Source organism: Sinohyriopsis cumingii, chromosome 6 (assembly GCF_028554795.1).
Source record: "Sinohyriopsis cumingii isolate HCF-2022 chromosome 6, ASM2855479v2, whole genome shotgun sequence".
Lineage (NCBI taxonomy): Eukaryota > Metazoa > Mollusca > Bivalvia > Unionida > Unionidae > Sinohyriopsis > Sinohyriopsis cumingii.
In genome coordinates, this window is record NC_142966.1 from 99,185,459 (window position 1) to 99,298,556 (window position 113,098).

A 113,098-nucleotide genomic window follows, 5' to 3' on the forward strand; every position below is an offset into this window, starting at 1 on the left:
GGTCTATGTTTGTGGACCCCGTTGTGCGCGAGGGATATATATATATATATATATATATATATATATATATATATATATATATATATATTGTAACACTGGTGGGTTGGTAGTACAAGTTGAGCACTACTATATATGTATCATGAGTACAACTATTCACATATCAAGCATTTGTGGCCTGTGTGGCCGGTAGTTGTGTACTACTGGAGACCAAACTACATAATATAATTGTATTTTCAATTTAGGCCTTGAGAAAATGGACCTGTAAGAAAGTGACCTTGTGAGAGACAGTTGAAACTGTTTTATTGAAAAATGATATTTACACACTTCACATATTGCACCATTAGAAATTCAGAGGTTTGATGATCAAAAATTAAATGTAGAATATATCCATATGAAGACATCTCTGATCTATTCTGCAGTTGCTCCTTAATGAGAAAAACTTGAATGGACATTATATATTGATAGACAGAATTTCAAATTACAATTCTTTAATAAGCTAGCACTTATAACATTATGGACTTTTAGGTGATAACTTTTGTTCACTCAGAGATAATCAGTACATAAAACACATCATTAGGATGACAACTAAATCACACACACACACACACACACACACACACATGTATACTTTTTGGCATGTTACATAATAAGAAAAAACCCATACCCAAGCGAAGCCAAAATTTCCATTTTACAAAACACAAAAAAACTCACAACCAAGCATCCTATGCAAACTTGAAACTTCTGAATCCACCATGATTCTTCAAACATCACAAGTAATAAATAATGGCACACCTGAGTACCAAGAACCTCTATAAATAAGATAAAATGAATTAGGTTTCTTTTCTTTCTTTCTACATCGTCAAATACAAATTTGATGTTTCCACTGGTTTCATCAGCTTGGATGTTCAGTACATGCCCTTCTCAACTAACAATCAATTACTGCAATTTAACAAATAAGAGGTAATTCAATTCAAATGATATGTCCATTGTAACCAACAACCTAAATCATGTACACCATGTATGTCAAGAGTTCTGTAACAGTGATATAAAGAAAGAATTCATGAAATAGTCCAACATCAACCCTCTTCTTCACAGCATGATATACATTACAGCATCCCTGGTCTGGTGGCCTAGTGGTTAAAGCATCCGCCTCAGACGTGGGAGATCGTGGGTTCAGTCCTTCAGTAAGTCATACCAAAGACTTACAAAAATGGTACTAACAGCTGCCTCGCTTGGTGCTCAGCATTAAGAGGTTAGTGTTAGGACTGGTCAGCCTGTGTCAGGATAATGTGATTGGGTGGGACATCATGCTACATGTCTGTGGCATGATGCCCCAGTGTTAGACATCACTATAAACTGCCACACTGCAGACATCATAGTGATATGACTGACAAATTGTTAAAGTTACATTAAAGATCTAAATCACACACACACTCACAGCATCTGAAACTCTTCAAGAAATTGGGTACTGTAAATTTATATTCCTTGACATGTCAACAAATATTTGAGATGACTTTTGCTTTTACAAGTTTTGTTATCAATACATTTTTATTTTATTCTATATGACAACAGAATCTATTTGATGACCAACAGATTTCCATTCTAATGACATGAGACTTGCACAAAACAGCAGTAAAACAAAATCTAATATAGCTACGAAAATATCTGCTTGCACAGATGTGATTTCTGACATGTTCTAAAATAAATATCTGGAATACCAGATGATGCCATTAATGTTGATCACAAGATATTTTTAAACAAAAATAATAAAACAAAACATACCACAAATACATGGTAAACATTAAAAAAATTGTGATGTCAAAGAATAGAATTCAACCAAATCTTCTTACAATACATACAATGCAAGGAATAAACTTATCACTTTTTTTATTTTTATTCTTTAAAATTTATCCGCAGATACAACCGGAGCATGCCAATACTGATACTGTAAATGCTGTCATGGGAATAATGAGTTAGATATTAAGAATTCAGCTGAATACTTTCATCATGTTTTGCTACAAAAATGTTTCATATTCCCACATTCCTAAATGAACTGTGTAACGTAGCAAAGCTATCTTTCATCCATGGTTTGGACAGACCTGAAGAGTGTTTTGGAAGACTTTTCTTGGAGTTTTCAAGGACTTATAAAAGCTTTCAAGCCAATTTGTTTTCTTATCAGCACACAAACATATATAAAAAATTAGAAGAAAAGGTGTGTAACAACCAATGTTCTTTGCTTTCTTATCCATTTGATTTTATATGTAAATAAGTATTCTGAGCTCGAGTCCTATATTTGATTCAGTTTCAACCTTTTGTATTCTCTTGGGTCATTCAAGAACATTTTGGCAAAACATCAAGAAGTTTTTCAAATAATTTAGTGACATTACATAGATAAAATCAGCCTTTTCTGAATTCAAGAAGTTTTCAATGCAATCCGTTCCACTGAAGGAGTTTTCAGTGTTGCATGAACCATGTCATCACATGACTGCTGCTGGATGTCACATGACATAAAAAGTGTTTAATCTGATGCACTCTGCTCTCCTTATATGATATAAACATGTATACAGCATCATGGTTGCCCGTTATTGTTCTACTGCTTTAGTTTCAGTCACTTATCTGTGCTTTAATCTATATTTCCAAATTTTTTATCAAATTTTACATTGTAATCTAAACATTACATTCTATTTCTAAAACTTTAAACATTTTCAAGGAACACTATATCATTGTATCCTTTATCTGTACCAATAGGACATTACCATTTGTAACCTGCTCCTTTTTTTGCCAGGAAAACAAGACAAATAAAATGAATCAATGTGCTTAATTCATATTCTTAATTTTGTGTTGGACATGGCAAAGAATTACATATGATGAAAAATTCTGATCCTTAGCTTGAATCTCCCTATCCTGTACAAAAGCATATGAAGGTTTCTATTAGTCCTTAAAATTGGAAATCCTCGCCATCATTCATTATCATAAAAAATAAAACCACAACATCTGGAAATATTTATCTTGATAATATAGGAACAAAAAAGAACTATAAAAATAAAACTGTAACAGGTAAAATAATTGCTGCCCAAGAAACAGAGATAATAGTTGAAGTTTTTTTTAATCTGCATTACCCACAAGAAAGACCTACCGGTATCAGTTGACTTTTCATTTACAATACAGTTAAATGCCAGCTATGCAGAACCCTTGGCCAAGTGTGGATAATAACATTTGGGGGGGGGGGGGCCGGGGGGAGGCGACATAGCTGAAGTGCATATAGAAAGTAATCCAAATAAGACACCACCCTCCTTATTTGACGAGTCCCAATATTAATTACCTTAATTACCTAAATAAAAGTTTTTCATGCAGAGGGTGAGAAAAGTGTCATGATTCTAATTCAAAATATGCTCACAACCATACATGTACTAATATATTACAATATTAACATGCAAAATGTACATTTAAATAGATTGCATATAATATGCCCTGCATTATACAAACAGCCATTAATACAATATACCCTGTATTATGCAAACAGCCATGAAAGCAATATGCCCTGCATTATACAAGCAGCCATTAATACAATATGCCCTGCATTACGCAAACAGCCATGAATACAATATGCCCTGCATTATACAAATGGCCATGAATGCAGTATGTCCTGCATTATACAAACAGCCATGAATACAATATGCCCTGCATTATACAAACAGCCATGAAAGCAATATGCCCTGCATTATACAAACAGCCATGAATACAATATGCCCTGTATTATACAAACGGTCATGAATGCAATATATCCTGCATTATACAAACAGCCATGAAAGCAATATGCTCTGCATTATACAAACAACCATGAATACAATATGCCCTGCATTATACAAACAGCCATGAATACAATATGCCCTGCATTAAACAAACAACCATGAATACAATATGTCCTGCATTATACAAATGACCATGAATATATATTTAAAAAAATGACAACAGATCATGATTTACTTGTGGAGAGATACATCATTACATTATTTATGCAAGTACAAGTCTCAAGTAAATGTCTCAATAAAATGAAACTGAAATACAAAATTGAGCATTTTTCTTATTCACTCGTCAAAATAGTGAAGAAAATGGGGATAAGACAAGACTCAATTATTAACTACATTGAATTGCTCTTCCTTAGAAGAAACATGCTAAATTGATCCATTTACCCATCCATCCATAATTCATCTAGCATACTTGCAGCCATGGTGTCATAACAGTTAGCATACTGGATTCACCATCTTTTAAACTTTTCCCTTTTCCCTTGTATGTGACAGGTATGAAAATGTTCATTAGTGATTGGTGGTTGTTGTTGTAGGGTTTAACACCATTTTTCAGCACACGATAGGCTATACATGGCGGCCAGTATTAATGGTGGAGGAAGATCCAGGGACATTAGTGATTGGTATGTAAAGGTTATAAAACAGCCAGTAAAATGAATCATAATTTAAAAACATTTTCTCAGGAAAAATATTTTTAACATGAATTAAGAATTTAGAATCTTGTTATAAAAAGTTATGAAGAAAGATTGCTGACATTTAAAATCATATTCACACTAAATTTTGTGACTATATAACTATGTACATGTAATGAACTGTGTAAGGGATTTTTGATAAAACATAATAATCGATTAATCGGTTACTAAGAACAAATTTTAATTTTTGTTTGTTATACAGTTATATCTTTGATCAATAGTTCAAGATGTTAGTAAATGTACAGGAGTAATCTCTTTTAATGACATGTATACTTTATCCTGATAATAATATTACATTTTTGTCTATTGTGTTGTGTGTTATTTTTGTTCTACATCTTTGTTAAATGAACACAACTTTTTGTGGCTGATAAGTCATATGCAACTGAAATAATGCTACAATCCCCCAAAATCCTTTCATTCATATGTGATGTGTCTATAATTTTAAGTGTAGAAGGACATGTTATTCTTGTTTGTCATTGTTTACAAATACTACAAATAATGTTGCGTTTAAAACTGAAACAAATCAACAAAATGTGTTTAAATTTATTAACTCAACTATTTTAACAACTTGGTCCTGTAATAATGGCTATATGTTCTTAATTATGAAACTCTGCACCAATGAAATATATGGTTTTATATTTGTAGTTGTGAAGGGAATTAATAAATTTCAGGTCAACTTTAGTGGCTGGGAGTTTTACTAACCTTTGTGCTTTGCATACAACTAAAAGGTAGTCTCCCTTTACACATAATCGATTATGGAGTTTCACAATCGATTATCTTATTGGTCCGCTCAACCAACTGATGATCAATTATAATCGATAATCGGAACAACACTAATATTGTCATATTGAAAAAACATAATAATATCAAACTAAAGTTATTGGTACAAAGACAATTTTTGTAACCAGACAAAAAATTTCAAATCCTTCTAATTTCAAACAGACCATATATTGTGATTTATCTAGTATTCAGATAGTTACAATATGAGTTTTACTTTTATTCCATATTCAGGGTTAAAGTTAATGTAAAACAAATTAATACTTGGAACAGGTTACAGATACATGTCACATTTTTGGGGAAAGATATTTTGTCAGATTTTTGCCCACCAAAAGAAAACCCACTTAGGAAAAGAAAAGTGTTGAGCATTTCCTAGGTGAAAAATCTCTATGATTCTTCCATCACATAATCAATTTTCTCCAGGACACGCTTGCACCCCGTTGTTGAGAATATCCCTGCCCCGTCTGGGTAGAAAATCAATTCTTCTAATATATCTGAGACTTTGAGATCAGGAATCTCAGACTGTTTCTTGTAGTATCCACCAGCTACCAAGCCATCCCTAATGCATTCTTTCACATGTTTCCTTTCCAGGGGAAGAAAGGGAATATATGCTGTGATCATGTGCTTGGTAATCAACTCGCTGTGCCAAAGCCCACCTGAATTGGAGAAAAAAAAGGCAGTCATGTGACAATGCTGTCCAATAAGTTCTGAACAATCATGTTCACTCTTTAGGTAGAGGATCTACAGCAGATGTTGCATGGGACTGGTTACCACACATTATACAAATTTTATTCTTTCTGCAGCAGATGTTGCATGGGACTGGTTGCCACACATTAAGCACATATTATTGTTTCTGTAATGACTTTTGATGGTACCAGAATAAAAAGAAACATGAAATGTAGGGAATATTTTTCTATGATTACATTAAAATAAATACATAAAATCAAGGACAAGGATATATAGTGCAGCAAATGGTGCAGACCCATCAGTATAGATTTCTGTTTATCTCCTGATCTCCAAAAATGAATTATTCAGTCATATATTAATTTAAATTTTAAAACAAATTTAATGAATAAAAACATGTATAGTTATTCAACAGAATAACATGTATACTTGTTATTTGTTGCAATGGTCATTCTATCTTGAATTCCAGCACATGGTAAACATAACCATTTGTTGCAATGGTCAATCTATCTTGAATTCCAGCACATGGTAAAAATTAACAGAAAATATGGATACAAGTATCAAATAAACAATAAATTTTATGATATACAAAATACAACCCAAAACAAGAGTCTTTGAAATGGACAAGTTCTTTACTGGCTGAAAATAATTTATAGGAATTCATTTCTCCCACCCTTCTATCTTTTTTAAATTGGTGAGTATCAGATGACTCTGGTGACCTAAGTGGTTAGACCATCAACCTCAGATGCGTGAGGTCACAGGTTCAAACTATGGCTGAGTCATACCAAAGTCTTACAAAAATGGTACTAGCAGCTGGCTCGCTTGGCACTCAGCATTAACAGGTTAGTGTTAGGACTGGTGTGACATGATGCTACATGTCTGCAGCATAATGCCCCAGTGCTAGACATCACTATAAACTGCCACAGTGAAGACACTGCAGCGATATGACTCAAACTGTTAAAGCTACAAAGGTCCAAATCACATACGCATGTACTTATCTCACATTATGAGATATTTTTGAGAAACTCCTAAGTAATAAAAAAGGTAACAAAAATATTTTCTTATGTCTCTGAATTATACAAGATAAGTGCAGAATAAAAATTTGTCATGACCATCAAAATTGAACCTGATATCACAGATGAAAGGTCACTGAAATCATCTTGTGTATAATCAAGATGTAACCACATGCTAAAGTACAGCTCACACGATGTTTCATTTTTCATTTATCCACACACTACAGTGCTGGGTGGGGTGGGGGTAGAGACAGTGGAGAAGATTAAAGAAAACCCATGAAGTTGCAGCATTTAAAGATGGAGAACTGCCTCCAACACCAAGCATCCTCATGGAGCCATACTGCCAATTCACAGCAGAGTGCATGACCTATTGTTGCAAATCGGTTTGAATGCTTTAAAAGGAACCAATATTGCAAAATAAGTATAAAGATAACCCAAATTCTTTCCTGTATATCACATACTACCATAACTTTGAAGTTTCTATAATGAAAGAGATGTTGTGTTTCAGTCACTTATACATTAATAGATAATTTGTCAAAGAGTGGTGACATAAGATTTTGCTTATGACAGCCAAAGATTTTCTAAAAGCTATATAAAAATTGATATTAAATGAGGAAGTTTGTTATGTAGTTTTCTCCCTCCTGCCAAATATATTATCTATTATCATTGCAAAATGTGGTTCTCTTCATAAGCATGTCTCTCAGAAGCAAAGACATCTACAAATTAAAGTCCCATTGTTAACAAAAATGTTCTTAGTTACAGTAATATATTTACATGGAAATTTGTTTATTAATCGTTTTCTATTAAATAAACCATAGACTCAAGTTTTAGAATGATAAATGGAACAGAAAGAGTGTAGTGAGATATCTGTCACTAAAAACTGCAAGACACTACGGTTCTTCTAAATTGGATGTTCACAGTCTTTAATGTAGTACAACTTTGGAAAAAAAGCAAACGAGATTGCATGCTGTCTAAAGCAACAATAAAATACATTAAGAGCTGGTGAATTTACTATTAATTTACATAAATTAAAAAACAACAAATCATAAAATTCCTTTGACAGTGCAAGCAAGAAACACATGCTGGGTTCCCAAGGTTATAGATGACTGCACATTATCATTACACGATGGCCAGTCTGAGAAACAATATCTTTGCTATCTTGAAAAGATCTTGAAATAATATTTTGAAAAAGTATGTTTTTATACCACAGCAATAAATTACTGAACAATCCTAGATGAGGATTTTTATAAAAAAACTTGTTTGTAGTCAGAAATAATACTAATGTTTAACAGAGATCTGACATGTACAATATCATGCTATATTGACCTTTTGAACCCTGAATCAAATTATAGCCTTCACATGTATACAAGCGAAAAGCATCATTCAAAGCAACTTTTTCTAACATGAAAATTAATGTATTGCCTTATCTAACAGCTAAAACTAAATAGACAGAAAATTCTAAAGCTCGCCATAAAATGAATCTTTAGCAGATCCTATCAGATCCACTTAAGAGCTCCATTTTAATCAGACTGAAGATTTTATTTACAAATTAACATTTTAATATTGACAATAATCAACTGCTGATATTTCATGGAGATTTACTAAGCAAAGATAGAGAAAAATATAGAAAGAGAGATTGATTTTCGATACTGTGGTCTCATAGCCCGGAACATCTTATGATTTTAAACCAAAACAAACATAAAATGCATGCCAGCAAGTTGTAATTGATTATGGGTGGTGTTTCTTGTTCTCTCTTAGAAAATAAGAAAAATTGGAACATCTGAGATTGGATTGCAATAATCAGAGAGAAAGAGTTCCTGGTATTGTTACAATTTGCCAATTTAATATTAATTTGAACAATATACTTAAATTTAATTACAGTTAACATCCAGTCTTAATTGCAGATTTGCAACTGGGACTGTTATTTAAGATGCTCCATGTCTGATGGATTCATGTAGCATAAATTAACATGATTCGTTATAATGCTATTCCACTTATAATGTGATGACAGCATGTTTCCCATTTTTTAATTTAAGGTGACTTCTCTTTCTAACATCCTAAATACATGCTCTCAGAAAAGCTGATCATTCGTATCCCTAGCAGACTGCTAATCCCAGCAATGCATTTAATGTTGCCTTAACTTCACCTTGCACCACTTCCACCATATTGGCATGTACACAATTCAAAACTGAAGTATATTTTATGTCTGATGAAACTGGCAATACAAAAAATGATATATGATCAAGAGGTTAATAAAAACTGATGACACAGAAATTTCAATGCACATTTTTGTATATGGAACTTTTTTTAAAAAATATCTTAATGCAATCCCACTTATATCGTGATGTTATTATTTGGAACCCAAGCATCGCATTATAACGGGTTTTATCTGTAGCTATAATATTTCCATCAAAGCGGTTATTTGTATTTATAATACAGAAAAAAGGAGGAGTAATTGTAAGAAAAATTTCAGGATGACCATTGTGGCCATCACAATGATGGTTATATCCACCCCATTTTCATTCAGATCCAATCACCAAATTGAGGATTATATCCACCCCATTTTCATTCATATCCACCCAAATATCATTTAAAGTTGGGTTTTTTTATAAACCCAAGGTCAATATAATCATCCATTCAAAAGAATTAGTAGTAACAAGATTTTCACTTATTGTGACTTTAATTCTGAATACATATCTATGAAAAATGATGACCAAATGTTGTGTTTGACATGATTAGTTCATAAAATCATAGGCTTGATACAAATTAATGCCTGGAACGTAAGAAGGCTCATTTTCAAATGGACAAAATGGACTCCATTGACTTGGCATGACTGCAGATATGGGTCCATGCTGTTCATATTCAGTACATTTTATATTGAGTAAATTTGTATCCCAATTTATACAAAATCAATGAAATCTGATTGGCTAATAATTGAGGCTGATCACCCCCACTCCAGTTGGTAATATAGATTTTGGCTGCTGATACAGAAAACATGATGATACCCACATTTTAAGACCCAGCATGGTGTGGTTTAGTTGTTCAATCAGTGCAAGATTATTTCATCACTTACAATCCGATCTGGAAACTTTTGACAATTTCCAGAGATGACAGACTGTGGCAAAGAACAGCAATGTAGCTAAAAACCACAGCTGGATGGTTTGAACTCATGATCTGGCATTCAATGGTAGATGGATCGAGTTTGACTGATTTTGAGACAGACTGCTACTAAACAAAAATTATGTGGAAAGATTCAAAAAAGATAAGGGAAAAGATTTCTCACTTGGATCAAAAGACCAATAAAAACGGCAGAATTTTACAACTGCAAACTTCCTGAAATCTCGAATTTCTTGTAGCTGAACAGATTCCTTGATAATTCACACACAACAGGGTTCAGAAATGCAGAACACAATATATATATGTGAGGGCAGGAGTTATCAAGGGACCTTTGAAAAACAATACAGGGAATGGAGACTGACATAGGAATAGGAAAGTAAGAATGGAGCATGTTACATTGTTGAATATTCATTTAATCACCATGTTGAGAATAACTGTGAATAAACAGCTTTTTGAAATGGAGTTGTGTTGAATAGAATAAATTCTACTGTCATAGTTCAATCAAAATTAAAAAAGAATCCTTTTGTCAAAAATGCTGACATTAATTATGAGACACAGTGTTGAAACTTGTAAAGGGTGACTTGTCAGAAAGTCAGAGTTGCACTTTGGAAAAATAAACAAGCCAAACTCGATGGATGGATGGATGGATTGGATGGACAGATCAGACAGGACCAGTGTTAAAAATATTTTTACGGAATGAAACACATAAAAAAAATTGACAACTTTCATTTTTTCCATCACCATGTAATACAATCCAGAAATATCCACAATGCTTGATATTTTGAATCCCATTTCATGAAAAATCCATGAATTCTATTAGAGGTCACAAAATGGTGTTAAAATTACAGTCCAGAAAGATCCAAATCCACAAGATCCATATGTCTTACAAATAAACAATGAATGTAAAGTCAAAACTTATGATTCACAGGATCCTATAAATGTTATTATTGAAATTTCAGCTGGATGAAACTAAATAATTTATTTTTGTCGTAAACATCATCCAATGCTGATTCCTTGTCTTTACTGCCATGTGCTGGAACTTCTGTGTTTGTTTTCTCTAAAAGATATTCTGTGAAATCTATTAAAGAATGCCACAAATGAAAGTGTCAATTGTGTGGTATGATCACACTGATAGCACTAAACAGGTATAACATATGTACAGCTTGAACATGGTGTTGTCAGCTGCAAAACAATGTGGGTGCTGCCTTTACAAGGGGATCAAGGTCAGACTTGAACAGGGAACTGAAGGACTCTACTTGGCACTGAACAAGTATACAACTTGTGGCTTGATCAAAGGATTGTCATTTGGGAGGAAAAGTGTGCTGCCTTTACAAGCTAATGTCTTTACAATGGCAGATAATGTAGGAAATTGTACTTTTCAGACTTAGTGCTGGTCGGAGATAAAGGCAATTTGTAAATCAAAACAAAACTTTTATTTCATCAAACACATTGTTTATATAGCAAAACACACAATCTATTATAAATATGGGTTATTTGAAAATGGAAGCAATATACTTAGTAGTCAACACCCAAAGGTAAACAACAATTAATACAAAACTAGTCTAGTTTAATTGACTATTACAATGCAACAAATTCTACCCCAAGTTATTGATCAAAACACAGCGGGCACTTAAATTGTTTGTCAAAGAAGTGCTCATGGGTATCAATTTCTGAATAAAAGAGAATATACGACGAGTATATTGATTAAATTAAAACAGAAATAAAAGATTAAAACATGAAATTCACCAACATCTTTCACTGGTATTTATTTCTTAGTATTGCCACCTGTTTGCATTTACCAGCATCTTTTTTTCCTGGTCAATATACAATTCTTATATTGTTATCAACAGTGTACTGAGAAAATTTATTTTCAAGAAAATCTAATGAAATATGATTTCTTATTAAAACTTGTGAATTTCATGATGCTGATTCTAAATTTGTCGGCACTAACCACCATTTTCAAAAAATAATGATATATCAGTTTTGATCGCGATTTTCTTCATGTGCAACAAATAGGGACCTATTCTTTTGGCATTTTCTAGAAAACAAAATTGGGATCTACACCTTAATTGTGTTATAAACGAGTTCATGAGTTATCAGGTCATGACATTAAATAAATATTTTTGAAATGTTGCATTGAACAACTTTTTGTTGAAATCACACGCATTACTTCAAAAATACCTGTACAGTAACATAAAACCCTGACACTTAATTGATAAATACCTTAAACAGCACCTGCATTTCATTTGTCAAACTGGACTACAGTACATTTCCAATTACAACCATGATAATTTTATACTGAATTCAATTCAATCCAGACCTCCGTTGTTTAAGCATACATACTGTTTAACACTATTAACATTGTCAAGAATGAGGATAAAATTGCTCTATGGTGTTTTAGTAGGGCTGATGAAACTCACTATTTTTTCTTTGGCTTAGGAAAAAACTGAACCAAACAGGCTGGAAATTTCCATCTACCCTGGTAAAATATTTACCTAATAAGCTATTAATGTTGTTGGGCTTTAATTCTGCATGAATTTTTTCAAAATCATTGATAAAAACAATATCCTGCACTGTCATCATTTCAAAGTTATTTCATAGGAGACATTGAGAAATTAAATGGTTCTTATTGCATGGCTTTGTGCCTTACTTTTCACATTTAGAGCAGGTTTCTGTATAATGTTTTCCATATCTTTCAGTTTGATATCTTCTCTTTTCTTTCCTTCAGTCCAATAATTCATTGTTTCTTCAGCTATGTCAGTTCCACCCGTGTTACTGAAACCAAAAGGATATAATCAATCGCGAGGCCCAAGCTATCATGTCAATCATTTGCTGAAATTCTTTATGTGTATATAATAGTGCCCAGTTATCTTTTGAAAGGAAGTTGTTGTTATTGTTGCAGGGTTTAATGTCATTTTTCAGCACTAGATAGGCTATACATGGCAGCCAGTATAAATGGTGGATGAAGAACCCAGTCAACCCTGGAAAGAACCAACGACCCACGAAAAGCTACTAGCAAGCTTTCTCACATACCCACATTGGCCGAATCCGAGACTCAAACCCACACAGACAGAGGTAAGATGGTAGTGATCCGTAACGGTGAGTGCTTTAGACCACTTGGCTACTTGGGGCCCCTTAAAGAGAAGTAACCCCACCATCTAACAAATAAGATGGCATACTAAATGCCAAAGTAAGTCATGTGACTAAAACGAAATGTAGTAATTTTTGTAAGGCCAAACACTGTTAACAAACAAGCTCAACAATTTGAACATTTCCTACTTATTCCACCATCAATAATCTTACCAACTTTTACTGAACTCTAACAGTGATCAAATTGCTCCCTCTCAATCAAGTAATTACATAGTAATATCACTACTGCAACAACAATCAATCTAATTAATTCAAGTGACAATAGAAGACATGTGGGCTCTCTTTGGATGGCCTGATAAATGACTTTATCCCAAATAACAAGTACATGTTCTTGGATGTTTTTTTGTCTGCTCACCTTAACAAGAAAGGTTAATTTGGGAAAAACAAACATGTCACATCGCATTATGTTCTGCCATCTTTGTTCTTTTTCACAGCTGCTTCAGAGGTGGTGAAACCTATGAATAACATTCATAGTACAGTATTCATTACATTGTGTCAAACAACAGTTCATCCAAAGATATTCCTAGTCACTCATCCTTATCAATGACTCTCATTTATATGTAAAAGAAATCTTATGTATTTATCTGTCTTTATTTTTCTTCTCTAGTTTAGATACCTTGAAGACACTTCCTTGATATGATATCACAAATTCTTTTCAACTGTTTGAAGATGTTATGACAGTAATATGGGATGATGTAAATACAGAAACAATGAGAAACAGCAATTATCCCAATAAAAAAGGCCTTTCCTTTCCTCTTTTAAGAATAAAGTAGAAATATACTGGATACTAAAACTGGTGTCAAAATCAAAGTATTATAGTTAAAATGTGGGTTATTTCCTTTTTATTAGAGTACTACAACCTACAAGGGGGTTATGGGTGGAATCCATACTACCCGTGATAGGTTATGGTTGTCATGGTTACCATCTGAACTGGTAAAATTTAAATGAGCTAGCTCAGAATCAGTGTCATTTGTGAATGTATCTAAATACAGCCTGTTTATAATTCTTTTAAAAGTTATTTCAATCAGTAGCTTTACTCTGAAGCCTTTAATGTCTAGCCAGTTATGATCACTATCAAGACATATCCAACATTACAATTTATCCATATTTACAGGACCTGTTAACCTGTTTTGAGAGACCAACTGTCTTGAGAGACTATAAGGTTTTGGCAAGCCCAAACATTTTTACTTTTTAACTCTTTTTAGAAATGAATGATTTAACCATAATGAATTTTAAAATCTTATAAACAATGCTGTCCAAAAGTAAATAGATGATTTGAAAACAGGACTGTAAGCATAGACCCTAATTATTCGCATCTAATTTTAAAACAGTTTCTCCCTTCTTCATAAATCAGCTAGTCATGAGCTTTGTTTTACAAATAATTGCAAACAGTGATTTCTTTGAAAGTCATGAGAAAATAAATTATAATGAAACTAATGAAAATAAATAATTTCATGTGAATAATCTGGTTTTTTTCTAGCTTGATTAAATATTACTTAGAAATGTTCAAGTAATTAATTTAAATCATGATTTCACTTTTTCTATTTCTTCTTTGAGTATCATCTATGCTTCACTGTCATTCTTTCCATTTAATCTAACTAGGGAAGCTGCATGGAATTATGGGATTGCTGTCCCAGTTTGCTGAAATATACAGATTTAGATCTTGACTGCCACATCATGGTTACCTACACAGTGATGGAAGTACCTTGGCCTGTTACAAAGCATACACGCATGAAAAATCATTCCATCGACCATGCTTTCTTTCCCATAAACCTCAGTTTATTAATGATACTATGAAGAAAAAAGAAAAAAAATTTAAATGCAAGACTATTTTAGTACCTAAGGAATATAAAGATTGCCTTCCTGTAATCAACACCACCAAGGTTCTCATAATAATCCAGGTATGGTTTGATGGTATCTATCAGTCCAGGTGGCATCTTGTCCATCTCATCAAATATGAACATGGTCTTCTCACACTGCTTCACACTGTTCTCAATCAGCTCTCTCAATCTGTCCTTCAAAGAAAAATAAACATATCAATAATCTGTAATAAATTTTAGAAGTGCTGAGTTTTTAAAAAAACAAAGTCATAGAAATGGGCAGGTAATGAATCTGCTATTTTTAATCTCGCTCGAGAAACTGCTAGATCAATCTATAGGCCTTTAAAAACTGATTTTGTTCTGTTGTGCATGCGAGTTTATCATTTGAACTTTATTTACTGTATTATCATTTGTACAAAGGGCTTAAACGCTTACAGAAGGCAATACTCTGTAAAACTATGCTATGAACTTAGAGTGCAAACTTATTTACTGCCATTTGTTCAAACTTAACAAAACATACTGTACTAACAGTCTAAAGCTGTGATGCTGGAAATTCCAATGTGAACCATAGTGCAAGCCATTTGTACAAAATATTCTAAAGAGTTTAACAGTATAATCCTGACAGCTCATATTCTGAAATTTGGAGATCTTTGAGGCAGAAGAGACCAGAGAACATGGATGCATCCACTGATTGGGATGGGTAATCTTGCATATGCTGGAACTGGGTTTTGAACACAAGACCAAGAGATGCATCACAAGTATTCTGAGACAAGAGTAAACAGCAGTTTCAAGGTAGTAAAATACTAATCAACAGATAGAGCATGCATGAAGTGAAATAGATTACAAATCCTACAGATTTAAAACTGTACCTTAGACATTACACTGCCAATGTTGCCACATGTCCAAAACATAGTGATTTATATATGAAAAAACATGTGACAATACATGCCTTACACACTTGTATAAACATTCCAACATATCAAGAAATGTTTGATGTTAAACAATACATCATGTAAAATGTATATCTGTGTTTGAGATATTCAAAGAGACAAAAAAAAATTAACAACAAACTGACAAGTTTCATTTTGGAATGGTTATGTACCAGACTATATATAGGTCTCTGAAAATACTGCATGAATTACAAGGTTAAGAATTTAAGAATTATTTCCCCTTAGAGAATTCATGACTTTACTCTTAAATTTGACAATTTATTGCAAATCTGTGAAGTATGACTTACACTTGAATAGTGGTACATGAGAAAGCTTGCCAGTAGCTTTTCGTGGGTCAATGGTTCTTTCTGAGGTTTCCCCAGGTTCTTCTTCCACTATTTTTACTGGCTGCCATGTATAGTCTATCTTGTGCTGAAAAAAGGCGTTAAACCCTACAACATCAATAATACTTCGATTGTGAGCACCTTAAGCAATCTCCATAATATGTACATGTTGCATTTCTTTACATCCTTCCACCACTCAGACAATTATGTCTGCTGTTTACAATTACAAGAAAATATTGTTAATGAATGGTATTTACAACAAAATAAATGCAGCTTCCCTCAGCCAGGCAACAAATATGTGGTTTTTGGGGGTGAGGGTGTAAAACTAAATTTAATAATGTAATACTTACCTGTTGCTACTGTAAAGCTTACCCTGTTCATGACAGAAATAACCATTGTCCACATGACAGCAATTCATTCTAAGTCCAGCAATAGCAACAGGTAAGTACTGCATCATTAAAATCAATTTTGTCCTCCCACCACCACACTTTAATGTAAGTAATACATTACTGATTGCTATTGTGGCTGAATTTGCCATTTGTTGGGAGGCTGATGGCTCCAAAAATTGGATAGGTGAAAAACAAGGAAATACTCACCCTTTTGGTAGATGCATCCAAAACTATAAGATGGTATCCATTTGTGTCATTTTATGTACCATGACAATGAGCCCTATATTTAACAAAAATGCCTTCATTTTGGTGTGCAAAGGAGAAGAGGCAAAGGAGAAGGTAGTGTAAGTCTATGAGATCGCAAAAATGCAGCCTTCATCACATCCTTCACAGACAATTGAGTTTGACAGGCTCATGAGTTAGCCATAGCTCAAACATCATGGGCTTTAATCTTCATGAATGATAGGTCCTTCTTGATAAGGGGCTGATAAACTCTCTAGATTGTCATAACATTCCAATTCAAAATAGTGAAAGCTGAAAAATCAGACCCACACTTTCGATACAGGACAAGACAATCCCTATCCTGTTTTCTGAAACACAGAAATGTAAATACTGAACTGGACATAAAAATCGATCTTGATCATCACCAGCACAGATATGACTGAGACTAGGAATGTATAAAGGAGTGCTGCTACTGAAGGAAGCTAGTTTTATGCTTTAAAAAACCTGGCTGACTCATAATTGCCTCTGAAACACAGACAACCTGGTTCTCTGGATAGGACATGAAGCTTGCTCCTTCATCTCATGAATGAAAAGGTAAGTAGAACAATATCTCTCAAATGGTTCAAACAACAAGACACACAAGAGACTCCATCTATCATCACAGCACTATACACTGGTCTCTGCAGCAATGAGAATACAAACCAATGGTCAGGCCTTTTGAAGATTTAAATGTGTTTTAAAGGGCTGCCCTATAACCCTTTATGGCAGAAACCATTCATTGTCTTTCTTCAAAAAGGAAAAGAAAGAAGATCAGCCACTTTGCTCATAGATGTACAACTAGGATTAACATTTCCTACTGCACCAATCACAAAATATTCTCCACTTGGCATGACAGACCTTGGAAATAGAGGGACTCCTGGCCTAAACAATATACTTGGCAACTGTGCTTGAAAACTTGTCCTGGCCAATAAATTGAGATGAGCCAGGCAAGAAAGTGGAGAATCTGCAGGCTGTTGTGAAGAAGAGAACCCCTGTGCTGCAACAGAAGGTCCATCCTCTGGGGCAATCTCCGGGACTGATCTACCAGTCGGTTGAGAAGATCACTGAACCACAGTAGTTGGGGACATAGAGGGGCTATTAAAACGAACTGATAAATGGATATCTTTACTTCTGAAGAACTTGTGGGATCATCATGAAGGGTGGAAAAGTGTAAGTGAACAGATAGATGATCCCACTTCTGGTTGAAAGTATCTACTGCCCAGGCTCTCTGGTCTGGGACTTGGTAGAACATAAAAGGGGTGCTTGTTACTTGGTCATGTCTTACACTCATCCACCATGACCCTCTCCCAAAGTCTGAACAGGGAATCTGCTATGGATTGGTGCAGACACCATTCTGTGTGGACTATCTTGCCACTCCTAAACAGGCTGTCTGCTAAAATATTATTTTTGCCAGGAATATGACCAACTTGAAAGGCAATCCCTTCCAAGGTTGCCCAGCATGGGAGGTTTCAAACCTCCATAAGGAGAAAAGGGGCATTTGTACCTCCTTGCCATCTTAGATAGGCTACCAACACCTTGCCAGAAGATTCCATCACACAGTGACTTACTTTGTCAAAGTATTCCTGAGGGGTTAAGAACATTGACCTAATTCCATGTTACTGATCTGGTTGTCTAGATTCTTTCCAGGACCAGGCTCTCTAAAGAATTAGCCCTTCCAGCTCCAGGTGAGCACCAACCTGGAGTCTGATGTGTCTGTGAACTGCTAGTTGTGGGATTGGTCAAGGGGGGCATGCATAGGGACTCCCACCCAAACTGGTGATTTGTTCACCAATTCAGATGTTGTGGAAATTGTCTGAGAGGAATCTAAGGTGTCAAAGGATCCCTGTGAAGTTTTCAGTTTGTCAAAAGAAGAAACTAAAAGTGGTCCAAGTATAATCATCCTCCGGGGACCACTCCACCTTGAAACTCAAGGTTCCCAGAAGATATAGATCCAGACAAGCTGGTGAAGTCTGCATTCTCAGTGCCTCCACCACAGCCATGTTTCTGTCTCCTCTGTTCCATGGGACATGGACTGATCCTTTGTTCATGAGGAAATTCATTCCCATGTATATGAAACCTTGGGAAGGAACCAGTTTTGATTTTTTTTCAATTGAGTAAAAGGTCCAGTCTGGTCACTATGGACCAACAGTGAACCAGATGTTGTTTTAGGGACTCTAACAAGCCACTGTACACCATCAGGTCATCAATACTGATGGGGATCCCTGTAATTTTGACTGGACTACTTCCATGACTCTGGTAAAGCTAAAGGAGTGGAAACCTAGCCAAATGGGTGAGTGCAAAATTGGAAAATCTGCCCATCCAAGCTAAACCTGAGGCACTGCCAATGGAAAGAAAAGATAGGGATGTGAAAGTATGCATCCTGCAGATCTATTTAGACCACCAATTTTGTGGGCCTAATGGTATTCCTGACTCAGGTTGTAGTCTTTATGCTGAAGGATTCCTACTGCAGAAACTTAAGATGAAAAGGTCAGTAACTAGATGAAACTTTCAACCCTTCTTGGGAACCAAAAAAATTGGAGCAAAACACCACAGAACACTCTCTCTAGTGTACCCATCTGCAGAAGGGAGTGTACCTCTTCCTTAGTTGCACAAGATTAACTACATGGTGGTCCTAACCTTACTGAAGCTTGTAGCTTATTCTGTTTATGATTTGGAGGACACATCCATTACCCATTGTGCTTGACAAAGCAATCTGAAAAGAGGAAGAATCTAGCACCTACAGGCATCAAAGGATGAGAGAAATGCAGGATAAATAATGAGTTCCATGGGCTGTTCCCCTCCCCTTAGGATAGAGAGAAGGCCACACAAACTTTCTCAACCTCTACCAGGGCATGACTGACTGCCAAAGATGACATCTGAATTTGGAGAACTTTGGACTGGGGCTGCATGGTTTTTAAGAACATTAGTCTCATGATGACCCCACTTCTTGGCCAGTTTCCACTGGCCAGGAACAGATGCAAGTGACTGGTGTTGCTGTACCCCAGGTCCTGGGAAACCATGGAGGGAATGCGACCTCCAATGAGTGCTCTGTCTCCAAGGGTACAACCCACAAAACAATTTTTACTGTAGCTCTGCCAATATTGTCATGGTCATGGCATGTTGAGAAGTCTTGAACACTGCTTCCAGGAAGTGCTGAAAAGTGACTGAAGGAAAACACCAAAGTATGATCTGCATGTGAGATTATGGTGACCAGGGTCCTATCCTATAACTCTAAGACCTAAGGTGTCTTGACTGGAAGGTTGGAACAGGTTCCCAAGGAAATATTAACTTGTGATGTAACTGCATCCAAAGTGTGAGGTTTAGAGGGTCAGGCAGGAGTGTGAACCCTATATTTGGAAGCAGTGACCAGAAGGCAAACCACCCTATGCTATGCAGCACACTCCTGGCCCTTACTGAATGTTTGAGAAAGTTCATTCAAGGCATGATTTTTTTTTACCAGTATCATTGTTTCAGTGAAGACACAGTGCGAAGTGGAACCTTATTCCTTAACTCTTTCTGAGTACCATAGCTGCACAAAAGGAAAGGACTATTCACTTCCTGCACTGGGTGACTGCATATCCCAAATGGATAGAGTAGGATAACAGGAAAGCGAAGGATGCTAATCTGGTCCCCTTCCCTAATTTGGCAATGGAAAGCCTATTCCCAGTTCCTAGCAGGATTCAAAAGTTGTGTGGAGAGAGGGGAGGTCTGGACCCAATCTTAGATTCATTCAGTGACAGGTGATCATAGACTGGTGCCCAGTATCTGGTGACAGGTGACTGGCAGATGGTGACTAGTACCCACATCTCAATGACAGCAAAGTGTGCTCAGTAATGACTCACCCACCACTGATCAGTCACTGACTGGATTGTAACTCTTCCTTTACAGAGTGGCTTTCATCCTGTCACCACTAATATGTTGAAGGGTCTAAGAGGGTGCTATTCCTTCCTCTCAGCCATGTGGGAATGGAGAGGAGGTTGCTCCTTCTTCAAAAAAGGGTGCAATTCACTTTCTGCCCTATAAGAGTCTAACCAGAGACAAAGATGACAAACATCTGTCTTTTTACAACTGATATATGACAAGCAGGTGGCATTCCAAAAGCTTTGTTGTGCACACACTCTGTCGCCAGACATTCCTGTAAATGATAAAACTCTGAAAACAAGAAAAATAATCTTTCATAACAAATACAATGTTCACAATCTGCATAGAACTAGCACTGAATGCAAATTTAAAAGCAAACCTTTACCTGCCCATTGAGCCTTTATTTCACAGGAATAAAAGTATCAACAAAACTGATATTTCAATCAAGCTAACATCGGCAATACTTAATTCGAGTCTAGGACATTACCCACCTGTCACTAACCCCCTGCTATGGGGAGATACCCCATCATTTACCCCCCTCAGTATATAACCCTGCTGTTTATTACCCACCCACTCCCCGGTCTATTAATATATAATATATAATTGTTATACCTCCAGAAAAATATTAAATTAAAATAAATTTCAAAAGAACTTATTGTAAATTTTTATTTTAGTTAATCAATCTCAGCCTTGAAAACATATACTTGTCCTGGAATATTCAATATTAAATTCATCATATCATAATGTTATAGTACCATAAAATGTTACAATGATATGAGTACCGCTGAATGTTATGTGCAATACCCCACAAGTATTCAAAGTGCTCTCTATTAGCAAAGTCATTAACAATGTTCATAATCCGAGCATTGTAGTCACGATATTTCTTTTGAGTTGGTTCCACTGGATGTGAAGCCAACACAATAGTATAGACTGAGTACAGATTAAACTGCTAAAATCATTTATATTGATGTGAAACCAATACTCTTATCAGATTGTGTTTGTGTACACTTAAATTGACGAGATATAATCTTATTGTGGTAAAGCCAACATAATATCAATTAACAATTAAATATGTCGTCGCTCATCGTCATCGCTGTATTTGCTTTAGTTCGATTTTGTATCTGTATTTGTAAATGATGGTAATGGCAGTGGGGCAATAAACCGTAGGGGTAAATGAAGGGGGTGTTAATGGCAGGGGGGTAATGTCCTGCTTCCACTTAATTCTGCACTGCCATCTCACCTCTGTCTGTGTGGTTACAAGTCTCAGGCTTGGCCAATGTGGGTACATGAAAAAGCTTGCCAGCAGCTTCTTGTGGGTTGGTGGTTCTTTCCAGGGTTTTCCCTGGTTCTTCCTCCACCATTTATACTGGACGCCATTTATAACCTATCTTGTGCTGAAAAATGGCTTTAAACCCTATAACAACAACAATTCTGAATACTGGAGATGAAAATAACATAAAACCAGCTGATCAGACTTACAATGAATATTATCCTTTAAAGACGATATAAAAAACAAGAGAGGGGGGTGTACAACTCAACAAAAAATGAACGAATGTTGGTGTATCCCTTCTGCAAGTTAAACTCTGCATAAATGATATCGAAAAAGAAAGTAAATTGTGAGATTCATATGTCAACAAAATTAAGGTGAAAGAGACTAAACACCTACCTACCCAAAGTTAGAAAAAAAGAAACTTTATTAAAGTTACAACAAAAATGTTATACCACCCTAAGGCTGGGGGTGGAGGCTAACCTAAAAGGCATGGGTATAAATAAACAAGAACCTTAAATGTCAAAGAACTCATGAGAGCTAATTCCAACTAATGAAATTACTTGGACTGGGCTTTCACTCAATAAATACAACACACATATTAAAAATGCCCTAGTCATACTATATGTTATGAAGTAAGACTATTTTTTTCCATAGAGTGTATTTTGCATCTACTAAGCATGAAAGGATGAGGAATTCTGGGAATGTGCTAGGTCAAAGGGTTGACTTCAAGAATCTACAGGAAGTCACCCCATGTGAGGATAAATTCTCATCATAAGGATGAGTGTATTTCCATCCTGGAAAGGGTATTACACAATAGCAACATATAATGTATTACTGATAATAAAAAGGTGACAGTTTTAGCCATCTGGTAGAAGTAGCTATTCAAGATGAGAAAATAAAAATGGAAATGGAAAATATTGGAAAACTAGAATGGTCTGGTGAACAATGTGGCATAAAAAACTATATATGGTAGAATGCGTCACTGTTGTACTACTACTAATGTACCTTATATTCTGGCACCTTTTCCTCATGTGGGAACTCTTTTGTAGCAGAAATTAACTTCACATACTTGCTAGACATTCCCTTTTTATACATGTTTTCAGCAATAATTCTGGCAACATAATTTTTCCCAGTCCCGGTCCAACCATGAAAGGAAAGTGCTAAGGCCTTACGAGAGTTGCCTTTGTGGTGACCCTTAAGATGTCTTACCACTGACTTTACTACCAAGTTCTGCCCATATAATTTACTATTTAACTGTTCTGCAAGACCTGAAAAATAAAAATAAAAAGGTGCATTTCTGAGTAATAGTGTTAACTAGTGTAATTGCATTGGTGCACCAATAAATGCAGATCTCCATGCTTGGTGGTACATATTCCAAAACCCTCCACTAAACCCCCACCCATCTGAGGGTAACAGTGACACCGTTATGCAAAATTCATCATATACATCTTCAGAATATATCTTCCCATCATGACTGCATATATAAAGTTTAGTTATGAAGTATCTTAAAATGTCACTGTAACTGCAACTTTTCTATATTAGACGTTCTGATCCTCTGCCATAGCCATATATGCCAACCCCAAGCAAGGTATAAGCATAATTATTGCTAATATAAGTGGCAAAAAAGCATAATCTGAGCATAAAAAGTGCAATCTATTTATTACTATTTCTAATACTACCCATATTTTGCTGAGGCTATGGCATCAAAGTTAATATATTACATGCCATGATTACAGTACACTGTATGAAAAATGAACATTTATTTTTACAAATAACCTGGATTTGCAGGTCAAAATACTCTGCAATAATGAGCTAAATCCATGTCGATTAGAACCAAAATACAAACACAAAACATACTGAAAAATTATTTATATTCAACACTCACTTTAACTAGTCTATATATCTAACTTTTGCCAAAAATCGAAGTCCACAAATTCTTCATGACAAAGCTCAATACAAGTGCTGTATTGCATCACTCTCATATTCTTTTTCTTAATTTTCAAAGCAGTGTTGATTTGTCCTTTTTCTTATTGGATATGATTTGAAATTTAAAAAGACCCATCTGCTCTAAGAATTCTCATCCAAAAATCATGCCATAAAAAGCCAATTTCACTTAATATCTTGTGCCATTTTCTTTAAAAGTATAGACTGGCCTGCTAACTAATTTGATTATCAAATATATTTAATCTAAAGAACAATGTTTCAAAGTAATAAAACCTGTCTGTTATCTTGGAAATGGGTCATATACAGTTGCTATCAACAGAAAATTTGGAAAGTACACACAGATCTATGATGGACAAATTAACTCAACGCTTTGCTTACGCAGCAGTCTATTTTAGAATATTCTAATAAATTTATGATGAGCAGAATTAAAGAGATGATAAATAAATGACAAACTACTTTTTATTTATTTTTATTTTTCAATGTGCTGGAAAAGCAAAATCCATATATAGACCTGCATAAGTTGTAATTTGGTGAAAAAAAGCATATTCATTACGACAAAAGCAAAATAGTTTACATGTACACATATCCCATTTCTGTATGCTATTATTAATGAGCATTAAAGTCATAAACTTTCAGTCAAATCATAATCTTGTATGTATTTGCAGTGTGGGTATAACATAGATTGTGGTATATTAAAACTGTTGCTATGAAATATAACAGCACAAACAACAGCCCTTTTAATGATGATTATTGCAATAATACACAAAAGACATGCCATATTGTGTATTGCGGCATGGAAACTGACCTTTAATTTCAAAACACATAGATTCACATGCTAAGAAAAGTTTGTAAAATAACTTGTATACTTATCATTTGGGGACTACTCCATTATGCCAAATGACAAATTACTGAATGGACAACTTCCCAATGTGACATCTTGCTCTGATATGGTATCTCACGAAATGAAAAATCTATACATTGCTAAATGACAATCTTAACAAGTAAACTCATTGAAAATCTGCACGTTTCATCATTCTATCACTTCCTGGCTATCATAATACAAAAGACATAGTACTAATATGTTTGCACTAAATAAATTTACAACCTATGAATGTTTTGGGACTTGCAATATTTAAGACTGGGACTTCCAACAAGAGTCCATTTGTGAAACTGACACTCTACTGTCCAAAAAGAATTTCCAGGAATTTGTGATAAGACCATTTAATCTTTTTATTGGCTGAGTGTTGAAATCATCTCTGATATTCCCTGCAACATGGCTTTCAATTTATCCATTGTTGCAGCCACTTTGGACAAAAGATTGGTACCATGTTTAGCACAAACTAGACATCATTGAAAGACTTTTGGTGAAAACCCCATGTTGATATGACCTTCCAATATTTTTAGTATGTGCATTGTGGGAGCCATATATGAAGTCAAATCAGCACAAACTTCATTTACAACAACTAGATAGCATAAGTAACCTTCTGGTGAAAGCCCCATCTCATACAACTTTCTATTTAGGAGCAGCAATAGCGGAATTTTTAAGATGGCTGCCATGACGATGATACTGGATTTCAGATTGGCGCCACTATCATTTGGGACCAACTAGATGTGATTCAAAGTCTTCTAATGAAAATCTAAGGCTAACATGATTTTCCATCCAGGAGTCAGAGTTATAAGATTTTAAAGATGACCACTCTGGCAACCATACTGGATATCAGATCAGCACAATTTTTATTTAAGACCGATTAGCCATGATAAAAAATCATCCAATGAAAACTGCATGCTGATACGACTTTCCATTCAAAAGGAGTAACAGTAACAATATTTTAATGATGGCTACTGTGGTGGCCATATTGAATATCAAATCAGAACCATTTCTGTTTAGGACCAACTAGACAATACAAACTATTAACTCCATTTTGACATGACCATGCAATAATCAGATTTTCAAGACCTCTACTGTAGCAGCCATAATGGCTGTCTGAGCTGCACTGTTTGCACTAAGGACCAACTAGACCTTGGGATGAATGTGTTTGTAGTTTCAATGCAACCATCCCAGTAGTTAGGAAGAAATAACTATAACAAACTTGTGCTAATGGACAAACATATGTCAGATGATGGATAACAGGCCATCCCATAATCTCCTCTGGTCTATGACCTGTGGAGCTGAAACTGATGCCCAGAAAGTCCTGGCACATTAGTGGAACCCTGAAAATCCAATGCATTTGGGCCAAAAAATATTAGAAATCGACTCACTGTGATTATAAGTCAATCTTATAAGCTCAGATTTATTTTTCACAAACTAGCATCTTATTAAAAGTCTTATAGTTTGGTTCTGTGATAACTAGAAACATTTTGATTTGACAGTTATTGTTTACTTTTAAATATCAGTGAAAAAAAATAAAACTGTCGCTTGGCATGAAAGATGCCTGCCAATGGCTTGTAGCAACTGTGTGGAAATTTACTTCCTGTAGGACAGGCATTGAAGGAAAGCAAAAAGATCAAAGACAATCACCCGACTTCGCCGCAAGAATATCACACAATTTTGTCAGTATGCATGTGCTTGGTCATTAATAAATACCACAAGCAATATTACTACACATTTAGTTTGTACAGGTACAGGTATTAAATTAAGACCTGCCATGGTCATTGTTATGGCATCAGAGTGTCTCATATATACTTGATTATAGTGCAGACTTATACAACAGATACGATAAATCGCCAATTGTTATTATAAAACTCAATATGGCAGCAATTAAATCTACAATAAAGCCCCATAATATTGGACACCTGCCTGACATAATGAACACCCACACAATTATTTAATCCCTGTTCCTCTGTGTCCACGTTCACAAGAATCGATTGAGTGGTCAGACTGAAATCCATGATCCATTTATACTGTCCTTTTCTTTACCTTATTTGTCACCACTAAGGTGTGAAGTACATTTAAAAAGGCAGCATATGCAACATATGTAAAGTTTATGAAAAGGAAGTCGAGCTAATAGCGTGAAGAAGAAAAAAAAGATTAAGTCAACTGGGCTACTAATTCATGTGCATTGATAGACCAGCAAGTAGATCTCTGCCTTTTTTTTCTTTCTTTCTGACATTACTAGTAATGTCAACAAGAAAAACGCGGAGATCTACTTGCTGGTCTAATGCCATGAAAGAAATGACTTAAAATTGATTCGATTTCAAGTTATTAAACGATCCACTTTACAAAATTATCACCTGTGAAATTTTCATGTATCCATTTATCACCACAACATTCTTCTGACATACAGAAAAGAAAGTCAACGACAGCTGATGTAAACGCGGAAAAAAAATGTCCCTTGACAATGCCAGTTGTACACAATAAGTATACACAGACATTGAATGAAAGATATCTGATAGATGTCATTCTTTTTATGTGGGTTGTAGACAATTGGCTGGTTCAATAATGTCTCATGAAATGCAGTAATGGCATCATGTACTTTTCCTTAAATGATTAGTTGGGAATTGATGCAAAGGAACGTCAAACGCCTGAACATATCGGCAATAGAGTGTCTTAAAAGCAAAATGGAAAATTTTAAGAAATGGAGCGAAATGGAATAACAAAAACATTAATTATTTTTATTGTATAATTTTGAAACCAATAACATAAATATAAATATAGAATAGCTACAATAATAATGGAATAGTGTCATAACTTGCATTCATCAAACAAGAATAAGGGTTGTATTTGGCGGAAAGGATATTCATTATATGAAGGTAAGTGTATACCAACTTTTGGAAAGGCTATTAGCAGGTGCGCGCAAAGAACTATATGCAAGACAAATGTTCAATCCATAACTAGAGACGAGTCTAAATATTCCGAATGATATAAACTCAGCGATCGGAACATCTATTGGCCGTTTCCGACAGGTAAAATAAACAGCTGACGGAAATGGCCGAGCGCTGTTCCAATCGTAAACTCATCTCAGTGTAGCTCGGCCCTTATGTATTTATCAAAGGTACTCGACGCGAGCTTGATGTTGGAAAAAAAGCAATAATCTAGCAGCAGAGGGGGCTAACAGACCGACTTTGGAAGCGTCCAAAAACCGAAATAAGGCTTCTAACTCAAATATTTTTCGAGTTGAACATTTGCTTGAAATAAATGATTGTCTAAACAAATTGAGGATTCTCCGGTTAGTTAGACCATTTATTTTCGTAAATTGTTTCCCTGATCTGTAAACTCATCAATAGCGAGTATATTACAAAAAACGAACCAACCTGAGGTCATGGCCCCCTCTTTTGCTATTAATTTATCCAAATATTTTATCAAGTCCGATTCGATATCTTGTTCTTGGATCGTGCAAATTTATTGTTATAAACCCGTGCGGAGTTGCTTGCGCTCGTGAAAAGAAGTCTCTGAATTTACTTATATCCATGTCACTGCTGCACCAAGTTTGATGAATATTTCGCAAAGTATGTGTATCAACTCCATTAAACACAACTAAAATATTACAGTTATCTCTGATCACTTTTGGTATTTGTGTGTATCGTTGAGTAACATAAATGACATCGGTGTTTTTATGTCTTCCTCGAGAAAAAATCCTAGCTGGATTTGATTGTTTGTCCAGCATCACATCATCATATACAACTAAATTATTAATAAATCCGTCTATGGAATCAACTGATGGTGCTTCATCAATATCGGTTATAAACTCGATAACATCGTTATCTTTATCTATGTGCGCGTTTTCATTAAAATCCTTAAGCACATTATAACATCGTTGATCATCAACTGACGGGGCTACTAAATACAATTTATCCCACTTTAACCATCTCATTATAAGACTGAGTAACAACTGTGTCTTTCCACTTCCAGATGGTCCTATTATTATCATTCTAATTGAATTTGGTAACACAGGATGGTGCTTGACAGGTTCTCGTTTTCTTGTCGCTGAGAAATCAATTATATCCATGCTGTATAAAATATCCATGGATTTATATTGTGTGAAGTGCAGGACACGTACCCCGACGGATACACTAACAACTATTACCACAAAAAATAACAGATCAGCGGTTACGGGTAAGTGTACGCGGTGTGGTACAAAGAAGTTTAAATTTATTCCCGGTGATAATTCAGGGACAAAGTCAGCGTTAAAAAAAAAAAAGCAACACGGGGGTGATATTGCAGCAAAATTAACAAAATTACCCAGGACTCCGTGGGCTAAATACCCAGGAGAAAAAGATCTACCAGGATATAATTATTGCGGTCCTGGTACTCGACTCGATATCAGGCTTGATAATCAGGATCAACCAAAACCAGGCAAGGAACCAATAAACGCTGTTGATAAAGCATGCCATGCTCATGATGTTGCGTATAAAAGCAATGACCTGCAACATAGGCATATTGCAGATGTAAAATTGATTCATGCGCTAGATTCTATAAAAAAATAAAAATATCAAAGAAAAATTAGCTAATTGGTTAGTAAGATCCGCGATGAAAGGTAAATTAGCACTAGGGACTGGTAATATATAAATGGAATCGATTTATTATTCACCAATTGGATACTGGAAGGGTAAAGCAGCAATTAGTAAACTTGCTGATGCAGCAGCGGTTAAACATTCTACTGCTAAAGCGTGGTTATCCAAACAGGCAATATGACAAATTTACCTACCGCCACCGAAACAAATTCGATTTACACATTTCAGTGTCAGTGTTCCTAATGAAGTTCATCAAGCTGATATTCTGTTTTGCCACATGATACTGTACGTAGAAAAATGTACAAATACGCGCTAACTGTTGTTGATGTTGCAAGTAGATATAAAGATGCAGAACCGCTATCAACGAAAACAGCATCTGAGGTAACCGATGCGTTTAAACGAATTTATCAACGAGGTGGTCTGCGATGGCCACATCTGCTACAAGTTGATCCTGGCAAGGAAGTTCTTGGTCCAGTATCATCGTTAATGAAGCAACATAATGTCAAAATACGACGAGGACATACTGCAATTCATCGTGATCAGGCAATTGTTGAACGATTTAATCGAACACTTGCTGAGCGGTTATTTGGATATCAATACGCGAAGGAATTGATTCAAGATAAAAGATCTCGTGAATGGGTGGCAAGATTACCAAGTGTGATAGCAGCGTTAAATAATGACATCACTCGAACAACCAACATGAAACCTATTCATGCAATTACAAAAAAAATATACCTACACAACAACGGGATCTTTCAGCACAGCCAGTATTAGGTAATATCACTGTCAGGTATTTATACGAGCCCGGTGAACTTGAAGGCGGTAAAAAAAAGAGCGACTGATCCTATTTGGAGTGTTACCACACATAAGATATCCACCGTGACAAGATCCTCAGGTAGACCCGCAATCTACAGACTGGATTCAACTGCTCCTCAACGTGGATTTGTACGTGAACAATTACAAATAATTCCCGATGACACACAATTACACTTAACTAGCACTGGTGCCAGCACCCTGACGTCGGTTGCATTCAAGACAGGTCAACATGATATTTTCTCGTGTATGACCAAGAGTGTTATTTTTTCTATCTACGGTAAATTGTCTTGGATCATTTTTCAGATACCACCATAACATTATACAATTACAACTTGCACAATGATTATTCTGTTGTTGTTTCAGCGCATTAATAAAATCAACATCAAGATCAAAATCGCGTTTGGTTTTTTTTGTCACCTTGTTTATAACCAGCTAATTATTTTTTCTTATTATATCGCTTTGACATTCGTCAATATCATCACTATCACTGACGAGTCCATGACGATTCGTCTTAACTGAGATATTTTTCTAACTCGAGACACTGCAAGATAAACTAGGTTCGACCATTCGATACGATCATCAACGATCCAAACAACTGTATCAGTAATAGTTAATCCCTGTGATGAATGAATCGTCATCGCGTATCCAAGCGTCCACGGGGATTTATCAGCACGTAGAGCATCTTCAACAACATCAACATCAACTGCAACAATATCATTCAACACAAGATTCTGTTTCCTTGACTCGGTTTGTCCTGGTATATCAACGTCAATATTTTGCCGTCGCGTATCTGCTGGTCGATAACATAACGGAACTGGCAATGTTGGAAACTTTTCTCGTTGTAACTGAAACAACTCCCGCTGAAGAATATCACGAACTATCTTTCTACTTGCAACTATCAAATCGTTTGGTCTCCACGCGCGTAAAAAGTCTTTCATGGGTGTTTCTGAAATTATCTCGCGCATTACTTCACACTGAATTTTATTCGGTTGTAGTCTGATTAATTTTTTTAAATTCCTTCAACGTTGCATCAAGTGCTCTATGATCATCAGATACTTCTTCGAAGTGGTCAACGAAAATTTTCAGCCCATCATGTGGAGATGGTCCAGCTACGGGTGGTGGTTGATCGTGATCGCCGCACATTATCACAGCAGTATTTCTTGTTAATAACCAATCAAGAAATGTTTTTAATGTTTCTAGCGGTACAGTGCATATTTCATCCCATATTATAATCCTTGGAATGTATTTTCGCCCATCCTTAAAGACGTCCATGTATCATCCTTCCATCGGAAGAAGCTGTGATAAGTACATGACTGTACTCCTCGTTGTTTCATTTCTCGCGCGAGTCTGTGTGTAGGTGTTAGCACAATCATATCTGAATTCTGAAATAGTTCGATAGCTCGAGTGGTTTTACCAGAACCGACAGGTCCGTTTAGATAAACTGTTTTGTGTCTAGTTATTGCATCGTATACCGATGGTGCAGAAGATATCTGATTATTTCTGCCTGATTTTATCAGGTAAATATCTTTAACCGCAACATCAGCGGATTCGGAATAATCGAGTATATATTCCTTTTTTATTCTCCATGAACCCCACGATGCATAAGTGCCTATGCTTAATTTTTCTAACAGTATTGAATATTTTTTACTTATATAAAACGAATCAGTAGCGACTCTGACAGCGAGTGTAGAAACTTTATTTATCATCGATAATAGGTTTATTGAAACGTCCGCGAGCATCGATGATCTTAAATGAGTATACTGAGGTGACTCACCGTCCATGTAGCTCACAATTGTACCTAGTTTAGTTCCATTTGACAAGAAAGCTATTTCTCGACTTACAAACGTATTTCTGTTCGTTGTATCAGCGATTATAAAATCTAACTCAGCATCATCCATAATCAATCTTGTACAATGTCGTCTGTGATCATATGCTCCTCCTAGGGTAAACTTGCCGATTATTTTTCTACCAAGATCTTTTGTAATCTTGTTCTCGTAATCGGTTTCATCCGAATACTCCTTTTGTTGTGGTAACCAAACTTCTGTTTGTTTTCGATATGATATAATTGCTTCACTTACAATCAACCGTGTTAACATCGCACAATCAAGCATATACCGTAATAGTACTATTGGTGTCCACATTTTTTCTGAAAAATGTTTTCCAAACCAAACATAACAAATTGGATGAAGTCCTTTAGATATTTCGAATGACTCGATACTAGCGAATCCAGTCAGGTCAAAATCCGGTAATGGTCCATTTATCGATACTCGAGTCATTTCGTGCGTCGGATGACTGAATCTTTTAAAGTACACAGAACAATCTCCGTATCCAAGAAAACTTCCGGGATAACACGCGACCATATCAACTGAAATAACATCTCTGTGATTGTATTTAGTATTCCATAGTCCGCCGTGTCCATATTCGACACAACTGGATATTATGTCATCAAGAAAATCAAACCTAGTTGGTTTCCACGAATTTTTCTTTCTAGCAAAATGAGCCGCAACTGACGGAACAGTAAAACAGTTGCTCAATATTTCGTCAGTATCATCAGTATATTGCAGTGCAAGATTTTTCATTTTCTCGTGAAGAAGATCTGTTCGATAAATAACACCATTTGGTCTCACAAACTGATCAATTTTTTTTTTCCACGCAAGACTGAAATAACCATACTGACACACGATCGTTTTTACTTATTTCGTTAATAAAATCAAACATACCTCCATCAAAATTATCTATGGGATAACATTTAACAGTTCGATCTCGTGGAAATATTGTTTCTGCGTTAATCCACGCGTGTGCGTTATGATCAATAATTTCGATCGAAGCTCCTTTTGATCTATATTTTGATTTTTTACAAAATCTCTCCTGTTATCGTCGCTACGGTTACTGGAAATTTTAATCTTTTTCCTAACTCAGCGACATCTTTGATAGACGCACCGGTATCTTTAACCATTTCTCCCCACGTGTTTATTATTTTACGTCTTTTTATCCGTTAGACCGTTTCCACGAGTCGAAACGGTAAAATGTTCTGTTACTCGTTCATCCACACAATTTATTTTTGAAAATTTCATCGGCGCCTGTTTATCAACGATGGGTTTTTCATTTATCACATAGATTCCATAAATAACCGCTGTCACAGGATATGCTCGTTCATAATACGGTTTTTCAATACCAGTCAATAGACTTGGTTTGGAATCTTTACTTAGTACGACAGTTTTTTTATTACCGTGGACAGGATCATATTTGTCATGGATAATCCAATCATCTGTTTCTGTCAACACGACAAATTTTATTCTGAAAAGATATTTGCGATTATCAAGATAGTTAATGATAATTGCTGCTCGTTTGTCGTTCATCATAGCGTCGATGATATCTTTGTTGCGTATAATCTTGAACGTTCACCAGACATGAGATGCACCATCTGTGTGAAATTCGTTCTTGGCGTCTTGAATTTTATTAATCAAACCTTTGTTTTTCGGATCAACCAAATCTTGCATCGGTAGGTTAGGAGATATTCTGTCGAGATTAAATGTATCTCCGCTCAAGGGCTTTATTCGGGATAATCTATCGAATTCGTTCATATTATATTTCAAACAAATATTTAAATTAAAATATTATGTATACAATGTCTCAATGCAAATGGCTCATGGTGGGTTCATTGACTCGTTGTAATAAATCCTGTAAAAAGGAATTCTGTGGACAACACATGCAAAACGTTCACCGTGGAAGCTTAGGACCAATACCATATCTGCGATGTGGTGCTGGAGTGCGAGGAAAAACACAGTTGTGTGCGTGTTGTGGTGGTAAACGATACAGAGAGCTTAAAAGATATTATGACAAAAAAAATAACGTCAATAACAACGCTATAAAATCCGTGGAGGATTATCTAAGTTTTCAGACAAATTATGATTTAAACAAATAATATTATTGTATAATGGAGCAAAATAAATTTATTCCACATCCTACAATAACAAACTACGAATCAAATATTGATGGCATGATCAGAAATTGTCGATTGAAAAAACCAGTTGGTTTTGTCATTAATACTGGCTATCTGATGTTTACTGCAGCGAAGAAAACTTATTTCCGTCATCGCTTCATATACGAGTGTCACAAGGGGTTGATCAAAGACGGTCTTGTGATCGATCACATTAACGGCGTGAAAATTGACAATAGTTTATCCAATCTTCTAGATGTTAAACAAAGCGAGAACTGTGCACGGAGAGGTACTGGTAAATATGACAGAACAATTTTAAGGAGGGCGGTAAAATATGCAAACATAGAGACGGGTGAAGAAATTATATTTCAATCAATGTATTCAGCTGCGAAATACTTCCATATTAACTCGTATGTGGTAAAATACGTCGCAGAAAATATGACCAAATCCACTCTTTCCAGTAAATATAAACAGAAAATCACCTTCCAATATTGTTAATGAGATAAACTATCATCATTATCAAGTAATTACCTCGAATTATATTTATTATCTTTTTTTTTAATTATTTATCCTTTTTTGTCAGAAAGCCTCACTTTTATACTACTGATTTTTCGATTATGCGAAAGGGAGATTACTTCTGTTTTATATAGTATTCTTCGTAGGTTTCCGATTTTTATGGTCGTAATTGGTTAATTAATCATCTACTTCGTAATTAATATCAATAATTATACCAAAGAAAGATATTTATGGTTTCTAACTTACAAAATAGAAAGATAAACGTATTTCACATCGTACAATATAGCTAGTTATTTTTAGATCTGTTATGAGAAATCGAGGCAAAACACGCTGTTTTTAATGCAGATATTTACAATCTGTTCAGAAATGCACAAGTATTTAAACCGATCTGTAGGTGGTAAAAAGTTTGATGGTGCCGTGGTAGTATGTAAATAGACAGAACACGCTGTTAGTGCAAGATATTTACAATCTGCTACGAGAAATCTTGGCAGAACACACTGTTTTTAATACAGAAATTTACAATCTATTCAGAAACCGCTCTTTTAATACAGAAATTTACAATCTATTCAGAACCGCTGTTTTGATGCAGAAATATTTAAACCGATCTGTAGCTATATAATAACCTTTGAAACATATATTGCTAGTTGATTCGATAGCTCAGTTGGTAACGTATCTGGCCGTGATGCTCACGGTCACAGGATCGAATCCCATGACTGACAACCGTCAGTGGTTACGCATATTAGCGATTTTTATAATTAATTGGGGCACCGCCAGACCCTCTCCGCTCAACAAAAACCCTCCAACCACACGTCATTGGTGGTTGATACATGTTTTGTATCACCCACGAGCTGATTATTGGGGGGTGTTCTGTTGAGTGTAGAAAATGGCCTCATTTATGTGTGTGCCGTCCTTAATTAAGATTTCATCAATTGTATATATTTCATTTCATTCATTCATTGCATATATTTCATTGCATTCATTCATTGCATACTTACTGAACTTGTTAAAACACTCGAATAGAGGATCATTCATTCATTTACATATGTTTGTGCCGTGCTCCCTCTTGGGCCTCTAGACTGTTGTTTGACGGGTTAGGGGCTCTCATAGGGGGGCAATGTTTCGTGTGCCCGTTGAACTTGGTAGAATGCGGTGGCAAGCTAAGAGTTCTGGATTGTGCCGTCCTTAATTAAGATTTCATTCATTGTATATATTTTCATTTCATTCACTCACTGCATACTTACAATCATTCATTGTATATGCTGTGCTGTGCCCTTTCCTGAACTTGCTAAAAGACTCGAATAGGAGTTCATAGGGGAATTTTTTTTTATTTTAAATATATATATACTAAATAATGAACTACGAAAATATTAATGATGTAATTGTTGCTATTAAAAAATTGGAAAAAGATGGAATTAATATATCCGATGAACTAAATCCTGAAAAAATAGTTTCTGATTTTGAAATTTTACAAGAACGTAAAAACCAAGGAATACACACACTATCATCTGAATACAAGTTCATGAAACGGATTCAGGCGGCGATGTTCCGGTCACTTGTTACTGTAGAAGATAATCAAGTGAAGGAATTCGTTCCTCTCTCTCTGCCGCAGTAGAAAAAATTAGATTAGAGTTATCCCACGAATACGAGGCAAAAAACTAATTAGTACTCGCATAAGACAATTAAGACAAATTATGCTAGCGAGTAACCTCGTTGGTGAATCAGTACAAAATAATTCTGGTGAAAATGAAAATGAAAGTTTCGGTAACTGGGGTCCCTGTCAACGCTGACCACCTGTAGATCTTTGACCTTAATATTTTATTTTATCATAGATTATTCTGAAATATTATATATTTATTCTGAAATATTATATATTTATTCTGAAATATTTTATTTTTTCTGAAATATTTTATTTATTCTGAAATATTTTATATTCATTCTGAAATATTTTATTTATTCTGAAATTGATGGGCTAGTTGGTACTCAGAATCATGCAAAACCAATCAATTTCGTAATTTTGATAGGCTAGTTGGTATTCAGAATCATGCAAACCAATCAATTTCGTAATTTTGATGGGCTAGTTGGTACTTAGAACTATGTAAAATGATCAAATTTTCAGAAAAAATAAAATATTTAAACATTTCTTAATTTAGTCGATTTGTCAAGGAAAATTGATGAATTTTCCAATATCATTCGGGTCAAACCTCAAGCAGTTCTCTAATTGATTTATCGATAAATCGTTAAAAATCAGTAAAATTAGCTCAAAAAATGAGATTTTTCATGCGATTTTTTGTTAATTTTTCTGGTAATTTTTAAAAAATGAGGATTTTTAACGATTTATCGATAAATCAATTAGAGAACCGCTTAAGGTTTGACCTGACGAAAAGTGTTGGAATATTTCTGATAAAATAAAATAAAATAAAAATATTTCTGATAAAATAAAATAAAATAAAAATATTAAGATCAAAGATCTATGATAAAAGAAAAGAAAATAAAATATTTCTGATCAAAGATCTATGATCAAAAATCATTACGATAAAAGTATTTAAGATTTTACATGTAGATTGACAATCAATTCCTCCCCACGCAGGTCAGTTAATCGTCCTATGTGGTCTGTGAGTTAAAAATTTATTCGTGACAGATACTGATTATGTGTAAGTAGATAAACAGGATTGGTTGGTACTTGCACGATCAAATCCCCAGGGGGAACTTGTGGTGTAAACGTGTATAGGATGTATCCTTGTTGAGCCTGATTTGATTTTCCAAGATCTATTTGACAACTGCCTTCGATTACGTCACAAACTAGATTAACCGCTATTGTCGATGTTATATTAACGATTCCCGGAGATACATGTCTGCCGCCACCGTGTGGATCATTATTATATCTAAGAACAGTTGCTGGTGGGGCTATTTTTTTCCACGCATCGATTATTTTAGGAAAGAACTCATCAATGAGATCATTGACAGATTTTCTTAATCTATCTGGATTATAATCAGGGAATTTAAACGTTACAATGTCAGCTTCGGGTATTTTGTATTTGGTTGCGAAAAACCTTCTATAATCGCCAGATGACTCAAAAACCAAGTTTATGATTCTGTTATGAAAATATTCAATGGTATCAGCTATATGATTTAAAATTTCTATTCGTTTAATAATTTCTTCACGCGTAGATGTCAAATCAGACAAATATTCATGAAAAAGAACACGTAAATTAACCAGTTGTTCTTCGTGATCTGAATTTATGATATGAATGACATTATTGATATTTATATCGTAAAATGAATTATATAGGTTATTACCGTTATCAGCGTTGTGTAAAAGCCAATAATATTCACCAGTTTTATCGATACGAAATTGATCCCTTTTATCCCATACTCGTTTTTCTATGTTCCACCAAAAACTCGTATAATTCATTTTAATATTATGATGAAAACTTTTCGTCGACGTAAAATCAGCCCGAGTTGGTTCTGGTATATGTGCAGGTATTGGTGGTGCCATTTCAGGCCAACCTAGCACGGATCTTATCGTGGACTGATAAATATCAACGACATGATCAGAAGAGTTCATTTCGATTGCAGAAGACAGTGTTGGTTCATGAACATTAATCGATATTTTTTATTCTTTTTCTGTTATTGATTTTATTCTACGCGCAAATTCATCATTGATTTGTTCGATCTCATAACTGCCAGTTGGTATTCCAACAACAACCCAGTCAGGTGTTCCATCTGGTTTGTTTTTGTTAGCAAATACAAGTGAATTATTTGCTGGTGTACCATTAAATGATCTCGATCTGATATTTGGCCAAATATGGTATATTCGTAATTGCGCTAGTGAAATTTCATTTGCGTGAATTGCAGTTGGAAAATTGATGTTAACTTCAGGATTAATCGAGCTTACCGAGATCATCGTGGTCTTGTGCGGGGTTGTGTTCGTCACGATCTGCTGAAGTAATTCCGTCATTATTAATACTCGTACCTTTAATACCAGCGCAGTTGTATATTTTAATCATCTCTGAAAACTCAAAATCGGATATAATTCCATCACTGAGACTCGCTGATAACAACGAAGATAAGAGTGTGCGACAGTTGCTATGTGTAATTTTATCATGCAATCGGATAATTTTTCATTCGTGCAAGTACATATTTTTTTGCAATGATATTGGGCACACCTGCAATCGTTGTTGCAGCTGAAATACAAATAGTCACAGCTACTGGTGCCATCATTGTTACCGCGGATAATATTATTCCAGCTCCAGCAACAACAGCGGATACTGAATAAACAACAACGTCAATGATAACTAATCGTCGTTGATACTTTTTTATTTTTACTGTATATTGTTCGACTCGATCTTTTAACGCTGCCTGCCATTCACGCGCTTGATTGTACCTAAATTTTTGAACGTCGATTAAGGTACTCATTATATTTTATGCAGTAACCAATTGAGGTGTTTCAGCTACAAATTCCAAACACTACCAGTAAGATGTTGCGGTTAATTTCTTATCAGCTGCTTCCAGAATAAATATTTCTTCGTTTCCATTATTTAATATAACAGATACAACCCCGGAAAACTTATCAATTGAATTACGCCATGGATACGTTGTAAATATTTCAAATTTTGCAGCACTAAACACAGACAGCCTGTACACGCCAGTGACTGTTGCGGTATATTTTATAGTTTTATTTTGCTGAGACCAGGTTGCAAATCCCGATGATACTGTGTATACGATGTTGGTAATTTGCCCGGGAGTAACCCCGCCGGGAATTTTAATCAAACTGGTTTTATTAACGATCTCAGGAATCCCCGCTAAGATGTTTTGCTGTGTTTGTTTGATCGTGTCGATGTTCGTCTTGATATCAACGAGTTTTACGTCAACGGTCAACGGATTACCAAAAAATTCCTCTGCGGTTTCATTAATTTTTCTAAAGTTTCTGCGAAGATTTGTGAACGCGTTTGCGTGAACGTCATACTCGGCCCGCAACGTGGATAATTTACCATCTACGGTGCCATAGTTGCCGTCAACGTAATTTTTTGTTGCTGCGTCTTCGTCGGATGTTGGATCTCTCAAAACTACTATCTTATTCCCGTTCATGCTGAGTTCACCTGTCATTGTGTCACCGGTATTTTTCACGCGATTAGCAACACTTGCTGTAATTTGATTTCTGATGATTGTAAACGATACACTTGAATCCCTAATTCTTCCGCTGTCAGTAAACACAGGTATATTATCCGTGACCGCACCGAGTACTCGTCGAATTATATCATTCCATTTGATATTGCTCGTTTTTAGTTTTCTGTATCGGTCCTGAAAAATAACAACCTCATCTGGGTCAACTCTAACAAGATTCATAATATCAGCGAGTTCATCTTTAGTCGCGTACTTCGACAGATCAATGTCATCGGTCTTTTTCTTAACGCGTGAAGAAGATCTTCCGTAAATATCAACCATTATAATCTAAGATCTGTTTAAAAAGCTTTGCGTTTAACGAATTGGTTGTTTGTATAATTATGCACAACTTTATGTGGCGGTTTGGATGATTTTGATATAGCGTTAAGTACATTAATTACTTCACGGCCGCATATTGGCGGATCTGTCATTGTTTGTGTGGGTAGCGTTGAATACCAAACTTGCGCGTGAAGTGGTGCAACATACTTGATAAATTCAACAGGTGGAGCTAACCGTATGAATCAAAATAAACGATTCCACGTGGATCAACCGCGTATGATACCCAATGAGTACCAGGTCCTGAATTCGAGTCAAGATTAATAATACCTGTTTCGAGTTTGTTCGGTTGTTTCGGTAATTGATCTCGCATAAAAACACCTCTGAAGTTTTTTTTATATTTTTAATCGCTTAACAGCATCAAGTAAATCAAAATTTGATAATGGAGCATCTAACGAAGTAATCCTGGAAGCGTTCCTTTTTTATGTCCATTTCCAGTTGCTTTCTTTAGAGCCATTCCAGCAGCTGTTCCAACAGCACCTAACGCGGCTGCTTTTGCTACGGCTGGATCGGCAGCAGCTATTAATGCTGGAATAGCCGCGAGAAGTGGAAAAATACCACCTGTTTTAACTATGTCCTTAATCGCACCCGCAGAGAGATTAAGTTTGACGCCTGTTTGTGATTGTTTAGCGCCGTTGAAATGTTTAAGCTGGCGTTCTGATAATGATAGTTTATTTTGACCACCCGTGATCGGATCTCGCTTTAGTGATATTTTCAGTTCGCAGTTATTTGCTGAATTTGATTGAAGGTTTTTAATCTGACCAGCAGTCAGACTGACACTAACGTGATGATATGGCATTTTATGATAAATACTTGCCACGCTCCAAATAATGATTAAAGATTTTCTACTGGTGCATCAACGACTCTCATTCGACCACTACCACCTTCAAGTAACATCGCTTTATCACTAAGTATAACCGCGATTGCTCTGAAGGCGGCACCACCTGGCAGGTCAGTAACACGAGCTCGAAAGTGAATATCAACGACAGATTGTCTAGATAAATCAAGATGTTCCAACGAAAAATAATAAATCGGATGCATATTTATAAAATCTAACTGTGATATTTGCAGCCCAGTATCTACGTTTTGATCACGTCCCATAAATGACATCAAACGATGATATACACGCGCTACGTGATTTTAACCAAAATTTAGCAATATATCCTCAGCTGGTTCTTGATGTCCATTTATCCGCAAGGAAACTTCATTAACTCCAAGTCTGTTAAATATCATATGTGAATGTTCTTGATTATTCGTCAGAGCATTATTTTGCAGCGCAATAAAAATATGTCGTGGCGCAGAAACACCTTGCTGTGATGCTATATTCCATGTAAATAAACCACCAGCATTATTTTGAGCAGCATCTGTGGTTACTGTTAACCATGATAGCAATTATTTACCGGCTTGATCCGTAAAAGAGAGTATTTTTTGTTCTTCAGCAATAGATGGAATCATTACTGGCATCCACAATGAAAGTTTCGTTATATTTACTTTACCATCAGCAACACCATCACCTCGCCAGATTGCATCATTATCATCACCTTTTCTTACTGTGTGTTTAGCTCCAAAGATGACCTTTTTAACATTTCTGCAAAATCCAAAGATGTGAGACAGTGGAATTGCACATGAAAAATTTCTATTATTTCCTGACAACGCTGCTCGGCGTGTTGCAAATCCTAGGTTGTAATTTGCATTAATACCTTTTATAATAGCAAAAGCAGCACCTGGTCTAGCTGAATGTTCAATATCATCTATTTGTGGATCAGATGCAGTACCTTGTGGTGTCCGTAATTTAATATATTGAACATGATCGGCGTGGTTAGTAATATCCTTAGCAAACATCATTGTTGGACCAGCTGATCTTGTGTAATCATCAGAATATCTCGTTAGACCAATTATTGCTGTAGCAACATCGACATCCTTCTGAATTGATTCAATATTTTTTCCATCAATCATGTATGTGGCGCTGTCAAACAGTGCCATAATCCAGTTGTTGACAAAACCAACTCGCAAATTGGCATCATATGGCGTATTAGCGGCAACATTCGTTACAAGCTCACCTTCTACTTCAATAAACGCCTCAGCGGGTAAAAAATATCTACTTGTTCCTGAACCTGTAATTCGATTCTTCCCCGCTGATTTGGTTGTCTTGCGTCATAGGAATAAAATTGATAATCACGTACCGATTCATCTTTGAGGACCGGTGCATCCATGTCAAATGCTGGGTCGGACATACGTTTAAACATTTTTATTATAATTACCATTTTTCCAAATGGTGATCTAAATTATCATCGTCGACGAAGACTACTTCCTGCTATTAAATTTGCTATTATATTTCTTTCTGCTTCTTCAGATAATTCCGCTAGTTTTTGATTTGCAGCCTGATCTATTATTTTACTGACATCTGCTCGACATAACCTCAGTGCTGGCCAGTTTCATTGGTTGCTGCTGTTTTCTTTGCACTAATCGAGCTAGTCTGTCCTTGACAGTCAAGAACGCTTTACTGGCAAGATTACCAATAGCGCCAGGAATTTTATCACGAAGAGCCTCAATAGCCTTCATCCCTAATTGTTTTGCAATCGGTATTGCTTTTGGAGCCATCCTTCTAAATAGACCCTGAACAACATCACCAAGTCCATCTCCGTAAATTGCACTATAGATTGGTAATCGTGAGTTTACCGCTCTGACCGATACGGATTTACGATGATTATTGTGTACGATCATCTTATTTTATTTACCATTTATCTAATCGCGGTGACTAATGATCAACGAGCTCATCAATAAGTTCCCGGTAAATGCCAATATCCATGATACCACCTTGAAATAATCGCCGACAAATACCAGCTGCTTCATTGGTTATTTCTGGTGAATTATTTCCGGCACGTTTCTCCCCTATGAGAACTTCTAACCGTGACACGTCATTGAGAATATTGTCAGGACATAAACCAGAACCTTTTTTAGGTTCATCTTGATGTGTTTTAAATACTGGTGGTTGCATTACCGGATAAAATGATTCAATGGTGACCGGGTGTGTGCCAGGTGAATCACTTCGAAATCCACGTGGTGAATCTGTCGGTGTAAATGTCATTACCGGCGCAGAAATTTTTTTACGTTGTAAAGGTGGAGGAAGCTGATATAAGGGTTCTTGCTGCGGTGGAGAAAGTTGATATGAAGGTTCCTGCTGAGAGAGTTGTTCTTGTTCTAGTCTCTCTCTATAAAGTCTTTTTACTTCTTCATAAATACTTTTGAATTCTGGACCTCTGGCTTGTTTTTTGTTTCTATATATACGATACATCCATCTAATAAGATCATCATTACTCACTTTTTTACGACTGGGTTTTAAAATATTAGATTTATTAAACATACCAAATAACATTATTTCGGTAATTTTTTCTCTTTTAGTATTTCTAATATCTTCAAGAAACACTTCGTTAAATTTTGCAATCAATTCTGGGTTTACTTCTACTGCTTCGGGTTCAAATGCAAGTTCTTTTCTCACGTCGGCGACTTCAGTACGAAGTTCTCCAATATCTTCACCAACGGGTGGAGGTTGAGCTGCAGCTATATCAGTTGGAAGATCTCGTAAAATCTTTTTTGTTTGTTTGGTTCTTCTTGCTATTTTTTCAGTCTGCGCTGCAGTTTGTTCTAATACTGGAAAAATACCCTTTTTCCCCTTCTCATCTTCCTCCTCAATATCTCCCCATATAGTTTTTTCAACAGCCGCTGCAGCTTTCTTAGTAGCTGTAGTGACGGATTTAAATAGTTTTTCAGTGTCTTCTTCGTACTCAACTTGTGCTTCCTGCTGCGCTTGTAGTTTTTTTCTGAATGAATCTCTAACAGGAAGAAATTTTTTGATTGCTTCTAATCGTTCACGAGCTATCCTTGCAGTATGAGATTCCGGATGTACCATTTTATTTTAACATAATGATTTAATTAATAGCAGCAGAGGGGGTCATGACCTCAAGTTGGTTCGTTTCTTGTAATATACTCGCTATTGATGAGTTTACAGATCAGGGAAACAATTTACGAAAATAAATGGTCTAACTAACCGGAGAATCCTCAATTTGTTTAGACAATCATTTATTTCAAGCAAATGTTCAGCTCGAAAAATATTTGAGTAAGAAGCCTTATTTCGGTTTTTGGACGCTTTCAAAGTCGGTCTGTTCGCCCCCTCTGCTGCTAATCTGAAGGGGAAAAAAATCATACCGAGTGACAAAATTACCTTAGATTGCCCCCGTAACCTGTTCTGACATAGGACCATATCTATCATACTATAAAGTCATTTTTTTGTTATGATAGACCAGGTCATATGTCAGAACGGATTATGGGGGTAATCTGAGGTAATTTTGTCACTCGGTGTGATTTTTTTTCTCCTTCAGATTATTGCTGGTGTTTCTTCAACATCAAGCTCGCGTCGAGCACTTGTGGTAGCTACCATCCATATATAATGTGTGTTGTTCGTCCGTCGAGTCGACGAGAACCACTCTAGTCATCCGAGGGTCGGAGGGGTAGGTTCTGTTCTGTGCGTGCGCAGGTGGTTGATGAGGCCAATCTTTGCACGGAATGTTCGTTTGCATAAGGGACAAGGGATTAGTGGGACATCTCCAGGAGGGTTGATGCCACGCGCTTTTCTGGTTTGCCTCTTCAGATCTGCAGCTGCTGACCTGCTAGATTCGCACAACTTGGAGCCTTTGTTCACGGAGGAACACCAAATGATTCAGTCGTTTGCTGTTTGCTCCCAGGAATCATGGTTTATGTTGAACGCTTTCAATGCAGCTTTCAGATTGTCTTTGAAGCGTCTCTTCTTACCTCCGTGGGATTGCTGTCCTTTCTGTAGCTCGCCATAGAAGAGTCTCTTAGGCAGCCGGTGGTCTGGCATGCGTAGCTGAGACTGCATCAGGATTGTGTGGATGCTGGGTAGACCAGCTTGGGCGAGTACCTCAGTGTCTGCAACCTTGTCCTGCCACTTCATGTTGAGGAATTTCCTGAGACGTGTGGTGTGAAAGTGGTTCAGCTTCCTGGTGTGGTGTTGGTACACCGTCCACATTTCGCATGCATAAAGTAGTGTGGGGAGTACAATTGCCCTGTAGACCTTTAGTTTGGTCTGGATGCCGATGCTTCTTCTATTCCAGACGGTGGCATAGTCTGCCGAAAGATGAGCTGACTCTGGCAATGCGGAGGTTCACTTCGTCGTCAATAGTGACGCTCTGTGACAGTGTGCTGCCAAGGTAGGTTAAGCGGCTTACTACGTTGAGTTTTTGGCCGCTGACGGTTTTGTTTGGCTCGACATAGATTTTGCCAGTGGCCGGCTGATGCAGAATTTCAATCTTCTTGGTACTGATTGTGAGATTGAAGCTTGTGCAGGAGCTCAAGAACTTGTCAGCGCTGCGTTGCAGGTCGGCTTCTGAGCCAGCGTTAAGGGCGCAGTCATCATCAAATAAGAATTCCCTGATAGTGTCTGTCATAACCTTGGTTTTCGCTTGAAGCCTCCTGGGGTTGAACAGTTTTCCATATGTACAGTAACTGTCTCTGAAAGCATTAGTCAACATGGCGGAGAACAAAAGAGTGAACAGTGTCTGTGCCAGAACAACCCTGCTTGACGCCATTGGTTAATGAGAATGGATCAGATGTCTTTCCACTGTCCTGGACTCGTGCCTGCATGCCGTCGTGGAAATGCTGCACCATGGATATAAATTTTCTTGGGCATCCGTACTTGGCCATTACCTTCCTCAAACCTACACTGCTAACAGTATCAAAGGCCCTTGTCAAGTCGATGTAGATGGAAAAGAGGTCGGCATTTTGCTCTTGACATTTCTCTTGCAGCTGCCTCACAGCAAGCACAATGTCGATGGTCCCACGTTCTTTTCGGAATCCACACTGGTTTTCTGGCAGGAGTCCCTCGACAAGTTGCCTAGTGAGGCGGTTCAGTAGGATTCTGGCAAGTATCTTTCCTGCGACTTAGAGCAAGGATGTGCCCCGGTGGTTGTAGCAGTCCTGACGGTTCCCTTTGCGCTTATACGGGTGGATTATGGATGCGTCTTTGAATTTCTGGGGGATCGTCTCTTGCTGCCACATCAGTAAAAACAGTTGGTGGAGCATTTCTATCAGGGCTGTGCCCCTTTCCTTGCATACTTCAGCTGGGATGGAGTCTGAACCATGGGTTTTGCCAATGGAGAGCAGACGAATAGTTTTCTGTGTCTCGATCACGGTTGGGGGACATCCAGTGCTTCTTTGATGGGTAATTGGGGCAGGCGACCTTAGGCTTCATTGGTGGTGGATGAAGGGCGATTCAGGACGCTGTCAAAGTGTTCAGCCCATCCCTGAAGAATCTTCTCTTTGTCAGTAATTAGCGTGTTCCCGTCTGCGCTAAGAAAGGGGGATGATCAAGAGGATTGTAGGTCCATACACTTCTTTCAGGGCGTTGTAGAAGTTCTTGATGTCATGCCTGTCTGCGTAGCACTAGATCTCATTAGCTTTGTTGCTCAGCCATGTTTCTTGCATCTGACGAAGTTTCTGTTGAACAGTTATGCATATATTGTTGTACGCATCTTTCCTGGAGGTGGACTTGGTGTTGTTGAGGCAGCTTTGGTGGAGGCGGTGTTTCTCATCCAGCAACTGCTTGATCTCGTCGCAGTTCTCATCAAACCAGTCATGGTGTTTTCTGGTTGAGGGTCCTAGGATTTCCGAAACTGTGCTGTAGACCAGCTTTCTGAATGCCTCCCAGTCGGTCTCCACATTCTGATTGTCCAGAGGGGTGTATTTCAGACGTTCTTCCAGGGCATCAACGAGAGACCGTTTGGTACTGGTACGTGTCATCTTGGTGATGTTAGTCGTTTTAGGATCCTTCGTTCCTTGCGGGCGTCTTTTGTGCTGAATGCAGATGCTGAGCTTGGTGATGATGAGGCGGTGGTCTGTTCGCACAGTCGGCGCCGCACAAGGACTTGGCCGCACGCACATCCTGCCTTTCCCTCCTCCTGACAATGACGTAGTCGATGAGATGCCAGTGCTTAGAGCGAGGGTGAATCAACGACGTCCGGTTTCGGGTAGGTAGACGGAAGACTGTATTGGTAATCAGCAGTTCATGCTCGGTGCAAGTCTGGAGCAAAAGGAGACCGTTGCTGTTACAATGACCCACTCCGTACTCTCCTAGCACTCCATCTCAGGAAACGTAATCACAGCCTACTCTTGCACTGAAGTCGCCAAGAATGACGAGCTTATCTGCCATTGGAACGTCAGAGATGACGGAGTGAAGATCCTCATAGAACTTGACCTTCTCTTCATCCAGGTTGGTCAAGGTTGGAGCGGAGCAACTGATGATGATATGGTGCTTTCTTCCAGACAGGAGTGGGACATTCATGGTCATGAGTCTGTCGTTTACTCTCTTGGGAGGTCCAGCCAATTTGCTAACCAGTGCTGTCTTCACTGCAAAGCCGACACCAGCCTCGCGGAGCTCTTCACTTCCTCGGTTGCTTCAAAAAGAAAATGAATCCGGAGCCCTTTTCACAGAGTTCACCTTCTCCTGCAAGCCGGGTCTTAGTAAAAGTACTAAGTCTGAGCTAAAGGTAACATACACCTATCAATACCATTACCGGTTTGGCGACCGATATGTAGGAACACAAAACACAATTTTGAAAAAAAAGGAAATCGTGCCATGGTATCTATTTCATACGGCGTATGTGTACTAAATTTTACTGACACTATCGGCTTCTGTCTCACAGTTAGGTCACATACAATTTCTCAGTTTGAATCATAATAGTTATGAAAAGGCATGCTAACAAATAAATGATATCCGTGAATTAGTGGCACTCCAAGATATAAAAAAATTGAAAGCTGAAAAATGAGAATATAGGTAAATTCTATCAGTTTAGATATTTTTAAAAAAAATTTAATAGAAGGTCATAGAATAAGCAATGGATTGTCCATTTCCAGCGTAATCGAGAGAAGATAACTTATGACAATCTGGCACGCAAACGATCCACTCCCGCTCTATACTTTTTTGTTTGTTTGTTTGTTTTTTGTTTTTTTTAATTTTGTTTGGGGGTTATTTTTTTGTGTGGATATTTTTAAAAGGGTATGCTACTCCGATTTACTGCAGAAAATCGGATTGTTCTGAGTGAATAACTGAAAAGATTAATTGACTGGGTGACAATACTAGAGTCTTTCACCAACGAGATTCACTCATCATTTATTTGAAAATTTCTATTTCTACCGGATGTTAAGTAGTATATCAATGAAAACGTATTAACAACAATAACTAGCAAAATTGGAATTAAAGGTAATCATTTGCAAAAATGAGTATATTTCGAAGGCCATGTACTCGGAAGATGTACGAATAGCATTACGTAAACTATAGGCAAATTATATTCATGGCAGCCGTGCGAATATTCTTTTCTACTGAAGATCTGCACGGCAACCACATATCTTCCACCAGTATCAATACAGATTTGGGATGTTGATTTATCGGACTACCGCGCGAATAGTCTCGACCTTATATGAACATGACTCATTACGTCAATGTAAATGTTTGTGAACATGAGTATCGATCTGTGAAATTAAATCATAAAAGAAATAATCATTTATTATTTGGAACAAAGTCTTTAAATTTATCTACTGCAAGAAAAAATTAATAACAGACATTCCTATATCGTATGTCGAAATTCTATTTCGCATCCGGAAGGCTGGACTCGTTACATTATTGTAAATTGTGATATGGTAAATACTTTAGCTTATAATGGAAATAAAGGTATTTTTAAAATGTGAGACATAACTAAATTACCTATCAGACATTTTCGGGGGGGGGGGGGTCTTGACGCTAATTATTCGCACCTAAAACTGTTCCCGAGTTCTAAATTTATGCCAGCTTTTTACAAACTATCAAACTAAATCACCATGCTATGAAAATTATCAAGAAAACTAACACCATTGAAGCTTTTGATACAGACGCAGTGGCAGCAAAATGCTTAAATAGCGGTGTAAACAAATAAACACACCATTTCATCAAACATAGTGAATGCATCGAAATGATCAAGAAATGCCCTTATATTGTCCCGCAAGAAAACATTATATATTTGTTAAATTTATGATTTCGTGATACGGATTTTTTTTTATTCTACAAAATTACTAGTTTGATGAACATGTGCTATTTAACTAGGGAACCTAACAATAGACCTTCTGTGTGCCACATTAGGAAAACAATATTTGGTTTTGTACAAGCCAACATTCATTTTCACATACTTGAATCCATCGCGTATGCCGAAATTCCAGTTCACATTACGAATGAACATTTCTAACAATTATGAAAATTTTGAAATAACAATTAATAACTTAAACGTAAACAACGAAAATAATTTTGAAGTTTATGATTTTACTGATTGTCTAACTTAAAAAAAAAAAAACGACAGAAATATCAATCGTCAATGCTTCATTTCTCATGCCAATTTTCCAATTTGCTACACAAATTATTAGTGAACAGGATCGAAACGGATGACTCTTGCTTTTTACCTTAATTAACTAAGCTATTGTTTGCATTCATATTTAGATACAATTTTAGGTACAATTGCATTAAACAGTAGGGTTATTTTTTAATGCATATTTTACGATTCAATTTTATACGAAAATTTTCAATTTTGCGCAAAAATTAAATGAAAAATTATATGAATTTTTTTTAAATATATAAAAATTTATGTTTAAATTAGTATGGCAAAACATTGTTTCATTTAACAGTTTTCTTTCCTATAATTTATTGGTAAGGAACTATAACAACAATTCGCGTTTGAGTCCGTTACATTTCGTACAAGAAATCTGTAAAATCTATGTATAATGCAATGAAAGATCACAATATTATAAATATTTCTTTTCAAAATTGTAATAATAATACAAAATAATAATACAAAATAATCATATCAATAATAATAGCAAATTATGCCCAATCGTATTTATTTACATAATGATCTCAAAGACGTTTTATAGAACGGAAATATCATAATTCCATTTCGCTTAAAACTGACCCCTTTTGCTCCATTTCGTAAAAGAACTCCATTGCGCATTATGACCTACCCCAGTGAAAACACCGAAGAGCACTTAAATTATATGACATATATTATATTAGTTGTGGAAATATAATAATTCATAGGTTTGTTAATTTAATATTAATTATATCATACAGTAACGTGTACTTTCGTAATAGACGTAAGGTAATGCGATATCAAATTTTACAGGGAAGAATATATATATATATATATATATATATATATATATATATATATATATATATATATATATATATATATATATATATATATATATATATATATATATATATATATATATTATACAGGTTAGAGAATTTTTAATTCTTACTCTACGGATATTCGAACTCAGGTCCGCGGGTAAACGACACCCATCGCCTTGCATGCACACACGAGCCCATATTCCCTCACGACTAAGCACACATCACCAATAAAATGATGCTACTCAGTTGGTGTTATATGCACTCGTGTGTAGCAGACACACTCGCAGGACGACCTAGCAATTAATTCTCATCTATCTACACAGTCAATACGGATTCATATGAAAGAAATCAAGGAATATAGAATTAATTATAGACAATTATAAATATACACCAGACAGAAATTAATAATTCTCTAGCCTGTATAATAGTATTATTTGTATTAAATATTAATTTGCCTACTATTATCAAGCATTCTTCTATAAAATCCAGGCAAAGCACTTTCCGTTCTGTCTGGTGTATATTTATAATTGTAAATATAATTATGTATTATTATTGCAGTATGGTGCCTGCGTTTGTATTGTATTTATAATATTTCAAACATCTTCAGTTTTGAACTTTGGCTTAAGTACTTGTTACAGCGAAAGGATCATATTAATTTCCCACACTCATTTTGTTAAAGATTTTTTTAGGACAATTCTCTTTCAAATTATAAAAGTTATGAATAAACAGTCAGTGGTACACAATGGCTATATTTAATATCTTAAGTGTGTTCCGGTGCATTTTTGTATTTCTATGCGCCACATTGGATTAACATTGAGTTGTATTTGCGGCCCTTTTCCATTGTCTGGTTCCCTTAACGCTCTCAATGCCGTTTTTTTTTTTTTTTCGTTATAATGAAAAGTGTAATGGCTAGGGAACCAGACTAAAAATTTCAGCGCTGGAAAAGGTTGAGGATAATCCGATTGGTGGTTGCATTATATTTCAATAAATAAATTTACGGTTCTTTAAAATAATATTTTACCGTTTGAATAAAAAGTTTTATTATATACACATAGAAATTCATTTTTTGTAGAAATATTTTAATTATTACAAGTTGCTTCAAAAATGTAACTTTTAAATATATTTTTTAAATATAGATATCCGATAAATAAAAAGCTGGGAAACTGTATTTAACCCGGAGTTTAGTCAAAAATGGCGACCAGGTTCGGTTTGTTGGGCTTAACATCATCACAAACATCAGAAGAACAAGCTCCAGGCCACAACCATGGTCAAACAGTGGGGCATGAAAGCAAAGCAGACGAGAGTGGATCAAATGGGCACAAAGAGCATCCAATTTTCGAAGCGATCAAAGCCGGGTAAGATTTGGAAAACGGTGATGTCTGTTCGCTATATGTTCTGAAATATCAAGTTATGGCTCGTTCGAGATTATATAAATAAAACAAATCATTATTTTTGGTGTCGTTAAAATTTACTTCTTACATTATTAATGTTTGATTAAAACAAAAGTCATAGTTTCGCTTAAAATTATGTTCTTTTTATGGTTGCTTTTAGACAGATCTTGTATCGTCCAGTTGCTATTTTGATTGTTGCTATCGAAGACAAAGACATGTGTCAGGGGTAAACAATATTCACAGCAGAACTAATTAAATAAGAGGCATGGGACAGTACACATGCTTCAAATATTCCTTTATAGTTAGCTTATTAGACAGAAGAATGAATTAATTTGATTAACTTAATTTGAAAGATTGTTATTTATCATTTTAAAAATAAAATAATGTGCATGTGTATAATTTGCAGAACAGGCGGATTAAACCTTTTCTACATGTTTATCGTGGGCGTGACCAATGCATGGAAAGGATTAGAGTAACATGGATGTGCAATGCAATATTACAGTCTCCGCTAGGCTCTTCGCATTTGGTGACAAATGTGAAATAAATTTTTAAGTGATGCTATTTTTTACTGACCACTGAAAGTTGCTGGCAACAAATTTTTATAAAGTACATTTTTAAATTTTTTTTCATTGATATAAGCGACTCTGGCCAAGCCACTTACCTGTTTTCACCATCTGCATCAGTCAGTGGATCATGTTGGTAGATGATGAATAAGACATTATTTGAACATGATTGCAGCTAACTGCAAGCTGTCAGTCAGTTTTGAGAAGCAATTAAATGTGATTAGTATGAAATAAGGAATGGCTGGTGGATATACTATGTTGTTGAACAGGTCAGCAAAAAGATTAAGTGTCATTTGCATGTGTTGTTACTTTATGTTTATTGAAAACTGAGTGTGAGATGGGACTGCTTAGCATTTTAGGGATTATTTGCTTAGAACATTTTTGTGTTTTGAATTTAACTAAGTATCAAGCACAAAGAATATGGCTAATCTAGTTCTGAAAAGCAAAGATTTATATCCAGCAGCATCTGAGGCAACTACCAGGTTACTTGCTTCCCCTGTTTCTACTGCAGACTGGGGGGGGGGGGGTTCAGTCACCAGAATCTGATCAAAACAAACTTATGAAATTCTATCGGAATATCTACTCTGAAAAATTTAATAACAATTTCTTTTGATGGGCCCAATGCTGAGAATTTTGATTTCATGAAGGCATCTAAGAAATGAACTGGGAGAAAATGAGGCAGATATTGATGAAGTATCAGTGACATTGTTCATAAAGACTAAGCAGTATTTTGTATTATCAGTGGTGAAGAAACATTCTTATTCATTCTTGCTTTTCATATGCTATACATTGAACTTCATGTATATATAATGGTATTGTTATATTTATTAATAATTATTCTTGTGCTTTGAAATGTAGTAAAAACATGTAAAAACTGTTTTATTGTCATCTTTATATAGATTAAAAATAGCACCAATATAATATTACACATATATTTAAGTCCTTGCATCATGGCATAAAATAGTTCCTTTGGCTGAAAAATTGCTCCAGATTTTTTAGTATGGTGAATTTCATGGCACCAAGAAAAATATTTTCAAGGGATGCCCAGAGTTTGCAGGCCACTATGATCCAAGCAGTTTTGGTGAGCATTGGTAGATGCGGTACATCATTCATAGCTCTAACAGATCAGTGTGGGTACTAGCTAGAATATTGTCTTTAGTCATTGCTAATTTTATGTGCAATATTCAGATGTTATATTCTCCTTAAATAATTAACTGTAATCCAGGATTGCTTTTAATAAAGAAAAACAATGATTAGAAAGCCTATGGTTTTCTAATCCATTATGGTACCTACTTTCATGGATGATAGATATTATAGATTTCATGGATGACAAGTTCATATCCAGCTGACTGCCAAAAACAACATGCATCTAAAAGTCTGTTTTTTTTCACACATTGTGCATAATCTTCATCAATAGTTTGTATAAGCACATGTCTTTCTGTTTTGCAAGATTGTTTAAATAATGTGTATATTCACATTAAGTACAACTGATTTCATATGATACCTGATTTTGTTTTGTTTAAACAAATTTGCAAATGTTTATGCTTAACACATATTTGCAGGTTAAAATGTGCCAAAATTAACACAAAATAACAATTTATGTATTTTTTATTCATAAATATTCAAACGATAACTGTGTGGATCTTTTGTACATAGTAATAGCCAGAGATTACAACAGTGTATAATTAAGAACAAAAACCATATATTCAGATAATCATTGAACAAAGCAGTTTTGTGTATATATTGATGGGAGGGGGAACCTTATTTTAAACTTCATTTTGTTACCAATTCAGTGAAATTATGTATCATTGATCACAAAATTGGTTGTCTTTGTACAGTATGTATGAGCATGAGAATACATTAGCTGTAAAGCTGATAGCACTCAAATCACTTGTGGATTATACATAGTATGGTTTGTTACTGAACATACAGAAGCATACATGCCAACCATTACGCTTTTGGCATAATCATTTTGCTTTTTTTTCACTAAATTATGCCTTAGCATAAACATATTCAGATTACACGTTTTTGGTATGTCCACCTTCCAATAATTTGTTTTATTTTTATTTTATTAACATCCCATTAATCTTTCAGACCGTATTCTAGAAAAGATGGCTTCTGCGTAACTACAACATAAGAGTAGGCTTGTCCATCCTTGCATGCACTTTCCTAAAAGTATTATATTTTATTTATAGCATCTGCCCTATTTCCAAAACATATGCTGGTTTTACTTTCAAGCTTTTGACCTCGGTTTCTACTTATGGCAGCTAAATGGCTTAGTTAGGAGAGAACAGACTGGTTTTCTAATTTTTTATCTTTGCTTGCAGATTTTATTTTCTAAATGATATTAAGCACTATAAGTTAAGTCAGATTTATTCTAGTAGATGCATGTGTTAGAGCAAAAATGTTTTTCAAATAATTTCACATATGCATTAGAAAAAGACGAAAAGACGATTCAAAGATGAAATTATGAAAACATGAATTACACAATACAGCATTCCATTATAGGGCAGCTTCACGCCCACTGCAGGCTGTGTGGAAAGGATTTTAATATTGGTCATTATGGTAAATGTACTAAAACAAAGAAACCTTGAATTAGCTTGTTTTACAAACTCCAATACTAAGGTAACTATTTACCAAGTTCTTAATAGAACTAGGACTACCCCTAGCAGTTGAAGACTATGTTGTTCCTTGGTTCAAACAGATGTTTTCTGATTCCAAAATTGCAGAAAATATGCATCTGCAAGAACAAAATCATCTAATATTGTTTGGTGTTTAGCAGAAGAGAATTTGCTTAAAATTGCAGAAACCATGAAAATTGGGCCGTTTAGTATTGCAACACACAGGGGCAATGATTATGATGACAAAATGTTGTACCCAGTCTGTGTATGAGACTTTGACAACAAAAAGGGCAAAGTCAGAGTGCTCTTCTTTCATTACCAGACTTAACAGTAGATTCCACTGGAGAAAACATTTTTTATTTGCTTGATAATGCTTTGAATAAACATAAGTTGGCAGAACTGTATGGGATTTTCAGCTGATAATGCATCAGTGATGACTGGAATTCATAAAGGAGTTGCATTCTATATTTTGAAAAATGTCTCCATCAGTGTACATATCAAGTTGTCCCTGTGATATGATGCACCTTGCTGCAGGAAAGGCTGCTGATAAATTAGAAGAACCCCTGAAGTATCCAGTTAGCATTCTACCTGACAGTGTACTTCATGTGGACAGAGCTGATGTGCAATGGCACCTTATTTCCCAGCTAAAAGATCCAAGAACTGGAACGTATATATTTCCTCTTCTTTGTCAGGTTATGAAAGGAATATTGGTTCATTACCATTCTAATGCTGACTGTGAGAGATTGTTCGGTATTGTTAACAAAAATAAAACTGAATTCAGATCCAGGCTCTGTAACCCAGCACTTAGTACTCTACTGGCATGCAAAACATTCATAATCTCAGCCGATACAAAGTGTTTTGAAATGGAGTATGAGAGACTGTTGCTTTTTAAAGCTCAAAGTGCTGTATATGAAAATTTGAAACAGTAATTGATGTTAAAAGACCAGAAGGGGTAAATAAATCATTCTGTACATGTGCTCATTGAATTTTATTATGTTATATGTGAATTCATTTTTTCTGCTTGCATTACTCTTTTTGTCCACTTGAAGTAGTATGTATGCAGAGGATATAAATTTTGATATAACACTGTGAAGGTGATGAGTGGACAGTCACCATTTTTTAAAAATTATATGATGGGATGGAAAGGAAAAATAAACAGGTAGATTGTTTTAGTGTACACCTACCATTATGCTACAGTTAGTTTATCAAGGTCATTACTGTGACTCCACCAGTTAGAATTGACTTAACCAATTTGAAGTCATCATTATTTCATTTTTAAAACAATACAGGGCATTTCTCCTGTGAATCCTCTATTCAGTGGTCAGCATAAGGGGTGGATTGGGAGGTGGGGGAAGCAGCCCCCTCCTTCCACTTAAAACTCATAAAAATGAGTGCCAGACAATTGGAATATTGCGTGAAGTAGGTGTTCTTTACAGTTAGATGGTTAAAATTACACCCTAGAAGTGGTTAAAATGGAAGAGGCTCCAGTGGCATTACCCCAGGGCCCCCACTTGCTGCTTGGTAACAACCCCCTCCTTAACAATATTTCTGCATTTACCACTGCCTATAATCAGTAAGTGGTGTGTGATTATTGGTTCAGAGAAATTCTTGCTATATTTTATTTGCCTGATTTTATTAGCTTTATTTTAATTTTGTATTAAATTACTATGAAATTAAAGTGATCCATTATGAATATCCATCCATATATTTCTTTTTGTAGTATATAGCATATATTGCCAATACCTTGCACTATAAAAGAAAAAGTTGGTCAAATGATATTGAATTACAAATTGACATTGTAACATTAATCCTTGTTTAGGGATTGGGCATTTAAAGGGGGGGGGGGCTCCTGCAATTTTTTTAATATAAGCATATAAAAAAAAATCCCCCTAAAAGTCAGACTCAGATACTTTGGATAAAATATTATTGATCTGATGTACAGGAAAAAAAATCCTATTATATCAATTATATTGACATTTTTTTCATGAAAAAAGAAATAAAGATGCATAAGCATGAAAGAAAATCCCCCTCCCCCCCCCCCAAAAAAAAAATGGTCAATCCCATAAACATGGGAACATGGAACCAAGCCTTGATTGAATGTAAGTACACCAATTTTATAATGTTCATTTAAATTATAAATTATGAAGCAGACTTTGAGCTTTTGAAAAATGTCGTGCTGAAAAACCCATAGTGACAACAATGATAAGGAATCCAGTCCCAAGAAGAGTTTGTATACATTCACATTTTCATGGACACATACCCACAGATGTACATAGTTATTGCACTTCTGGTCTTTTTTCTTTTTACTAATGGAATGCCTGACTTAACAGTCTTTTACAGATTCATAGTTTAATTTGAAATAATAGATCAACTCTGATTGACAATGTTGCCCAGTACTGATAAGTTTCACTTTTCATGTGCAGATAGCACACATGTATAAATGAAGCTGGAAAGTCATTTACTAAAAATCCACTGACCTGTGGCAGAGTTGAAATAAAAAGGAGAGTATGTTTGCAAATTTCTTCTGTGACTAAGTTCAATCAATTTGAGATAAGCTTGACAACACAATTTCATTTGACTCATCATCACCATACATTTGTGATACAGAATTCAGGGGTCATGATTCCAGGCAAAGTGGGTGACTAAGTCACCTAAAAAAAATGTAAACTTAAAAAAATGTAAACTTCGCCTTCTTCTGTTCAGAAAGCTAAAATGACTTCACCCTAGAGGCACATTGACCGACCAAACTTTTTAAGATCCCCCCTCGCCTTAGGCAGGTTAGTTCTAGTGTTGTGTTGTAGCAAAATGTATTCATCGAGCCATAAGTAGCTAGGCCTAGTTTTGATACGTTGACAGACGAACTCTTCCACATTAACAGGCATGTGTTTTGGTAGCTGTTTGACCATTAACCCTTTCCCCAAGTAAGTTAGCAACTATCACTGCCCAATTTCTGCATGCTATACTTTGATGATAAAAATATACAAACTTGTGTTTTGAAAACTTTAACATTAGTATGTAAATAACAGTTTGTGTTTTAAGATCAGAATCAGTGATCTGGATATTTATCTACCTGATGTATACTCTTTCATCATACAGTTTGCTTGAAACTAAGTGAACTAGCAATTTGTACATTCGCCCTCATGTACATGGTACAGGGGTTGTTTCAAATGCGTTCAGAAATCTTTGAAAGTGCCATTATTGTGAACTTTTAGAAAGCATAAAAGAAATAAAGAAATAAAAGAATTTTAAAAAATTGATTAAGGGTAGTTGATTAAGCATTTTTACTAACTTGCAATTACAATAACATAATTTGGTTACTCAGTTAAAATTTGTTACAATGTAATTTCTTTTATTCTCTTTTAGAATCTTATGGCCAAAATAACTCAGAAAATTTTCTACTTGAAAATATTGAAAATCTTGTTTAGCTACTCTTAAAGGGAATGCCAGTTTGTTGACATCATGATACCGATGTGTAACAAATACTGTACTCAGAAACACCCAAACTTGTTTAAATTCTAAAATGTCTTCCCAGGGTTTTAGGTCACAGCTTGGATTCCCACTGTTTTCTCAATGCTAATGTGTATATATATACTCAAAATTAGAACCACAAAATGTCATGCTGTTATTTGAGGAAATGCCACTTTAAGGAATAAAATTCTCTATTTTCAGCATGTTGATCCCAGTGCAGACTGTGGTGGAAACGATGGGGCCAGAAATATTGTCAATGAGGGACAGCAAAGGTCACATCCCAGCTCATTGGGCCTGCCTTGGAGGACACACTGCAATTCTTCGGCTTATCATTGAAAATAAAGGCCCTATCAATGACTCCAGCAACAATGACCTAGGGGCCAGGCCCATCCACTGGGCTTGTGTAAATGGACATATAGCCATAGTAGATATACTGCTTCAGGCAGGTGTTCCACTAGATTGTACAGACGGGAAAGGGTGCACACCATTAATAGTAGCAGCCCAGTATGGGCAGACTATGTTGGCTGGTTATTTAATGGGAAAAGGTGCTCGTCTGCAAATGGTGGATAAGGATGGAGATAATGCCTTGCACTGGGCTGCATTCAAAGGTATTGTTGAAGTTGAAAAATATACTTACTTGCCCCAGATTGTATATTGGCTTTATGTAAATTTTATTTCCTTTAAAGTGAAAAACCAAAGTAACAATGCTAACTCTGTTTGGTATCTTTGCTAGCCAAGGGTAAGCAATAAATGTTCTTTAGCTTATTTGTACACCTCTTCCCCTATAGCACTCAACTGATTGGGTCCATAAACATCTACCATGGCATAAATGAAGGTGTGAGATAGCATGTGAGACTAAAAATTTTGTTGACATAATGGCGGTATGTTAAATACTTGCATTAGTATATGAACATTATAATCACTCTTATCTTACACAAATATTAATTTAATGAATTTTAATATTTATGGATATTAGATATGAAGAATTGAATTAAAATCATTAGTATAGATTAAGTTGTTATGTAGTGGTCAGATTTGTGTATTAATAAAGATAGGGAAAAAAATTAAATGTCTGCACATGCATCTTCATGGATAGCTTATGGCAATGACTGAGTACAAACAATACAGTTGACTTGTTGTAGTCTCATTGTACTAGAACATATTGTTCATATTGAAAATAAATCAACTGAAAACAGAGAGCAGACAAAAAATGTCAATATCATTGTTAATTTTGAAGAATAATCCACAGATTAACAGTGTGATTATCACAAGAAATTAGGCGCACCTTCATCTGGATGTTACTGTGGTGTTTTTCATGTTTCATGTATTATAATCAATTGGAGAAATAGAATCTATTAATTAGCTTGTGTCGTCATTTCATATTCAGTCCTCAACAGTTGTTTTAATTGCCATCTTAGTACCAAAGACTTGTAAAAATGGTACTAACAGATGCTCAGCATTAAGAGGTTAGTGTTAGGACTGGTCAGCCTGGTGTCAGGATAATGTGACTGGGTTGGACATCATGCTACATTACTTCAGCATGATGCCCCAGTGCTAGACATCACTATAAATGGCCACACTGCAGACATTGTAGCAATATGACTGAATTTTTTTAAAGTTAACATTAAAATTCCAAATCACACACACATGCAATTGTCTTAGCTGCTGAATAAATAGTGCTATTAAATTTAAAAATGCTTTTGAGTTCACAATCGTTCTTGATGTCCTAATTATTAGAGTTGAGACTTGGTAGTCTTTTGTTAGTGTAAATGTTTATATTCTGATAGGTTTATTTATTTGTCTTTTATGTTTCATTGAATCTCAAAAGATAATTAGACATTTTAACATTTAAAATGTTTGATTATTCAATGATCATTACGATTGGCTTGGGCAAACCATTTTTTATTTTAATAAAATGGGATCCATAAAAGATCTATCACAGTGTAAGTGTGTTCACAAAAATAATATTTTTTAACCAGCACCCTCATGCTGCAGTGTATCCCCATGGGGTGAAAGACCGAGAGTCAAAATCCCCTTTGCGTCAGAACAGTGGGTCAGACTGAGTAAAATAACACACTTTGGTATCAAAACTGGGGGTTAAATTTAAATTGGGGGAGTCCCTGAAGTACAAATGAGGGTAAAGGGAAACACTGTGCTGGTGAAAGACTCAGTGTTTGTAGCAGGCAAAAGCAAATGTACTTAAATAAAGTGAAACATATAGAAGTGTGTCCCAGATTGCACAGCAAGAATTGTTGGTCTCATTACATATATCCATTGTTAGGATTCCCAGAAGAAGTGAAAAGAAAATGCTCTCATTTTCATATTTTAAAGTGATGGGTACTTTTTCAGCTCATTGCATATGCATAGGATTAATATGAAATAAAGTGGGTCACTGAATGAAGATATTTCTTCAAAGACCAATACTACAGTGGAATTGTCCCACAGTTTATATTACATCACTATCTTTTATTTGCCCTTGTCATTTATAAACATCAGAGCTCTTTGTAAGTATTTTAGCAGCCAGGACCCTCAGAAGTGAATCTCTGACCCTTTATGTTGACTCAGCTTTCAACAGTGACATCTTCGGGATTTTCAAACAATTATCCCGCCACCATTTGGGAATGGGGTGGTGGTGGTGGGCAGTTTTGAGAGAACAGTATACATAAATAGATCCTTAGAGTATGTTTAGAGTAGATGTTCTTTCTGATAAATACTTTGTAATTAATAAAGACAAAACACACTGTTTATCTTTCTTTATTGGTACATGGCTATGAACATATTCTTTGACAATGGCTTCTCACTGTATAAGAGAAAGAGATGTTGCCATGTGTAGTTCATGAAATGCGTTAAATAACTACATATTAAAATAAAGGATTTCATTGCTCATTTGCACAATGTTACTTAGTAGGTGCTTGATTTTGGTGATTGGTATTGAAAGCAAAAGCTTGCATTATCAAATTGAGCTATTTAATATTAATGAATGCTAGAGCCTAATGAAATATTGTGTTTGAGGTTCACACACTTTTTGGGGAGAATGCATTAAATTTAGCAAGGCTTTTGCACAATCACACATCCTGGAGAAAACACCGTACCATCCTTTCTGATTTAAATGGAATTATTCCTACTTTTGACCTAACATTAACATTATAATCAGCTCTATTAAATTCTGATTTTTCAGGTCAGATATAATTTTATGTAGGCAAACCTTGCTTGCATTCATATCTAAATCATGTAAATGCTTGTGATGTTTTTGTGATGGTGTTCATGACAACTCCATAGATGCTGCCAGAGCATGTGATTGCATGAATAGCGCAAAAAAGTTATGATGAGCAGTGTTGCATGAGAAACTCTTGCAAATTTTAAAGTTGCACATATGAAAATGTACTCCGCGCAGTATGGAAATTTTATTTAATCATTCACCTTTAAAAGTGCTCATTGTGACATCTGGGACAAGCATTATCTCATAGTTTGAACCTTACATCAAGAAAATTTTACAAAAGCATTTTTTTAAATGTGAGCCACCAAGAAAACCTAAACTACCTCTGTCTGAACAAGCAAACTATGGGATTAACAGACTTGAGACCCTAACACAGCATTATGGAACAGCTAAGAAATGTGGCATAGTAGTAAAACACTGATTCAGTAAAGTTGAACTTCAGCAGAGCTAATCATAGTGAATTTTTTTATTTTTAATCAGATGTATCCATTAGATAATATCTGTGAGCATTGGAAAATTGTACATAACAACCATAAAGAACAGTTTTCTAAAGTCAGATAAGCCACCTATGTGTATGCCCCATCAGACAACAGACTGTGAATTGGGGATCTCAATTAAAAAAAAAATATTATGCACAGGAACAATTAGCATATTAATGCTTTTACAACTAGTAGTGACATCTTTTAAATATTTTGATCGCAATAGAGCTCTGACAGAGTGGAGCAAGAAGGAAGAGACACAGGTATTGAGGTGTTAGGTATATGGCTGTTTGCTCCTTTGCCTATTTTTTCATACTTCCTCCTTATTTTTGCGACAAGGGGAGCTTCCCCCCACGTGGATTAAAATCTGGCAGCATCTCTGCAACTTGTTTTGCAAATACAGTTGTATATTGACCAATCAGAAGTCACATTATCTTAGTATCCTTAATCACCTGAGAAAGTTCAAGGAAGAAATCCTTGTACTAATTCTGTACTGTAAATCCAGACTTTTGAATCATGGATACTATCAAGATGTCCACCCTGTAATTACACATAGTTGCTATTCATGAAAAAAATGCACATTAACAGCTGACATTTGTTCTTGGGGCATTACTTACTCTCAGGGACCTATTCAAGATACTCAACTTCAGGATAGGGGTAAACATGGGGATACATATTGCAGAAACACAGGATTCCAGTTTAAGTTGCTATACATCCTACTGAATAAGGGACCATAATATAGCCCTGTATTTCAGCAATTTCATGCAGGAGACTGCTTTTTGTCCTTATGCACGAATAGTTTTATCAGAACAAGTGGTTTAGTGGATTTTGCAAGTCCTTTATTAAAGATGTTCTTATGCTTATGCCTTCCTCTCTATCACTTTTCAGGTTTCTCCGAGTTGATGAGGCTTCTGATCTACTCAGGATTCAATCCACGTCAGAAGGACAACTTTGGCCAAACTCCACTACACCTTGCCTGCATTAATGGCAACCTTACAGCTGTGAAGGAGCTTTGTGAACAAGTAGGGTAGAAATATAGTCACTGTCTTGCTACATGTTGTGCTTCAGCAAGGAAGAAATTGAGTGGTTCTCCTCTCCTCAGCTTCTTAAGCCCCACACAAACCCTTCTCCAGATAATTACTTCATTAAGACAACACTGTTTATAAGTGTGCTAGTACATTTAATTTTATTTAGAATTTTAGAGAAAAATTCCTATGTTTTACATTATCTTAGAGTATGATATGATCTGCAATTTTTCATGCTGCATTTAATAGTTACTTTTTAAGACCAAAAAAACTCCATTCTTCTAAGTGTCTTTGATACCATAAGTTTGCAGTGATAAAGTAAGAATAAATGTTGACTTTGTCAAAAATCAGAGGACAAACAAATGCAAGTTTTCCTAGATTTATGGGGTATAAAAATTACACAATACAATATTTCATCAGTAAAGTTTATTTGTTTCAAAAGTCATTACCTGTTGGTTAAAAAAAAATGTTCCATTTGCAAAAGTTGACTCTCTCACCCTGCAGTCAGCTAGAGTACTTGATAGTTACATATATTTAAGTGAATTTGATTTCACTGCCTGACATAACTGGTCGAGCCACTTAACTCCCACCTGTGATTGGTCTTCCTGACTGGTCCAGCTGTTCATCATCAGTTTCCTTTTCATTGATTTGTTTTGCATGGGTGACATTGCAAGTCATTATGGTAGTGTGATTCACTGATACAGCAGGTCATAAACTTATCCCAGGTGGACAATAATCATTCCCTGAATCAAGTTTACCCTTTTTTAAGATTTAATGAATGAAAATTTGATTTTTTAAAAAAGAGATCTTAACTTAGACACGATATTTCTGGTTAAACAGTATTCCTATATTCTTTTGTCTCAAAACATACACAGCATGGGGGAAGAAAATTTTGTACTCGGAGTGGATATCAGTGCAGCCTGTGTTTTTCTTATTATTGCTTCAAATCAGAGTCACAGAGCATATGAATTTGTGAAGGCATTTCAGACATGTTGATATAAATGTACCTGAAATATACATGGGAATGTATAACTGACAGGTAAAAGTGGCAAATTGAAATAACAGTACAAGACCAAATTATTTTCTCATGTTGGTGTAGGTGGGATATGTGGGCCTTTTGTCAGCAGTTTCAGTTGCCTACAAAAGTGTCAACCATAGACATGTGCTGAAGTAAATTGTTTTATGTTTATTCTTTGTAAACACGTTTAAATGCTGGCCTACATATTTTACAGACAGTGTGATGTCAATAAATGTTGCATTCAGAAATTTCATAAAGTTTATGTAGAGGATATTTAGTGGGATCAGATTTACAGGATTTGCATTGAGGACAGTTGGGAAATAATGTCCAGTGATTTGCCAGTGTCTGATTAATTTCAGTCAGATAAATATTCAGTAGATGCATGCATGAGGGAAATTGCAATAGCACTAACCTGTTCATCCTGTGCATGCAGCCAAGTCTGAAGAACGTAACTATGAAAAGTAGGTCACTGTCTCTTCCCTATTACAGCATTAAGTAGTCTAACTAAGCAATATCCTAACCAGCTCAACAAATGTAAAAAAAACATTCCTGTGTTAAACAGGTTGTGTGACCTACTTCTACTTTCTACTTCCTACCCTCCTTCCTCCTTGTCTGAAATTTAAAAAATGATTTTTTCTTCTTCTTTCTTTTCAAAACCAGATTCTGTATTAAAATATTAAATATACCTGGGTCTTTGAGCTTTTGGAAAGCTAATGCTTCTCATCATTATCATAATTTTCACATTTTAAAAGATCGTGTTGGTTCTAGTGATTGCCTGAATCTCAAATACCATATATACTCACTTAGAAGTCGAGTCAAACTGCAGGCAACTAAGATCCTGATATTCGTTCTACTCATTACTCCTAACAAACTGCACAGACCCACATCTGCCAGTGCATTATGAGCTGGCAGATCTGGTTCAGTGCAGTTTACCTTTGGACTCATAAGCGAGTATATATGGTAGTGATCCAATAATTTAGTTGGATATTTGTTTCAGTGAAAACAACAAATTGAAAATTTGCAATTTTGTCCTGTTGTGTGCCAACTTGCTGTGAAAAGTCAATGTCGAGTATTAGTGTAATGTATTTTTCATGTTAAGTAAATGAGAAAAGTCATACCATTTCGGATGGAAAAACTTAGAAATACCTAATTTACATTAAATTACTAAATTATTATCTTTGAAAAAAGATAATTTTGAGAAAAAGTGACTTGTTTGACAAACACTGGTAGATAATTAGTGAAGACTAAAGTTAACTGAAAGGTCTGAAACAGAAAACACCATAATGTTCTCATTTCTCTTGTAAACTGAATAGTGAAAAAAAGATGGCAGTGTTTTCATGCAGCCAAATATGGTGAGTAGTTGGGAATTCTGGTGCTATCCTGGTTTATACATGAATCTAAAAATGAGTGAAACATATTAGCGTCATTCATAATGATGAGATTATGACAGTCAAATATTAAAGGATACAGTGGAGACAATTTTTTGAATTTGTATATGGACCTAGTGATTAATCATGAAATTTTTTTATTTAAATTTTCTGATTTTTAAAAAAAGCTGTATGATTTGCTGAAATACCTTTAAAATATATATATTTTTATAAAAATTACTTATTTATATTTCAGGATGGAGTAGACATAAATTTAGCTGATAGAAATGGGAAAACACCTTTAATGCTGGCAACAGGCCGTAAACATGTGGATGTTATCGCTTATTTGAAATCAGAGATGAAATATAGAACAAGCTTTCTTCCTAGGATAGATTTCTGGTAAGTGAATTTATGTCTTTTTAAATAGAAAAAAATACTTCACCATATTTTTGTGTGCAATAAAGTGTAAAATGATCCCACTTCAACCTTTTTTCTGCAGTAAATTGAGAGGCATATGCATAATGCAGAATGATGAATAATAATAAAGTTGAACATTTTGAAGCTGCTGCAAAATATCCAGTCAAAATCCCTTTTGTATGATAATCCAAGATCAGATTTTTTGCACAAACAACCTTTTGCACGCACACACACCCCTTTAGAGGCTGTGACATTTGTTGAGGCAGGAATAAAAAATAGCTGCCATTAATGTGATAACTTTATTCGTGGTTGCATATGCACAATATTTATTTGAACAAAGCAAATTTGAGAAATAAATATTTTTTGCAGCATTAACAGACAGTCAGTCCTGTCAGAAATCACTTTCTCCTTCAAAAACTGGTACTAACTGCTGCCTCACTAGGCATTCCAAATAGTGTGACTGGGTGGGACATGATGTGACATAATGTAACTGGGTGGGACATTATGCTTTATGTCTGCAGCATGATGCCTCAGTGCTAGACATCACTGTAAACTGTCACACTGTCGACATTGTAGTGATATGACTGAAAAATTGTTAAAGCTAAGTTAAAAATCCAAATCACATCCACACTCATCTTTTCTAGCTCCTATAGACCCAGGGCAATAACTCTTGCCCATTACCTCCTCTTGCCACCACTTGGCATTGCTAGTGTTTAAGCTTCACTTTTGTACGGCACCATCATTCAAGACACCTCTTGTGAATCCAAAGTAAAATTTATGTTAAATTTGAATCATCCATATCGAAGTTTGGGTTCCTAGAAATTAATATAAATTCCTAAACAGATGGTAAATATATGTTTTTTTTTCAATTTTGTACATATTGTGTAAAAGTTTTGCACTTTCTTGGACTTTGCAATTTTTGGATCATGTGGTACAACATGCGATCATTTATACATGTTTTTATTCACAGTTTCATGTACATTGCCTATTGTTCACTCACCCAGTTAGTAATAGGCATTGTTTTGGTGAATTATTAACACTACATTGTTAATTCATACCGTTTTGTTGTGTTTATTTCATCTTGTCTTTTCAGTGAAACCTTTCAGTGAAGTCTAATAAATGTAACAAGACATGCACAAGTCGTTCCTTGTGTGCACAAAGTATACTTCGCAAAGCAGTGATATGCACCGTATGGTATGAGAGAGGATAGACTACGGTTTTGCAAAAGTAGACCAGGGCATAGAAGGGTGCAATGACAGCACAAAATTTAAATTCCTACAATTAATTATGATACTTTGGGTGCGTGAACCCACATTTTTAGGTAGCCCAGGTGGCTTAAGTCTCCCCATATAGCCAAGCATGGCATTCAAGCCTGTAAGAGTGGGCACATGTTGCTATTAATGGCTCCAAGGGAATCTGTTTTACTACCATAAAGCTGCCTAAAGCCATCCATAATCGTCCAGCCAGTTAGCATTCTTAATCAGGGGATCTTACTGAAAAATATCTTTGTGTCGCAAGGCCTACAGCTTCATCTTTTGACAATTATGGGGATCTTGGTGTTAGATCCATCCATCTCACCAGGTCTTTAGCTTCATCTCAACAGTTACTGAGGTCTTAATGATAGATTTGTCCATCCTAACTTGCCTTTGGCTACAGTTACAGTTACAGGGATCTTAGTGATAGATCAGTCTGTTTCACTAGGTCTATAGCTTCATCTCTACAGTTACTGAGATATTAATGATAGATTTGTCCATCCTAACTTGCCTTTGGCTACAGTTATAGTTACAGGGATCTTAGTGATAGGTCAGTCTGTCTCACTAGGTCTATAGCTTCATCTCAACAGTTACTGAGATCTTAATGATAGATTTGTCCATCCTAACTTGCCTTTGGCTACAGTTGCAGTTACAGGGATCTTAGTGATAGATCAGTCTGTCTCACTAGGTCTATAGCTTCATCTCTACAGTTACTGAGATCTTAATGATAGATGTCCATCCTAACTTGCGTTTGGCTACAGTTGCAGTTACAGGGATCTTAGTGATAGGTCAGTCTGTCTCACTAGGTCTATAGCTTCATCTCTACAGTTACTGAGATCTTAATGATAGATTTGTCCATCCTAACTTGCCTTTGGCTACAGTTGCAGTTACAGGGATCTTAGTGATAGATCAGTCTGTCTCACTAGGTCTATAGCTTCATCTCTACAGTTACTGAGATCTTAATGACAGTTTGTCCATCCTAACTTGCGTTTGGCTACAGTTGCAGTTAAAGGGATCTTAGTGATAGATCAGTCTGTCTCACCAGGTCTATAGCTTCGTCTATACAGTTAATGATAGATTTTTCATCCTAACATACCTACTGCTACATACAGTTACAATTATGGGGATGTTGGTGATAGATCCATTTGTCTTGCCAGGTCTATGGCTTCATGTCTATACAGTTATGATATTTTAATGATAGATTTGTCTGTCCTAACATGCCAACAGCTACATACAATTACCATTTCGGATATTGTACTGATAGATCTGTCCACCATGTCTGTTGTAAAACTACCCATGCACATTATGATAGAACTTTTCATGATAGATCCATCTGTCCAGCCATGCCCATAGTATGGTCATTACCGACACAAACCGGTCCGCCTTCTGCACAGCCACTAACTGTGCTGGCCATATTCCCTGCACACCAGTGGTCCAAATCATTATGGCAAACTTTTTGACATCCAACTTTTTTATTCTTTGTTTATCCTCAGGATATTGGCCATGAATTATATTGCGATGATGGCACAGGGAATGATTTATCCCAAAATGGAAGAAGTCCATTAATGGTCTATGACAAATTCCACCACCTATCATGCTACTGAATTCCCAGTGTTAGATAAAATATTTTGTAGTGGCTAACATGTCTGTCTACAAAATAGATTTTTTATTTTTTATTTTAAATTCTTAACACATCAGAACAGGTTGGAAACATTGTTGCCACATCTTCAGTGTTAGAGTTAGATTCCTTGGCAATATTTGTCTGGGGAGAATTCGGCCAACTAACATGCCTGGGGTCAATGGTCCAAATTGTTCTGATTGTTAATGAGAAGCTTGCCATTCAATGGCAGATTTGTTGATTGCCTCTGCCAGTCTTAACTTCATATGTCCTGATGCGGAGTTGCACTCCATGATGCTTTGAAAAAATCATGCTGTGGTTTTAAGGATGACTCCATTTGCCTCATTATTGCTGATTTGGGGCATATTCGAAGAAATTCATAGGCTTGCCCTCCACCCGCGACCTTATTTTAGAAGATAGCTATCCGCATTGGATGGAAGATAGGCAAGTAAAGCAAAGGGATCTTATATATTCCAAGTGCCATTCAGATCTCAACTTTATCCCAGCAGATGTCAGCTGAACTAGTCTAACAGGCACCTTACATTAGAAGTAAGAAACCATGTTTCGCCAAGACCAAGCCTCCTGTCTTCCGTCGCTGACTTAACACGCCCACCATCCACAAATGACTGGGTAGCACTGCACCAGACTCATGCAGTTCTGATCACATTGTATCAACCTATTGCCAATTCATTTTGGAGGGGATTTGGAATATGTTTATCCTACCCCTCTTTATTCCTGTCTCCTTTTAACAGATGTGCCATCAGGTCAGGAGGATGAAGTTGTTCTGCAGGAGATACATTCACTTGTTGACAAACGATATGTAGAGATTATATAAAAACCACAATCTCCAGTTTCTCTTCATGGCTGTTCCATATAAATAAAAACAATAGATTTAAGTCATCTCAGTGAATTCATTCCACCGAATTTCAAGATAAATACAGTGAGTTATATATATTTCTAAATCCAAAGGAACATGTATACCATCAGTCTCGATTTCACAGGTGCCTACTTTCATATCTTATTCACCTGGGTTCGCAAAAGTTCCTTTGGTTGGCTTACCTTGACAATTTTACTGATTTGAAACCTTCCATTTGGTCCAAATATCAGCTCTAGTTCCTTATTTTGATTTGAATAGGCCAAATTCCCTCATCCTGTTTCAAACTGAAATCTGTCCTCAGTCTTATAATGGCCCAAATCAAAACAAAATACTTGAGCAATTAGTCTCTACCTTGCTGAAGCTGTTATCATAGTTACCTGTTTCCTGATAGTTTTAGCTTTGGCATGCAGGTTGAGCGACTTTCATTTTCAGTTGAACCTACTATCTTCAGTTCAGATCAGATGGTTTGGTGATTCTCTTGACTCAACCAGGCATTATTAGAGGTAGTCAGAGTCATCACATGTTTCCTCTCATCCATACATAAGTCGAGAGCCCTCGAGTACAACTTTAAGTACATAGAGACAAGTCATGAATTCGCAAGTGACTCTTTCGCCCTGTGAAGATGGGAAATCAGGTCATTATCTTCCAAGCCATATCTTCTTAAGTGGGTTATATGCTCAGCATACTCAAGCATCTCAGAAGATCAGAGTCACCTCATGAGAATCTTAACTCAGTGATTGCTGCAAGCCTCACATTCTAATGCAAAATTTCATTCAGAGACACCATATATGATGCTGCCAGGCATGCACGATCAGCCTTCTCAAATTTAGATCTTGGGGATTTAGCTTTGCAGAGACAAAATCTGAATCTCAGGGCTGCTGTTGAGACAATCACCAGACCCAAATAAATCAACACAGCCTCAAATCTTTGCTGGATTTTCCAGTGAATTTTGACAGTATGATTTAAATAATTGTCTTCTTAACATGATAGAGCAGTTACAGTTCAGACTGCTTCAGTGGCCTAGTGGTTAGAGCATCATCCTTAGATGTGGGAAGTCGCAGGTTTGAACCCTGGCCAAGTCATATCAAAGACATAAAAATGGTACTAACAGCTGCCTACCAAGGTGCTCAGCATTAAGAGGTTAGTGTTAGGACTGGTCGGCCTAATGTCAGGATAATGTGATTGGGTAGGATATGATGCTACTTGTTTGCGGCATGATGCCCCAGTGCTAGACATCACTAAATACTGCCACAGTGAGGACATCGTAACAGTATGACTGATTTTTTTTTTAAAGCTACATTAATAATCCAAATCACAGTCATGGTTCATGTGAACATATGCTGTTTTGCTCAAAGTAGGAGAGCAGGTTATCGTTCACAGTGGGAATCCATTCTTTCTTCCTAAGAGGTATAACCTAGGTAGAGGTGGGATGCTCAGCATTCCTTGCTCCAGTTATTCTCATAATGTTATGATCGGGAAATGTGTTTGAAGGAGAAAGCAATTTTTTTAAGTAAATTGTGTTACTCCAAGAATACTCTTCCAATAACGGTGGCTTAAAAACTAATGACACTTGGTGGTGGCAAGGGAAGGTAATGGAGAAGAGTTATTGTCCTTATCTATGACATAGAAAATGCTTTTTATCTCTTTAGTATGGCTCAATTCAGGAATTAGCAGGCTTTTATCCCAGATGGTAATGTCATTGGGTAAGTTTTCTCTTAGAAACATAATTTACTTCACAATTTGATTTCTTCCTTGGACCCATCATTCCAAGGGCACCTATAGAATATCAACAGGATTCTGAATTGGTATCTAAAGTGTTCTGAGATAATCATAAGAGACAGGTGTCATCTTTTCCTACCAATGAAAGAAGATGGATTTAGCTTTACTGCACAGATGATGTCAGGGTTATAACGGATTATCTGTGCAGCATATAAGTAATTAACACAAGACCAGATGGATTTCCAGCAGGGTTTAGCAAATGATGTCAGGATTGTAGCCATGTGCTTAGCATCTCAGCAGAACTGATGCTTACCAATATAATGCAGACCATGGGTTGGATGTTAGAGTTGGTATTTTCTACTTTCTGCCTCGAAAACAGGTCAACTCAGCTGAATTTGACCAGATGGGTTGGATATCAGCACTGTAACAAACAACCCACCCATGTCTTTCTGCAGACTCATAGGAATACAGGTTGTTATGATTCTATGGTCTTAAGCTAAGTAACAAAATTGAGTGAAAATCAAGTTTTGTAAATTGAAAATATAAATAACTTTCCTAAAATACAAAGTGAAAAATTAAAAATAGCTTACAGTATGGCAAATGAAATCCTAAATATCCTAAATGCTCTAACAAGTCAAAAAGTATTGCATAATCCAGATAAGTTCCATTGGTATTCCGAATTATGTTCACTATCATACTGATGTGCCAATAGTACTGATGAATCATGACAATATAATTTTAAAAATTCTTTAAATGAATTCACAATTTCTGAAACAGTATTTTTTTTTTCAAGTAGTCCAAGCACTTTGTAATTCCAATGATAGACTGAATTAAATAAATGAATCCACTCAGATAAACATGACTAAATGTCTCCCAAGACTGATATTAATAGTAGGAATAATTCGTTCTTAAGTAAACATCTCTTATATAGGTAACAAATATGCAATACAATGAAAGATGCATATTCATTCGAGAATGATTCAACCTTGTAAACACGATAAGCTGCTTTAACACTGACCAGTCAGGAATATGGTCAGCCTGACCTTTCAAAACTGGCATCGAGATGTCAGATCATGTGATGTATACGTGGATAAGAGTACAACTCAGCCTTGAATCAATGATTCATCTACACATTACGATTACTAGAATGACATCTTGTTTAAAGTGCAAATCTATGATCATGAAGACTATTGGTATTTAAATTGTCACTAAATGACCCTTACAAACTGTTATCATAAAAAATAATACACATAATATAGATATGCATAACAAGGTTCATTGGATTTGACAGAGCAAACTTTTTCACTATTATGTAACCCATGCTCTCCTATATCTTGCCACATATCCTCTTCACTGATTGGTCATAGGTAAATGGGGTATTCACAAAAAGGCATATGGTCTATTCTTGGTACTAAATGAAGATGTTGCTGATCTGACCTCCAGTATTGCTGCCAGATCTTATCATCACTGATTACAGGACTTTAATAAAATTTAACCCATTTTGTGGATATATCTGAAGAATACCTTGAATGGTATCACTTCATTAACGTCATTTTGTTCTTACAAAAGATTATTTACAGATTTAACCAAGCTTAGCACGTGTTTATTACCCAGCATTGCCTGAGACAAGTTAATTAATCTTCTTTCCTTGAAATATCAGGAGACATGATAGTTCACTGGTAAATCACAATTGTAATCTAACAGTTATGGGTTTGATGCCCAAGATTATCTATGAAAGCATTTAGTTGCTCAGTTATTAAAGGTCACTCAAGAAGGGGTTATGTAATAAATACAAAACCACATTCATGTTTTGTACCAAGTGAGCGGAAAGAACTTGTTTGATATAGCTTATGAATATTTATACACCATATTAAACTCGTTCTTCCCACCAACTCGGAACAAAACACTTATGTAGTTTTGTGTGCATATTTACTACACAAATACAGAGTGCCCACATGATCTTTTTCTCATAGATATATCCTGATTTTACTGTGTGATGACAAGTATGAGGGAAAGAAAGAAAGATCTACTTGTTACAATACCTGTTGGTTTATTTCGAATATAACATATTCTAAACTATTTTACTTTTAGGTCAATAGTTTTTGGTCCACCAGGAAACCATAAAGGACCCATCCTGTTCTTCTTTGTGAATGTTTTATGTTGGGGATATCCCATGTATGCCTTTAAGGTAGGTTTATGGTTATGAAAAGATCAAAAACTGAAATTAATTTTGCATAAAATTTTAATATTTCTTTCAGAATTTCAAACTCATTATGGTATGGATATGTCCAACTTGTATTGTCTGTTATGTGTCATTCATCCTGCCATCAGAAATTGTTTATTACACTACCTGATCCGATGTAAATCAGATCTTGAATACAAGTTTGTATCATCAAAATCTCGGATGAATTTGATAACGAGCAAGATCCATACATACTAATGAGATGATATTGCACCTGATTGGCTGACCTTGTTACCATTCTGATTTAATTTTGATCAGGCTTGGAATATAGGCTTATATCATTAAGATCTTGTGTACCTGCTAATAAGGCGATCTTGAATGTGATTGGCTGAGCTTATTACAACTAGAGGCTCCATTTCTGATCAGATTTCGATCAAATTTGGAACATATACTTTATAATTAAGATTTCTCAAATACATTTGATAATGAGCAGGGCCCATGCATACTAATTGTGTAATCTTGCACCTGATTGGCTAAGCTTGTTACCATTCTGGAGGCCATTTCTGATCCAATTTTCAGACTTGAAATTGTGGCTTATTTTGACTCAACAATTTAAAAAAAATTCGACCGTTAATTTTAAATGACCTAATTCAAATCCCTATTAATTTGTCAACCTTTGTGTCAGCTATCCAAGAAATACCTCTACGCATTGCATTATTAAATGCCCAGTCAGTAGGACCACCGTAAAAGCGCACAGAAATAGTTAATTTTATCAACGACCAAAATGTTGACATATTTTTCCAGTCAGAAACATGGCTAAAAACATCAGGCGATGAACCCAAGTGTGCGGATCTAATACCCACTGGTTACTCCATCAATTAGTTCCCCCATAATTCTTGCGGAGGTGGAATTGCTGTCATCTCAAAGAACTCCATGATAAAACGTCTTAACTACACCACAACATTCAATTTCGACCACACGAACTAGTCCAAACCACAATCACACTGGAGCAAAGGTCAGTCCATTTTTTCTGCTTATACCACCCTCCTCCTAGTAGAAAAAACAAGCTGGCTGACTCTCTCTTTTTGGAGCAGTTTCCGAATCTCCTGGACTATGGAAATAGGTGGCAACCTGATTATTCTTGGAGATTTCAGCTTTCACTTTGACTGTCCTGGAAACTCAAATACATCAAAACTCATAGATTCCATTAATGTTTTCAACCTCAAACAGTCAGTTAATCAATCCACCCATAAACATGGTCACATTTTAGACTGGATTCTTCATAGACCTGATGATAACATTCTACGGTCCTCCCTGGTATCCCATGACCTTGCATCAGATCACCTCTGCATTATATGCCATCTGGACGTATCAGTCCCTAACCCTCCACCTTTGTCTGCTTCGAAGAGAAACCTCTGTATGATAAATAAAACCAAACTAATACATGACATCCAAGCTAACCTAACAACTTGCTTACCTCCTACCACAGAACAACTCGATAACTGTCTGCGTTCATTGCTTGACAAACATGCCCCAGCTACCAAGTGCAGAGTATCAATTCAAAAGTGTTCTCCATGGTATAGCAGTGTTAGGGACCAGCTTTGCACTGCTAAAAGAGACCGCTGTAAAGCTGAGAGGCTCTGGCTTTCCACCAGACTCACTATTCATAAGCAAATCTATGACGTTGCTAAGAAGAATGTGACAAATATAGTCCATGCAGCGAAATTAGCCCACTACACTACTAAGATCATGGAAAGTTCCAGCTGCAAAGAGCTCTTTGAGATTACTATCAAGCTAATGTCAAGGAACAAATCAACACCACTTCCAACTACCTTCTCTCCAGTCCTTCCGGACATGTTTGCAAATTTCTTCTGTGATAAAGTACAAACCATTAGAGATAAGCTTGACACCACAATTTCATTTGACTCGTCGTCACCATACAGTTGGGATACAGAATTTGAGCGGCAACCATTAACAGCATTTGAACCTGTCTCTATGGATTCTGTATGTACAATCCTGATGAAGAGTGCACCAAAGTCATGTGAACTTGATCCAATTCCAACATCACTGCTGACTGAGTGCTTAGATCCAGTATTGCCTTCACTAACTGATGTTATTAATACCTCTCTCTCATCCGAGGAATTCCCATCATTTTTCAAAACTGCCATTGTAAAGTCTCTGCTGAAGAAACCAACACTAGACCATAACGATTTAAAGAACTACCGCCCAGTTTCTAATCTCCCATTCATATCAAAAATCTTACAAAAGGTTGTTCTATCCCAGCTTGTATCTCATCTAAATTCAAACAGTCGTTTTAGCAATGTACAATCTGCATATCGCCCTTGCCACAGTACTGAAACTACTCTTCTGAAAGTAGTTAATGACATTCTCTCTGCGTTGGATAGCGGAAAGATTACAGTCCTCACCCTCCTTGATTTGTCTGCAGCATTTGACACAATAGACCATGATATATTACTTCACCATCCCCAGCATGTATTTGGCATTCATGATACAGCCTTACTGTGGTTCAAGTCCTACTTGGTCAACAGGACACAAATTGTATCTGCAAATGGAATACACTCCAGCCCAGTTGATCTATGTTGTGGTGTTCCACAGGGGTCTGTTCTTGGACCTGTTCTCTTCATTCTGTACACTCAGCCGCCCTCAAGTGTCATAGATCATCGTCCAGTGCCTCACCAATTATACGCTGATCACACCCAAATATACAAATCTAGCCACCCACCTGAAGTTGATGCTACCATCCAAGGTGTAGAGAGGTGCATTTCTGATGTGAAAGCATGGATGACATGGAACAAGCTTTAGATGAATGATGATAAAACTGAGGCCATTCTGATCACAACACAAAGACTTTCTCATTCACATCCTTTACCTCAAACAATAAATATCAGCAACACCAACATTAAATTCACACAATCAGTACGAAACCTAGGTGCTGCTGTGGACAGTACTCTCACATTGCACCAACATGTCATGAACATATGCAAGGCTGCATATCTTGAGCTGAGATGCATCAGCTCAATTCGCAAATATCTTTCAGTTGATGCCACTAAAACACTTGTGTGTTCATTAGTACTTTCAAGACTGGACTATTGTAACTCAATTCTGTCTGGTTCATCTCAGTATCTACTCCAGAAACTTCAAAAAGTTCAAAACACAGCTGTTTGGATCATACTTAGAGTACCATGATCAGAGCACACCTCCCCGCTGCTCTGTACCCTACACTGGCTATCCATTCAATCAAGAATCAAACACAAAATTTGTTCTCTGTGCTATGTTTCACTGTTGAACTCTAGTCCAACATACCTATCCGATCTCACCCATGTGTACACACCAGCAAGATACTTACACTCCTCTTCAGACAATCGTATACTCATTATTCCCACTATGAAAAAAAAGTCATATGGAAGCGTTCCTTTGTATACCAAGGCCCAGCAATGTGGAATGAATTGCCCACTGAACTTAGACACAAAGACACAGTGATCACTTTCAAGAGGGCTCTCAAAACTCACTTATTTCGACTGCAAGAACAAACTTAAAGACCTAATAATGTTTCCTACCTGAAATATTCTCAGCATGTTTTTTATTTTTTAATGTTTTTCTAATTTCATGGTGTTTGTTTTTGTAATAATATTATTATATGTTTTTTATCTTATAGGTGTTGTCTAATGTTGTAAGGCGCTTAGAGCTTCTAAAGATTAGGCGCTATACAAAGTCCTCATTATTATTATTATTATTATTATTATATTATCAAGATTTTGGATGGGTTCAGTAGCGAGTGAGTTCTATGCATATTAATGATGTAATCTTGCACATAACTGGCTGAGTGTGTTGCCACTCAGAAGGCAATATTGTGACTGATTAAATTTGAAATACATTCTTTTCCCCTCAAAATATGTGAAAATCCTCATATTTATGAGGTGATCTTGCATCTAGTTGGTTGAACTTTTTTTGAAGCCCTGTATTTGGTCTGTTGGGTTTATTATCAAGTTATGAACATGAGACCGTACATATTAATTATTCCTTTATCTTTAGAAAGAATTTTTATTAGAATATAATAAACCAGGTAAATTAACTTGATAAAGTCAAACCCACTTATCTCAACCTGTTATCTCGAGAACTCATGTATGTCGATGGTTTTGGTCTGGTCCCAAAAATGTCTTCTTTGTTAAGCTAATTTTTCCCCAGTTATCTTGATCCCTGTTAAATCGATAACTCCGTTATGTTGGGCATAAGTTTCGGTCACTTATATGGTATTAAGTATTTGTTTATCAATATGCATAGCTTTCATTATGACATCACAGTGCACAACATTCAATCCGGATTGTACTGGATCACATCTTTAGGTTAATTTTGTCCAAAAATGTCTGTGTACTTTAACATTGATTTTGCCTTATGTGCCTCTTGGGGCATCTAAATAATGACCTTCCAAAGGAATATGGATGTCTATGAATTCAAATGAAGTGAATTCTTGCCACTTAACGGTATGTTAAATCAGATTCTAAAATACTGAAATATTCAGTGTTGAATGCCTACATGACCAGGCTACCTAGACAGTCCACAAGGGCTCAATCTCTGAGCGGTTCATCTTAGATGATTTAGTTCACCAGATAGACCTACTGCCTGATGATAGTGATGTCAGTTTATTATAAAGCTATGAATTACATAGATTGTTGGAGCTAGAAAAGTGTTATAAGTGAGAAGTTTAGCTGATGTGCCGTGATTGAAATTGAGCTTTGAATTGAGGGCGTAACGCATGTTATCAAAACCGGAACTGGTGTCATTCTGAAAGCTAGAAAATATGTTACACTACATATGTATGTCAACTTTTTGACCAAAATCATAACACCAGATAACAAATTCATAACTTTTCAAATACAAGATATATAATTTTAATAGGTCTGATAACCAGCTTGAGAGATGTAAACTTCTGGACTAATCATTTGGCAATTGTTAGCACCAATCTATGGACTTATAAACATGAATTAACTCCTCCTTATTCATGGTGAGTGTTTTAATGTATTATGTGGATATTTTATTTACTACTGAGTCTACAAGTACAATAACAAATGCAATAGAAACAATGAATAATAACACAAATTTATATTCTTTGATTGATCTGATTTATGTTTTTGGATAAAATCAGTACAAGGTGAATTCTAATGTACAATTGGAGACAGTTTACTGCCAAATTATCCTAGATAGGAAAAACATGGGGATGTATGTTTTTGCTGTCTTCTTAATTTACTTGAAGAAATATAGGGATAGATATCACATATTTATTTAATTTAGGGTACTATAAAAAAGTGTTTCTATTTTTGACATGTTCGCAAATTTCCAAAGTCCAGACAATTATGACTACATGCTATTTTTAGATTTCTATTTTAATCAGCTTTTGGCATACCTTAAACATAAATATATGTGTAATAATGAGGGTAAATAAACAAAATGTTAACAGTTCTTCCCCCTTTACCTCATAAAACAGAGCTACAAAGTGCAGCACGCTATAAATAGAACACTTGTTACCTATTCGACTCCATGCGCATAGGCCTGCCTGTTAACTGTTAAGCAATGCAGTGTATGTTACGTTTAACAGCAATTTTAACCATTTTACATTTTTGCTACACATTTTTTTATGTGCTTTAAAATCTTGAGAGAACTCGTTCACCGTCATGTCAGTGAGGCCACATGACCAAACGTAGCTGCCATTTCTCATACTCGAAATTTACAAGTTTTTCTTCTGTGTCTACATCACTAAGTCATCTGAATTTGATAATTTATAAAAACTAATTGCTGCCTACATCAATATCAGAACCTTTACCTAAGTTATTGAATCTTTCATAGCTGTGAAAACTTCATACGTACTAAATGAAATCCGCGAACACCATTTTGGAGAGTGGAGATTATGACCCAGTTACTTTAAATAGCAGATATTGACCAGTGCATAAACAGTGACCATGTGATCTGACGTAATTGTCATTCGCAGAAATGAATGTAGTATCTAAAAGGGGTTTTTCCCCGAAGGAGGCGCTATGAAAAACCAGCTTAAAATGGCTGATGTTTACAGCAGGCGTCAAAAGGTGCTTCCATGTGAATGGAGTAGAGGCGTCAAAAGGTGCTTCCATGCGAATGGAGTAGAGGCGTCCAAAGACGCTTGCATGAGGTAAAGGGAAATCTATTATTCAAAATACCTTGAGCATAGCTATGTCTAGCCTTATAAGGGTTCAGATAAATTTGTTAAATAACCTGAAAATAAAGTTAGGAAGTAAATATATATTTTTGATCAAAATATCGTTGTCTGAACACACTAAGACATTAATGGACTAAAAATCCTAATACAGCATTATTGAACAGATAGGAAATCTGGCATAATAGTTGGTAAAGCATCGATTCAAGAAAGTGAAACTTAAACAGAGCTAATGCTAGTGAAAAAAATCTTATTTTGGAGCCAAAGTATCCAAAAGACATTACCCATGAACAGTGAAAAAATGTACATAATGAAGATAAGGAACAGTTTCCAAACTTGTTCCAGCTGGCTAAGCTAGCTATGTGTATGCCCCATCAGTAGGAGCATCTCAGCACATAACAGTATTCCTACACTAGTGAGGAACAGATTAATTAAGCTCAGAAAAATCTTTTAAAGATGAAGTGTTAGGTAGATAGTGAACTATGACCATTTCCTCCTCCCTCCTTTTTGATCCCCGCCCCCTTATTTTTGTAATGTTGGGTCCCCTCCACCATTAGATAAAATCCTGGCAGCATCTCTGAAGTGAAAGCACTGGAGTTGCAGCTGGAGAAGAAAGTATAGAAGCTAAACTTAAGGGCAATGGTTAACATCTGGGTTGCAATAACTTTCTTTTTAAATATCATTTCCCTTTCATATTACACTTATTTCTTTCTGTATTAATTTTTATTTGTTTCTTGTATTTAAATTAGTAACTGAAGCAGAACACTTGTTTATGTTTAAAATAGGGGAAACTTGAAGAAGTCTTTGAATAAATCCATTTCCACCATAACTGAATGATAGATGTGAATTCCTTGAATAGAAAATTTATACCATTTGTTTGAAATGTTTCCCCAAGATTTTAAAAAAATTGATTAAAGTAATAGTAACTACAAACAAAATAAATCAATAATAATAATAATAATAATAATTGTATTGGGTGTATGATTTGAACAGAAACCAAGTTTGATAGTTGAGATGCCATTAAGAGGTCATCTTTGTTAAGAGGTTAGCTTGACCTTTTCTTGTAGGTGGCTACTTAAGATGGGTGTGACTATACATGGGCACCTCAAAATTGAACTCCAGATTTAGTCATGAGTGCATTTGACTATTTAGTTCTTATTGTTCTCAAGAGAAATGTTTCCGTCTTCTGCCAGCACTTATGGAACCTTCAGACCTCCTAATCATGGATGTGGTGGAATTTCACATCCATTCAATGGGTTAAAAATACTGGGTCACCATGTTATTAAGATTCAACAGATCCAAGGTGGGCCTTATAGTCAATAAAGCGTGTTTTTTTATATACCTTTCATAAGCACTTAAATTACAAGACCATTGGGTACTGGCAGACTAAGGCTTCACCCAGGTCTTCCATTGCATAATGCACTGTCAGACCAGTGTCTAAATTTTTTTAGCATGAAATTTTATGAGGATGGATCTAAAGCCACGCTGCTTGCAGATGTTTTAAATTTGTACATAATTTGAACAGTTATAGTCATTTGTTATGCCCCACTCCCACACTTGCAGCTTGGACATCATCATTTGATTCTCTCTTTCCATCTTTTACATCAGTCGCAAGAATTGAGTTAGTAAGGTCATTAATAAGCCCATGATGTAAGCAACTCAACATTAACTATCACATTTGCATGAATATGTAGATGATCTGATTAGGCTTTTTACAAAAGCTTTATTTGACTTTTTGGAATGAAAACCTTGTTTAGCTTGATTAAGTGAAAACCACTTGAGGTAGACATATGAAATTCAGTAGGCATTCTTGTATTAAAATGTAACTAACTTTTTGACATTACATTTACATCGTTTTTTTATATATATTTTTAATGCATTTTTGAACCTGATGGACATGTGCATTTTAAGACAAACTTTATTGGTATGATTAAATTCAAACCACTTGAGGTAGAAAAATAAAAGTTTGAAGGTATGTTGGTATGCATATGTAGATCACCAGATAAGATATGTAGGTTACCAGATAAGATTTTTGGACATGGACTTTTTGGTTACTTGTGGACCCATAAATGCTTTACAAAGTCTCACATATTTTCAGACACCAGTATGTTACCATGTGAATAAAATCTCCCTTGAATATGCAGCCTGATATATTTCCTTTCTTTTCAGTGTTTTCCCTACACCTGGAATGATCTGATGGTAGCTCATGTCCTGTTCTTTATCATGAATTTCATCATGTGGGTGTGTCTTTTTCATGCTAGCACCACTGACCCTGGATACTTACCAAGGAATATACCTGAATATGACCTAGCCATTAAGCAGGTAACATAGAATGCTAAAGGCCAGAAATTGTATTCTTTGATTTAGGGGGCACTGACCAGTTATTATGTACTTTTAAGAGAGTGATGTAGGTAAGGTGAAGTTGTTTGCATTTAAAATATGTACAGTGGAGAGAATGTTGGCATATCTGTATGTTACTTTAATGTAATTTGGCTGACATTTCTTGGGAAATTGTACATGATCTAAGCACTCTACTCACTAAAATGACTGCTCCCTTGTGCTTAAAAAATCAGCCTGAATTAGTCTAAAGTACACTATCCATAGCAGCTATTAAAATAGGGAAAATGAATTTTTCCAGACGAGACAATACCAGCTTCTGAAAGTGCAATGAATGAATTACCAAATATATAAAATGTAAAAAATGTTATCAGCTCTTTTTTTTATACAATTTACCTCTGAAGTTCAGGAAGTGAAAATGACCAAGTGGAGCTAGCACTTTTTCGAAAGGTGCACATCTGGAGTAAGGCCAAGCTGTATACTCTATAACCAATCATACACCAAAATAAAGGGAATTAAAGGTTCTTTGAACTATACCTAAGATATACAAGGTCTTTTTTAAATAGCCAGTATAACCAGTGAGAAAAGCCGGGGAAATTTTTTTTCTTTAAAATTCTAACCCTATACAAAATACGAAACTGTAGAGTGCCATCTTAGTTATTCTTTTAATAACCTGTTTCAGAATATGAAAGAAAATTAAAAGGATGGAAATTTGGCTTCAGACACTTAAAATACTTCACATTACTGCTACAGTTATAACATCGATATGCTTCCCACATCTTTCCCACCCACTGCAATATTTGAAGTGCCATAAGATCTTAGCTCAAGCACTCTGCTATAGGTAGAAATGATAAAATGAAAACAATATAATTGTGAATTTATCTGCATGTATGGCAGTGTCACTCTTTTGACAGTAGTTAGATTGTACTTATTCCTGAAAAAGACACCAGACAAATATTATGTAGCAAGTCCTTTTTTTCTTTCTTTAAGTGGTGTCCTTTTGTAGAAAATTCATTGACATTACTAATAAGATTGAGTTTATTCAAGCAGTAATTAAAATGTTGTAGGGTAGCCCCAGGAGGCATTTTCCTCTGATAGACCATGGCAATACACAGGAGAGCAGTCATTGTGGTGGTTTATCATCGTGATAAAACGTACAATTGCTCTTGATAAGACCTTGCATGTTCTTGTTCCCTCAATGATGCAGATGAAATTACTGTAGCACATGAACATTAATGTACTAAAAGAGGGAAGCGAAAACAATTCATGGAGAGGTATGCCCCACAATTTGTTTACATTTTTAATGACGAGTGATGATGAATGATATTAGATTAGAGCTCTATGTGTAAATAGACATCTCACAAGGTGTCAGTAACCAGGGGACAGAATTTTTTTTTCTCAATCCCAGACTGGGAAGACTGGTTGCCCATGAAAGCTGTCTGGTTGTCCCAAATTTCCAGTTTTCCAATTACACTATAATTCAGTGTTTTGCATATCACTTGCATTAGACAGAGATTAAGATTAAAATGAAGAACAACTTAACAGTAGCGAATAGTATCAAAATATATTTTACAAAGAGATTAGGTATGTAAAGTATAGAATTATTTTCTCCAAGTTATATATAAAAGTAAACCCATCTCAATTGACAGCCTTGGTCAGTTACTAAAAACACATAACTGTAAGAGAGAAAAATAGACAATTCTGCAAATCCAAATCCTCCTGGTAAGCAAATAACTAAGAGCTAAATAAATAAATGGTTAATTCAGTGTGCTGTGAGTCTCACTCACATACCTGTTAATTATCATATATTATAAATTCCTCAGAGATTATATTGCTGAGTACATTTAGTGGGAATTTAACAGTGTCAGTGAATTTGATTAAGGCACAATGTGATTAATTGGGATTAATGCGAATTTATTCATGAAATGCTATACTTTCATGAAAATTACAGCTATAATAATAGGACATGGCAGTGAATGCACATTATGACAAATACCAGTCTTTGAAAACAGAAAATACATAACTGCTGACAAGAGTATTGTATAATAGTGTTTGTTATTTTGAGGTGCATTTCATTTTAGGTACAATGTAAATCTTCTTTTATCCATTTTAATTAATATATCTCTCCTTTTAATAATCACGCTGAATTACATTAAAAATGTAATGTCTCTATGGATCAGCCACTGCTTGTTTGAACTTATTTTGTATTGTTCACTAGAACAAGAATAAAATGAACTTGTTCACCTGAAGTTAGAGTAGCTTTTATTCGTTGTAGTGTTAACTTCAGACCAGTGGCAGTTTGCTGTGCAAATTCAAGTGTATGCAAATAATGCCATGGCGTGACTGCTTTGATCAATGAAGTCTGGTCTCAATTAATCAAGCATTGACACTCTGTAAAAATTACAGTTTGTAATTATTGGGCACAGATGAAACCAATCATCATTATTTTCAGACTTAGGGAATGAAAACAGAATATGGTACGTACTATTGTTGACCTCGGAAACGTACAGCTCATTGACTACCAGCAATCAGAATCTGGTTGTCCAGTTGGGTCCAAGCTCCGAGAAGCATGCTTTCGTGAAGCAAAAATTTGGTTGTCATGGGCCACCAGGCTCCATATTTTTTCCATCCAAAAACTCTTTACATATTTTACTATGAGAAATGTTATGTGGCCATGTATTCATATGTGTGTGCATGTGCGCATGCATACATGTTTAGGGGGTGAGGCATCCTGAAATTTTAATGGCTCTTGATTGACGTTTTAACCCTCAAAATGATAATGGAAGAGAGTTATTTGTGAAATATATTACAGAAACATTACAAAGAGGTATAAAAAGTTGTAACAAATAAGTAAACCTCAGTATTTGTTTCTCTTAGTCATCAAATAACAAAAAAGGTGATTAAGAAATTATAGAATCATTTTTTTTATCAAGAAGAGAATTTCATACTTCAAATACCTTTGAAAAAATACCTTAGTTTGATATAATATTATTTGAAAAACATAACTGTTTAATTTGGGTAGGTTTTTAACTGAGGAATCCAAAAACGTCAGAGAATAACAAACAAGGCAAAAAATTTGAGAAAATTACATCAGTTTAAGTTTAAGTTGTTATTTCTTAGCAAGGAAAGTGCTTACTATTGAGTTGTTGGGTAGAATTCAAATTTAAAATGAACATAGTATTCTGATTCCATATCCATGCTTTTATTTTCGAATTGTTATGAAACCAAACATGTTGCTGATGAAACAGTCAATTTGTTAGCAATTTAATTCTCCTTTCCATTTCAGGTTGCACATTTTGATGAATGGAAACAGGGAGACAATCCACTAAGTCGATTGTGTCACACATGTCGGACAGTTAAAACAGTTCGCTCTAAACACTGTAAAATTTGTAATCGCTGTGTGAAAGTATTTGACCATCATTGTCCCTACATATACAATTGTGTTGGATATAATAATAGGTGAGTCACATTGTGCTGAAATAATCCTCGATAATGAAGTGATACCTTTCCATTATTAGCTGAACTGTAAAGTAAACAGAAGTTATTGTTATACATCCTATTAGCATTATTAGTTATGTGGCATTTGTTGTTCTTTCTTGCCAGGTTAATCACACTTTTTATGGTTTGATATATTTGTGACTTTGACTCCTGTTCTTGCACTGTCTTAAGCAACCCAGAAGTGAGCATGTCACAGTGACCTCATTTCCACACTTGCCATAATATAGGATTGACCGTTTAATCAGGATCAGTATTAAATATAATATTTCTTGGCATGTCAACAGTGTCTTGTGCAGAATCATTATAAGCTGGCTTTTGTATAAATGAATTATTTGATAATAGAAAATTTTGAGGGTACATGGGGAAATGTGTGTGTCAAACATCTACTCTGCAAGGATGAACAACTTTGAAATTCTCCCATTGGAAAGTTTTTATTTTGTTAGAAGTAGATGTTTCTTGACTTGCTTATTGTTCATGTTTCCTGGCTTGGAAATTGCTTGTGTATTATATATCCTAATTAATGCCATAATGCTTCACTTTGTCCAAATGTAAAATCTTGTCAACACCGTCAATGCAAAATTGCATTCAGTTTTATGCATGTTCAGTTTTTCAGTCAGATACCTTGAATGTTGTATGCATGGATGATTTTATACATTTCCTCCTCTTCCTTGTAGAAGACATGTTTGCCCATCCTCAATGAACCAGCAAAACTAAAGCGAATTTTATGGTTGTATATTGATCATCACAACAAAACAGGAAACACAAGCACATGCAGATCTGGATATATAAACGTTGATTAATAAAAAATATTCTGAATTGTTTTATTAAGGTGATTAAGTTCACATGTATATTTTCCCAGATGAACTTTGCACTTACACTGAATCTACAAGAAAAAATATGGCTTTACTGTATTTTAGTTTGTAAAATAAAATGTTGACATGATGTCATTCAGTAGATGTGAAAGAAAAGGGCATATGGTTGAATGATATTCCTATCCAGTTTTTTTATTGGACAACGTCCTGTTGTATCATCAGCATTTGAAAGATAACATTGTCACCAGTCATGCTTTTTTAGGGATTGATACAGCACATGTCCAAGACTGTGTTAATTTGTGCTTTGACAAAACAATCACCACAGTCAAGCATTGCATGCAGTGTCAAGATTGATGTGTCCTGGAATACTGTAAACATGTACATTTCTTTACATAGTCAGACATGGGGCTATAAGTGTTAATAGCTTATAGCACTAATTGATGGAGATATGATACTAAAATTCTACTTTCCTCAGTTTTAATTTCTGATGCAAACTACAGCTTTTATTCTTTATTTATTTGTAAGCTTACATTTTATATTACTTCATGGAATTGTAAGCTCTTCAATAATTGTGTTCTGTTCCACAGAATGTTCAACCACTAATCAGATGGAAATGGTCTAATATGTTCATATCTATATGTTAGAAGCAGGAATTGTTGTGCCTATTTTCTCGACATTCATTTAATCTTTTTTTTGGAAGTGCCTTGAGGTTTTTGTTTTTATGTTTTAGCCATAAAAAACTTTGATGTCGAAGATTAAGAATTGAACCTAAATTATGAACATAATTGTCAAATATAGAGAAATTCTTTCGTAAGTTAATTTTTCATAGTTTTTGTTGAACTTCTCCTGTAAAATTTGTTCATATACCTCTGAACTAAATGAAGAATTAAAATAAAATTATTGACTGCATTACTTCCCTTAACTTTGGCACAGTTTGCTTTTATTGTGATGTAATTTAAAAGCTGGCTGATCATAAATTATTGTAGAAATGTATTGATTGAACAGTCATTTTTTGAAGGGAAAAAAAGTATTCTTTTGTGTGCAGCATAGTTATAACTTGTAATTAGTACCAGATTTTAAAACGGGCATTATAGGTTGGGGGAGGCATTGAAAATATAGATTGAATGATAATACTGTATCCAGCATGGAATCATGAGGAGCTGTGCTCACTCCAAATTTCTTTCAAGCATAATACAAGAAATAAAATTGTCACAAATACTTTAAATTGTTAAAAAAGGACAACATTTGAAATGCATTGTGATGCCAGCTTCAAGATATTATTGTGGAAAATGAGAGAGAAAGAGATTGAAAATATGTCCTCCTTTTCACATTGTACAGATATTAAGATTTATAATACATTTTCTTCATTTTGACTTTTGTTATATGACTTAAAGAGGATAAATACAAGCAGCATGTCAGGTAGAACATGGTGAAAGATTCTTTTAGGTGTCATTTCAAGTTTCTCATCCACTCATTTGCCATGGCAAACTGCGGTCTATTATTGAAGCAATTGTTTTATATATTTTTTTCAAAAATATGTAGTTTTTTTTCACATATTTTGTGTTTGTGACTTGTATGATATGAGGTTAGAAAGTACTCCTGAGACTGCACAAATGTTTTCTAGTATTTTTGCAATTAATCGATGACTGTATTAATGGTAGGCATACGGTATTTATGTAAATTTCTTGAATTTGCTCCAGTTTAATTTCCATTTAATGATCTGTTACAAAACCCTATGGTATATTTGCTACACTGGCATGGTTTGTTCTGTTCTTCTGTTATATCACTTCCAATATCAATGTCAATATCACGGGTCAGTAATGTATATGTGCCAACGTCAGCCACACTATTAAGCAACAATTTGAAGTCAGTATTTGACCTAGGCCGTGTTCTGCAGATGCCCTGTGTGATCAGTATCATGTTGATTCGGTAATAGAGGGTCTGCTGTCATTATCACATGTTTATTCAAGAATTGTTGAGTCACTTTTATGACAGCTAATGGAAATTAGCTTTACATTTAAGTGTTTTTTGTTCTCTGCTTAAATAAAATACACATGGAGGATTAACAAGAAATGTATGTCACGCAGCAGCTGGTGCTGACTTTCTAAGCAATGGTGAACGTGGACAGTAGTAAATGAGACGTTTCATTATCAATCCATATGTAGTCAATAAAATATCAGGGTGTTTTTTTACTTTCACTTTCTAGTAAGTTGTCATATAAATAACAACATGATTCTTTCACTAATATATAAATTAAAACTAATTTTTTGTAATGCATCCAGTCTTAAATTTCATATTAAGTTTTTTATGTACGTGTTTTAAACACAGTGCAGTTTTAAATTTTACTCCACACTTTAAATCTTTCAAATCAGATATTTTATCTTTATGAACTTTTAGTCATGGCTAGGTACATTTTTTTTATTGTGGATTCAGTTTATACATTTATTGCCCTTGTTGGGGGGGTAAGAGGATATGTTACCCAAAGCCAGTCATGTTCCATGAAGACGAAGTGGAACATGTCCTGCCTTGGGTGAGCATATCTTTATATCTCCCCTAACAAGAGCAATAAATTGTTGATTGTACCAAATCAAACATGAACAGTATGGTAAGTCCTGATTGCATGAGGGAGATAATGTTTTGTTCCTTGGCATGTGACATATTGTTGGCCAGTCATTGGCATTATTACTTTTTTGAGGTACAGTAACAATTGTTGATATGCTTTGCCTCCCTTGAAGTTGCATTTACTCTGACAGAATAAGTATTTTGAAGTCATCATAAAATAATTTATTATCTCATGTAGTACAGTTTTTTCAATAATTTTATTTTTACAAACTTGAAGTGTATACTAATTGGAAAGTTGGTCAAGTACAATATCTTTCAGTTAAAGTGTTTTAAAAAGATTCTCATGCAACCGATTTTACTGGCATGCTGGTAAAGTCTGTATTGCAGATATAGATATCCTGTCGTCAAAAGTTGTTGAACTCTGAGACAAACACTGAATACTTTAAATCGCAGAAAACTGTTTTGAATAAATGCAGCTTCAACTTCAATGACTAATAGCATAAGACTTTTTAATGCAAATTCATTGCTACTAACACCATATACTTTTGCACTCATTTCATTTAAAAATGGCAAATATGCATGCTGTGGGTGGCTTTCAGTACAAGTAATGCTTTACACTGTTACATGAAGGGATTGTAGTAGTTAGGTTTTACCAAACAATGTTTATCTGTTCATCCATTTACAATATTGCAGACAACAACAATTATTATGACTATATGGAAGGGGGGACAGAATTTTTAACAATTCTAAATTTATTTGATTGAAAAGTTGCAGTTGACATTATATATAGTTATCAAACATCTTTTCATATTGTTATAATTTGATAATGTACAACTCTGAATCATTCTTTGCCCTGAAGCCTTTGTTAAATTATGCAATAAAGGAAAATCTTAAGTGAGTGAAACCAATTTTTCATACTTTATTTTATAGCATGAGATACCACTGTCATCCATGAACTTTTGTTTGGTTACTACTTTAGTCAATAGCTGTTGCATCTAAATAGAACTAGCAACTGAGTGCCAAGTGCTTCAAATTTGCCATGTTATGCTTTTCTTATTGAATACAGCCCTAATAAGCATATTTCTTTTGCTTGCATCATTTTCTTCACTGCTGCACATTTATTGTAATGCATGCAATACTAACAATCTTGTTTCTTGTTCATCATTTAAACATGGTATCTGGGTCATGCTTAACGACTTAGTTATACATATACATGTACTTGCAGAGTAAATGGTGTTAAATATTTAACCCTTTCAGAACTGAAAATTGTCAAAAGGAAATTACACAGAGAATGTGTTATAAATTTTATTATAATGTTCCTTTTGATCTGACCTCTCCGATGGCCTAGTGGTTAGAGCATCCATCTCAGATGCAGGAGGTTGCAGTTTCCAACCCGTTGAGTCATACCAAAAACTTTTAAAAATGGTACTTGCAGCTGCCTCATTTGGTACTTAGCATTAAGAGGTTAGTGTTTTTACTGGCTGTCCTGGCATCAGGATAATGTGACAGGGTAGACATGTCTTCATCATGATGCCTCAGTGCTAGACATCACTATAAACTGTCACACTGCAGACCGTCATAGTGAAAATATTAATTGAAAGTATGTTAGGATATTAATATTTGCTATAATGGGATGCCTATATATCTGATGATGGATGACCTGAATTCATTGCTTTTCACAAATAATTTCAAAACAAAAAATATATAGTAAGATATTCAAGTAATCCATCTATCCATCCATACAACCTAAGACAATGTATGGGCTATGTACAGTGCATACATAGTCATATTAATCAGCCTGGAATGTTATACAGTATTCCTTCACAGTAAGGTACCTCAGTATAGGGTGGACCATTTTATGAGATTACTTTTGTCATGGATCCCATTCATTTAAATATATTATGAATAAAATAACATACAGTTAGTTGGTGTAGCCTTTAGTTAACAGTTTATGAACATCATTATAGTGAGGGAATGATGTATTATGTATATAATACATCTATATTATGTATATACTACATCAGTATAAAGTGACCTCATATATAAGGCACTCCATATTTTATAGTTCCCATGAACGGCATTGTAGTGAGGGAATTATGTATATAATACCTCTATTATGTATGTAATACCTCTATTATGTATATAATACCTCAGTATAAGATGATCATGCATAAGGCAGTCCACATTTTATGGTTCCCTTGAATGGCATTATAGTGAGGGAATGGTGTGTTATGTACACCTCAGTGTAAGCTGATCTCACCTAATGCAGTCCACATTTCTGGATCCTGTGAAGTGTTATTGTGTTGTGAATTTCATTTATTTTCATGAGTATAGATTTTTGATGGTTTTTAGCCCAAAAAATAAAGTTATATATGAACTAAGTGGATGTGCTTCATATGTCTTAACGTTCTGTTGTCTTTGCAGTTTCTTGGTATTTACATTCATGTCAGTAGGAAAGATGAAATCCATGAACACTGGTACTGCATGAATAAAAGTTTGATTTCACAGTATTTGCTAAAAGACAATTATAAATGAATGGATGATATTTTGGAGATATGGTTTCATTGTCTACCAGCCGTATTTACAGCTATGGCATTTTCAGTATGGACACTCCTACATGCACTATTCTATATCCATTTAAAGTGAAAAGCCAACATTTGAATATTTATGCTTTTAGGCATTGCTGCTTGAATTCAGTCTCATGGCATTTAATGTTATACCTGCATGCATTGAATTTCACAAAAGCGGGGATACGTGTACACTATCTAAATTTGAACATCTGTCAGTTGTTCTGCTGTCACATTTTTCTGATACTTTAAAAATGTTTGGTAGCAGAGATCATTTCAGGTGATGAACGGCTTAAAGCATGTTAAAAATGAAGTTGAGTGGATTGTATTGATTGACTCAAGTTTTTACACAATTCTTTATCTTCAGTTTAGATCCTTCACCAGGTTTCATTAAATATCTTAAGAGACTTGGTGACCATTTACTCAAATTTCATGGTCACATCAATTTTATTAAATGATATTTAATGCAGACAAGTCAATTTGAGGATTGTCTTATTTTCATATGAGCCCAGATACACATGTGGTAGGCCTAACATCCTAAACACATGCTTTCACTAGATGTGATATTTGGCTAATTTTTTTCTTTTTTAGGCACTGGTTCTTTGGTTTTGTAATCTGTGTGCTGTCCCTAGTGTTCCTTGCTGACTACTTCTGCTACCGTTTGCTGAGTGAGTTTGGCTGGGACTGGTTATTGGTTATTGGGGCTGTAGAGGCATGTCTCTTGTCTGGTCTTTTAACGGGCCTCACCACTCTGATGGTAAGATCAGGAAAGCTGCAAAACTGTGCCAAGTGTTTGATTTCCTGGTCACATGATTATTGTGCTGAAACCGACCCAGCTCAGGCCTTACTTACTCAACACATAAAAGAGATTGATTGATTACCTCACCTTCTTTATAATGACTTCTATTACAAAAAAGTTCTTTTAAATTGTTTTACTTTCATCTATCACATAATCCATTCTTTATGTTTTGTTTTGTTTTACTTTGCTTTTTAGTTATAGATTGTTTGCACAATAACACATTAATTTTCATCCTTTTTTTTCAGTAATACAACTAAAATGAAAAATAACTTTTCCTCTGAAAGAAAAGTTTAGTATATACTGGACAGAATTGGTAATACCTGATTAACTATTAAACTTTGCTAAACATTCATCAGACTTGTGATTAAAAAAAAGTTTATGTACAGAAGTTTCATCTTTGTTTTATAAGGTAACCATTACCATGAGATCACTCATGTACTTAATATACAGTCTTTAGGCAGTTACCTATTGGAAGTTACTTTTTGAACTGCAGACCATTTCTGTAGTATTTGTTGAATGAAAGAAACTGTAGCTGGGTTTGTTTAAGCTGCAATCAATCATGTGGACTACATTAGTTAAACCAGAATAATATATTGTCACTCTGTTGGTATCATTCATACACTACCACTCCAGTATATCAGATTCCGTATAGGCCTGACTATCGAATATACTTAGTTTGAGCAAGTCATTAGAAGCCAATGATTCCTGAATTTCATATTACTTTATGTAACAGCTGTTGACCTTGTGGTATTATGTTTCAGCAGCCAAAGACCAGCAACAAAAAGGGTATCAGAGATGGGAAAGTTGCTTCCTTGTCCCCATCTTCCTGAATTTTTGTTCTAATCAGAAAAAAAGTTTTGTTTTGTTATTCATTCATAGATAAGACATGTGGGTTAATTGTACATTTATTTTCAATGACCAACTAAGCAAACGGGATAACCTCTCATGAGTTGAAATTCAGCATACTTGTATATTCAGAAGTAAAGACAGTCAGTGATATAATGATATACTGGGGTCTGAGTGCTTGAAATGTAGAATAATCTTCAGGTACATGTACATGTACATGTGAAATGTCAGTTTTATGTCACATCAGTAACATGCAGTACAGAAAATTTCTATTACAATATTTGAATGCCCATGCTTTTGTTTCAGACTCTCGTTTTTAGGGTTTTCTGGGACTGTGATGTTGAATGGCTTGCTGTCACTGTACTTTACCTATTACTACATGCAGAAAACTGGAGAAGCATGGAACATTGTCTACATTTTCTATGTCATAGTAATGATATTCTTCGAGTGTGTGGCCACCTACATATTTGGATATACGGTAAATATACAGAGTCTAATGTCAGTACCTTTATTATTGTCTCACCTGTATGAGCGGTATAAAGCCGTAGTATTTCTTTCTGGGGGTGACAGTAACAACATGTCAGTGTTGTCACCAACATTAAAATTGTTTGTTTATTTAAGGTTTTAATGTAGTATGGATAGGAAATAATGTGAATTCATTTATTTTTTTTGTGGGTATCAGTTTCATTTTTATTTCACAAAAATGATATCGTTGATGTTGGTACTTAAATTTGTGGATTTTTGAAGCACTCCAATTGTTTCCACAGAGAAATACTGTTCCTTTTGTCTTTCAACTGATAGATTGTAGGAAGAATGGTATAATCCATGGAAATTGGTGACCCACGAAAAATAGTGAATGCGTGATATATCATGATACATTTCACAAGTCGGACATAGTATTATATGGAGCTTTGTCTAGTTTATGTCCAGTCTCTGACTGGTAAGGCACAGAATTATATGAAGCCTTGTCTAGTTTATGTCCAATCTCAGACTGGTAAGGCACAAAGTTATATGGAGCCTTGTCTAGTTTATGTCCAGTCTCTGACTGGTAAGGCACAGAATTATATGGAGCTTTGTCTAGTTTATGTCCAGTCTCTGACTGGTAAGGCACAGAATTATATGGAGCCTTGTCTAGTTTATGTCCAATCTCAGACTGGTAAGGCACAAAGTTATATGGAGCCTTGTCTAGTTTATATCCAGTCTCTGGCTGGTAAGACACATAATTATGTGGAGACTTGTCTGGTTTTTGTCTGGTCTCTGACTAGTAAGGCACAGTATTATATAAAACCTTGTCAGTTTTCATGCTATTGTCAATACATCAAAGTATGTTTATTCTTGTATTAGCAATTGGGATGAGATTTCTTGACTGTATCTCTGATTAGGAAGGTTGTGCTAATAAGCAGAACTTCTGGAACACACCAGATAGTACATAGTACATATGCCAACAACAGAAGCCCTGTGTATCTAGATTCCATCATCATCCAGTACTTACGTACCTACTGTTGGTCATTTTCAATCATAGATGGGGTTTATAAAGATTAATTTACATGTGCTGTATCTTTCAATCAAAGAAAGTAAGAAGAAAGGAAAAATCCAGTGGTTTTGTTATGCCCTTGCTAAATTTTATATCAGGGGTATAAGGAGTGTTGCCTGTGTTAATGTCTGTTCTGTACATAACAGTGAGTTTCAGCTCTGTAATTAAATATTAAAATTTAAACCAGATTTCTTGCTGTGATCAATAAGATCTGGCTTATCAAAATTTGAATTATGGCCTATTGTTTTATTCTATTGTTTGAGCCAAGGTTTCTAAAACTGTACCATATTGATAAGGGCATCTTTTTTCGCTGGTCAGATTTTTTGTTTCTTTAAATAACTGTCATGCATTTATTTTGTTTTCCAGATTTTGATTGGTGCTTTGAACACCACAACAAATGAACAGAAAAATTTTAAGAGATACAAATACCTGCAAGACAAGGATGGAAAATACCACAATCCGTACACTCGGGGCTGGAAACAGAATTTGTTGGAATTTGCCTTTATAATACCCATCCCACGGGAATGTGATGACGTGATAGAGAGCGATTTTTCAACAAAACTTATGTGATGAATATTCTTTGTATGTTGCTGATGTGACAAATAAATTGGCATAAAACTGTATACAATTTGTAGACAACTGTTTGGGCTTGAGATTTTTGGGGATATATTTTTTGTTTTTGTTTTTATTGATTTTAATAACTTACGGCACATTATTGGCTACCAGTATATCATGGTGCATTGAAGTGTTGCTAAGGCCAGTACAAATGGGAGAAAGATAAAAAAAACTTTAAATCTCGAGCCTAAAACATGTTCGTCAATTTCAGCATATGCCATAGAGATTATTTGGCATATACTAATTAAAGTAAACAAGGTAAAACATCTTTGCAACACCAATATCATTGTTAATATCATTAAATCCTGTATCATACACACATGTACCTGTAGTACATGTGTGCGTGTTTAGCTCAGCTGCCTGTTATAAATATAAATCAGATTGGTCTCAGAGTTTGTCACTGAATACAAAAACAATGAAAATGGGATGCATCTTGATTGCAATTTTCTAGATAGTGAAAGCTGTACATGAGTGTAGTTCAGTAACAGGAGGAAGGGTAGAGGGTCAGTTTTAAGTATAACTTACTGCAGCAACAAACTTATCCTGGTTTGTGCAGTCCTGTACCAAAGCCTGTATACAACTAATGGCAGATTTAATAACATTTGAATATTTCTCCATTCATCAGTGCAGCATATAAAACATATTACATAAGGAAATATCCAATGGCCTAGTGGTTAGAGCATCTGCCTTGGAAGCAGGAGGTCATGGGTTCAAACCCCGGCCAAGTCATACAGAAATGTTACTAACAGCTGCCTCGCTAGGCGCTCAACATTAAGAGGTTAGTGTTAGGACTGGTCGGCCTGGTGTCAGGATAATGTGACTAGGTGGGACATCATGCTACATGGCTGCAGCATGATGCCCCAGTGCAAGACATCACTATAAACTGCCACACTGCAGACATCGTAGTGAAATGACTGAAAAAATTGTTAAAACTACGTTAAAAATCCTAATCACACACACACACATAAGAAAATATTGTGCTAGCTTTTTGTATTATGTTATTATCCATTGAAACTAATTTCTTATTATATAACTGTTATTTGACTGCAGATTTTAGTTGTTATTGTAGGGTTTAACGCCATTTTTCAGCACACGATAGGCTATGCATGGCGGCCAGTATTAATGGTGGAGGAAGAACCCAGGAAATCCCCGGAAAGAACCACTGACCCTTGAAAAGCTACTGGCAAGCTTTCTCACATACCCACATTGGCCGAATCCGAGACTCAAACCCACGCAGACAGAGGTGAGATGGCAGTGCTCCATAACGGAGAGCGCTTTAGACCACTCGGCTACTTGGGGGCCCGCGGATTGTAGTAGTATGTGCAGTTGAGGTGTTAAACAAAATTTCAAGATAATGTCTTTAACTTGAATTCTTTTGACTTTAAATAAATGTATATCCTTTCAGATGTAACAATTTAGATTTCTCCTAAACAGATAAGTAATGTAGCATTTAAAAATTAATGATATAAATATCATTGTTTCTCAGTTTTTGGCAATTCAAATCGATGTTGTTGGGGTTATTTCCAATGATTAGCAAGCCTCTGATTCCTGAAAATAATATTAGCTCCTCTCACCTGTCATGTCATTAGATAGCTAGTTTTGTTTTAAAAGTACACAAATGAAATTATTTTAAAATGTATCTGAAAATTACAGGCATGAAAATATATTTTGGCACAAATATATTAGTTTTTGCAAACAAACAGAAAATATGGTGTTTGTTTTTTTAAATCTATATATCTTCATAAAGTGAACCTCAAGAACCCATTAATTGTGAAGCTGAGTGAATTTTTCACTAGTTATACGTTATACATTTTAGTTATATTGAAGTCACATGCTGATATTGCACAGCTGAATTTTCATAGAGTTGGTTCTCTTGTCATCGAGGTATTGTACATAAATACAGATTTGCAGAAAGAACTCGGCATCATCGATTTGGTGTACTGTAATGTTGCATCATACTAAAGAAACATGTGGCATAATATGGACTGGTTATTTACACCCTTCACTTCCATTTCTGTAGTATTTGGACCTCCGCTTTGCAAAATCCGTAGTTTCCTTTTACTTTAGAATTACTGACCAGTCCATGGACTGCCTCAATGTCCTTATTACCTTGCAATGTTTGTTAACTATGTTTCTTTATTGTACTTTATAGCTTTTACTATTCATTTCAGCATAAGTAAAAGGCACAAGATTGATTTTACTGTCTTGCATTTCAGGTATTCCATGTTGCATTTAACGTAACTGTTAATGAGAGATCCAATTACAGAAGATATGGCTATTTAAAAGATGGGAAAGGTGACTTCTATAATCCGTTTGACAGGGGTTTGGTGAACAATATCAAGGAGTATTTCCACCTAACAAGAGCACTAGAAGAAAAAGATGTGGAATTTCTTAACATCAGGATTGTATGATTTCCTGTGCTCTATCATCTGAACTGTGAAGATTTACGTCAGTTGCTAAATGAACTCTGTCTGCACTTGCAAAAGATTGAATTCACTCAGACCGGACTGGAGAGTATTCCAATGGGGGATTGGAGCAGTTCTCATTTCCACATAAATCATAGTCCAGACATAAGAATTACTTTTCTAACAGCATTGTTATTGTCATTAACATAGCTCTCAACATCAAGTTTATGCTTTTCCCCAGGTCTCTGACACTGATGTAGGAACAGTAATATAACTTAATACTGGTATTCATCTTGAGGAATGCATCTCACATAAGCCAAAAGCAGGTCATTGTAATATACTTTCAACACTCCAGCGATTACATTGATATTTTAAGGTTAACATTCACTCTTTTGCTCACTGTAATGACTGTTTCTGGGGTTTTAAATTATTCCACAGCAGAGCAGGCAAGACATAACATTTATTGACTTGTTGCCGTATGTAAAGCTTTAATTTGAGTACAGTAGAATTTTGATTATCCGTCAGTGTGCAGGACCAAGGCCATGACAGATATGAGAATATACGGATAATAGAATATATACATTACAAATGTTATGCACTATACCGGATCATCAAAAAATCATAATGTCTACATATGTACATGTACCTGTTTTTAATATTTTGATGTACAATGTTCTGAAGGTTAACAGAGACTGATGGTTAATAAGGTGACAGATAATTGAAGTTTTACTATGGAAAGACACTAAGCTAGACATGTGTGCATTATTGATCTGTTTTAAATTGTACCTTATTTCCAAAATTATCCATGTCATGTCCTGTTGCTGATTATTTATGAAACATTTGATGATTCTTTTGATTTTATTTTCCCACCTGTGTTTCAAATAAATGATCTACAGGTATAAGTAAAGGTAAACAATACTTTTAGCAGAGCTCTAAATAAATATTGCATTTGCCCATTTTATGCAGACAGAAATGTTTTATGCATTCAGATTACACACAGTAATTTTAAAACAAAAAGAACAGAGTTGCCAGTGGATTGCTTTTATCAAAAGCAGTCAGTATCTTTATGACGACACATTCAGTCAACATGAGCATTGTTATCTGGACTAGATCCAGACGTTCTCTACATATATGAAATGACAGTGCTTGATCTCACTCACTCAAATAGATCTTGTTAAATTAATCATCATCCAGGTTGTTTCATTTCATTGTTTGGTATTGTAAGTTTTGTGCTTTGCATTATTATCAAAATACCCCATAAATTTTAAAAAGAGACAATAACATCCAAAATCCAAGGAGTAAAATATCCATTGCATTCTTGAGTTCTGAAGGTTTTGTTTACTTTGATTGATACTCACCTGGCAGAAATGAACTTAACATACCTCTGCACATAAGCCATAGATCTCTATTTATATTTGTTTCACTTTACATTTAATTGGCACTACATAGCCATTAATGTGCTGATGTTATTTTAAACGCAAATACATACATACCCATACTTATACACATTCATATACATCATTGATGAGGACAGTAACTGTTTGATAGCCTTGGAAAAATAGCAGGTTTGCTAAGGATAGCCCTCCGTACAAAGAAAAAGCTTGCATGTGATTGGTCTAAACAACTTTCATATTGCCACAAGCGTTATTTGAACACACTGGTGTATGAGAATTTTCAGTATATACACAGTTGATAGATGTATCTCCAAATCATATGGTCATCATTTCCCAATGTTTAAACAAAGTGAAGAGGATAATTTTTAACAATTTTGTGTCAGAAATAAAAGCTTGTATCACTTTATATTTAAACTAAATTTTAGTTACATTGTTATTTTGGAGAAGTATATTATGCTGTGACAATAACTCTAAATTAACATTTTCTTTTTCCACATGATAACTCAAATTCTACAGCATGTATCTTCACCAAACTTTGTGGATAGCTTGCACCTGTGGTAAGGAAGAAGCCTGTTGATTTTGGTCAGTAAAGGTCGAGGTTACTGCACAGTGAAAAGATGAATGGTTTCTACACAGTAACTTTATTTCTACTTAACATACCTGGACCAAGTTTTGTGGATAGCTTGTGCCTGTGGTAAGGAAAAAGCCTATTGATTTTGGTGTGTAAAGGTCGAGGTTACTGCACAGTGAAAAAGATGAATGGTTTCTACACAGTAACTTTTTTTCTACTTTGCATACCTGGACCAAGCTTTGTGGATGGCCTGCATTGTACTTGGATTAAGAAAAAAGACATGGTTTGGAGGTCAGAATTCAATGTCACCATTGCTTTTAAAAATAGATGATTTCTGCACATTAGATCTGAATCATGTACCATAACCAGAGTTGATGGATAGATTGCACTTGGGTAAGGCAGAAGCAAATCGATTTTAGGGTCCAAAAGGTTCAAAATCAATTTCACTGTAACTGAAAGGAGAAAGGAGAAAAAGTGTTTCCACTCAGTAACATTATTTCAACATATACTGGGACAAAATGTAGTGGATAGCTTGTGGTTGGAGTAGGAATAACCTCAGCATATTTGGGGTCAAAAAGTCAAAGTTCAAGATCACTGCAGCTAACTCAGACATGAGTTTTCTCTGTTTTAAAGCAGAATTCCACTTTTCTGCAGACTTGAATAAGATTTTTCTTGATATAGTCCAATTTTTATGTCAGTCAAGTTGAACATTTGTGGTAAGTTTATTAGTTTTTCAAATGATTATTATGGTTTATTTTATGATCATAAGTTGCACCAGAAGTTTAATATGAGTGTAAAATGCGTTTTTGGACCCCCACCCCCGCCACCCCCACCCGATTGGGGGCACTGCCCCTTGAGACCCTGTTGGAGAAGGACCCCCAAACCCCCGTTAAAATTTGTTCTGCTTTTTTTTATGGAAGACCAAAATCATGTCTGCTAACTGAATAAATAAATAGTTTCAGCACAAACATTACAATTAACCATATATTTGTCCAGTGTTTATGGATGACTTGCATGTTGGGTTAAAAAAAAGTCAATTGATGTTGAGGTCAAAAGTTATTGTCACTGTGACTGAAAGAAGAAAAATGGTTTCTGCACAGTAAATTGAGATTTGCCTCACAGATCTGAACTGACCTTAATGAATGGCCTGTAGTTGGGGTAAGGAGGTCGAAGGTCAAGGTCATATAGGCTGTGAAAAGAAAGATGATTTTCACATAATAACTGCAGTTACAGACCTCTTACTTTGACCAAAGTTTTTGAAGGGCTTGTATTTAAGGTATAGAAAAAGTCATTTTATTTTGGGGGCAAAAGCTCAAAGGTTGGGATGATTGTGGCTCAAAGAAAAGAGGGTTGTGCATGATAACTTAAACCTAGAATCACTTCATCAACCAAAATGTGTAATGGTTCGTACTTAGGGTAATAAAGTAACTTATATCTTCTAGGATCTAGAGGTCAGATGTTATGGTCATGGAAATTCTAATAGGAAAAGTTTTTTTTTTTTTTACAGTAGTTTGAGGTCAAGACTGCATACCTTGACTTGAAAGGTGAGATGCCAGAAATCTCCAGAATTGACCATGGTCAACTAGTTTCTTTGTTCACGACTATTAAACATGGAGATGTGCCATTCGCAGCATTCTTATTTGCCAATTTTTTTAAAAAAAATACTTGTGCCATCAAAGAATGCCCATAAAGGATTTTTCTTTGTGGAAATTACACTGCCATTTGTGTGTGTCCATGTGCTTTTGTTTTTTAATATAATCAGTTATTTGCACTTTTATTCTGTAAATATGCTGCCAGATCATAGTATGTTAGCAAACCTGCCAACCCTTATGATTTGACCATAAGTCTTATTAAAATGACCCATAAATTACATACTTGTGGAATAATAGCAAGAAATACAGTTACTATTGTTGACCATAAGTCTTACTAAAATGACCCATAAATTACATACTTATGGAATAATAGTAAGAAATACAGTTACTATTTTTGACCATAAGTCTTAATAAAATGGCCCATACATTACATACTTATGGAATATTGGCAAAAAAATACACAAATATTATTGTTGCATTCAAATTCAAATAAAATAATGGTTTTTCCAGGTTTGATCCAGATCTAGGTTTCATATATAATTCGTTGGAGCTTGTCAGGGTACTAACCTAACACCTGCATGTTTATGCATTGCTCAAAATATTGTTCACCAAAGAAAAATGTTTCCAAAGGGACAATCATTGTCTTTAAAAGCTTAATGTCACCAAAGAAGTAGGAACAGAAATTTTGAGATGATTGGGTGGGTAATTTGGAACAGGGAAAGCTTCATTTACTTCCACTTATACTTGGAAAATCACTCTGTCTCGAGTCCTTTTCATCAGTGGAGTGTTCCTTTGAAGTTTTTCATATCATAGATGTATACTTGAACCTCACGTCTCTTGCTCATTCTGCGTTATCGATTTTGCACTTCATTTGCCAAATTTCATCTTCTTATAAGTTAGAGATACCAACCATTCCAATTTTGGCACAATCATTTCTATTTTTAACCTCAAATTGTGTCATAATGACCACTCTGTTAGATTCTGGTCAGAAAAAATTTATACATCTGAACAACAACATTAACACCCATGTGATCTCTGACATAATTCTTTTGTATAAAGCCTACTTAACTATCTGTATCACAAGAGCCATCAAATCCTAGAAATCTCTGCCTTTTTTCACTCAGTGATGCCTTTTTTCACTCAGTGATGCCCTTTTTTACTCAATGATGCAGCAGTTAGATTATACCAGCTCGCAAAGTAGTCAGTAGATTGCTAATTCAAGAAATTGAAACTATTGGTTAGCATATGTTAGTAAAAAATCTTTTCTTTTTTGGGGGGGAGTTCAAGTATCCAACGAACAGTACCTACCTGTGAGCATTGGAAAGTTGTACATAACAAGCATAAAGAACAGTTTTCAAACTTGCTCCAACTGGCTAAGCTAGCTGTGTATATGCCATTTCAGATGGCAGATTGTGAAAGGGGTTCACAGTGCAGAACAATATTCATACATAGATAAGGAACAGATTAAGCTCAGAAACAACCAACAGATTAATGCTTATACAACTAGAGTCAACATCTTTTAAAGATTTTGATTTCAGTACGGTTTTATAGAGGAGCAGGAGGAGATAGAAGTAGTTATTGAAATGTTAGGTAAATGTTGAACAGTGGCCATTTCCACCTCCCCATCTTTTCTGTTCTACACCTCCCTTATGCTTGTGTTGGGGGCTGGGATCCCCACTGGGATCATCTGTGATGTAAAGATCGATGTATTGGATCATATGAGGTACCATCTCAACATATGGGGGACTGCAAATTCAAAATGTGTTCTTGTTCAGGAGTCAACTGCTGACTGCACAGTCTGCATGGGCAGAATCACAACTTGCTAAAGTGCCAACCTCCTGCTCTCCTAAGTGAGCATGGTTTGGCCCCATCAGGAGAACTTATTAGACGTCAGACTCCTGAAGATGATGGCTATAGTGAATACATTTCAGTCGTGGCAGGAGATGTTTGGAAAGGGCATTCATATTGATTCCAACTTGGCAAAACAATTACATCATGAGATACAGGGAAATCAAGTCCCCAGTCTTCTGCCTTTTGGTTTGAGATTTTCTTAGATTCATCAGCAACATATCCACACCCAAGTCTGCTGCATCCCAGACTCTATTTCTCTTAACAGAATCGGTGTATTTACACTGGATGGTCCATTCACCTTTCTGTCTTTTGTCCAATCTGTGCCTGAAGGAGTCAACCATTCACTGACCAATTTACACTGAGGAGTAAACAAAATTCCTGACCTTGACTTTCCACTGATCTGCAAACTTGAAAAGCTGATGTTCCCTACTTGAATTGGAAGCCTCTTGATACACATGCATTTCCTTCAACAAACCATCCACCCACCCCTCTGATCTCCAAAGTTTTGCAAAAAGTTAGTAATTGGGGTGCAGTCTCTTATATTGATTGCTCCCATCTATTGGAGAGAAAAAATCGAGTATCAGCAGCCTGTAAAATTTAACAAAGATTTTCAAAAAGAGCCTGCCTTTTTCTCACTTGTTCCAGGATAAAAGAATGTAACTCACTTCTTCTAATACATATTCTCATAACCTATGACTGGGTAATGTATTTAAAGAAACCAATTTTTTGAGTAAGAAGCAAATGCTTCTTTGATAATACTTCCTCAAGCTTAAGGGCAAATTCTCTGTAATTACATATTGCAGTCACTGGTGATATGTGGTATTTGGGCACCAGTCACTTTATCCAAAGGGAGACCACTCAAACTGTTTTACTTTGGCAAGCAGACATTTTAACAATTCTTTTGCTAAAATAAGTCAAGAGACATGAATAATTATGTTTTTTTACTTGAGAGGACAGGACTTGCAAGGCATTTATGTACCCCTAGCATATTATGATAGTGTAACTATTATTGAAGAAATACATTTTACTCAAAAATTGGTTTAATGGGAATTTTTTTTTATAGCTGTTTATCAATGCATAATTTTTCATGTACTACATTTGCATTTATATGAATTTTGTGTCTGGCACAATATAATGACTTAAAGTCAGTTGACACAAGTATTGTTGAGCTATATTTATTTTTATATGGCATAATAAAAGTTTAGGAATTTTCATTTCTTTGGTAATAATTATAAAATGGCTTAATCATATTTGCTAATGGATTAACATTGCTGCTGCCAAAAACTCACAAGTCATGTTCTATGCTTCTTGCTTGGTTATATTTATATTAACTAAAGGGTCACAAGCTTATCTACTTGTGTGATTATTAAAAGTTGATAGGATCTATTTTTACGTCCTCTACATCACCTTAAAATTATAAAATAGTGAGAACTTAACAAATCTGGTAATACAAAGTGTAGTTGAGACCATTTCAGTCTCTTACATTGAAGCAGATATTGACTTTGCAAAACTTTTAAGTCAAATACCATATTTAAATCTTTGTGTCCATGTGTCATTTATGATTGTTTTATTTCCATCAGTGTTATCAACAATATATTTCAAATATGTTTTATTACTTTACAAGTTCTTTGTAAATAATTTCCCATATCACAAGCAGGAGAGATGAATAATTCAGTGATTGTGTGGATGGATAACGTATATGCATATACAGCTGTTATTTTCAATGCAAGTATGCATGAATACTTGCTTACTTGGCATTGTTGAAAGAATGCAGTTATATTTTTGAAAGTAAGTGTAAATTTATTTTCACACTTTCATTTTCGGTCTGCAAAATATTCATTTGGCATCTAATAATGTCACAGAAATATGTTGATACTCTATGTGAAAAACCTTTTGGATCTTGTGTCAAAATAATTCACCCACAGGAACCTTATTTAAGTATGCAAGTTACCAAAGCATGCAAGACATGAAATTAGTGTCATAGTGTGTGGTTTTGTTAAAGCTGTACTAATCTAAGTGCAAATTTGCTGAAGAACTGTCTTTAGTATTTTAAAACTTAAACCAATTAACTTTGTAAGTGCACATGTCCAGGTCCATTTTTGTTGTGTGTCTTAACTATTACAGTGATGTACTTTTCCCTCTGATTACTATATATAAAAACATCCCTCACTACAAAAACTAAACTATTTGACCCAGATTTAAAAATATTTCGGTTACAAATTGCAAGTTGCACATCAAACAATGCAGCATTAACCCACTTGTACAATGTTTCTATCAAAATCAATTCATTTCCAGACTAAATGAAGTTATTTTTCTGTCAAGATTTTTATAATCTATGGTTAATATGTCAAAACAGAATGTTATTGTGCATCCATGAATATCTGTTGGACTTACTATTGTTTGTCTTCATTAGGTTCAGCATCAAATATGAAACAAATTATGATAGCGTTATCGAGTTACACTTTTGCTTTCAAGGGAGATAATGCCATATTTCTTACAAGTAAGTCGTGAATAGACTCAAGTTTTAAATTTGTTACATTGTTCTCTTAAGGCATTTAAAAAATATGTGTTATAGTGTTGTTTTAAATGCTCTGCACTGCATTTGGTGTGTTTTCATAATATAGACAAGTTCATTCAGTAAATCATTGGTGAAGGTCAACATAATGGTATGCAAGTGCTAGAGGTCAAACTAACACACTTTAGTTATGTTTGATCTTAATTTCTTTATAAGTTACTGTACATAGAATATATTTAAGGTAATATACCCTTGTTAATTCATCCATTTTATGAATGTAATTAAAAAAGGAACGGAAGCTATATTTTAACCATATAACTATATTTTATTGCATGTAAATTGTCTTTCCTTTTCTTCATGTTGATACTTGTTCAACCTTATCCTGCTCGCCTACCATGTTTAACTTAAGAAAATCTCTGTGCAGATTTTGTACATGCCCACCTATCATGTTGGATTGCAGAATATATGTGTAAATATTTTGTCATGTGATGAATAAATGGAAAATATTTTCTTATTCATAATATAACATTTGGTTTTTCTTTCTGCATTCCTTGTATCATTGGGTGTTATCAGTCATGCCATGTAGATGAAAACACTTGAGTATAAGCAACGAGTTTACACTTAAAGCCATATTCATTCTATGGTGTCACTGAAATCAAGCACATATATGAAAACAGTAGAAACAGATCTTTACTTGTCTCATAAATTAACCTTGTTGAAGAATTATTGAGCATTAGTGTTTAAAATGTAATGAAGGTGTTCAGACACATAAACTGTACAAATTCAACTAATAATTTGTGATCTTTAATCTCTGAGAAAGTAGCAAGGTACAGAAGTTTATCATGATTGCCCTGGCAACTGTTTCTTCCAAAAAAAGACCTCAAAAGTGTGAGGAGAATAAAGAAACAGTAAACATGTCGTCAGTGTGTGTGTATGTGTACACACAAAACAACAGTTCCATGAAGAGACTAGTGCTCGACTGGGTGAAAAGAATTTCCAGGAATTCGAGATAAACTATAACTTCTTTTAACTGTCAAGAGTTGAATTTTGTCTGACATTCTTCAACTATACAATTTCTAAATTAGCTACATATTGGATGTCAGCTTGGCACCACTTTCAGTTAGTTCAAAGTAGACCTCATTTTGAAGTATTCTGGTTAAAATCACGTCGTAATGATCATGCATTCAGTGGGAGTATTGATAACAAGATTTTGGTATGTAGCTGTATTGGAAGTATGACTGGCACTATTTTCATTCAAGAACAACAAGGTATCATAAGTTGATTAGTGAAAAGCACATAATGTTATAGGCATCCATTTGGAGAGGAGCAGATATAACAATACTTTCAATTCCATTTGGGAGGAAGAGCAATGTTTTCAAGATGGCTACTGTGGTGACTATATTGGACATCAACTTAATTTTCATGGACATCATAAGACTTTTGGTGAAAACTCCACATTAATATAACTTTTTGTCAAGCAGAGTTTTTATTTTTAAGATGGTAGCCATATTGGATGTCAGATTGGCACCATTGTTTTAGTACCAGCTAGGCATCATAAGAAGACTTTACTGAAAACTCCATGTTGATGTGACTATCCATGCGGGAGGTCATGGGTTTGATCCCTGGCAGAGTCATACCAAAGACTTACAAAACTGGTACTAACAGCTGCCTTGCTTGGCACCCAGCATTAAGAGGTTAGTGTTAGGACTGGTCGGCCTGGTGTCAGGATAATGTTACTGGGTGGGACATTATGCTACATGGCTGCGGCATGATGCCTCATTGCTAGACATCTCTTTAAACTGCCACAAAGCGGACATCATAGAGATATGACAGAATTTTTTTTAAAGCCACATTAAAAATCCAAATCACACACACCATTCAGGAGTTGTGATAACAAGATTTCAAGATAGCTTACATGGTGGCCTTATTGGAATTCATTTAGGCATCATGTTTTATTTAGACCTAACAAGACATCTTAAGTAGTCTTTTTGTGAAAACCTCGTGTTGACATGACCATCCATTAAGGAGTAGCTATAATAAGGTTTTCAAGATGGCTGCTGTGGTGGCCATATTTAACATTCAATCAGTACCAGTTTTATTGGACCATCTGTATATAAAAAGAAGTCTTTAAGTAAAAGCATTATCTTGATATGATATCCATGCAGGAGGAGTAGTGATAACAAAATTTTTAAAATGGCTGCCACAGCTTTTATGTAAAGCACAATTTTGCACACAAAAAATCCCTTCTAATTTGAGCATGCTGAGTATTGTGCAACCCTTTGCTTGACGCAGGTAGATTGGGCAGAACCTGATCAACAAATGCAATTGTTTAGTTTCATTTACCAATTAAGTGTCAACTTGCACACCATGAGAGGTTGGAACATAACAAAGCTCATAAGTAGTTACAAAATTCAGGAACATACGTTATTAGTAAGAGATATCAAATTAACTTCATTTGAAATCGTTGGATTCTGGGAGACAAATCCTTAAGATTCTTCTTCAATTACGTTACCCAATCATAATAACTTAGGAGAACTACTACTGCCTCGCAAATCAAGCTCTCCAAGAGAGCTAAAAGTTGTCTGCCGACCTATGTGGCAGTCAGGCAGAGTGATCATCCCCATTCCCCTCAGGTATAAGACTTGGCTGCCAAAAGCACGTTCTCGTCACGAAAGACCTCGCAAAATCCAGAAGCTACATGGAAGATACACCACTACAAGTTTGAGGAGTTTTTAACTCCTAAGGAAAGTATACTGCATCTATATTTCCAACTGTTTCTCTTTCTGTCACGACAAAGTTCTGCTTTTACATGTTGCTGACACTTTGTCATCAGCACACATTTGGGTACTTGCATGGGGAGCGTAAGCAACTTCACTTTCAGTTCGGGTTGTAATTACTTTATACGTGCAAGTCACTAGTGTTTTTTTAAAAAAAACTATATATATGTTATTCCATTACAAATGGGTCATATCAGTGAGTTTCTATCAAAGGCATTCGTAGCGTCCGGGCACCAACTTTAATGTATTGTACAAGCGGCCTCTAGGGCATTTTCCCTACAATTTTTGCCTCTTAATGGATATTGTCGCACCTATTGTGTATGTCTCTATAAATGTGGCACAGTTAAATGATTGTACCAGTACAGGCCTTCCATGAACTTACCTATAGGTAGCATTGTAATTTAGATCGTACGCTATCCCTTTTTCCAGGTAAAATTGTTTGGTATAGCTCTGCGCCCACACGATATTCAAGCATCACACGTATACACTCACAAGATTAAAAACAGGTGGTATTGTCATCGTATTTTACCTGTATGCTTCCTTTGTTTATTAAGCTGTCTCTTATCAATTTCTGGATCACCCTTTTAATGATTTAGCTCTGCACAGACATTGTGTTGTAAAGACAGGTGCAGGGATACAGTTTTATGATTGGCTCTATTCTGTCTTGCAGATTAGAGTTATCGGCAAAGCGCAAGCAACATGCAGCTCAGGATGAAGAAGTCACCATTCTGCATGCTGACTTTCCCTATGTGTGAATCTATATGACAACAAGGGATATAATTCAAGTTACCCTTCAGCAACGAAGCACCGGGCATTGACACAATCTGAAACAGCTTCCGCACCCACATCGCCACCACAGGGCTCTGCATTTTTAGAACTCCTCTACCTAGCCTCCTAAGGATTCAACTTGATTCCTCTTGTAGAACAGCGAGGGACAGCTAACAAACAACCAAGTTCCCACTATTTCAACAGACATACGGACAGGTTACACGGATCAAATATACCATAACCCGCCCCAACTGATGATGCTAACAATATCCTTCTCTTACAGGTGGTCTATTTCCGTTGTCATCGGCCTAGGCCATATGCTAGGGATCACGAAGAGCCAAAAAGCATCATGCAGACATGTACAGGGACCAGTCTAACCCTCATACCACCTCGAGACATTCATTCGGCACAATGCCATGAATAGTTCCTCACGCATCAACAGATGTTGCATTGCAGTTTCTCTACACTCTGACAAAGAAGAGACTCTACCAAGCGACTGTCTTGAAGTTACCGTTTCTAATTTAGGGCGTTCTACGAGTTTAGTGAGTGACCGACTTCGTCACTCCTCATCAGCTAAGTCGCAAGCGTTACAGGGGACCTTAAACTCACCTCACACAACCAAGATGATGTTGCTTGTTATCCAGTACTGTCATCTCTTCTACACTATCCGATGGCATGGAAAGATTCAACCTTCCGGGCCTTCGTTGAAGACGTTTTCCCGTCCCCAGAGTTTTGTCTTCCTCCACCCATTCCGTCAACAACCTGGACTAGAGCTCAAGCATCTGTTGATCTTATGACAGAATGGATGAGTCGAGTCCGACTTTACTATCGCAGTCTGGGAGAGTTGCACTTTGCCCCCCCCACACACACACACACCAGCCTTTCATTTGGTAATCCTAGCAGTTGACAGTGATATCGCCGCTTTGGGGATTACACAGCCACACTCCATACATATAGACCAGATGGCCTTTGAATGACACTCAGCAGTTAATAAGTATTACCGTTGCCATTGTTGGACTTTCGTCTCTATGGCCATCTTCCAACAGATGGAATATAGTTCATCTTCTGCCTCTCCAAATACCTGCGGACATGTATAGGAGTCGGTCTCAAGAATTGCCTGAGTGCTCAACACACTTTGACTAATGCCGAAACTCCAATTGCCAGTACAACTGGTGGAACACAACTCAGAGCCCTCTGCCTGCACTTTCCTGAATGACCGATATACGGCCACGCTAAGAGCACATCCTTTCTCTAAATTTCTGTTTAACATTCAGAGTGAGACATATGCCCTTCCCCCTCCCACAACCTCAGCGTCGATACAGTGATCATACGGGAAATCAACAAAAGGATCCATGGGCTACTCACAGGACACAAACCTCTGACAGTCATCCTACCACACAGTGAAAGTCAGTTTTCATTACTAAAGCGGGTATAGCACCGAATGGGTTCTATCGTTCGATCCACCTTTTCTTTTGGTACTAAGGGCAAACGATACTTTACGTCTGGTCATCGGCCTAGGCGCCGTCAATCCTTTCAACCTTCCACACCCCTTAGTTCCCACTCGAAAGGCCACGTCGCATTTTGAACGTCATCAATGAGGGAGACTTTGCTAGCAGTGTGGATTTAGACAGCATATACCTTCCTATATGTATTCACAAGGCTCCCATGATGTGACTGCGATTCGTCTCCTTCACCGTATACCAATTCAGGGCACTCCCACTTAGGTTCAACATCGGCCCCTGGGCCTTCACGCGTCTCATGAATCGAGTAATAATGCATGTCCTGACCACTTTTTGGCAGAAACAACAATATACCTGACAACATCTTACAGCAACAATAGTGAGTTAGATCTCTCAAGGCATGATAAACCTTGTTACCAATCGGGACTTCTCATCAACAAGGAAATAGTTGACCTAGTACCATCTCAACAATTTGTTCGCCTAGGTATGGAGTTCAACACAAAGCAACATATTTCGTCTCCCTCAGGATCAGGCACTGAAATACGACTTTGAAAGAAATTTTACCTGTATGGGAATCCCTTCGCTTACTAGGCTTGTTCATCGTGGCAGCAGACCTCATGGTCCTATGTCGCCTTCTTATGCACCTATTGCAGCTGTTTTCTCTGCACGAATGGAGTCCTAAAGTTTGTCCACTGGATCATACTCTCGCCATCTGCACCCAAATCCAATTGAGAAACCATCTGCAGGATTGGGAGCAGCCTAACTTGGCTCATGGTGGATATACATCTACAAGTCCAACCGCTCAAGATTACAGTCTATACCGATACCAGTACGGAAGGCTACATACTACCATCCTTTCTGGAAGTCAGCGGTTCATGCTTACCCCATGAACGACATGTTCATATCAATAATTCTGGCGAGGATGGCCATTGCGAAAGCCTATTGCAGGTGGCAAGAATATTTGCATGGCAAGGGAGTTCTTATTCTGTCTGACAACTCGACAGTGGTGACTTATCTCAAGCAACAAGGAGGACCCAAGTCACCAGACCTTTGTGTCATGGTGTGGGACTTTTCTGATGTGTTGTTATCATCAACAAATCTACACACATTCTTCATATCCAGGGATGCCTTCACCTACTGGCCAACCATTTGTCACTGAACAATCAGCTGGTAGAGAAGGAATGGTCTCTCCATCCTTTGGTTTTTATTCAGTTCTGAAACCGATGGGACCAACCATTGATGGACCTGTTTGCGACAAGGTGGAATGCCAAACTCCAAACCTTTGTCTCTCCCATCCCGGACCCAAAGCTTGCACAGTTGACACCCTATTGTTGGATTGGACCAACCTGAACGCATACGCCTATCCTCCAACACCTCTGATTCCAAAGTTGATACCAAAATCCTGTCTCCTCATCCTAATCAAACCACTTCGAAGGACAAAGTCGTGGATCGACGACCTCATCAATCTTGCTTCTGGAACTCCGTGCAAAATTCGGGTTTACCTTCATCTACTCAAACAACCACAATGGCAGTTGTGTCATCCTTGTCCAGAGCTCCTGAATCTGCACGTCTGAATCATAGCAAATATCCCTACAGACTTTAACAACTATCACAAACAGTTGTGAATAGATTCGCTCAGGCACGACTCCCTTCCACTCTGAAAACATATGTAGGCAAATAGCACAAATAAACATATCCTGCCTCTCCAAGTATTTATACCGCAGATAACTAATTTCTTCCTCTGGCTCTTCGAAGAGTGAATGTTAGCACCTAGTACGATCAAAGGTTACCGCTCCACGATCGCTAACACCTTTCATCATCACGAGACAGAGGATATCAGACAAACACAGGACTTCTCCGACCTACTCGCTAACTTTGTGTATACACGGCCAAAATGTTAACCATATGCCCAGAGCGGAGTCTATCTTGGGTATTAACCTGGCCGAACAAGATACCTTTTGAACCGATTTCAAGGGCATCTCCGGCACTTATTTACCAACAAGATCTGCTTCCTAGTGGAGTTAGCGACGGAAGACAGATTTCGCAAGTACTTGCCCTATTAGCAGACCCGAATTACATGCAAGTTCCGACAAGACGGATTAGTCTTACTTGTGACGGCATCCTCTTTCATCACCAAGAACCATCTCCCTTCCACGGGTTACCAACCTTGTGTCACGAACCCTCTGTCTCATCTGGACACATCAACTGAAGGCCACCTGCAAGACTCAGTCTGGGCTCTCATGTGGAACCCTTACATAATAGAGC

At 35.8% G+C, this 113,098-nt stretch overlaps 2 protein-coding genes across 3 annotated transcripts; one reads left to right on the plus strand and one right to left on the minus strand.

The window, feature by feature from the left end:
* Positions 1-283: 283 nt before the first annotated feature.
* LOC149797541 (torsin-1A-like) lies at positions 284-27,594 on the minus strand. The gene is made up of 5 exons (XM_089962400.1): positions 27,289-27,594; positions 23,119-23,381; positions 15,079-15,254; positions 12,740-12,864; positions 284-5,931 (listed from the first exon to the last, which is right to left on the minus strand). Exons 1-5 carry the CDS (start codon positions 27,455-27,457, stop codon positions 5,663-5,665), a joined length of 1,002 nt encoding a protein of 333 aa, XP_089818526.1. The 5' UTR covers positions 27,458-27,594; the 3' UTR covers positions 284-5,662.
* Positions 27,595-51,693: 24,099 nt separating this feature from the next.
* Positions 51,694-106,354, plus strand: LOC149797542 (uncharacterized). 2 transcript variants are annotated; one of them, XM_089962402.1, is made up of 10 exons: positions 51,694-51,865; positions 58,755-59,161; positions 63,138-63,271; positions 65,916-66,058; positions 73,635-73,731; positions 82,100-82,252; positions 85,554-85,726; positions 93,658-93,829; positions 95,252-95,467; positions 97,717-97,856. In XM_089962402.1, the coding sequence occupies exons 1-9, from the start codon at positions 51,702-51,704 to the stop codon at positions 95,453-95,455; spliced, it is 1,647 nt and encodes a 548-aa protein (XP_089818528.1). In that variant the 5' UTR covers positions 51,694-51,701; the 3' UTR covers positions 95,456-95,467; positions 97,717-97,856. The 2 variants fall into 2 exon arrangements, with proteins under 2 accessions (XP_089818528.1, XP_089818529.1); XM_089962403.1 differs by lacking the exons at positions 93,658-93,829; positions 95,252-95,467 and adding an exon at positions 92,298-92,463 and having other exon boundaries at positions 97,717-106,354.
* The last annotated feature ends 6,744 nt before the right edge of the window (positions 106,355-113,098 follow it).

What these genes read in the sequence shown, in the direction of transcription:
- LOC149797541 (XM_089962400.1), bottom strand. Translation starts at nt 27,457, where the DNA reads ATGACATCTATCAGATATCTTTCATTCAATGTCTGTGTATACTTATTG. An exon ending in AAAAGGTGCCAGAATATAAG is followed by an intron (nt 15,255 to 23,118) that starts GTACATTAGTAG and finishes TTTTCTTTGAAG; the next exon opens with GACAGATTGAGAGAGCTGAT. An exon ending in ACCTGCTCTAAATGTGAAAA is followed by an intron (nt 5,932 to 12,739) that starts GTAAGGCACAAA and finishes TCTCCAATTCAG; the next exon opens with GTGGGCTTTGGCACAGCGAG.
- LOC149797542 (XM_089962402.1), top strand. Translation starts at nt 51,702, where the DNA reads ATGGCGACCAGGTTCGGTTTGTTGGGCTTAACATCATCACAAACATCA. An exon ending in ATGACCTAGCCATTAAGCAG is followed by an intron (nt 82,253 to 85,553) that starts GTAACATAGAAT and finishes TTTCCATTTCAG; the next exon opens with GTTGCACATTTTGATGAATG. An exon ending in CCTACATATTTGGATATACG is followed by an intron (nt 93,830 to 95,251) that starts GTAAATATACAG and finishes TTTGTTTTCCAG; the next exon opens with ATTTTGATTGGTGCTTTGAA.